The 142,194-nt window shown below is 46.2% G+C and overlaps 4 protein-coding genes across 4 annotated transcripts in view; 2 read left to right on the top strand and 2 right to left on the bottom strand.

The window, feature by feature from the left end:
- Positions 1–10,195: 10,195 nt before the first annotated feature.
- GUCY2D (guanylate cyclase 2D, retinal) lies at positions 10,196–52,281 on the top strand. The gene is made up of 19 exons (XM_070954312.1): positions 10,196–11,007; positions 15,123–15,424; positions 20,692–21,046; positions 22,152–22,236; positions 22,371–22,467; positions 23,660–23,734; positions 25,743–25,823; positions 27,371–27,547; positions 28,592–28,748; positions 32,818–32,967; positions 34,686–34,834; positions 37,408–37,571; positions 39,143–39,335; positions 40,970–41,144; positions 41,289–41,387; positions 43,748–43,842; positions 48,288–48,373; positions 49,466–49,595; positions 51,911–52,281. Exons 1-18 carry the CDS (start codon positions 10,299–10,301, stop codon positions 49,551–49,553), a joined length of 3,237 nt encoding a protein of 1,078 aa, XP_070810413.1. The 5' UTR covers positions 10,196–10,298; the 3' UTR covers positions 49,554–49,595; positions 51,911–52,281.
- A 7,938-nt stretch (positions 52,282–60,219) lies between these two features.
- Positions 60,220–79,159, top strand: LOC139324256 (polyunsaturated fatty acid lipoxygenase ALOX15B-like). The gene is made up of 14 exons (XM_070953974.1): positions 60,220–60,366; positions 63,923–64,127; positions 64,688–64,769; positions 69,485–69,607; positions 70,776–70,879; positions 71,310–71,482; positions 71,635–71,778; positions 72,133–72,330; positions 72,503–72,589; positions 72,869–73,038; positions 74,877–74,998; positions 75,511–75,611; positions 77,104–77,274; positions 78,941–79,159. The coding sequence occupies exons 1-14, from the start codon at positions 60,220–60,222 to the stop codon at positions 79,157–79,159; spliced, it is 2,046 nt and encodes a 681-aa protein (XP_070810075.1).
- Positions 79,160–82,368: 3,209 nt separating this feature from the next.
- On the bottom strand, positions 82,369–111,084 carry LOC139324250 (hydroperoxide isomerase ALOXE3-like). The gene is made up of 14 exons (XM_070953969.1): positions 110,923–111,084; positions 107,397–107,601; positions 104,510–104,594; positions 99,979–100,101; positions 98,496–98,599; positions 97,072–97,244; positions 95,659–95,802; positions 92,455–92,658; positions 91,462–91,548; positions 90,068–90,237; positions 88,077–88,198; positions 87,310–87,410; positions 85,998–86,168; positions 82,369–82,548 (listed from the first exon to the last, which is right to left on the bottom strand). The coding sequence occupies exons 1-14, from the start codon at positions 111,082–111,084 to the stop codon at positions 82,369–82,371; spliced, it is 2,031 nt and encodes a 676-aa protein (XP_070810070.1).
- A 21,070-nt stretch (positions 111,085–132,154) lies between these two features.
- The window catches only part of LOC139324233 (hydroperoxide isomerase ALOXE3-like), a 30,828-nt gene continuing 20,788 nt past the window's right edge, over positions 132,155–142,194 (bottom strand). The window contains 4 exon segments of the mRNA XM_070953951.1: positions 132,155–132,334; positions 133,106–133,276; positions 134,189–134,289; positions 137,029–137,150. Of these exon segments, the coding sequence (XP_070810052.1) occupies positions 132,155–132,334; positions 133,106–133,276; positions 134,189–134,289; positions 137,029–137,150 (574 nt within the window).

The raw sequence follows: 142,194 nt of genomic DNA on the forward strand, positions 1-142,194 counted from the left end.
GGCGCTCGAAATAAAAACTTTGTTTCCCCCCCCACCCCCCCACCTCCTTTTGTCATCCGAACTCATCCGCATACGAAGCTCGGATTCGGACGATGAATTTCCCCGGCTGCAGATATTTTCAGTTGCAAACGTCCCTTACCTGTCATCTGCAACCTGCAAATTTTCTGTGTGTTTTTGTCGCAGTGGCACCTTTCCAACCATGTTCGGCCAAAGAAGCGGCTCTCAATCCCCCCCTCCCAATAATAGACAATAATAGACAAAGCTTGTTCAACCGAGTAGGTGTCGGCCAAAAATAGTCACCTGCCAGAAGTATTAAATCTTTTGCAAACGAAGCTGAGTTAGGTGCAAAAGAGAAACAGCCGGCTTGATTTTGAAATGGGCCACTCTAGATCTGACTCCTTTTGCTGGCTCAGTTCGGTCTACTTTTCACATTGTCTTCTGATTATCTAGCAATCCTGCAAAAAGAAAAAGAACGGAAAAAAAACAAGGAAGAAAAAAGGAAGGAAGAGAGAAAAGGAAGGAAAAAGAAGAAAGAAATGTAGGAGGAAAGGAAGGAAGGAAAGAAAAGAAAGGAAGCTGAAGAAAAGAAAGGAAAAGAAAAAAGGTGGAAAGAAGGAAAAGGATGGAAGGACTGAAGAAAGGAAAGAAATGGAAAGGAAAACAATGGAAGGAAGGAAGAGGAAGGGAAAAAAAGGAAGGAAGAGGAAGGAAGGAATGAAAGGAAAAAAGGAAGGGAAAGGATGGAAGGAAGGAAAAAGGAAGAAAAGGAAAAGAAAGAAATAGAAAAAAACATTTTGGATTCACAGCGGGCGACTTCCATCCTTTCCAAGACATTTTGCAAACCACCTATTTATGGTCTCCTGATTTGCCCAACATCTAACCAGCATTTTCTCAAATGGGTTGTCTTTCGAATTTCCGGCCAATGAGTTGCCTCTTAGCTCATGGCTCCATTTTTTCCCCCCCCAGTTGCCTTGTAGAAATTTCTCTTCCCTCTACTGGATCTCTTCAACTTCTTCATCCTTTCCTTTCTCCCCCGTACTTCGTTTTGCACGCTCTCCGTCCCTTTCTCTGCAAACCCAGTCGCCTTGCAAGGTTCGACCACTTCCAGCCGCACCGACCTCTGCTCTTTTGTCTCCCTGCTTCATCTAGACTGGTCCCTAGCTCCCTCACCCTGGCCGTGAGGTTACGGCATCTCTCCTGCCCCCCCTCCCACCCTTGCCAGTCCGGCCTCCCTTCCCCCTCCCCGAGGACCTAATCTGATTAGCTATTAAGAGACCGTTGAACGTGGATTATGGGTTTAAAAAAAAACTCGCTCCCCTCCTCCATAAACAACCGGGAAGCTTGTAAGCCCTCAAGTCTCCTGCTCCACTTTCTCTCCTTGGATCCAAGGAAGACCAGCTCCTATGGGCCACCACTGGGCCCATTCCCTGGACTCCCCCCCACCAAGGAGGGAGGACGAAGCCCAGAAAATGCTTGGCAAACCCCATTTTCTCCAAGCCCATCATCCCCTAACGGGGGATGAAAGCCAGGATTGATTTTTCGTTCTTTTTCCTCGGCGTTGCTTCCTTTTTTTCCTTACCATTATCCTAACTTGGTTTCCCTAAGGATCCTTTTGGATTTTAGCAAGTGGATCGATTATATATATATATATATTTATATTTATATTTTGGGGGCTTGGAGTTTCTTTGGGAATCGTTCAGCTTTGGTAAGAGAATTTGTGATGTGTATGTAGCATAACAAAGGTGATACGTTTGGCTCTGGATTAGCATCAGGATGGATCTGGGAACTAGGAATGGTGGTTTATGCCAGCAAAAAAAAGAAAAAAAAGGGGAGGGGGAAACAGATCGTTTCTTGCATAGCGTGGAAAAACAGAATGGTCTTTATTATATATTCTCCAAGGTTTGGTCCATGTTTGGTCCATTTTCTTATAAATTCAGGCATCTGGGTTAAGTTTGTCGTTGCGAACAGTTAAATCGCTCTGTGTCTGTTGGAAAATGAGTTTGGGTGGATGGGATGATGGAACCAGAAAGGGGAAAGAGATTGAGAAATATGTTTTGTTTTTTTTTAAAAAAGGGAGAATATTGGTGGATTTGAGGGCCTATTTGCCGTAGCAAACCAGGAATGTTGGCCATAACAGAATGAAAAAGGACGCTGTGCAGGACACTGGTGATGCTAGGAGGAGGAGAATATGGTGATGGTGAAGATAAGTTTTCTCTCCAAAAGTTGCGGATATTTTGATGTTCTTCAAAGCCCAGAGACAAAATAATGAGGTTATTCAGTGTATCATCCCTTTTTCTGCTTTTGGGATTAAAAACGGTTACCTTTCAAACTAGAGATAGCAAAGTTCTCTTAACAATTGAGGGAGAAAATTTGTAGCGCAGGATTGAACTGGTGTGTGTGTGTGTCTTTGGCGCACTCTGAGCTTGGCGGTTTTCTTGCGGACGTTTCATGACCCAACTAGGTAACCTCATCAGCGCTCTTATCAATCACGCGGATGATGTCACCTGCTTTGGGGATGAAAGAAACCAACTGGGCACCCATAGTTATGGGAGGCGACCCCCCCCCCCAAACATCTAGAATGAGGCATTCGGTTGGGGGAAAACAAAATAACTAATCCAACTTACGTTGACTTAACAGGAGCTAGCAAATTGTTCCTTTTCAAGTAGGGCCCAAGATGGTACTTTGTGAAGTTTCTGTTTTTATATACGTATATTTGTTGGTCTGCAAATACCTGTTTTTATTTTTGCAACTCTTAAAAATCGACCAAACCTTCCTCCTCCAGGTTTTTTCTCCCTCTTTTTCCATGCTTCTAACTCCTGAGAGATCTCTTCAGCCTTGTTCCCACCTGATTTAGGGGGTGTGAGTAGAGGTGTTGGTACTGAAATGTGACCTTCACCGCGGAGACCCCCCAGAACTTCAGGTCTTGTGTTAGTCTCTGCTGCTTTACAAATCTACTTTTTTTCCTTCTTCCGTAGAGGTTAATCTTACCCCTTTGACCTGTTCACACATTATGTTACATCATCCTTTTTAATCTTAGCTGGTTGATTAACCCGTGGCTTCTCGCTACGCCCGAGCAAACCGCCTTACGCCTTAGCAAACGGTGGGAACCAAAAAAAAACCCTTTCTATTTTACTTCTTTTTATTCGTCTCCGAGAACAACTGGCATCTTCTCAGGTGTCCCGTTGGGTGAAATGATATCTAGAAGACCCCAGAGAGAAGAATGCTTCCAGGCAAAATATCTCGGAGGCCTGCACTTAGTCATGGTTTTATTAAATGTGACATGTGCCAGAATTGTTACAAAAATCCGAGAAACTGGGATGGCTGTTTTATTTCCTGTGGTTTGTGAGGTTGCCAAAGAATAGGTCTGTGGAAAGCAGCTGATTTATCAAGAAACAATGATCTTAGCAGTTGATTTATTAAACAATGATCTTGGCAGCTGATTTATCAAGAAACTGATTTTAGCAGCTGATTTATCAGGAGACGATCTTAGCAGCTAATTTATCAAGAAATGATGATTTTAGCAGCTGATTTATCAAGAGACGATGATCTTAGTAGCTGATTTCTCAGGAAAGAATGATCGTAGCTGATTTATCAAGAAACAATGAGCAGCTGATTTATGAAGAAATGATCTTAGCTGATTTATCAAGGAACAATGATCTTAGCTGATTTATCAAGAAATGATGATTTTAGCAGCTGATTTATCAAGAAAATGATCTTAGCTGACTTATTAAGCAATGATCTTAGCAGCTGATTTATCAAGAAACTATTTTAGCAGCTGATTTATCAAGAAACAATGACCTTGGCATCTGATTTATCAAGAAACAATGACCTTAGCAGCTGATTTATCAGGAAAGAATGATCTTAGCTGATTTATCAAGAAACGGTCTTAGCTGATTTATCAAGAGACGATGATCGTATCTGATTTATCAGGAGACAATGATCTTAGCAGCTGATTTATCAAGAAACGATGCTCTTATGATGCACTCCGTATCGTCCTAATTCCTATTACATTGAGAGCGTCCCTGTAGTTTTTGTGTCAAAACTCTAGAAATTATTTGCCAGGATGTCCTGTTTTCTTCGACTGTCCAAATTACATCTCTGTGATTCTCTGGTGGGCTTTCAAGCCCATCGGTACGTTCACCAGGATCTTATCTTGCAACTATGATACGGTCCACCTGACTCTTTCACCTGTCTTCCGTCTCTGGCATAAAGAAGCCGGCTGGAGAAGCATCGAGACAGCTTACGCAACTGCCCGCAGTTACACAACAAGCAATTGGCACAGTTTACAGGTTGTTTGGATCCAATTTGTGTACTCTACGGCAGTGTTTTTCAACCTTGGGACCATGAAGATGGGCGGACTTCAACTCCCAGAATCCCCCAGTCAGCTTCCCACCAATACCCATCGCTAATCAACCTTGGGAACATGAAGATGGGCGGACTTCAACTCCCAGAATCCTCCAGCCGGCTTTCCACCAATACCCAGTGCTAGTCCTGTAGATCAGTATTTTTCAACCTTGGGACCATGAAGATGGGCGGACTTCAACTCCCAGAATCCCCCAGTCAGCTTCCCACCAATACCCATCGCTAATCAACCTTGGGAACATGAAGATGGGCGGACTTCAACTCCCAGAATCCTCCAGCCGGCTTTCCACCAATACCCAGTGCTAGTCCTGTAGATCAGTATTTTTCAACCTTGGGACCATGAAGATGGGTGGACTTCAACTCCCAGAATCCTCCAGCCGGCTTCCCACCGATGCCCATTGCCAGTCCTGTAGAGCAGCGTTTCTCAAGCTGGCTGGGGGATTCTGGGAGTTGAAGTCCACCCACCCATCTTCCGAGACCCCAAGATTGAGAAACGCTTCTACTTTACCGGATTGGCAATGGGTATCGGTGGGAAGTTCAACAGCTATTGGGACTCGGCCAACCCAACTTGGACTCGGGGCGTCAAATCAAGCCCAAGACTGAGATCTTGGAAAAACAAAACGCTGAAAAATAAATAATGATGAATCACTTTCCAGGGGTGGCCAAGAAGCGGTGTGACTGCGTCTCGGAGGTCAAAAGGAGTTGAGGTTGAAAGTTATAGCAGATGGACTCAAATGACTTTGGCTGATCCGAGCGAGCTAAGTAGGGTCAGAAGATTGCCTGGCTAGAGTGCCTGGCTTATTTATTTTATTTTATTTTTTTAAAAAGACACAAGCATGGGAGAAGGGAGCATGGTTGCCAAGAAGGCAGCCTGATCGCAGCTCGCTCTGCAGGAACTGGAGTTTTGTCCTCTTGTGAGTTTGCGCTTGATAATTGTTGAATACTCAAGATGGTGTCTTCTCCTCTTCTTTCCCCTCACCAAAATGTTGGAATGGCTCTGGAGTCAGAGTAGAGCAAAGTAGAGTAGAGAAAATGATAGCATAGCATAGCATAGCATAGCATAGCATAGCATAGCATAGCATAGCATAGCATAGCATAGCATAGAATAAAGAAAATATGGAATGGAATAGAAAAGAATAGAATAAAAAGTAGAATATAGAATGAAAGGGAAGGGAAGAGAAGAGAAGAGAATAGAAAATATGGAATAGAATAGAATAGAAAATATGGAATGGAATGGAAGAATAGAATAGAATAGAATAGAATTAGAATAGAATAGAATAGAATAGAATAAAGAAAATATGGAATGGAATAGAATGGAATAGAAAAGAATAGAATAAAAAGTAGAATATAGAAGGGAAGGAAGAGAAGAGAAGAGAAAATATGGAATAGAATAGAATAGAAAATATGGAATAGAATAGAATAGAATGAAGAAAATGTGGAATGGAATGGAAAAGAATAGAATAAAAAGTAGAATATAGAAGGGAAGGAAGAGAAGAGAAGAGAAAATATGGAATAGAATAGAATAGAAAATATGGAATGGAATGGAATAGAATAGAATGAAGAAAATATGGAATGGAATGGAAAAGAATAGAATAAAAAGAATATAGAAGGGAAGGAAGAGAAGAGAATAGAAAATATGGAATAGAATAGAAAATATGGAATGGAATAGAATAAAATAGAATAGAAAATATGGAATGGAATAGAATAAAATAGAATAGAAAATATGGAATGGAATAGAATAGAAAATATGGAATAGAATAGAATAGAATAGAATGAAGAAAATATGGAATGGAATGGAAAAGAATAGAATAAAAAGTAGAATATAGAAGGGAAGGAAGAGAATAGAATAGAAAATATGGAATAGAATAGAATAGAAAATATGGAATGGAATAGAATAGAATAGAATAGAATAGAATAGAATAGAATAGAATAGAATGAAGAAAATATGGAATGGAAAAGAATAGAATAAAAAGTAGAATATAGAAGGGAAGGAAGAGAAGAGAATAGAAAATATGGAATAGAATAGAATAGAAAATATGGAATGGAATAGAATGGAATAGAATAGAAAATATGGAATAGAATAGAATAGAATAGAATAGAATGAAGAAAATATGGAATGGAATGGAAAAGAATAGAATAAAAAGTAGAATATAGAAGGGAAGGAAGAGAAGAGAATAGAAAATATGGAATAGAATAGAATAGAAAATATGGAATAGAATAGAATAGAATAGAATAGAATAGAATAGAATAGAATAGAATAGAATGAAGAAAATATGGAATGGAAAAGAATAGAATAAAAAGTAGAATATAGAAGGGAAGGAAGAGAAGAGAATAGAAAATATGGAATAGAATAGAAAATAGAATAGAAAATATGGAATAGAATAGAATAGAATGAAGAAAATATGGAATGGAATGGAAAAGAATAGAATAAAAAGTAGAATATAGAAGGGAAGGGAAGAGGAGAGGAGAGAAAATATGGAATAGAATAGAATAGAATAGAATAGAATAGAATAAAGAAAATACGGAATGGAATATTTTTTATTGGCCAAGTGTGATTGGATACATCAGGAATTTGTATTCTTGAACCTTTATGCAAAGTTCCTAACTCTGTGGTGATGTCACCCTCTTGAGGGGGGGGTGTTTCAAGGGGGATTAGAGACATATTTGGAGGATCCGTCTAATCAAAGGCTGGAACTCTTGAAGAAGACTCCATGTTACCTCTGGGATAGGCAGCAGATGCCACCAAATGCTACTTGCAAGGGGACATCAGTAGGACAGGAGAGCATTTCTATATCTCCTACCAGTGAAGCCCCTGGGAGGATCTGGTGGGTTGCTATGAGAAATCAATCCTGAATTAGGATAGTCCTTGGTGTGATCGAGCAGGGCTCCCTTCTGGAGATGGGAACTATGGTTTAGGGTAGTTGAAAAGACACTGTAGGTATCTCTCCATCTTCTCTGAACTGATAATGTTTCCTAGTTGGGTCATGAAACATCCGTGAGAAAACTGCTGAGCTCAGAGAGCACCAAGGATCCCATAGTCATAGTCGTCCTCCTCCTCCTCCTCCTCCTCCTCCTCCTCCTCCTCCTCCTCCTCCTCCTCCTCCTCCTCCTCCTCCTCCTCCTCCTCCTCCTCCTCCTCCTCCTCCTCCTCTCCACAAACCCCACTCCCTTTCATCTATGGTTTAGGGTAGTTTAAAAGACACTGTAGGTATCTCTCCATCTTCTCTGAACCAATGATGTTTCCTAGTTTATTTTTATTTTATTTATTTTATTTGATTTCTATACCGCCCTATTCCCGAAGGACTCAGGGTGGTGCACAGCCAAACAATAAAACACATACATACAAAATTTAAAAGTAGAATAAAATCAAATTAAATAATTTTGGCCCAGTTGGGTCATGAAATGCCTGTAAGAAAACTGCTGAGTTCAGAGAGCACCAAGGACCCCACATTCTTCCTCCTCCTCCTCCTCCTCCTCCTCCTCCTCCTCCTCCTCCTCCTCCTCCTCCTCCTCCTCCTCCTCCTCCTCCTCCTCCTCCTCCTCCTCCTCCTCCTTCCTTTCTAGAACTGATGTTACCTAGTTGGGTCGTGAAATGTCTGCAAGAAAGCCCCCCAAGCTCAGAGAGCACCAAGAACCCCACCGTCCTCTTCCTCCTCCTCCTCCTCCTCCTCCTCCTCCTCCTCCTCCTCCTCCTCCTCCTCCTCCTCCTCCCCTTCTTCTCTTCCACTCCACAAGCCCCACTCCCTCCCAGCACTGATGACGTTCCCTAGTTGGGTCCCGAAATGTCTGTAAGAAAACCCCCCAACCTCAGAGTGCTCCAAGGACCCCACATTTCCACCTTGAGCTACACCTCTTCTCTTCCCTTGACTCCACAAGCCAGGGTTAGGGAAGAAGGAGCCTTTTTACCGCGCGCGAGAGTTATTTTAATCTCGTCGGTTATCAAGGCTTGATGTAAAATAAGACCCGAAGGGACAGATTAACTCCTTAAATCTCCCTGGATGGATTCTTATGTCTCCAAGCTCATTTAGAAGATGGGTCAGGCTCTATTTAAAAGCGAAATAGGCTTTACTAAGAAGCAGGGACCAGAAGATTCTGAAATGTTATCGAACCGGAATGGGCGTGAGCTGGAAATCTTTACGGATTCCTGTTTTGTGATATTTTTCGGGGTGCCCGTGTGTCTTGGCGGCTACCAAATTTTCCTGAAGGCTGTTAGATCGAAAAGAGTTCGCTTTAGCATACTGTGTTTCCCCGAAAATAAGACCCTGTCTTAATATTTTTTTGAACCCTGAAATAAGCGCTTGGCCTCATTTTCGGGGGGGTCTTATTATTTTGGGGCGCGTGGAGCAAGACGGGGCTCCTCTTGCCGTCTTTTCTGATTTCCAGCTGTTTCTCCCTAACCCTAACCAGAGGAAATGGCGGGGACCGATTGGGCTTATTATCAGGGGATGTCTTACTTTCCGGGAAACAGGGTAGTTAGAAGCCTGTTTGGTGGTCTCGGAATTGAAGCCGTCTTCACCCACCCTGGAATTGGCATACACTTCTCCACGGAGAAGCCAGATTCACTTAACAACCATGTGACTCACTTAATAACCGCAGTGACTGGACAGCCACTTGTCTGAAATGGTATACGGTTTCCTGACTGAGCAGTATCCTTTCCCCTGGAGTGGGGTGGGAATGGAGATTTTACAGTATCCTTTCCCCTGGAGTGGGGTGGGAATGGAGATTTTACAGTATCCTTCCCCTGCCATGCCCACCAAGCCACGCCCGCCAAAGCCATGCGATGCCCACCAAGCCACACTCGCAGAACCGGTAGTAAAAAAATTTGAAACTCACCACTGGAACATTCGAAGCAGGAGTGGAAACCTGGAGTGGACGAGAGTCAATCTTTGGAGGTCCAAGATTTTTGGGGGTTATGCCTATTATGGAGCTAATGCTACAGATTCGATATCTTCTTGTCCACCAATAATCTAAATACCGTGTCATCGTTGAGATGGTGGGTCTCAATGCAATTTTATAGGCATATTTGACATATTTTCACTCTATCCATCTTCCCGTGAGTAAAACCCTCTTTTCCAATATAGTTGTGGCCCGTCAGCGGCCTGTGCAGCTAGTAGCTGATTCCGACAGCGAGGAGGCTGGTGTGGGGCTGCGCCAGCAGCCTGTGCAGCTGGCACTCAAGTCGGACAGTGAGGAGGCTGGAGAAGATGTGGTGCCAGAGGCGGGGATTCAGCCAGGGCCTTCAGAACCTCCAGAAGCTCCCATAAGTGAAGAGGACGAAGAGGAGGAGTCTCTTCTCGATGCACGGGCGCGTAGAGCTGTTAAAAGGCAGGAGTGGCTCCTCGAGAGTAAGGCTTGGGGCTAATTGGCCACTCCCTTAGCTTATTTAAGGAAGGATGACGACTGAGGCAATTTGCAGGGAACAACTTCATTCACTCTCCTTCGTGTCGTCTGGATCTTAATTCTCTGCAAATTGCTTCTGGGCTTTCTGCCAACCATAGTAAGATTACGATTATTTATTCTTTGGATTCTTGTAGGCTGTTAAGAAAGTTAATTAACAGCCTTTGTTTGAAAAAGACTGATTTAATTTAGTAAACTAAGGTTTGTACAGACTTTGTGTGTGCTGTGTTCTTTGAGGTCCGTAGCTGGGGCAGAACAAATATCATCAAATTAGTTGCAAGTGTAGGAAAAGCCAGGAGGAATTCTGAATTCTTCTCCAGCCTGCTCTCATGCTCCTCTTTCTTTTTCTCCTTCCTTCTTCCCTTCCCTTCCTCTCTCCCTCGTTTGACGGTGAAGAGCCACCCTTGATCAAGTTGATGGCAGGAGATGGGCCCAAAGATTTCTGGACTTGGTCCCTGAGGAACTGAAGTTTGGTGCCTTCTCCAATTTCCCTTCCTTGCCACTCCGCCAGATCGCTTGCTAAATCCACGACGACTAACATGACCCGAATTTGGATGGGTTTCCTGCTTTGGCTCTCCAACCATCCGAGGTGGACCTACTATAGAGGGCCTCCTTGGTGGCACCTTCTCTTCTGGCCTCTGGTTCTTCGCCTTCCTCTCACCATCCACGCAACTACCTTCAAAGTTGGGGTGATAGGTCCCTGGAAGTGTGACTCCATCTACGCCCAAGCCTACCCCGACGCAGCGGCCAAGTTGGCTGTTAGTCGGATCAACAAGGACCCAACCTTAAACAAGGGATACTGGTTTGATTACGTCCTCGTCAACGAAGACTGCCAGACTTCCAAGGCCCTCGTGGCCTTAGTCAACGCGGAATATTACGCCTCTGGTTTCGTAGGCCCGGTTAACCCGACGGCCTGTCAGGCAGCTGGGATGCTGGGTAAAACTTGGAACAAGCCCATCGTCTCCTGGGCTTGCTTGACGGATGACGCTGAGGTTGGCCGTTTTGGGACTTTCGTGCGGCCGTTACCTCAGGCCTCCGTTGTGCTCTACACTGTCCTTAAGCACTTCCAGTGGGCTCACCTGGCTGTGATCGCCTCTAAAGAAGACCTCTGGGTCCAAGTGGGGCAAGGCCTAGCCGACTCGTTGAGGAACTTCGGCCTGCCCGTTACCGTAATGGCCACCATGGATGATGACCCGAGTGAGGTGGAGGAAGCCCTTCAAAAGATCAAGAAGGCCAACAATATACGAGGTATGGTTGCAATGGGCAGATGTTCCCCATGCGAGATCTAACATAAGGGGGTTAAACCCTAGGTTTGAAAGATATGGAGTCTGTCTTAGGAGAAAGGGCTGCAGGTCACCTTATGGTTCCTTCTGAGATGTAGACGCCCACCATGGTAGTGTCTTCACTTCTTGGATGGTTCAAGCTTCTCATTTACTCAAAAAAAGACCAGAGAAAGAAGATTGAAACCTACCTTTCATTCTTCCTTCTGAGGTGAAGAAGTCCACCATTGATTTAGATGATTCAAGTTCCTCACGTACTCCAAAAATGATCACAGAAAGAAGATTGAAATGTACCTTGCATTCTTTCTTCTGAGGTGAAGAAGTCAACCATGGTGATTTCTTCGCTTCTGGCTTGGCTTGGACAGTTCAAGCTTCTCCATTTGCTCCAAAAACTACCACAGGAAGAAGATTGAAACCTACCTTTCATTCTTCTTTCTGAGGTGAAGAAGTCCACCATGATGGCTTCTTCACTTCCAGCTTGGCTTGGACGGTTCAAGCTTCTCATTTTCTCCAAAAATTATCACCAAAAAAAGAGATATTGAAAGCCTCTTTTCCTAGATCCAAAGCTGATTCTAGGAGACCATGAGAGGAAAGCACCTTCTTCGTAATAGGAGAAGTTGGACAATGGAGCCACTGACCCAGGAAGTGATCACTTCCCCTGGGTTTGAAGCCTTCAAAGCAGGGGTGTGATTCAGCCAGTTCGGACCGCTTCGGGCCAACCGGATGCTTAATTTTACATCTGGTTTGCCGCACCGGTAGTTGCAAGGACTGGTTGGCCCCGCCCACTCCTCCCCACCCCTCCCAGGAGTCCCCACATGGCCCGTTTTGGATGCCAGATAAGTGCAGTGCCTGCGCAGAGGCTCGGGGAGGGCTAAAAACAAGCCTCCAGAAAGTTCCGGAAGTTTGGAAACAAGCCTGTTTCTTGCCTCCGGAGGGCCTCCAGAGCCCAGGAGAGGCCGTTTTCACCCTCCCGGAGGCTCAAAGGAAACTTCCTGTCAGGTTTTCAGTCGGTCTTCAAATAAATTGCGTCTCAAACAAAGTCCTTTTTGAAACAAACTTTCATTTTATTTAGCACGGCAACTTTTACACTGACTCCATGCAGCCAGCACTGATGTGCTGGCCCAAAATCCCTCCTCTTCCTTCCCCCACTCCTCTGCATTCATTGGCCATCTTCCCAATCATTCACCCCTAATCTACTGCTCCAATTCAAAGAATTTCCCCTCTCCCATCCATCTCCTAGGGGACATTATCTCCAGCTAAAATAAGTAGGTGAAAGGCAACCGTCCCGTTGCAGACACTTGCATTCTCCTTCTCATGTCAGCACTAGGATAAATGCATCTTGACGTGCTGACACCTCCGGAGCGTGGGGAGGGTGAAAACGCCCCCCCTCCCGCTGTGGTGCAGGAGGCCGAGAAGGCCACACCAGTGGTGGGTTGCCCCCGGTTCGGATCGGTTCACAAGAACGGGTAGAAAAACCGGCGGGAAACCCCGCCCCCCGCCCCGGATGTCGTCATCGGCGATCTGAACTGGTAGTAAACGTAAGTAGAACCCACCCCTGGGCTATGCCCACCATGGCCACGCCTACCCAGCAGCTGGGCAGAGAACCGATTGCTAAAATTTTTGAATCCCGCCCCTGCTTCAAAGATAAAACGAACATGTGATTTGAATTTCAGGATTGATGGGATTGAACGTGGTGGCTGCAGAGATCCTGTCTGACTCTGGGACTCTATAAATGTTGGTTTATATGACAAGGATCATGCCATGTGACTCAGCCACATGTTCATGCAGCTTCTTTCTTGGTCAGGAGAACTTCTCTCCAAGACATGGTTGAACAGCCCAATATTTAACTCCACCAGCAAAGAATAGAATAGAATAGAATTTTTTATTGGCCAAGTGTGATTGGACACACAAGGAATTTGTCTTGGTGCATAGGCTCTCAGTGTACATAAAAGAAAAGATATGTTCGTCAAGAATCATAAGGTACAACACTTAATGATAGTCGTAGGGTACAAATAAGCAATCAGGAAATAATATCAATATAAATCGTAAGGATACAAGCAACAAAATTACAGTCATGCAGTCATTAGTGGAAGGAGATAGGTGGTGGGAACGATGAGAAGATTAATAGTAGTGCAGACTTAGTAAATAGTTTTAAAGTGTTGAGGGAATTATTTGTTTAGCAGAGTGATGGCGTTGGGGTAAAAACTGTCCTTGTGTCTAGCTAGTTGTTCTGGTGTGCAGTGCTCTATAGCGTCGTTTTGAGGGTAGGGGTTGAAATAGTTTATGTCCAGGATGCGAGGAGTCGGTAGATATTTTCACAGCCCTCTTTTTGACTCGTGCAGTATATAGGTCCTCAATGGAAGGCAGGTTAGTAGCAATATTTTTTTTTATCTCTATGTTCTTTTGTACTAAGTAGAGTTTCCTGTTTCCTGTTACACTTGAGCAGTTAAGCAGTAAAGCACATGGTGACTGTACCCTTTATTGTGGTGCTATATAGCTTTATTTGTGGTGCAGTATATAGGTCCTCAATGGAAGGCAGGTGGGTAGCCATTTTTTTTTTTTGCAGTTCTAATGATCCTCTGAAGTCTGTGTCTGCGGGTCCTTAGTGCTCTCTGAGCTGGGTGGTTTTCTTGCAGACGTTTCATGACCCATCCAGCTAACACCATCAGTGCTAGAAGGGAGTGGGGTTTGTGGAGAGGAAGAGGAGGCGGTCCAATTATTTGGGGAGGGTTTCTCTGGAGGGCTTTGAGGAGCCAGGAGTGGGAAAGTGTTGCCTGGGGGCAATCGCATGTGTGTCAAGCACATCTTGGGACTTTCTGGAGCTCCTGATCAAAGGTCTGGTGGCATCTCAGAAGTTGAAAGGGACCTGGTGGGGCTTCGGAACTTGGGTTGGCATGGATGGGCTCCCTCAGCTGGACATGGTGGGCTCTTTTCTTTATCATTGCCAACAATTCAGGGTCGACTTTGATAAACTCTCAATTCTCTTCACCTTCTTCCCCTTTTTTTGGTCTATTCCTTCTCTTTGTCCTTTTCCTTCATTCCGCCTTCATTCCTCCTCCTCCTCCTCCATGTCTTCTCCTCCTTATCCTCCTCCTCCTTCATTCCTCCTCCTCCTCCTCCTCCTCCATGTCTTCTCCTCCTCCTCCTCCTCCATTCCTCCTCCTCTTTCATGCCTTCTCCTCCCCCTTCATCCTCCCCCTTTCTTCTTCCTTCTTCAACTTCTTCCTTCTTCCTCCTTCTCTTTCATTCCTCTCTTTCCTTATCCATTCTTCTTACTCCTCCTCCTTCATTCCTCCTCCTTGTTCATGTCTTCTCCTCCTCCACCTTCATTCCTCTTCATTCCTCCTCCTTCTCCTTCATTCCTCCTCCTCCTCCTCCATGTCTTCTCTTCCTCCTCCTTCATTCCTCCTCTTCCTCCTCCTCCTTCATTCTCCCTCCTGTCTCCTCCTCCTCTCCTCCTTCATTCCTTCTCCTCCTCCTCCTTCATTCTCCTCTTCCTCCTCCTTCCTGCCTCCTCCTCCTCTCCTCCTCCATCCTCCTCCTCCTTTCCTCTTCAACTTCTTCCTCCTTCTCTTTCATTCCTCTCCTTCCTTATCCATTCTTCTTTCTCCTCCTCCTCCTCCTTCTTCTCCATTCCTCCATTCCTTCTCCTTCATTCCTCCTCTTCCTCCTCCTCCTTCTCCCTCCTCCATGTCGCCTCCTCCTCTCCTCCTCTCCTCCTTCATTCCTTCTCCTCCTCCTTCATTCTCCTCTTCCTCCTCCTTCCTGCCTCCTCCTCCTCTCCTCCTCCATCCTCCTCCTCCTTTCCTCTTCAACTTCTTCCTCCTTCTCTTTCATTCCTCTCCTTCCTTATCCATTCTTCTTTGTCCTCCTCCTCCTCCTTCTCTTTCATCCCTCCTCCTTTCCTCTTCCTTCTTCAACTTCTTCCTTCTTCCTCCTTCTCTTTCATTCCTCTCTTTCCTTATCCATTCTTCTTTCTCCTCCTCCTCCTCCACCTTCATTCCCTCTTCATTCCTCCTCCTCCGCCTTGTTCATGTCTCCTCCTCCTCCCTCCTTCCCTCCCTCCCTCCCTTCCCTCTGCAGCGGTCATCATGTGCATGCACTCCGTCCTTCTGGGCGGAGAGGAGCAGCGCCTCCTCCTGGAGAAGGCCGAAGAGATGGCCATGACTCAAGGGAGCTACATTTTCATCCCCTACGATGCCCTGACCTACAGCCTGCCCTACCAGAAGGAGGCCTACACAGTGCTAGAGGACAACCTCAAGTTACGCCGGGCGTACGATGCCGTGCTCACCGTCACCATCGACTCTCCGGAATATTCTTTCCGGCAGGTCTTTGAAGAGGCTCAGAAGACGAAAGAGATTCCCGGACAACTCAGCGCGGAGAAGGTGCCCAACTGAAAGGGGGGAAGAAACGGGGTTGAGGGTTGGTGGGAATCCGGATCATACACATAGACCTCGATTTACGACCACAATTCAACCCAATATTTCCATTGCTGAAGTTATTGAGCTGGTAACAGAGTCATTAAGTGAATCTGGCATTGTCAGAAGGTCGCAAAAGAGGTACGTCAGGTGGAAAAGATCAGCTCCCCACCTGAAGGGCCATTTAAATTTAATTTATTGCTCCTCACGCCGATGGACAGGAATCTTCTCAACTAATGGCGGGCACTTATCCGGAATTACAGCTGTGGCCAAAATTGTGGAAACCTTTTTGGGGGAAAAGTGTATTTTCTTAAAACTAGCTAATAACACCCCTTTGTTTTGGGAGTCCCACCATAAAATTATATATCAACGGAAAGATAATTTAATCGAGAATGTAGTGCAATCACTTTTAGGAAGGATTTGCTATTTAGAATAGCAGTTACGGTATAAAGAAGAAAAGGGAAACACGTAGGAAAAAAGGAGATCTACAAAAACGATCCCCATAGAAAAAAAAAGAGATCTACAAAAACGATCCCCATAGAAAAAAAAGAGATCTACAAAAACGATCCCCATAGAAAAAAAGGAGATCTACAAAAATGATCCCCATGTCAGTTAATACTTGGTTGGGTAATCTTTAACATGAATTACAGCCTTACAACGTCTTCCCATGGAGGGAACCCAGTCTTTGAGTCCTGCAGCTGTTATCATGTGAAACCAAGATTGAATGATGGCTTCTATGAACTGGGTTTGATTGCTGGGTTGCTTCTGGCTAACCAGTTTCTTGAGTCGGCTCCCTAGATTTTCAATTGGGTGAAGGTCTGGGCTATTCCCAGGCCATTCCAGCAGCGAAATAGGATTATCTTGAACCCCCACCCCCCAAAAAAAAGTGGTGTTTTTAAGCCATCAAACCTCAAAAATACACTTTCCCCAAAGGGGTTTCCACAATTTTGGCCACGACTGTAGAAAAAGGTCAGTGAAAATCTGCTCGGTGAATGCCCCAACACTGGAAATTTTTAAGAAGAGGTTGGATAACCATTTGTCTGAAGTGGTGGAGGGTTTCCTGCCTGGGCAGGGGGTTGGACTAGAAGACCTCCAAGGTCCCTTCCAACTTTGTTATTCTATTCTATTCTATTCTATTCTATTCTATTCTATTCTATTCTATTCTATTCTATTCTATTCTATTCTATTCTATTCTATTCTTGCTGGTGGCGACATAGAGAGTTCTAGGTTGATGCCTCTTTTGACTCCGCCTCCATCTTCTGCCACTCCTCCTCCTACGGTATGCATGGATTTTGCTCCGCGATGGGTCTCTGATGGAGAAGCCAGATTTTCTACAATGGAGTTTCTAGGGCCTATTATTTTTTTTTAATTTGATTTATATGCCGGCCTTCTCCGGAGACTCAGGGCGGCTTACAATGCGTTAAGCAATAGCCTTCATTCTTTTGTATATTTCTACAAAGTCAGCTTATTGCCCCCACAAACTGGGTCCTCATTTCACCTACCTTTGAAAGGATGGAAGGCTGAGTCAACCTTGAGCCTTGGCGAGATTCGAACCTGCAGTTGGTGACTTACCTGTTTACAGTGGAGTTCTTGGTGCTGTCTGAAGTTGGTGATTTTCTTGTAGACGTTTCATAACCCATCAGTGCTGGAAGGGAGTGGAGTTTGTGGAGAGGAGGAGGAGGAGGAGGAGGAGGAGGAGGAGGAGGAGGACGACGACGATACAACTGTAGGATCCTTGGTCCTCTTTGAGCTTGGTTATTTTATCCAGGCGTTTCCTAACCCAACTAGGGAACATCATCAGTGCTGGAAGGAAAGGGAGTTTAGGAGGAGGAGGAGCAGGAGCAGGAGCAGGAGGAAGAAAAGAGTCCATGGCGGTCTCTGAGCTGGGTAGGTTTTCTTACAGACGTTTCATGACCCAGCGAGGTAACATCATCAGTGCTGGAAGGGAGTGAGGTTTGCGGGGAGGAGGAGGAGGAAGGAGAGGAAGAAGAGGAGGAGGAGGTGGAGGAGGAAGAGGACGGTGGGGTCCGCGGTGGTCTCCGAGCTTGCTTATTTTCTTGCAGACGTTACATGACCCAGCTAGGGAACTGTTCTGTCCCCAACTACACGCACACACACCAACAGACGTTCAGGAGTTAAAGACCAAACCAGCCGGCAAAATCCTTTTCCTTATGATAACGGAACTTGTCAACAACCTAGTGGCTGCCTGCCAAGAGTTTATTATTTACAAAGAGGAGAGATAACTTCTCCCCGCTTCTGGTACATCAAAAGAAACAGCTCAATAATTACGGAGTTAATCAAGTCCAGAGATACTCCAGCAAAGTCTATAGCAAAAAGTCCGGCAATGCAGAATGGCGTGGAAGCTTTCAGCTTTGTTCGTCACAAGGTTTGACTGGCCACCACGCTCCCTTTTATATCCTGTGGGGTGTGGTCCAGTGACTCAGCCTAATCTCGGGCACGCCTTTTCTTCTGTTGCACGTGCTTATCTCTGCGACACTGGCGTGGATCCAGCCAAGACTCATTACCCTCATCACTGTCCATCTGTGGCTGCGTGGACGTGCTTGGCCCCGGCCCTATCTCTTGCCCTTCGGCGGACACCGAAGGCATTGCCAGAGAGGAGGGTCCTGGAGAGGGAGGCCTTGCCAACTCCTCCCCTTCACTCTCGGAGTTCTCTCCTGCCGATGACACAGGCTCCAGTAATGGAGCCACAACAGGTAACATCATCAGTACTGGAAGGGAGTGGAGTTTGTGGAGAGGAGGAGGAGGAGGAGGAAGGAGAGGAAGAAGGGGAGGAGGAGGTCTGTGGGGTCCTTGGTGCTTTCTGAGCTTGGTTGTTTTCTTGCCGACGTTTCATGACCCAACTAGGTAATGTTATCACTGCTAGAAGGGAGTAGGGTCTGTGGAGTGCAGGGAGAAGGAGGAGGAGAAGGAAAAAGAGGAGGAGGAGGAAGAGGATTATGGGGTCCTTGATGCTCCCTGAGGTTGGTTGTTTTCTTCCGTGGTGTTATTCAGCTGGTTTGGACCGGTTCGTGGCAACCTGCGGGGCCCGCCCTCCTCGCCCCGGCACTACGCTGTTCTATTTAGCCACATTTTCTAAGCCGCGCGCATGCGTGAAAGCCGCGTCCGTGAGCAAAACGCACGCGTGGAAGGCCGGGCGTCTGTGCGAAAGGCGGACGTGCTCATTTTCGGTACACGGCAAACACCGGTGGTAAAATGATGTGATGCCCACCTCTGGTTTTTTCGCAGACGTTTCATGACCCAACTAGGTAAGATCATCAGTGCTAGAAGAGAGCGGGGTTTGCTCCCCATTTCTATTCAAGCGGTTTGCCCTGTCCGTGTGGGTGGGAGTGGTTTCGATCGTTCCTTGATTAGGCTGTTTACACCAAGATTAATACATGATGTAAACCACACCCCAATAAAGGGGTGTCATTCTAACAAAATGTTAGTTCCATCTTTTTATTATTTATTATTTATTTTATTTTATTCAATTTGCATCCCGCCCTTCTCCTAGTGGACTCAGGGCAGTGCACAGCCAAAACTAAAACACATACCCATACAAAATTTAAAATTTTTAAAAGAATTACATGATTTTGGCCCAAAATTTAAAACATTCAAACTAAAACCCATTGACAATTTAAAAAGCTTAAAAAAAAAAGGGGGGGTTCACGCCAGCCCTGCTTGATGGAAAAGAAAAGTTTTTAGGGCACGGCGAAAGACCCAGAGATCTGATATCCTTCGTACTTCCGGGGGCAAATCGTTTCAGAGGGCAGGAGCTGCCACAGAGAAGGCCCTCCCTCTGGGGGTCGCCAGCCGACATTGCCTGGCTGACGGCACCCTGAGGAGTCCCTCTCTGTGGGAGCGTACTGGTCGGTGGGAGGCTATCGGCGGCAGAAGGCGGTCTGCAATCTTTTAAGAGGTTGCAGAAAAAAAAAATGCTTTTAAAAGCCTCTGACGATCCAGCAACTCAGCTGGGATCGTCAGAGGCTTTTAAAGGCATTTTTTTTTTTTTTTTGGCTGAAGAGGTTGTAGAAAAAATGCTTTTAAAAGTTAAAAAAAAAACACAAAGCCTCTGATGAGGTGGACGGGGTAAGCGAGCGGCGGCCGGGCTGGGGACCGGTTCGGGGCGTGGCCAGCCAATGTTATTACCGGTTCTCCGAACTACTACAAATTTTTACTACCGGTTCTTACGAACCGGTGCGAACCAGGAGCAACCCACAACTGCTGTGGAACCTTCAGACACAAGGTTCCTGCCTCCCCAAATGGCACCTCTACGTTTGCAAGAGTGTAGGAAACAAAGCAAATAACAATAGACTTAGCTATCGCTTTACAGCGCTTTCCATCCCTCTCTAAGCGGTTTACAGAGTCAGCCTCTTGCCTGTTGTGGCTCCGTTACCGGAGCCTGTGTCATCGGCAGGAGAGAGTTCCGAGAGTGAAGGAGAGGAGTTGGCAAGGCCTCCCTCTCCAGGACCCTCCTCTCTGGCAATGCCTTTGATGTCCGCCGAAGGGCAAGAGATAGGGCCGGGGCCAAGCACGTCCACGCAGCCACAGATGGACAGTGATGAGGGTAATGAGTCTTGGCTGGATCCACGCCAGCGTCGCAGAGATAAGCGCGCGCAACAGAAGAAAGGGCGTGCCCGAGATTAGGCTGAGTCACTGGACCCCACCCCACAGGATATAAAAGGGAGCGTGATGGCCAGTCAAACCTTGTGACGAACAAAGCTGAAAGCTTCCACACCATTCTGCATTGCCGGACTTTTGCTTTAAGACTTTATTGGAGTATCTCTGGACTTGATTTAATTCCGTAATTATTGAGCTGCTTTCCTTTGATGTATCAGAAGTGGGGAGAAGTTAACTCTCCTCTTTGTAAATAATAAACTCTTGGCAGGCAGCCACTAGGTTGTTGCCAAGTTCCGTTATCATAAGGAAAAGGATTTTGCCGGCTGGTTTGGTCTTTAACTCCTAAACGTCTGTTGGTGTGTGTGCGTGGGGTTGGGGACAGAACATTGCCCTCAACAATCTGGGTCCTCATTTTACCCACCTTGGAAAGACGGAAGGCTGAGTCAACCTTGAGCCTGGTGAGATTCGAACTGCCAAATTGCAGGCAGCCGGCAGTCAGCAGAAGTAGCCTGCAAGTACTGCGCTTTAACCACTGCGCCACCGTGCTTCTTTGGTGTAAATGTACACAAAAGTACAATGTGCAATCTTGGCTTAGTTCTTTTTCCTTCTCCTTTCAGGCCCATCCTTTGTTCGGCACCATTTTCAACTCCATCTACTTCCTAGCCAAGGCTGTGGAGAACGCTCGTCTGTCCGGCAAGAGGGTGGTAGGAACGACCATTGCTGAGCACGCCAGGGACTTTGAGCTGGAAGGCTTTAGCCAACCGGTGTCAGCGGATGAAAAGGGAGGCGCCGAGGTCCCGTACATCGTCTTGGACACGGATGGAAGAGGCAGCCGTCTTCACCCGGCTTACGTAGTAGACCTGGATTCTGGGATCTTGCGTTTCATAGGGCAGGCTGTCCATTGGCCTTACAATACCAAGGCGCCTTCGAACCCCGGTTGTTGGTTCAACCGTGGCACCCTTTGTACCGGGGGTAAGTGTGGAAGCCAAGCGAGACGGGGTAGAGCAGGGGTGTCAAACTGGATTTCTTCGAGGGCCGGATCAGCATTGTAGTTCTCCTCCGTGGGCTGGTGGGGGAGAGGGGCAGGGAGCGGTGGGGTGGGGTGGGTGGGTAGAGACAGGACGGATGCCTCCTGCAGCACTCTACCAGCTAAAAGCAGGCTGTACAGAGGCCCGTTTTTGGCCTCCATGGCCTCCAGCAGCACTCTGCCAACCAAAAACAGGCAGCATGGAGGCCTCACGAGGCCCCACACAGCCTGTTTTAGGCCTCCCTAGGCTCCAGCAGCACTCTGCCAGCCAAAAACAGGCCATACAGAGGCCTCACGAGGATCCCGCGCAGCCCGTTTTTGGCCTCCACCGCCTCCTGCAGCACTCTGCTGGCCAAAAACGGGACATGCGGAGACCCCATAAGCCCCCCGGACAGCCCGTTTTAGGCCTCCCCAGCCTCCGGCAGCACTCTGCTGACCAAAAGCAGGCCGTATCGAGGCCCCTTGAGGCCCCGCACAGCCCGTTTTTGGCCTCCACGGCCTCCAGCAGCACTCTGCCAATCAAAAACAGGCTGCATGGAGGCCTCGCGAGGCCCCGCACAGCCTGTTTTAGGCCTCCCCAGCCTCCAGCAGCACTCTGCCGGCCAAAAACCGTTTGTCCAGAAGAGTATTATGGGGTCCCTTGCTTGAGTAGGGGGTTGGACTAGAAGACCTCCAAGGTCCCCTCCAACTCTTACTCTATGTAAATTCTCGGTGAGTAAGTTCCCCCCTTCCCCACAAATGTCTTTAGCCCTATCTAGGCTTTTACAAGTAAAATCTGCCAGTTTGGGGAAGATTCCCGTAAAATACGCTTAGAGCAATAAAGTCGTTCGAACTCAAGGAGAGACGCAACCTGGAATTAAAGAGAAACTTCCTAACAGTGAGGACAATTAAGCAGGGGAACAGAAGTTGTGGGTGCGTCAACACTGGAGAAGAGCGTAATTTTAAAGAAGAAACTGGACAGCCACTTGGCTTAATCCTGGTGGCCAGAGCAAAAGTGGGACTCAGTCCAAAGAAAACGAGTTTCTTTTTCCTTCTTCTTCCTCCTCTTAGGTGTGGGTGGTGGCTTCATTTTCTTCCTCTTCCTCCTTGTTATTTTCTTGTTCCTGGGTGGATCTCTCCTGGCTTACTATCTTCGGTGAGTTTGACATGGTCCCTCTTACGATTCTCCCCTCCAGAATGGTGTTTGGGAGTCCTGCGGGACGGTGCTTTAATTATGGGTGAGCGTGTTTCATGTCTGATATTTTTAATGGCTCACCTCGCTTCTCACAGATGCCAGTTTCTGCATGCTCAGCTATTTATAGGACCCAACAAGATTGTCCTGACCGGGAGCGACCTGACTTTCATCGACCTCCCGAGCAGCAGAAAGGTAAGCCGGGTTTTACGCGATAACCTCGAGGAGGACGCAACCCCGTGGCGGTAGGAAGTGTAACCGTTGAGTAAAGCGTTTCAAAATCAGAGGTGGGCTGACTGAATAGTGACCGTCTCAGATCGATGCAAGAAAAGAGGTTGGGTCAAAAGATCACTATCACTGGCCTTGCAACGCTGGGAGAGATGGCCAACTTTGGGATCATCAAGATGTAGAGGTATCTACCCAAGGTTAGGTCCATCTTTCTTGTTCTTCGGGACCATCAAGATGTAGATGCATCTACCCAAGGTTAGGTCCACCTGGCTTGTTCTTTGGGAACATGAAGATGTAGATGTATCTACCCAAGGTTAGGTCCACTTTTTTTGTTCATTGGGGCCATCAAGATGTAGAGGTGTCTACCCAAGGTTAGGTCCACCTCTCTTGTTCTTTGATACCATCAAGATGTAGATGTATCTACCCAAGGTTAGGTCCATCTTTCTTGTTCTTCGGGAACATGAAGATGTAGAGGTATCTACCCAAGGTTAGATCCACCTCTCTTGTTCATTGGGGCCATCAAGATGTAGAGGTATCTACCCAAGGTTAGGTCCACCTCTCTTGTTCTTTGGTACCATCAAGATGTAGATGTATTTACCCAAGTTTAGGTCCACCTGTCTTGTTCTTCAGGAACATGAAGATATAGATGTATCTACCCAAGGTTAGGTCCATCTTTCTTGTTCTTTGGGAACATGAAGATGTAGATGTATCTACCCAAGGTTAGGTCCATCTTTCTTGTTCTTTGGGAACATGAAAATGTAGATGTATCTACCCAAGGTTAGGTCCACCTCTCTTGTTCTTTGGTACCATCAAGATGTAGAGGTATCTACCCAAGGTTAGGTCCATCTTTCTTGTTCTTTGGGAACATGAAGATGTAGATATATCTACCCAAGGTTAGGTCCATCTTTCTTGTTCTTTGGGAACATGAAAATGTAGATGTATCTACCCAAGGTTAGGTTCACCTCTCTTGTTCTTTGGTACCATCAAGATGTAGATGTAGCTACCCAGGTTAGGTCCATCTTTCTTGTTCTTTGGTACCATCAAGATGTAGATGTATCTACCCAAGGTTAGGTCCACCATTCTTGTTCTTAAAGGTTGCTCAATAACATTATTTCAGAATGTTCTTTAGTTTACACTGACCTGTCTTCTTCCTCCCTAGAAGTCGGATGACAGCTCTGAGAAGAAAAGCTTGAAAAATGAGGCGGAGGTGGAACAGAATGTAGCCGTGGTTGAGGTGAAGTCATATTCTTTCCTGCGTTGCGTCTGGTCCCAAATTCTTTCAGTATTAGGAGGAGGTGGTGGAGTTGGAGGGCTTAAAGGAAGGACCTCAGATGTAAAGCCATATCCTGCAAAGATTGGACTTCTGTGTCCATCAGAATATGGTGGGGTAGGGTCGACCTGAACATCAACTGTGGAATACCAAGAAGAAGGCTCAACTCTGGAGCTCATCATCTTTCATGGGAAAGTCATGAAGGTTTGGGGTTTGAGACCTTGGTTGGTCCAGTGTGGGTTGTCCAAGGATTTGGTCCTCTCCTCTTTGTTATCTATCTATCTATCTGTCTATCTGTCTATCTATCTATCTGTCTATCTATCATCTATCTATCTTTATCATATATTATCTATCTATCTTTATCATCTATCTTATCTAGCTTTATCGTCTATCTTATCTATATCATCTCTTATGTATGTATCTATCTAACATCTATCTTTATCATCTACCTTATCTATATTTATCTATCACCTATCTATCTATCTATCTATCTATCTATCTATCTATCTATCTGTCTATCTTTATCATCTATCATCTATCTATCTTTATCATCTATTATCTATCTATTTATCTTTATCATCTATCTTATCTGTATCATCTATTTTATCTATCTATCATCTATCTATCTATCTATCTATCTAGCTATCTATCTATCTATCATCTCTTTCGCTCTTATTTGCTCTCTCTATCATCTCTCTCTATCATCTCTCTCTCTCTCTCTCTCTCTCTCTCTCTCTCTTTCTCTCTCTCTCATCTCTCTCTCTCTCTCATCTCTCATCTATCTCATCTATCTATCTATCTATCTATCTATCTATCTATCATCTATCTATCTATCATCTATCTATCTTTATCATCTATTATCTATCTTTATCATCTATTATCTATCTATCTTTATCATCTATCTTATTTATATCATCTATTTTATCTATCTATCATCTATCTATCTATCTATCTATCTATCTATCTATCTATCTATCATCTCTTTCGTTCTTACTTGCTCTCTCTGTCATCTCTCTCTATCATATCTCTCTCTCTCTCTCTCTAATCTCTCTCTCATCTATCTATCATCTATCTCATCTTCTATCTATCTATCTATCTTTATCATCTATCATCTATCTATCTTTATCATCTATTATCTATCTATTTATCTTTATCATCTATCTTATCTATTTCATCTATTTTATCTATCTATCATCTATCTATCTATCTATCTATCTATCTATCTATCTATCTATCATCTCTTTCGCTCGTACTTGCTCTCTCTATCATCTCTCTCTCTCATCTCTCTATCTATCTATCTATCTATCATCTATCTATCTATCTATCATCTATTTATCTCATCTATCTATCTATCTATCTATCTATCTATCTATCTATCTATCATCTATCTATCATCTATCTATCTCATCTATCTCATCTATCTATATCTATCTATCTATCTATCTATCTATCTATCTATCTATCTATCTATCATCTATCTATATTTCATCTATCTCATCTATTTATCTATCTCATCTATCTATCTATCTATCTATCTATCTATCTATCTATCTATCTCTCTCTCTCTCTCTCTCATCTCTCTCTCATCTATCTATCTATCATCTATCTATCTATCTATCATCTATTTATCTCATCTATCTATCTATCTATCTATCTATCTATCTATATCTATCTATCAATCATCTATCTATCTATCTATCTATCTATCTATCTATCTATCTATCTATCATCATCATCATCTATCTATCTATCTATCTATCTATCTATCTATCTATCTATCTATCTATCTATCTATCTATCTATCTTTTAATGTATGTTTCTAATGTCTCTATGAAACTGCTTGGTTAGGCTACCCATCAGCTAGCACTGACGTGGGGCGGGTGTCTCCTTCCTTCCGGCTTCTTTTGAGCGTTCGAGATGGTTGAAGGTCACCAGGTCTGTCCTTCTTTGTCTTCCCCTCCCCCACCTTTAGGGTGACTGGGTGTGGCTGAAAAGATTCCCCGGAGCAAAGAACATTGAGGTCAAATCAGACACCGAAAAGATTTTTTGCCAGGTGAGTTCTGAAGAGCTTTCCTTCAAAAATGGGTAGAACCACAACTGAGTATAAGAGTTGGAAGGGACCTCGGAGGTCTTCTAGTCTCTGCCATTAGAGGGTCAGGGTTAGGGGGGCAGTGATGGGGAAGGATGCGAGAGACGATCATTCCTGGTTGATGTGTCAAAGTGGCTTCTTGAGCCAATTCCCCTACAGGTAATCCTCGATTTATGATGCTTCATTTAGTGACCGTTCGAAGTTGCAAAAGTGACTTTTTATGACCATTTTTCACACTTACGACCATGGCAGCATCCCTGTAATCCCATGATGAAAATTCAGACGCTTGGCAACGGACTCGTATTTACGACGGTTTGCCATGTCCCTTTTTTTTTGGCGACCTAACGAGCAAAATCAACGGGGAAGCCAGATTCACTGAACAACCACTTTAACGCACTTAACAACGGCCGTGATTCACTTAACAACGGCGGCAAGAAAAGTTCGTGAGATGGGGCAAAATTCACTGAACGGCGGTCTCGCTTAGCAGCGGGAAGGTTGGGCTTCCTCTTACGAGAGAAGCGCTGATAAGGCCACTGAGATTTTGTCTGTCTTAAGGCTGGTCCTGGACTGCGGTGGAATGCAGTCTGGATTCCTGAGAGGGAGGGGCTGCATTCTAGAGGACCAAGAGCCAGCAAAGTTTAGATACTTGGTAGGTGGAGTCTTAGTAGACAACCGATTAAATATGATTAAATATCAGCTGTGTGCGGCGGCAGCAAAAAAAAGCCAACGCTGTTCTGTCCCCGTCTCACACACGCACACAAACAGACAGCCGGGGGTTAAATAAACTGGCAGACAACCAATTCTTCCGATAAGACGCTTGGCAGCAACCCAGTAGCTGCTTGCCAAGAACTTTTACTCAATAAACAAAATACCCACAGTCAAGAATTGTGCAGTTCGTAAAATAAATCCAAGGCCGATAATGTTGTTTCCAAAGATGCAATGTGACTCGATAGTAGTTAGTTTTGTCCGTCACAGAGTCTGAATGGCCACCTCACCCCCTTTTATACCCTGTGGGGTGTGGTCCAGTGACAGCTTAATCTCGGGCACGCCTTTTGTTCTGTTGTGCGCACTTATCTCTGTGACGCTGCCAAGGATCCAGCCAAGACTCATTGCCCTCATCACTGTCCACCTGTGGCTGTGTGGACGTGCTGGGCCCCGGCCCTATCTCTTGCCCTTCGGCGGACACCGAAGGCATTGCCAGAGAGGAGGGTCCTGGAGAGGGAGGCCTTGCCAACTCCTCTCCTTCACTCTTGGAGTCCTCTCCTGCCGATGACACAGGCTCCGGTAACGGAGCCACAACAAACGCCATCCTAAATTGTATTAACAGAGGGATACAATCAAGATCAAGGGAGGTACTAATACTATAAAGCTTTAGTACAGAGGTCTGCAACCTTAAACGAGCCATTTGAACTAGTTTCCCACAGAAAAGAAAACACCGGGAGCCATTCCCACCATGCCGATTGAGAAAGGACTCTCACTTCTCATTCCCTTTTGTTCTTCCCCACATTCAGCTGCGGGACCTGAGACATGAAAACGTCAACCCTTTCGTAGGCTTCTTCCATGACAGCGGGGTCCTGGCTATTGTCTCCGAGCACTGCACGCGAGGGAGTCTCGAGGACCTTCTCCGTAACGAGGACATGAAGCTGGACTGGATGTTCAAGTCGTCCTTGCTGCTGGATCTTATCAAGGTGCCCGGGAAAGAGCTCTCGCTATTTGTTCTGACTCGGCTCCCCAAACACGACGAACCCTCTGAAGTGAACTCAAAATGTTCCTTTATTAGGAGCGCCAGCAGCCCCAACAAAAGGTTTCTCTCTCACCGCAGGCTAACATATCCATCCGTCTGGGAGATGATATAGTTGTGTGCCACATTTATTCATCTCTGCCCCCTGCCTTTTATCCCCAGAGTGAGGGTGTGGCCTCGCTAGCAGCAATGGTTCTTCTGTCCCGAGGACCGGCCCGTAGATTTCCACTGTTCTCCTCTCCTCTGCCTTCTGTGCATCCACGCGTCAGGCACAGGACCCAGCTGTTACTCCTCCTCCTCATCAGCCACCTCCAGACTTGGGAGCTTTTGACTCTCCATCTGAGGGCTGACGGACGGCCCAGGCCCCACCTCTGTCTCTCTGTCCCGAGGACCGGCCCATAGATTTCCACTGTTCTCCTCTCCTCTGCCTTTTGTGCATCCACGCATCAGGCACTGGACCCATTGTTGAAAGTTACGATGGCACTGATAAAAAGGATTTATGACCATGTTTCACACTTATAACAACTGCAGCCTCCTTGTGGCCACGTGATCAAAGTTGAGACGCTCAGCAACTGACTCACATTTATGATGGTCACAGTGTCCCGGGGTCACATCATCCCCTTTTGCGACCTTCTGACAACGGGGAAGCCAGATTCACTTAACAGCCGTGTTACTCACTTTAACATTGGCAGCGATTCATTTAACAACCCTGGCGAGAAAGGTCGTAAAATGGGGCAAAACTCGCTTAGCAGATGTTTCCCTTAGCGACATAAATTTGGGGCTTCCTTGTGGCCGTACGTCGAGGACTAGCTGTAGTGACGACCTTCAGGGCTGTGAAATGCAAAAGGAAAGCTAAAAGATCATAAGCGAAATCGTGCTTTCGCTTCGCTTCGGGACTCCAATGGCCGGCGCTGATTGTGGTCGCTGAACGAGGACTCCCTGCATTGCGATGAGCCCAAGACCCACTCAACCTCTTCTTTTTCTCCCCCAGGGAATGAAGTATCTGCACCATCAGAAATTCCCGCACGGTCGGCTGAAGTCTCGGAATTGCGTGGTGGACGGCCGTTTCGTCCTGAAAGTCACGGATCACGGATACAACGAATTGTTGGAAGCTCAGGAGGTGGACCGAGAACCGATGAAGCCTGAGGGTCAGTAGAGGAAAAAATGGGGATGAGAAGGGAATTACACGGGCCGATCAAATGTCTCCAGCCGCTGGGTGAGATCATCCGTGGTTTTGGGGTGGAGTTCCATCAGTACGCTGATGATACTCAACTGTACATCTCCACCCCAGACCATCCCAACGATGCCTTGGAAGTGATGTCCCAGTGCCTGGAGGCCGTGCGGGTCTGGATGGGGAGAAACAGGCTTCGACTCAACCCTTCCAAGACCGAGTGGCTGTGGCTGCCGGCGTCCCGGTATAGCCAGCTGGCGCCATCGCTGGTTATTGGGGGCGAATCATTGGCCCCCACGGAAAGGGCTCGCAACTTGGGCGTCCTCCTGGACGCACGGCTGTCTTTAGAAGATCATATGACGGCCGTGGCCAGGGGGGCTTTCTATCAGGTTCACCTGATACGCCAGTTGCGCCCTTTTCTGGATCGGGACTACCTACGCACAGTCACTCAAGCACTCGTCACTTCTCATCTGGACTATTGTAACCCTCTCTACATGGGGCTCCCCTTGGGGTGCACCCGGAGGCTCCAACTGGTGCAGAATGCAGCCGCGCGGGGGATTATGGGAGCGACGGGGCGCTCCCACGTGACTCCTCTCCTGCGCGAGCTGCATTGGCTTCCGGTGGACTTCCGGGTGCGCTTCAAGGTGTTGGTGATCACCTTTAAAGCGCTCCATGGCTTAGGGCTGGGGTATTTATGGGACCGCCTTCTGCCACCAATTGCCTCCCACCGGCCGGTTTGCTCCCACAGAGAGGGCCTCCTCAGGGTGCCGTCGGCCGGACAATGTCGGCTGGCGACCCCCAGGGGGAGAGCCTTCTCTGTTGTGGCACCTACCCTCTGGAACGATCTACCCCCAGAGATACGAGTGATCTCCGACCTCCGGACTTTTCGTCGGGCCCTTGAAACCTATTTTTTTCAGTTAGCCAGGCTGTTCTGATTTTATGATGGGTTTTTAAAATTTGAATTTGGTTTTAAATTGAAATGTTTTAAATTATGGGCCAAATTATTTAATTATTTTAAATCGATTTTAACTTTTGTGTATAAAGTGTTTGACTTTGGCTGTTCACCGCCCTGAGTCCGAAAGGAGAAGGGTGGTATAGAAATCTGAAAAATAAATAAATAAATAAATAAATAAATAAATAAATAAATATATCGACTTACGACAGCTCATTGAGTGAGTGTTCAAAGTTGCAAAAAAAGACCGTTTTTTCAAACCTGCAATGCCCCCCCACCCCACACATTAGTCTGTGTGCAGCCCGACATGCAGCTAAACCCACCTATCTTCCAATAAAACAAACCGTGTGAGTAGATCTGGATCAGTGGTGGGTTGCTCCTGGTTCGCACCGGTTCGCAAGAACCGGTAGTAAAAATTTGTAGTAGTTCCGAGAACCGGTAATAACATTGGCTGGCCACGCCCCCAAACTGGTCCCCGGCCTGGTCGCTGCTCGCTTACCCTGCCCAACTCATCAGCTTTTTTTTTTTTAAACTCTTAAAAGCATTTTTTCTACAACCTCTTGGGCTGAAAAAATGCTTTTAAAAGTAAAAAAAAAAAAAAAAAGCCTCTGACGATCCTGCGGCTCAGCTGGGAACGTCAGAGGCTTTTCAAAGCATTTTTTCTACAACCTCTTCAGCCGAAGAGTTGGTAAAAAAAAATGCTTTGAAAAGCCTCTGACGATCCCAGCTGAGTTGCCTGATCGGCAGAGGCTTTTCAAAGCATTGTTTTCTGCAACCTCTTCAGCTGAGGGGGCCGAAGAGCCTTGGTGGCGCAGCGGACTAAAGTGCTGTTAAAGTAGCACTTAGCTGCCAGCTGCCTGCAATTACTGCGAGTTCAAATCTCACCAGGCTCAAGGTTGACTCAGCCTTCCATCCTTCCGAGGTAGGTAAAACGAGGACCCAGATTGTGGGGGCAATAAGATGACTTTGTATAAAAAAGAACACCGCTTGGGGGGGGGGCAAAAAGCCCTACTAAGCAGGTATATACAAAAGGATGAAGGCTGTTGCTTAACGCATTTTTTTTTTTTTTTTGTTAATTTGATTTATATGCCGCCCTTCTCCGAAGACTCAGGGCGGCTTACAATGTGCTAAGCAATAGCCTTCATCCTTTTGTATATTTATACAAAGTCAGCTTATTGCCCCCACAACTGGGTCCTCAATTTACCTACCTTAGAAAGGATGGAAGGCTGAGTCAACCTTGAGCCTTGGCGAGATTCGAACCCTGCAGTAATTGCAGGCAGCTGGTCTTAATAACCAGCTTAATAACAGGGTGCCTTAAACCCCTGTACTACCAAGGCATTGTAAGCCGCCCTGAGTCTCCGGAGAAGGGCGGCATATAAATCGAACCAATAAACAATAAATAAATAAATTTTCTGCAATCTCTTCAGCTGAAGAGGTGGTTTAAAAAAAATGCTTGGAAAAGCCTCTGACACTCCCAGCTGAGTTGCCTGATCGGCAGAGGTTTTTCAAAGCATTTTTTTCTGCAACCTCTTAATGTTGTAGAAAAAATGCTTTTAAAAGTAAAAAAAAAAAAAAAAAAGTTGGCCACGCCCACCCAATCACATTAACCCCCACCAAGCCACGCCCACAAAATAAGCCACACCCACAGAACCGGTAGTAAAAAAATTTTAGAACCCACCCCTGATCTGGATACTTTATTCAAAGAACAGGATATGGTGAAACGGGGGAAAACAGGGATACATACAACGAGAACCAAACACCAGATAGATAGTATTGAGTTCTTGCTAAACACCACAATTTAAATCTCACCAGCGATGCTCGGTGTATGGGATGTGGGTTTGTCCTTGGATGACCATGTGCCACAGATTAAGATGGATGCTTCCTTGTGCTCCTGCCTTCTCGAGCGTTGCCTTAAGTCAGCTCCGCCAGCTGATTATCGGGCTTTCCGCGCCCACCGGAAATCAGGAAACGGGCTGCTTTCGGCCTCCGAGTGGAGTGGGGAAGGCCGTTTTTGCCCTCCGCAGATTCCTAGAAAGCCTCTGGAGCCTGGGGAGGGCGAAAAACTGGTCTTCCAGTCCCACCGGAAGTTGGGGAAACAGGCCATTTCCGGTCTCCGGAGGGCCTTGGGGGAGGGGGGAGGCCATTTTCACCCTCCGCAGGCTCCTAAAAAGCCTCTGGAGCCTGGGGAGGGCGAAAAAACGGGCCTACCAGCCCCACTGTGCCATCACATGCCAAAAGTAGGGGGGGGGGCCCACATGCGCATGCGTGGGGGGGTATTTCAGAATGCATTGAATTATGGGTGTGCGCACATGCGACCTCCCCCCGATGGTCCCCTCACTTTTGAGTTTGAGTTTGAGTTTATTTAGATTTATATCCCGCCCTACTCCCGAAGGACTCAGGGCGGTGAACAGCCATAGATAAAACAGATACGATATAAAATTTAAAAAAAAAAACAATTTAAAAAACATATTAAATAAATTTGGCCCATACGAATTAAAAACACCCCTATTTTTAAAAACAAATTCGAATTCAAATTCAACAATTGAAAAGAGTTAGGTCGGCCCCGCTTGTTGGAATAAAAAAGTCTTGAGGGCGCGACAGAAGGTGCGCAGATCCGGAATCCTCCGTATCTCCGGGGGGAGCTCGTTCCAGATAGTAGGTGCCCCCACAGAGAAGGCTCTCCCCCTGGGGCCCGCCAGTCGACATTGTTTGGCCGACGGCACCCGGAGGAGCCCCTCTCTATGAGAGCGTACCAGCCGGTGGGAGGCTATTGGTGGTAGCAGGCGGTCCCGTAGATAACCAGATCCTGAGCCATGGAGCGCTCTAAAGGTGATAACCAAAACCTTGAAGTGCACTCAGAAGACCACCGGGAGCCAGTGCAGCTCGCGCAGGAGAGGTGTTACGTGGGAACGCCATGTTGCTCCCATAACCACCCGCGCGGCCGCATTCTGGACCAGCTGGAGCCTCCGGGTGCTCCTCAAGGGGAGCCCCATGTAGAGAGCATTGCAGTAGTCCAGGCGGATGACTTTGGCACGCAACCGCAAAAAGGTTAGCCATCCCTGATCTAGTCCAACCCCCCAATTTATTCCACCAGACCGTTTCTGGACCGCCCCAGAAATGTTGAGGAATCCGGCGCTGGAACGGAAAGGCAGCCTCTGGGGCGACATTTACAGTCTTTCCATCGTCATTCAAGAAGTCATCTGCCGCGATGCGCCTTATTGTATGCTGGATATGAGCGCCGAAGGTACCTAAGGGGGGGGGGGAGCGATGAAGAGAAGGGCGGGGGTGGATTGTCCTCTCCTTGCCAGGGTTCAGGGGCTGGAAGTCAGAAGACCTTGAGCCAGTGGTGAAATCTAAAATTTGTTACTACCGGTTCTGTGGGCGTGGCTTGGTGGTGGTGGGGGTAATGGGACTGGGTGGGCGTGGCCAATTTTTTTTTTTTTACTTTTAAAACCATTTTTTCTACAACCTCTTCGGCGAAGAGAATCAGCTGGGTGACTGTCAACCAATCAGCAGGAGGTTGTGGGTACTAGTCCCGTCTTAGGCATGAGAGTCAGCTGGGTGACTGGGATAATCACCAGGAGACGGGGAGTTGTAGTCCTGCCTTAGGCATGAGAATCAGCTGGGTGACTGTCAACCAATCAGCAGGAGGTTGTGGGTACTAGTCCCGTCTTAGGCATGAGAGTCAGCTGGGTGACTGGGATAATCACCAGGAGACGGGGAGTTGTAGTCCTGCCTTAGGCATGAGAATCAGCTGGGTGACTGTCAACCAATCAGCAGGAGGTTGTGGGTACTAGTCCCGTCTTAGGCATGAGAGTCAGCTGGGTGACTGGGATAATCACCAGGAGACGGGGAGTTGTAGTCCTGCCTTAGGCATGAGAGTCAGCTGGGTGAGTGTCCACCAATCAGCAGGAGGTTGTGGGTACTAGTCCCGTCTTAGGCATGAGAGTCAGCTGGGTGACTGGGATAATCACCAGGAGACGGGGAGTTGTAGTCCTGCCTTAGGCATGAGAATCAGCTGGGTGACTGTCAACCAATCAGCAGGAGGTTGTGGGTACTAGTCCCGTCTTAGGCATGAGAGTCAGCTGGGTGACTTTGGGCTAATCACCAGGAGACGGGGAGTTGTAGTCCTGCCTTAGGCATGAGAGTCAGCTGGGTGACTTTCAACCAATCAGCAAGAGGTTGCGGGCACTAGTCCCGTCTTAGGCATGAGAGTCAGCTGGGTGACTAATCACCAGGAGACTGGGAGTTGTAGTCCTGCCTTAGGCGCAAAAGCTGGCTGGGTAACTTTGGGCCAATCACCCGGACCTGTGGGACTTATAACCATCACAGCACCCCGACAGTCACACAATTTGTGTGCGCGGCAACCATTGTGTTGTATTTATGACGGTTGCAGTGTCCTGGGGTCATGTGATCACCCTTGGTTCACTTCCCAGCCAGCTTCCGACAAGCCAAATTAACGGGAGAAGCTGGACTCACTTAACAACTGTGTACTTCACTTAACAACCCTGGCCCAAAAGGGTAGTAAAATCTGGCATCCCGTCCCCATGATAGTCATAATTCAGGAGTGGTGCAGTGGCCTAGTGGTGGAGCTCTGGCCTCACAATCAGGAGGCCGTGAGTTCGATCCTAAGTAGAGGCAGATATTTCTCTCTCTGGGCACAATGAGAATATATCTACTGAACAAAACTCCGCCTTGGCGACAGGAAAGGCATCCGGCCAGTAAAACACACTCTGCTAGCTCCATTCAGTTGCCCAGACTCCACCCCGCAAGGGATTATGAGTGTCATTAAATGATGATAGTCATAATTCAAGGACTAACTTGATAGCGATATTATATTTCTTCACAATTCCTAGTGCGAGTCGGGATATTTCTTGGGTGGGGTCTCCAGATGGCGATGGGATTTCTTCTGAGTACGCCTGGACGGGAGCCAACGTGAACATTTTGTCTTTGTCCAAGCAGAGATCATCAAGAAGGTGGAGAAACCCCCTCCTCTTTGCCGCCCGTCTGTCTCCATAGACCAAGCGCCGATAGAGTGCATCCAGCTAATGAAGGAATGCTGGAGCGAACAACCGGACAGGAGACCCAATATCAATCAAGTCTTTGATCAGGTGACGTGAAACCAGGAATGGTGGCTAGAAGGGGAAGGAGTCAGAATACAGACTAACAAGAGTTGGAAGGGACCTCAGAGGTCTTCTAGTCGGACCTCCCGAGCTCAGGGAGGAGACCCTATAACAGTGATGGCTAACCTATTTTGCCATTGCGTGCCAGGAAGGGGTGGGGCAGGGGAGGTTTGCGCACGTGCGTGCCCACACCCATAATTCTATGCGCCCCACCCTGCGCATGTGCACCAACCCCCCCCCTTGCTCCTGGCCTGTTTTTCTTTGTCACCTGGCTCCAGATCCTCTCTATGCATCTGGGGAGGGCGAAAACAGCCTTCCCCACCTACCCCCAGGCCCTCCGGAGGCAGAAAACAGCCTGTTTCTCTACTTCTGGTGGGCCCAAAAGGCCTGAAAATCAGGTGGCCGGCACGCACATGCGCGCCAGAGCTGAGCTGGCGTGCCCACTGATATGGCTACGCGTGCCACCTGTGGCACACGTGCCACAGGTTCGCCATCATGGTCCTATAACATTCCAGACAAATGATTATCCAATCTCTTCTTTAAAAACGCCAGTGATGGAGCACCCACAATTTCTGGTGGCAAGTTGTTCCACTGGTTAATTGTTCTCACTGTTAGGAAATGTGTCCTTAGTTCTAGGTTGAATGTCTCCTTGATTACCGCATTTTTCGGAGTATAAAACGCTCCGGATTATAAAACGCACCTACCTTTTTTGGGGAGGAAAACAAGAAAAAAAAAAATCTGCCTCTGGCTCTGCCTCCCAGCAATTTTCCTCCTTGCAGCAAACAGCCTGCTTTAGTTTCATTTTCATTTTCAGCACAGCCTGATTAGCACAAGAAAAAAAAAATCGGCCTCCCAGAAATTTGCCTCCTTGCAGCAAACAGCGGAGGCCCGCGTGGCAGTAAGCAATGGCAATCCCTGCAGCCTGAAACAGCTGACGGTCGGGAGGCCGATCCAACCGACAATCAGCTGCTTGTGCTAATCAGGCTGTGCCGAAGTTGAAATGGGCTGTTTGCTGTTTGCTGCAAGGAGGTAAATTGCTGGGAGGCAGAGGCGAAAGGGTGGGGGCCAGTGGGTGGGCGGAGCTATATTTGGTGTATAAGACGCACCCAAATTTTCACCCTCTTTTAGGGGAGGGGAAGTGCATCTTATATTCTGAAAAATACGGTAATTTCCATCTGTTGCTTCTTGTCCTGCCTTCAGGTGCTTTGGAGAATAGCTTGACTCCCTCTTCTCTGAGACCATCCCTCCAATATTAAATATCTAATATACAGTACATTTATTTAATTTCTAAATATCTCTATATCATCTATTTATCATCTATCTATCATCTATCTATCTATCTATCTATCTATCTATCTATCTATCTATCTATCTATCTATCTATCTATCATCTCTCTCTCTCTATCCATAATCTCTCTCCCTCCCTCTCTCTCTCTATCATCTATGTATCTATCATCTATCTATCTATCTATCTATCTATCTATCTATCTATCTATCTATCTATCTATCTATCTATCCATCCATAATCTCTCTCCCTCCCTCTCTCTCTCTATCATCTATGTATCTATCATCTATGTATCTATCTATCTATCTATCTATCTATCTATCTATCTATCTATCTATCTATCATCTCTCTCTCTATCCAAAATCTCTCTCCCTCCCTCTCTCTCTCTATCATCTATGTATCTATCATCTATCTATCTATCTATCTATCTATCTTTATCTATCTATCTATCTATCTATCTATCTATCTATCTATCTATCTATCATCTCTCTCTCTATCCATAATCTCTCTCTCTCTCTCTCTCTCTCTCTCTCTCTCTATCTATCTATCTATCTATCTATCATCTATCTATATCATCTATCTATCATCTATCTATCTATCTATATCATCTATCTATCATCTATCTATCTATATCATCTATCTATCTATCTATCTATCTATCTATCATCTATCTATCATCTCTCTCTCTCTCTCTCTTATCTCTCTCTCTCTCATCTATCTATCTATCTATCTATCTATCTATCTATCTATCTATCTATCTATATCATCTCTCTCTCTCTCTCTTTCTTCTACACTATCATCTACTTGTCTAATTTAATGAAAAGGAGGACTAGGGGTGACATGACAGCAGTCTTCCAATATTTGAGGGGCTGTTACCGAGAAGAGGGGGGTCCACTATTCTCCAAAGCACCAGACGGCAGGACAAGAAGCAACGGATACAAACTCATCAAGGAGGGAACCAATTTAGAACTGAGGAGAAATTTCCTGACAGTGACGACAATTAACCAGTGGAACCGCTTGCCACCAGAAGTTATGGGTACTCCAACACTGGAGGTTTTCAAGAAGAGACTAGACAGCCATTTGTCTGAAATGGTCTAGATCCTCCTGCTTGAGCTGGGGGTTGGACTAGAAGACCTCCAAGGTCCCTTCCGTCTCTGTTATTCTGTTGCTATCTAATCTGCCTTTAATCTATTCAAAATTTCGTACGTGCATAATTGAATATCGAGATATAAAAGCAGGGTTGGCTTCTAGACCTCTTTCTGTTCTTCTCCCACAGTTTAAAAGCATCAACAAAGGAAGGAAAACCAACATCATCGACTCCATGTTACGTATGTTGGAACAATATTCCAGCAATTTGGAAGACCTGATCCGGGAAAGGACCGAAGAGCTGGAAGTCGAGAAGCAGAAGACCGACAGATTGTTAACGCAGATGCTGCCCCCGTGAGTCTCTCTCGAAACCCAAAAGACCTTCAGCCGGGAGGGTGGAGACCAAATGCGGATCGCAGGATTTTCATAATTCCACGCACCCAGAATTGCCCAGGTTCCGTTGAAGTCGTTCAGCCAAACTCTTTGCTCAGAGTAGGAATCCGAACTAAACTAGATGTCAACACTTCAACCTGCATTTACTCTAGTGCTGACATAAGAAGGGAAGCGGAGGCGGCTGGAAAGGGACGTTTGACTTTTCACCTACTTATTTTCCCTGGAGATAATATCCCCTAGGAGATGAGATGGGAGGGGGGAAATTCCTTTGAGCTGGAGCGGTAGATTAGGGGTAGAATGCCTTGGAAGATGGCCAATGAATGCAGGGGAGTGGGGAACGGAAAGGGAGGGTTTTGGGGCTGGAAGTCAGTGTTGGCTTCGTTTGGAGTCAGGTTAGAATGTCGTGCTTAATAAATAGGAGTTTTTCTTCAAAGACTTTGTTTGAAATGCAATTTATTTGAGACGACCTCGAAACCTGACACTAGAAAGGGGTCGATGCTCTATGGCAGGAGTGTCAAACTAGATTGCTTCGAGTGCCGGATCAGCATTGTAGTTCTCCTCTGCGGGTTGGTGGGTCGGGGGGGCAGGGGGGAGGGAGGGATGCCTCCCGTAGCACCTTGCTGGCCAAAATGGGGCACAGGGAGTCCGCATGCTGCCCCCTGTGCGTTGTTTTCACCCTCCATGGTCTCCTGCAGCACTCTGCTGGCCATTTTTGGGCCTGTTTTCAGCACATTTTTCGGGCCCGTTTTTGGCTCATTTTTCAGTTCGTTTTCGACCCATTTTTCGGCTCGTTTTCAGCCGGCCGAGTGCTGCAGGGGGCATTCCCTGTCCACACCGGCCTGTGCCCCCTTTCTTCACCGACCCTACAGGTCAGCTATGGTCCCCTAAGGACCCCCAAAACAGCTGAGATATCGGCACTCACTCCGGAGCCCCGAAGTTTGTGTTGTTCCACCGAGTTGCAGGCCACGCCCCCCTCCATGGAGGGTGAAAATGAGGCGCAGGGGGCCACACGTAGCCCATTTTAGCCTCCAGAGACCCCGCAGGCTGGTCCTTTGATATTTCCAGGCCAGCTCTACGGGCCGGATTTAAACACCCCGCAGGCCGGATCTTTTAACTGAACTTTTAACTGAACTTTTAACATCTTTTAACTTATTTTTTAACTTAACTCGTTAAATTCAACTTAATTTAACAACTTTTAACTTAACTTTTAACTTAACTTTTAACTGAACTGAACTGAACTGAACTGAACTGAACTGAACTGAACTGAACTGAACTGAACTGAACTTAACTTAACTTAACTTAACTTAACTTAACTTAACTTAACTTAACTTAACTTAACTTAACTTAACTTAACTTAACGTTAATCTATTGGAAGATGCAATCAATTAAGAATTCCTCTAATCAAGCAATTTTGGAAGCTGCTAGGTTGCCAGCGTGCAATATTTTTTTGCAAAATTGCCTAACGTTTATTTGGCGTTTTTCAAGGCTGATCCGCGGCCTCAAACTGACCTCTCGGCTTGCAATCTCTACAGTTCTGTGGCCGAGGCCCTGAAGACGGGGGCGCCAGTGGAACCCGAATATTTCGAAGAGGTGACCTTATATTTCAGCGACATCGTGGGCTTCACCACCATCTCAGCCATGAGCGACCCCATTGAGGTGGTTGACCTGCTCAACGATCTGTACACCCTCTTCGACGCCATCATCGGCTCCCATGACGTGTATAAGGTGAAGGCAGATCAGCCATCTTTGTTATGGGTTACAAATGAAGGCGGAGCTAATGTTGCAGGATCCAATCTGGGTCGGTTGCCGGGACCGGAGGTTTTGTCTTTTGAGCTTTCTGACTCGTGCTGGAGCCCATCTTCAGGGAACTTCTCTCTGACGAATTGTGTGCTCGGGGGTATTCTGTGTGTGGTATTTATATGGGGTCGGGTTGGCTCCTTAGCAGCGGTGGGTTTCACATTTTGCTGTTACCAGTTGTGCCCGGCCTCAGAACTATTCCTAAATAGGACAGTATAGAGCTGGGGTGGGGGGCAGGTGGACGGGCCTACCCACGATATCTGCTATTGGTTCACCCAAACCAGTACGAACCGGCTGAATACCACCTCTGCTCTTAAGTTGTCGATTGGTTTGCTGATGGCTGGCTATTAAGTCGTTGGCTATTGTTTCCTTGTGCGGCCAATCCCTCACCTCCTAAGTTCTTGATAGGCTGGTGGTAAATCAACACGTACGTTGACCGACGAGGGGCCCATTTCTCAGGTTTCAATCACGTCCCTGGCTGTTTTTGTCCCTGGTCATCCAACAATCTTAGTAGCTGGAAAATGTATGAATGTATCGCCTTGCTCGTTGCAATGTGATAGCTTGGTGGAGGCAGGGATGGGCAGGGAACAGAATACCAGAGTACCAGATGGCCTTGATGCTTGATGTCATCAAACAAGGATCATATTCTCTGGCTGTTGGCTTTTCAGCGAGTTGACGAATCTTGGAAGCAAAGATGTAGGCTTGGGGAGCTAGATTTCTACAAAATAGGAGGACCTTAGGGGGGGAAAATGGTCTGGGGTGCATACCACCTTGATCATTTCTGTTTGAGCACCTCTCTTCTTTTAGATTCGAACTCTGCCAGGGTGAGAGATTAGCAGAGGTTGATCGAGAACTGGGAGGAATATTCGATTTAAAGAACCAATGGGGAAAAGTGGAGAGAAGAGCAACCAAGATGATGAGGGGGCTGGAGGCCGAAACATATGACGAACGATTGCAGGAACTGGGTCTGTCCAGTTTAATGAAAAGAAGGACTAGGGGAGACACGATAGCGGTGTTCCAGTATTTGAGGGGCCTCCACAAAGAAGAGGGGGTCCACCTATTCTCCAAAGCACCTTAAGGCAGGACAAGTAATGGATGGAAACTCATCAAGGAGAGAAGCAATCTAGAACTAAGGAGGAATTTCCTGACAATGAGAACAATTAACCAGTGGAACGACTTGCCACCAGAAGTTGTGGGTACTCCATCACTGGAGGTTTTTAAGAAGAGATTAGAAAGCCAATTGTCCAGAATGGTATAGGGTCTCTTTGGGTCGGGGTTGGACTAGAAAACCTCCGAGGTCCCTTTCCTCTTATTCTGTTAAGAGGAGAATTTATTTGGAGATTAGGTCATAAAGAGTAGCTCTGTTCTGGCTACAACAAACTCAGGAAGAAATGATTCAATGTTCAAAGAGACTCCGCTTTGAACTCATGGATAAATGACTTACTGATGCATTTTCCCTAAAGTCACTACTTCACTCTTCCCACCTCACTTCTGGAGCTAAGCCAAGTCCCCCTTTCCTGAGACCTTTCGGCTGTTTTCACCGCTCCTTTTCCGATTGACAGGTGGAGACCATTGGCGACGCCTACATGGTAGCTTCTGGGCTGCCGAAACGGAACGGGAAACGACACGCGGGTGAGATCGCCAACATGTCCCTCGATATCCTCAGTGCGGTTGGCTCTTTTAAGATGCGTCATATGCCAGAAGTACCCGTCCGGATACGCATCGGCCTGCACTCCGGTAGGTCATCAGCGACAAGGTGAAGGGCGTCCTTTTTCGGTGCCTCTCGGCCTTTCCCTTCCTTAAAAATAAGACGTGTGCCGAAAAGCGGTTGAAACCTGCTCCTGACGTTTAAGAACTGAATTTGTCTGATGTCGTTGACAGGGCCCTGCGTGGCTGGCGTGGTGGGACTAACGATGCCACGCTACTGTCTCTTCGGGGACACGGTCAACACTGCCTCGCGGATGGAGTCCACTGGCCTTCGTGAGTAATGCATCCTTGTGTTGTGGCTTGTCAGCCATCAGCCCCTCCAGCAGCCAAATTAGAGGAGGAGAAGGAGTCAGGGCCAGCATCAAGGCAACCTTATAGCTCCAAGGGGGAAGAGGGACTGGAGTTGGCAGAGAGAGAGAGATGCGGAGCCTGGGCCATCCATCAGCCCTCAGATGGAAAGTCAACAGCCCAAGGTCTGGAGGTGGCTGATGAGGAAGAGGAGGAACAGCTGGGTCCTGTGCCTGATGCGCGTATGCACAGAAGGCAGAGGAGAGGAGAGCAGTGGAAATGTATGGGCCGGTCCTCGGGACGGAAGAGCCACCACTGCTAGCGAAGCCCCACCCTAGCTCTGGGGATAAAAGACAGGCGGCGGAGATGAATAGATGTGGCAGACAACTATTTGTCTCCCGGCCAGACAGACTTGTTAGCCTGCGCTGAAAGAGAAACTGGCACTCCTAATAACGGAATCTTTGAGTTAAACTTCAGAGGTTTTGTCGTGTTTGGGGAGCTGGGTCAGAACTCCTTGGGTTGGAAGGAGCTCCAGTGGCCAAGTGTCAAGTGGGAAAACCCACCTTAGGGAACATGAGTGAGTGAATTTTGCAAATCCAGATACAATCTTCTGCCTTGGACAACACAGTTTCTTTGTCTGCAGAGAGAGAGAGAGTTGTAGATTGTCGTCTTCTTTGCTTCTCAACCAGGGAATGTGCCCTCTTGTGTTTACTTAATGAGTCCAGACTAATTCCCTGCTTGATCTCTCCTCCTGACTGGCTCGCCAACACTCCTGGAGGAGAAGCAAAGAATACGACGATCTACAACTTTCTCTCTCTGCGGACAAACAAACTGTGTTGTCCAAAGCAGGGAATTAGCCCTCTTGTGTTTATATTCTGACCTGCCTCCCAAACACAACAAAATTAGTTAAATTAATGATTCTTTTATTAAAAAGTCTCTCTCTCTCATACAGCAGGTTAACAAATCTGTCCAGCAGGGAGACAAATAGTTGTCTGCCACACATATTCATCTCCGCCCTCTACCTCTTATCCCCAGAGCTAGAGTGGGGTTTCGCTAGCAGCGGTGGCTCTTCTGTCCCGAGGACCGGCCCATAGATTTCCACTGCTCTCCTCTCTTCTGTCTTCTGTGCACCAGTGCATCAGGCACAGGACCCAGCTGTTCCTCCTCTTCTTCATCAGCCACCTCCAGACTTGGGGGCTGTTGACTCTCCATCTGTGGGCTGACGGACGGCCCAGGCTCTGTCTCTCTCTCTCTCTCCCTCCATCTCTCTCTCTCTCTCTCTCTCTCTCTCTCCCTCCCTCCCCTCTCTCTCTGCAAGCCCCATTCCCTCTTCCCCCTCGGAGCTCTCAGGTTGCCTTGAGGCTGACACTGACCCCCATGCCTCCTCGTCCTCCTCTGATTTGGCTGCTGGAGGGGCCGGCGGCCGACAGTTTACTTAATGAATCCAGACTAATTCCCTGCTTGATCTCTCCTCCTGAACCCCTTCCGAATGCCTTTGAGTCTTATTATAGGAAGCTCGCTTCCTGTTGTTATTTAGGAGACTGCTAATAAGCGCTATGTGCTTAGAGCTCAAAGCATCGTTAGAGACCCCACGCACCCCTTTATGGTCTGTTTCTGTTGTTCCCCCTTGGAGGGGTTTTCGAAGTATTTCTAGCAGGACTATCAGATTCTGTAACATCTGGGTAACCCGCAAGATTCGTTTTTCTCACCCTGGACACGGATCAGTAGTGGGTTGCTACCCGGCTCACCCCGGTTCAGGAGAACCGGTAGCAGCGGAGGCGGGAAGCTCTGCCCACCCACCCGGATGTCATCAAATATGCTCTGCGTTTGCGCAGATGTGGCGCACGCATGAGCGAAACAGTAGCAAAGATAAGTGAAACCCACCACTGACATGAATACATCCGAATTAGACTGTGTTGTTTCTCTGGGCCATACAATATATGTGGGTATATGCATAGTTTTGTATTTATTTATTTATTTGTTTGTTTATTTATTTATTTATTTATTTGTTTGTGTTTATTTAGCATATATCGGAGGCAACGCCCGATCTTCGGAATTTGTTTTTTTTTACTTTTTAAGCATTTTTAACTACTGGTTCTGGAGAACCGGTAGTAAAAAAAAATGCTAAAAAAGTTTTTTAAAAAGTTCCATCGCGCGTCACTCAGCTGATCGTCGGAACTTTTTTTTTTGTACATTTTTTTTTACTACCGGTTCGGCGAACCAGTAGCCTTTTCTATTACCAGTTCTGACGAATCGGACCGAACCGGGAGCATTTCGCCCCTGGTTATGATGTGCTTCACTCTGTGTGTTTCCAAGGATGCGTTGGTGTTGTGTCGTTTTTGCAGCTTATCGCATCCACGTCAACCTGCGGACCGTGGAGATCCTGCACGCCCTCAAAGAAGGTTACAAGCTCGACTTACGAGGGAAAACCGAGCTGAAGGTATCGCAAAATTGTATTCGAAAGGGAGTGCGGTTTGCACTGTTTATATGCTAGTGCATTGCCCTATCAGTGTTGGTGGAAATGGTCTTGGAGATTCCTAGATTAGGCTGTCAAACACCCAAGTTTAACTCTAGGCCAAGCCATAAACAACACCCCAGTTAAGGAACCACCACCTCAGACAATCAATGAAACAATAAACGACGACCTATTCAGGGGACCGTCAAGAACGCTCCCTAAATAGAGAGTAAACCCTACTCCTTTCTAGCTCTGATGAAGTTCTCTAGTTGGGTCATGAAATGTCTGCAAGACAAAGATCAATTTCAAAGTCCACCAAGCACTCCACAGTCGTCGTCCTCCTCGTCCTCGTCCTCCTCCTCCTCTCTGCAAACTCCACTCTCTCCTAGTATTGATAGTGTTACCTAGATGGGTCACGAAACGTCAGCAAGGAAACCGCCAAACTCAGAGAGCACCAAGGACCCCACAGTCGTCGTCGTCCTCCTCCTCCTCCTCCTCCTCCTTTTCCTCCTCCTCCTCCTCTTCACAAGCCCCACTCCCTTCTAGCACTGATGATGTTACCTAATTGGGTCATGAAATGTCTGCAAGAAAATAAGCAAGCTCAGAGACCACCAAGGACCCCACGGTCTTGTTCCTCCTCCTCCTCCTCCTCCTCCTCCTCCTCCTCCTCCTCCTCCTCCTCCTCCTCCTCCTCCTCCTCCTCCTCCTCCTCCCTACAAACCTCCCTCTTTTCTAGCACTGATGATGTTATCTAGCTGGGTCAGGAAACGCCTGCATAAAATAACCAAGCTCAAAGAGGACCAAGGATCCTACAGTCCTCCTCCTCCTCCTCCTCCTCCTCCTCCTCCTCCTCCTCCTCCTCCTCCTCCTCCTCCTCCTCCTCCTCCTCCTCCTCCTCCTCCTCCTCTCCACAACCCACATTCCCTTCTAGCACTGATGATGTTACCTAGTTGGGTCATGAAACGTCTGCAAGAAAATAAGCAAGCTCTGAGATCGCCAAGGACCCCACAGTCCTCCTCCCCCCCTCCTCCTCTTCTTCCTCTCCTTCCTCCTCCTCCTCCTCCTCCTGCAAACCGCACTCCCTTCCAGCACTGATGATGTTATCTAGCTGGGTCATGAAACGTCTGTAAGAACCGCCCCCCCCCCCCAGCTCAGAGAGCGTTAAAGACCCCACAGTTCAACCCTTTGCTGCAAATATCTTCTTCTACTGGTAGTAAGGAACAAAAAATTTAAGGAAAGGGCCTGCAAACCTGTAGGCGAACTTTTGAGAAACGACTCAAAGTGAAATTACAAGACGTTGCTGAAACAGGGGGAAACCAATGAAATTAGGGGGGAAAAAAATCAGCCATGTTTCATTTTACCTTACTCTTTAATATATCTTCATAAACGACTTAGATGAGGGAGTAGAAGGGGAACTCACCAAATTTGCAGATGGTGCTAAGGTGGCAGGAATAGCCAACATCCTAGAACCGTGATGGCGAACCTATGGCACGCGTGCCACCTGTGACACGCAGAGCCATATCAGTGGGCACGTGAGGATTACCCTAGCTGAGCTCCAGTGCTGGCCAGCTGGTTTTTGGGCCTTCTGGGCCCACCGGAAGTTAGGAAACAAGCCATTTCCGGCCTCCGGGGTGGATTGGGGAAGGCTGTTTTTGCCCTCCCCAGGCTCCTAGAAAGACTCTGGAGCCTGGGGAGGGTGAGAAACGGGCCCACTGTGCCATCACGTGCCAAAAGTAGGGGGAGCGCAGAGGGGGGCTGTTGCATGTGCGGGGGACAGGGCGTGTTGAAGTTCAGGTGTGGGAATGCAAGCGTGTGACCCTCCCCCGTGCGACCCCCGCTTTTGGCACGCGATGGCAAAAAGGTTAGCCATCACTGTCCTAGAAGATAGGCTCAAGATCCAGATGGATTTTGACAGATTTGAACCCTGGGCCTTTTCTAACAAAATGAAATTCAATGTAGAGAAAAGTAAAGTCTTACATTTAGGTAAGAAAAACCAAAAGCACACATATAAACTGGGGGAAACCAGGCTTAATAGCGGTCACTGTTTGTTTGTTTTATTGTTTTGTTTTATTAGATTTATATACCGCCCTACTCCCGAAGGACTCAGGGCGGTGAACGGGCACAAAATAAAATACATAGATACAAAAGTTAAAAAACATAATTAAAACCAAATTAAATAATTTAGCCCGAGACAATTAAAAATCCCAATAATTTAAAACAGATTAAAATTTCAATTTAAAAGAATTTGAAAACAGGGGAGAAAATTAGGCCAGGCCGGCTTGCTGGAATAGGAGAGTCTTAAGAGCACGGCGGAAAGTGCGCAGATCCGGGATCCTCCGTATCTCCGGGGGGAGCTCGTTCCAGATAGTAGGTGCCCCCACAGAGAAGGCCCTCCCCCTGGGGGCCGCCAGTCGACATTGTTTAGCTGACGGCACCCGGAGGAGCCCCTCTCTATGAGAGCGTACCGGCCGGTGGGAGGCTGCTTGTGGTAGTAGGCGGTCCCGTAAATAACCAGGTCCTAAGCCATGGAGCGCTCTAAAGGTGGTGACCAAAACCTTGAAGCGCACCCGGAACACCACCGGGAGCCAGTGCAGCTCACGCAGGAGAAGTGTCACACGGGAGCGCCATGTTGCTCCCATAACCACCCGCGCGGCCGCACTCTGCGCCAATTGGAGCGTCCGGGTGCTCCTCAAGGGGAGCCCCATGTAGAGAGCATTACAGTAGTGAGAGGGATCTTGGAGTTTTAGTGGACAACCAGCTAAATATGAGTCAGCCGTGTGCGACAGCAGCCAAAAAAGCCAATGTAATCCTAAATTGCATTAACAGAGGGATATAATCAAGATCAAGGGAGGTACTAATACCACTCTCTAAAGCCTTAGTAAGATCACACCTAGAGTCCTGCATCCAGTTTTGGTCACCACACTATACAGAAGATGTGGAGACTCTAGAAAAAGTGCAGAGAAGAGCAACCAGGATAATGAGAGGACCGGAGACTAAAACATACGATGAACGGTTGCAGGAACTGGGCATGGCTAGTCTAGTGAAGAGAAGGACCGGGGGAGACAGGATATCCAACTTCCAATATTTGGGGGGGCTGCCCCAGAGAGGAGGAAGGAGGTCAAGCTATTTTCCAAGCCACCTGAAGGCCAGACAAGGAATAACGGATGGAAACTGACCAAGGAGAGATTCAACCTAGAAATGAGGAGGAACTTTCTGACAGTGAAAACAACAATCGAGCAATGGAACAGAAGTTGCCTTCAGAAGTTATGGGAAGCTTCATCCCTGGTGGCTTTCAAGAAGAGACCGGACTGCTATTTGTCAGAAATGGTGTAGGGTCTCCTGCTTGAGTGGGGGGTTGGACTAGATGACCCACAAGGTCCCTTCCAACTCTCTTAATCTGTTACAACCTCAGGATGGGGAGAAACAGGCTCAGGCTCAACCCATCCAAGACCGAGTGGCTGTGGTTTCCGACGTCCCGATATAGTCAGTTGGCGCCATTGCTGACTATTGGGGGCGAATCATTGGCCCCCACGGAAAGTGCTCGCAATTTGGGCATCCTCCTGGATTCACGGCTGTCTTTAGAAGAGCACTTGACAGCCGTGACCGGGAGGTTTTTTCATCAGGTTCGCCTGATCCGCCAATTGCGTCCCTTTCTAGATCGGGACTCTCTACACACAGTCACTCATGCCCTTGTCACCTCTCGTCTGGACTATTGTAACGCTCTCTACATGGGGCTCCCTTTGAGGTGCACTCAGAGGCTCCAACTGGCACAGAGTACGGCCGCGTGGGTGGTTATGGGAGCGACATGGAGTTCCCATGTAACACCTCTCCTGCGCGAGCTGCACTGGCTCCCGGTGGTCTTCCGGGTGCTCTTCAAGGTTCTGGTTATCACCTTTAGAGCGCTCCATGGCTTAGGATCTGGTTATCTACGGGACTGCCTACTACCACCAATAGCCTCCCACCGGCCAGTATGCTCCCATAGAGAGGGGCTCCTCTGGGTGCCGTCGGCCAAACAATGTCGACTGGCGGCCCCTAGGGGGAGAGCCTTCTCTGTGGAGGCACCTACGATCTGGAACGAGCTCCCCCCGGAGATACGGAGGATCCCGGATCTGCGCACCTTCCGTCGCGCGCTTAATATTTTTTTATTTCATCAAGCTGGCCAGGCCTAAATCATCTCCCCTTTTTAAATGCAAATTTTAATTTGTTTTTAAATTATGGGGTATTTTAAATTTGTTCAGCCAAATTATTTAATTCGTTTTTATTCTATTTTAAATTTTTGTATTTATGTGTTTTATCCTCTGGCTGTTCACCGCCCTGAGTCCTTCGGGAGTAGGGCGGTATAGAAATTTAAATAAATAAATAAATAAATAAATAAATAAATAAATAAATAATAAATAACCTTGATCTGATGCCTCTCGCTTCCTCTTTAGGGAAAAGGCACGGAAGACACTTACTGGCTCACCGGTCGCGACGGCTTTACCAAACCTATTCCGACTCCCCCAGACCTGAAGCCAGGGTAAGAGGGCTGCTCCTTTGGCGAAGGATGTTGTTTCACCAAGACTAAACTCACTTGATTTCTTGAAATGTTCTCTAGAACAGGGGTCTCCAACCTTGGCAACTTTAAGCCTGGCGGACTTCAACTCCCAGAATTCCCCAGCCAGCTCTTTTGTTTCCTTCACTTTGCTGAAGCCAAGATATATGACGCTTACTGCATACCCACCATCTGTGAAGAAAGTTACCCTTCCGTGGCTGGCTGGGGAATTCTGGGAGTTGAAGTCCACAGGTCTTAAAAGTGACGTAGGAAGAAATATCCTTCTGGGTTCAGCTCCAAGTGGGGGAAAAGACACTGGAAACATGGAGACTGCTTGGAAAGATGGTTTAATGGTGGACAGGATCACATGGTTTGAGTTCCTGAACAGAAAAGGGGGTGAGACACAGTGAGTCCCCGGGTTTTATGCCCTCTCTGGCTTTGAACTTCTTGGGCCCCCAAAAGAGTATCCTGATTGGTTGTCAGACTCCCAAGGGATGGGGGTCTTAGCTAGCCTTGCTGGCTGATGTAATCTTCCCAGGTGCCATGGGGTGAGTTTCTGTTGCTAGATGGGTCCTATTGTGTTGTAGATGATGGTCCTTTGACAAAGGATTGGGTTTCTGCCTCTGGCCCATTGACAAAAGGGTGGGGGCAGGATTATGGGAGCTGCTTCGTCTTTAGAACATGCTTCTCCATTTCTCATCCAGGGAAACATAATATTCTACCTTTTTAATATTTCCTAAAATATTTCATTCTTCTAGGAAAGGGGTGGGTGCTAACTTCCTACGGTGACCAAGGTTGGAGACTCCTGATTTAAGACTTGTGGACTTCAACTCCCAGAATTCCCCAGCCAGCTCTTTCCCCCCCCCCCCCACTTTGCTGAAGTCAAGATATATTATGCTTACTGCATACCCACCATCTATTAAGAAAGTTATCTTACATGTCTGGCTGGGGAATTCTGGGAGTTGAAGTCTGCAAGGTATTAAAAGTTGCCAAGGTTGGAGACCCTTGTTCTAGAAGGTTTCAACCTCCAAGCCTTTCCCCATCCAGGCCTTCCTGAGTTTGCTCTCTTTCCTTCAGGGCGAGCAGCCACGGGATCAGCATGGATGAAATTCCTGCCGATCGGAAGGAGAAGTTACAGAAAGCTCGTCAGGGACAGAAAATATAACCCTGGGAAGGAGACTGTTGCATGAAGGCGGTTGGGATGGAGGTGAGATCATGATGGGATCAAAGGTGAACCGTGACTGCATTCGTTAGTCCTTGCTTCGAAAGGAAGTGAAGTGCCATGAAGTGAAATCTCTATATTGTTCTGTTCTGTTCTGTTCTGTTCTGTTCTGTTCTGTTCTGTTCTGTTCTCTTCACTTCTCTTCTCTTCTCTTCTCTTCTCTTCTCTTCTCTTCTCTTCTCTTCTCTTCTGTTGTTCTGTTGTTCTGTTGTTCTGTTGTTCTGTTGTTCTGTTATACTATACTATACTATACTATACTATACTATAATATACTATACTACTGTTTGTTTGTTTTTATTAAATTTATATACCGCCCTACTCCCGAAGGACTCAGGGCGGTGAACAGGCACAGAATAAAATACATAGATACAAAAGTTAGAAACATAATTAAAACCAGATTAAATAATTTAGCCCGAGACAATTAAAATCCCAATAAATTTAAAACAAATTAAAATTTCGATTTAAAATTTAAAAGAAAGGGGAGAAAAATTAGGCCAGGCCGGCTTGCTGGAATAAGAGGGTCTTAAGAGCACGGCGGAAAGTGTGCAGATCCGGGATCCTCCGTATCTCCGGGGGGAGCTCGTTCCAGATAGTAGGTGCCCCCACAGAGAAGGCCCTCCCCCTGGGGGCCGCCAGTCGACATTGTTTGGCTGACGGCACCCGGAGGAGCCCCTCACTATGAGAGCGTACCGGCCGGTGGGAGGCTGCTTGTGGTAGTAGGCGGTCCCGTAAATAACCAGGTCCTAAGCCATGGAGCGCTCTAAAGGTGGTGACCAAAACTTTGAAGCGCACCCGGAAGACCACCAGGAGCCAGTGCAGCTCGCGCAGGAGAGGTGTCACACGGGAGCGCCATGTTGCTCCCATAACCACCCGCGCGGCCACACTCTGCGCCAGTTGGAGCCTCCGGGTGCTCCTCAAGGGGAGCCCCATGTAGAGAGCGTTACAGTAGTACTGTGATGGTGAACCTATGGCATGCGTTCCACAGGTGACACGTGGAGCCCTCTCTGCTGGCATGCGAGCCATCGTCCAGCTCAGTTCCACCGTGCATGTGTGCACACCTCCCGCTGGCCAGCTGATTTTTGGGTCTCTGGTGTGAGGGCGTGACGCATCTGTGGGGGGGGCACATGTGTACGAGCAGGGGGTGGGGAAAGCACCGTGGGAAGCAGAGCACCCCGCCCCCCGGCCTGGTTTTGGTCTCAGGAGGCTTCAGAGAGGCCTGCCAGGCCCAAAACGGGCCGGGGGGGTTGCACGGAAGGGTATCGTGTGCACATGCATGGGAGGTGGGGGAGCATGGGGGGGTCACGCATGCATGCGCAAGGGAGGGGAAGTGTGGGAGTGATGCGCACATGCGTGGGGGGCAGGGCACGTGGGGGGCATTGCATTATGAGTGTGGGCACATGTGTGCACGGCCCCCACATGCTCCCCCCAATTTTGGCACACGATAGCAAAAAGGTTAGCCATCACTGCTATATTCTATACTATAACATACTATACCCATGGTGGCGAACCATCAGATCGTTAATATTTCATATACAGTATTATATTCACACGCTCTGATGCTAAGGAGTTAGACGTTCTACTCCCCCTCCCCGCCTGAAAGGAACTCTGTCCCAACTGGCAGTTGCCTTATATTAACACATTCTGATGCTACCCCTTTGCTAAATCGGGCATGGGCATGGCCAGCGCATGACTCATCAGGCCTGTGGGCTGGGACATTTTACTCCCCCTCCCCTTCTGTTCCAACTGCCAGTTGCCGTATATTAACATGCCCTGATGCTACGGAGTTACGCATTTGACATTAAGTTTCAGGCTTTAAGTGTCAATGTATCACATAGTTTCGTAGTGAAGCACGGGCGTTCCAGCTAGTATTATAATATTATCATTACTATATTGTGCTATATTACATTATATATTGCATTTATTATACATTACAATATACATTGCAATATGGGCTGTCAGTCTGAGCTCCGAGCGTGGCCATTTGTTTCGTCACCATTCGAGGAGACATCGTCCGTCTGCTTTGAATTGTGCTCATCCGTCCGAACACCGGCCTTTAAATACCTTTTTATGTGATGCAAATTAGTGTGAGTCTTGTTTGTTCAGCTACTTCCAAGTCATGATGTGGTTTCGGACTGTTTGACTGGCCAGTTGTTGTTAATGAGTCATGGTCCGATTTCCTGTGAGCTGATGGGTTGTGATTTTTGTTGTTGAGTACGCTACGAAGATCGGTATGAAACATTGGGACACTGAACATCAGAAATATACATTTTTTAATAACTTCATTACTCTTCTTTAACCAGGTCAACCAACTCCCAGGAGTTTTCTGCTGAAAGCCTTTGGGCAAATCTACCAGAAGAGGACGAATCCACACCTGGGCAGGGAGCCATCCCATAATAATCCAAAGGGATGCATCCCTTCCCATCCGTATCTTCTGCTACTTTCAAACTTCTAGTGCGTGACGGGACTTCAGCTGGTCTCGGATTTCTTACTTACCACGGTGACGAACGGTGAGATGCGTGCTAGGATTTTCGGCCAACTTGATCCTCCTCATCTGAACTCTTGAGATCAGAGCCGAGGAGATGGTGGGATTTTGGCCAAGCCAGGAACGGCGGTTCTTCTTGACTTCCCATTGGAGACTTTGTCTGGCTTTTGATAAAGATGGACATCTGGATTCCATAATATCGTTAATTATTTCTTTAGCAAAGAGACCAAGCGGAGCGAAAGGCCTAAAAAAAGAAAAAGGAAGACAATGATTTCAGAGAAATCGCGGAGAGATAATCCAGCTGGAACTGGTCTCGGAGGGCTTTGTGGACACAACACAACAAAGGAGAGTTTGTTGATAGTCTTCTGATTTTCTAGAAGAAACCGAATCCGTGGAGAAGGGAAGCTGGGATGGAGCTTGGAGACTGTACAGCGTGAATGAGACAATATTCCTGGACACCAGTGAAGGATGGACTTCAGCTCCGAAGGCCAACCGTTAGATATCGGCGTTGCCTCGAAGGAATATTTGTGACAATTTATATATATAAATTGTCTTTCTTCTTAAAGAATTCATGTCCTTTTCCGAGCCAGGAGTCTGAATTTAATTTCATTACTTTATCTCCACCTCAAAGGTAGAGAGGACAATTTAAAGTAGAGAAGTAGGTAGGAGGCACGATCAACTGTTCTATGATCAAAGAATGTTGATTTTAGTTATTTCTGAGGAGAAATTGTGTTAAATCTTGCGTATTTTTTAAAACCTACTTGAGGACGAGAGGCAAGGATGGATTTGGGGATCCGAATTTGGGAAATTTGGGGAAACGAGTTGCCTCAAAAGTTTCTTCAGGAAAATAATTAATGTTTAAATATAGCATCTTGAGGTAACTGGTCATTATTAGCAGCGTTTCTTAATTTTGCTCACTTTAAGCTGTGTGGACTTCAACTCAACTCCCCCAACCAGGGAGGATTCTGGGAGTTGAAGTCCACAAAGTTTAAAGTGATCAAAATTGAGAAATGATGTTGTATACCAACCAACTTTACAAATGCATTGAGCCTTTTCCAACATTTCTGCACGACTTCGAATTTTTCAAGACTGCAATGCAGTTCTCGCAGTGATTTTCGAACTCGGCACCTTTACGATGTCTGGATTTCAAACTCCCAGAATTCCCCCACTGGCTGTGAGAGTTTAGGGAAGACCACTCCATAACCACAGCGGAGTCAAAACAAAATTTTATCTTTAGCTACGCCGCTACAAAACTACCTGAAATTGAATGATTCGGAGTCTCCAGATTGGGTCCATCGTTTCAAAGTTAACGGCTAAAATAATTCCACGTCCGAATTTTAAAAGTTTGCTCTGTTGTAATGGGTTTCCTATAGGGCCATCTAAATATAAGATACAGATACTGTTGTGGTCCGTACGCAGCCTGTGCAGCTAGTAGCTGATTCCGACAGCGAGGAGGCTGGTGTGGTGCTGTGCCAGCAGCCTGTGCAGCTGGCACTCGAGTCGGACAGTGAGGAGGCTGGAGAAGATGTGGTGCCAGAGGTGGGGATTCAGCCAGGGCCTTCAGAACCTCCAGAAGCTTCCATAAGTGAAGAGGACAAAGAGGAGGAGCCTCTTCTCGATGCACGGGCGTGCAGAGCTGCCAAAAAGGCAGGAGTGGCTCCTGAGGAGGAGGTCTCCTTGAGAGTAAGGCTTGGGGCTAATTGGCCACTCCCTTAGCCTATTTAAGGAGGAACGTCGACTGAAGCAATTTGCAGGGAACAACTTCATTCACATACCTTCGTGTCTTGTCTTGCTTATCTTAATCAGCTTCCTGCAAATTGCTTCTGGGCATTCTGCCAACCACAGTAAGCTTTCAGTATTATTCTTTGAATTCTTGGCAGCTGTTAATGCAGTTAATTAACAGCCATTGTTGAAAAAAAACTGGTTTATTTAGTAAACTTAAGATTTGAACGGACTTTGTGTGTGCTGCGTTCTTTGGGGTCCGTAGCTGGGGCAGAACAGATATATAAGATTATATTTTTCTGGATGGGGAAAAAGGACCTTAGCAAATATTTTGCTAACGGAAACCCCTATTTTTTTTTATTGTCCCCCCCCCAAAAAAATCCAGCTTCAGGATCTCGAATATCGTCCCCCAGATCCTGCGTGCAACAAATGTTCATTTTCATAAACGTCGTTTGGACTGTTTGATGGATTTAAAATATATATTTTGCAAAACTGCTGGGCTGCCATTGTGATTGCTTTTCTCTTGGAGGAGATAAAATGGATGACGAGAGGATTCAGGGATGAGGCGGAAGGGTTTTACAGTCACAGAGTTGGAAGGGACCTTTGGAGGTCATCTAGTCCAACCCCCTGCTCTCGCCGGTGACCTGTACTAGGGATTTGAACCGCCGAACTTTGAACCACCTTTCTGATCGACAAGCTCAGTGTCTTAGCCACTGAGCCACCTAGTCAGGGGGAGGAGAGGTAAGTGTGTGAAGTTGTGCATGAGAAGTCATAGGGATTGTGCGGAGTCGACACGTGCCGACTGGTAACGCCAAAACGTGGACCTACCACGTTTTATCTTCCACACTTTTGAAGCCCGACCATTCAGAATTCTGACAATAGACACAAAATCTACATAGTGCGTAAATGAGACAACCAACAAGCCAAAAAGGGAACAAAAAGACTAAAACATCTTCCCTACCAGCAATCAACACCCAGATGAGCCTAGATTAATTCCCCGATTAATATCAGATCAACCATCAAGAAGTAAATAATGCCACAATCGAGGGATTGCCAAAGAAGCCAACAGAAAACGGCTCAACCGAAGAACCTCTTAAGATCACTCCTCGCCAACACCAGCAGGGCAAGCCACTGGGAGCAAGCCTCACTCCTTACTTGCACTGATGGTGTTACTTAGTTGGGTCATGAAATGTTTGCAAGAAAACAAACAAGCTCAGAGAGCACCAAGGATCCTACAGTCCTCCTCCTCCTCCTCCTCCTCCTCCTCCTCCTCCTCCTCCTCCTCCTCCTCCTCCTCCTCCCCCTGCAACCCCCTTCTAGCACTGATGACGTTACCTGTTTGGTAATGAAATATCTGCAAAACCGACACCAAATTTAGACAGCACCAAGGACCCCTTATTTCAACCCTGAGCTACAAACATTCTCCTTTATTGGAAGGCATCTTTGTTTTAAAGCAGCACCAGAGCCTTGGAGAAGGACAATAAATCAATAAACCTGATCTTTAGAACATCCACTTAATGGATATTAGAGATCTTCAAAACAGCCAGCTTAATTTAACGTCTGGTGAGTCTTACCTTCTTCGGAATGAAGAAAGTTTTAGAGTCTCCAAAATTTGAAATAACAAACAATCGGGGGGGGGGGGGGGGAACAGCAGGGGAAAAAGGGATTTTGATTTAAGAAAGTTTTAAACGATTGGGAGACCAGGGAGATTTGGAATATGGGTTATTAATTAATTAATTTATTTATTTTATTAAATTTGTATACCGCTCTTCTCCTACTGGACTCAGGGCGGTGCACAGCCAAAATAAAAACATCCCAATACAAAATTTAAAATTTGTTAAAAGAATTACACAACTTTGGCCTAAATTTAAAATCCCGACTAAAACCCATAGACAATTAAAAATCTAACATCTCAAAAAAAAAAAAAAAGGGGGGGGGGTGTTATGCCAGCCCTGCTTGGTGAAAAAGAAAGGTTTTTAGGGCATAAGATGTGAAAATCAAGTATATAATTGAATAATTATAATAACTGATCATTGATTAATTGATAATATTACTGATTGATATTAATATCAATAATATTATTGATAATTGATTAAATTATAAGTAATAATATTACGATATTATGATAATACTGTGTTTCCCCGAAAATAAGACCCTGCTTATATTTTTTTGAACCCTGAAATAATGGCTTGGTCTTATTTTTGGGGAGGACTTATTATTTTGGGGTGCGTGGAGCGAGACGGGGTTCCTCTTGCCGTCTTACCTGATTTCCAGCTTTGTCTCCCTAACCCTAACCAGAGGAAATGGTGGGGACCGGCTGCACAGGCGGTTAAATATTTTCAGGGAGGGCTTATTTTCTGGGGGAGGGGCTTATTTTAGCACATGCGCTCAAAAGCCCGATTGGGCTTATTATCAGGGGATGTCTTACTTTCGGGGAAACAGGGTATTATTTAACAATCGAATAATATTCTTGTGGGAAATGATTTAAATCAGGGGTCCACAAACTCCGGTCCGTGGCAAGTCAGAAACCAGTTCACGCAAACAAGTGAAGTTTCACCCACGGAACACAAAACCACGCCCCCTCAGATCCGCAGAATAATTCTTTTTCTAAGGAACCCCAAAAGTTGGGGGCCTCCGACTTAAATAGAACTAAGCCTTCTAAGGAACGGAGGATTGATGAAAATTGCAAATGGACATTAGTGTCAGCGTTCCAGAAAACCCCAACTCTGAGTAAAGACGCAGAAGCAAACATTTTCCAAAGTTCTCTTTACTAGAATAGGTAAACTGGCACATCTGGGAAAACCTTCAATACATCAAAAACCCCCAAACCATCCCCTCACTGCTCAGTCGATCACATGCTCCAATTAACGTCCGTCCCATCTCGACTCAGCACTCCGACCACTCTTTCTCCAGATGCCGGATCGCTCTGACCTTGACCGACAGGACGAATGCTATTATGTCTACAAACAACCCTTCTACTAAATCTCCCCTCCTACTTTCCCACACAGGAGAAGGTGGCAGCATGGAAGCCTCCGGCCTAATACGGCTTCCAAAGCTGACAATAGAGGGAACCAAAGGACCAAGAGTTAAAATGACTAAGCCAGCTCAGAATGGAACAACTCACTGCAGGCAACGCACCGTGGACAACTCCTCGTGAGACAATTTGACACGGGAAAATTTAACAATTCACTTTAATTATTTAAGATCATTGAAAACTGTTTTCATTTTTGTCATTCGCATTTCATTTTGTTCCTCTTTTGCCATCCTTTCTTTAATGATCCTATTCTACCGTTTCTTCAATGTTAGTGAAACTCTTGCAACGAGTTGGCCACAGCGAGTTGTTCCAGACCCAAGCCAGCGATCACTTTTTTTTCTTACATTAAAGTGTTGTTTACGTGGACTGAAACATTAAAGCTAAACATCTCTTTCTTGTAGATGTTTCATGACCCAGGTAGGTAACATTATCAGTGCTAGAAGGGAGTGGAGTTTGGAAGGAGGAGGAGAGGAAGGGGAAGTGGAAGTGGAAGGAAGAAGAAGAGGAGGAGGAGGAGGAGGAGGAGGAGAAGGAAGAAGAAGAAGAAGAAGAAGAAGAAGAAGAAGAAGAAGAAGAAGAAGAAGAAGAAGAAGAAGAAGAAGAAGAAGAAGAAGAAGTAGTCAAATTTTCAGGAGGCAACTGGACTTCCTTTTCTTTGAAGACGTTTCGCTTCCATTCCTACTCCCACTATACAATTTGGGATGAAGACCCTTGGAAATGGTGTGGGAGTAGGAATGGATTTCCAGAGGAAAAAATTGCAGACCTCAGGAACCATTTGCACCACTCAGGTGACCCTGAGGACACAGATAAACGTCCCGGTGGCCTCAACGACCCTCTAAAAGGATGCAAAGGACCCGCTGTCTGCAAGGAGTATCAATCCTTCCATTCCCCCACTCTCCTGTCAGAGCTGAAGAAGCTTCTTGGATGAGAAGCGAAACGTCTTCAAAAGAAAAAGTAAAATAAGAAAATCCACTTGCGTCCTGAAAAAGCACCTTGGGGACAGTCGTGACCTGGATGGCTGAGAATCTCTACGAACTTTCTTGCAGATGTTTCACGACTCAATTAGGTGACATCATGAATGCTAAAAAAAAGGGGAGTTTACAGAGAGGAGGAAGACGAGGGGGAGACTTAGTGCTTTCAAAGCTCGGTTATTTTCTTGCAGGCATTTCACGACCCAACTAGGCAACATCATCAGTGCTAGCAGGGAGTGGGGCTTGCTCTCTGTTTATATACTAATGCCTTCAGGGGTGGGCTCTAAATTTTTTTACTACCGGTTCTGTGGGCGTGGCTTATTTTGTGGGCGTGGTTTGATGGTCATGTGACAATTCTATTGGATTTAGCAGAGGTACTGGTCTACCAGGCTTTTAACTGCTTGCAGAGCTGTACTGGTCTACCCATTTGTTCTTGGAGCATTCCGGTCTACCCATTTGTTTTTGGAGGCACCGGTCTACCCATTTGTTTTTCGAGCGGACTGGTCTACCACCACACTGGCTTTTAACACTGATCAGCTGTAGGGCGGCCCTTTGAAGCCCCACGGCAAGAGTTTAAACAGTTGTTTTTGCTTCTAGCCGGTCAGCTGGGACTTGGGAGGCAGCGAATAGATTGGGTGCGGGGCCAAATAAAAGGTAAGAATAACATGGGGGTGGGCGGGGTGGTGGGGTGGGCGGGGGGGATGGGTGGGAGGGCCCAGCTCCCAAACAAAGAGAACCGGTTCGGTGACGTCATATCGTCACCGCTACTGGCTCGGCCAAACCGGGCTGAACCGGGAGGAACCCACCACTGAATGTCTTGTCCTGTCAATGTTGATGGAAGCGTTCTTGGTGGATCCTTGATTAGGCTGTCTAATGATGGCTATATAAGAATGGCTTACAGTCTAATCCAGTGGTGGGTTTCACATTTTGTTACTACCGGTTCAGTCCGGTTCTATAGAACCGGTAATAAAACCGGCGGGAGCCTCCGCCAACCCGCCAGGACGTCATCATGGGTAATCAGAAGCTTCTGCGCACGAGCAAAGCGAGCCAGTGAGCCCACTCCCGTTGTGAACCGGTAGTAAAGGTAAGTAAAACCCACCCCTGGTCGTCGGTTGATGGGAGACCTGCGGAGGGAAAAAGATTCATTTCGTTGGGACACTAACACCATTATTTGTCAATGGGTCGAACACAAATATTTGACCTATTTCCATTCTACCCAGCTTCGTGTAGGTGAGAACCTGTTTTCCAGTATAATAAAATCAGCTAAGTGCGTAGGGAAAAAAACTGAAGAAGAAGAACAGGAAGTCTTCTCCATATAACATCAAAATGGGAACCTACCATGCCCATTATCTTCCAGACTTTTAAATAGTTCAAATCCCTGCAATATCTCCAAATTACCTTTGTTGTGACTCCGGCTCCCGAGCCTGTCCTCACGGAGGAAGATGACTCTGAAAGTGATGGGGAGGAACTGACAAGGCCTTCCTCTCCAGGACCCTCCTTTCTGGCAACGCCTCAGGTTCCAGCTGAAGGCCAGGAGGAAAGCATGTCGGGGCCCCCACTAATAGGGAGTGATGAAGATCAATCTTGGATTGATCCCAGGCAGCGTCGGAGGGAGAGGCGTGCGCAGCAAAGGAAGAGGTGGGGAAGGGCCAGAGATTTCTGAGTCACTGAGTCACACCCCACAGGGGATAAAAGTGGGTGGGTTTGCTTTGCAGGCTCTGTGACGGACAAAAACTGCATATCGTGAGCTTCGGATGGGATATTTTTCGGAATTAAGGCTTGGACTTTGTGAATGACTTCTGACTACTCTTGGTTTGGTTGCCCCAGCAACGGACTACAGATACGCTGACTCCTGTTTCTAGAGGTGATAAGAAACTTGGCAGGCATTCGGAAAGTAGCTGCCAGAATTTTCATCTGCCAAAGGGATTCAGGTCGGCTTGTAAAAATAAATTACTGTAGACGTCTTTTGCTCGTGTGTTTGCCTATGTGAGGTGGGGGGACAGAACAACTTTTTTTGGTTGTTCGAACATCTAGAGATGGGGCGTTCAGCTGGATTTTTGTGGTTCGGATATGCCAACCCTTCCTTTAAGTGGGTGCCATATTGGGCACGGGGGGGGGGAGGATTTTGAAGAGCCGTCCTCCCTTCACCCCTAACCAGCTGTCATTGTCACCGATGCAAATGAAGTTCCTCTTTCTTCAGAATTTGTGTTCCTGTTCCTGTCATTCCAAGAAACGTTGATCTGACAGTTGTCATCTCCAGGATGGGTGGGGAGGAGATTGGGCCATGGGGTGGGGCTGGCCTGGGAGAACGATGGTCTTATAAGCAGGGAAAGTCTGACACGTATTATAGTCTCCATTCTTGAGGACCGAAGCGCATCCTGCAGAAGGTTGATTGCCATCATGGCTGCATACAAGGTGCGGGTGGCGACGGGCAACGATTGTGATTCGGGTACCTTGGATTTAATTTCCCTCACCTTGGTGGGCACTGAAGGCGAGAGTCCGAAAACCAATCTGGACGCCCGGAGTCATCGTCTCTGCCGAGGCATGGTGAGTTGATGGATCCTACCCTAGATGCCTTCAAAAGTTAGACCTTCTCCCTTTGTACCTCGGAGGGCTGCAGGGAGGGAAGGAGGGAGGGAGAGAGGGGGAGTGGGAGAAGGAGAGAGAGAGAGGGATCCTGTCAATGCTATGGACAGAAAATGGGCTTCAGCAATTAAAAACAATGAACAAGTAATCAGGGAAACTTCTTGCCTCCAGAAGTCGTGAATGCTCCAACATTGGAAGTTTTTAAGAAGAGGTTGCACAACTATTTGTCGGAAATGATACAGGGTTTCCTGCCTGAGTAGGGGGTTGGACTAGAAGACCTCCAAGGTCCCTGTTATTCTATTCTATTCTATTCTATTCTATTCTATTCTATTCTATTCTATTCTATTCTATTCTATTCTATTCTATTCTATTCTATTCTATTCCATTCCATTCCATCTATCCTATCCTATCCTATCCTATCCTATCCTATCCTATCCTATCCTATCCTATCCTATCCTATCCTATCCTATCCTATCCCATTCCATATTTTCTATTCTATTCTATTCTATTCTATTCTATTCTATTCTATTCTATTCTATTCTATTCTATTCTATTCTATTCTATTCTATTCTATTCTATTCTATTCTATTCTATTCCATTCCATTCCATTCCATTCCATTCCATATTTTCTATTCTATTCTATTCTATTCTATTCTATTCTATTCTATTCTATTCTATTCTATTCTATTCTATTCCATTCCATTCCATTCCATTCCATTCCATATTTTCTATTCTATTCTATTCTATTCTATTCTATTCTATTCTATTCTATTCTATTCTATTCTATTCTATTCTATTCTATTCCATTCCATTCCATTCCATTCCATTCCATTCCATATTTTCTATTCTATTCTATTCTATTCTATTCTATTCTATTCTATTCTATTCTATTCTATTCTATTCTATTCTATTCTATTCTATTCCATTCCATTCCATTCCATTCCATTCCATTCCACTCCGTATTTTCTATTCTGTTCTGTTCTGTTCTGTTCTGTTCTGTTCTGTTCTGTTCTATTCCATTCCATTCCATTCCATTCCATTCCATTCCATTCCATTCCATTCCATTCCATATTTTCTATTCTATTCTATTCTATTCTATTCTATTCTATTCTATTCTATTCTATTCTACTCTACTCTATTCTATTCTATTCTATTCTATTCCATTCCATTCCATTCCATTCCATTCCATTCCATTCCATTCCATTCCATTCCATTCCATTCCATATTTTCTATTCTATTCTATTCTATTCCATTCCATTCCATTCCATTCCATTCCATTCCACTCCACTCCACTCCACTCCACTCCACTCCGTATTTTCTATTCTATTCTGTTCTGTTCTGTTCTGTTCTGTTCTGTTCTGTTCCGTTCCGTTCCGTTCCGTTCTGTTCCGTTCCATTCCATTCCATTCCATTCCATATTTTCTATTCTATTCTATTCTATTCTATTCTATTCTATTCTATTCTATTCTATTCTATTCTATTCTATTCTATTCTATTCTATTCTATTCCATTCCATTCCACTCCACTCCACTCCACTGGCCTTGGCCTATTCCTTGCAACAGCACGCTTAATTGAAGAATTCCAACAGATTCCTCCCACGTTAATCTCGCAAGCCTGTGCATGCCTGCTCAGCAGTAAATTAAACTCCGTGGAACTCCCTGATCGATTGCAAAAGTTGGCTCTGCTTTTTCCATTCTGCGTCTGGGTACATCTGGTGGTGGGTCCTCTCCTGCAGAAGAAATCAAGATGGCTTCAGAGATCCTTGCCAGCCACCGGTGGGGAGGGATCTGCCAGGGATCCAGTTTGTGACTTCACCATTGCTGGCATCCTTGTTTGCGCAGGCCGAAAGCTGGATTTGTAACCCGGCTAAAATCGAACGTAGGTAGACTTGGAAATGAGTCAGTGGGGACATGATGTGGACAGGTCCTTTAACCGTGGTTGGGGAGCATATTTTGGTGGCCAAGTTAACAAGACGTGGTCTTTCTTTCTTTCTTTCTTTCTTTCTTTCTTTCTTTCTTTCTTTCTTTCTTTCTTTCTTTCTTTCTTTCTTTCTTTCTTTCTTTCTTTCTTTCTTTCTTCACTTCGGCTGAATTATGACCAAAAGTCGGTTTCTGCCGATCATTTCCACGTTGCGAAATTTGGCTCTTCTCGCCTTGGAGGAGGCGGACTTGCAAACGGTGTTTGCTTTCCCTCGTTGGAAGAAACAGTCTTTTGAATGTTTCTGTTTGTTCCTGATTGCACAACACTGTGGGGTTCCAACACAAAGGTTGTATGTGTTTCCAGACTGGAGGTTTTTAAGAAGAGACCGAACAAGCATTTATCTGAAATGATATAATGTCTTCTCTTTGAACAGGGGGTCGGACTACAAGACCTCCAAGGCAGAGGTGCTATTCAGCAGGTTCTAACAGGTTCGGGAGAACCTGTAGCGGAAATTTTGAGTAGTTCGGAGAACTGGCAAATACTACCTCTGGCTGGCCCCGGAGTGGGGTGGATATGGGGATTTTGCGATATCCTTCCCCCAGGAGACGAGAGGGAATGGGGATTTTGCGGTATCCTTCCCCTGGAGTCGGGAGGGAATGGGGATTTTGCAGTATCCTTCCCCTGGAGTGGGGAGAGAATGGGGATTTTGCAGTATCCTATCCCTGGAGTGGGGAGGGAATGGGGATTTTTGCAGTATCTTTCCCCTGGAGTGGGGAGGGAATGGGGATTTTTGCAGTATCCTTCCCCCAGGAGACGAGAGGGAATGGGGATTTTGCAGTATCCTACTCCTGGAGTGGGGAGGGAATGGGGATTTTGCAGTATCTTTCCCCTGGAGTGGGGAGGGAATGGGGATTTTTGCACTATCCTTCCCCTGGAGTGGGGAGGGAATGGGGATTTTGCAGTATCCTTCCCCTGGAGTGGGGGAGGGAATGGGGATTTTGCAGTATCTTTCCTCTGGAGTCGGGAGGGAATGGGGATTTTGCAATATCCTACCCCTGGAGTGGGGAGGGAATGGGGATTTTGCACTATCCTTCCCCTGGAGTGGGGAGGGAATAGGGATTTTTGCAGTATCCTACCCCTGGAATGGGGTGGGAATGGGGATTTTGCAGTATCCTTTCCGTGCCATGCCCACCAAGCCACGCCCACCAAGGCACACCACGCCCACCAAGGCACGCCCACAGAACTGGTAGTAAATAAAAATTGAATTCCACCACTGCTCCAAGGTCCATTCCAACTCTGTTATTCTAAAAGCGTGAGAAATCTGGGAGTTGAAGTCCACTCTTCTTAAAGTTTCCAGAGTTGGAAAACACTTCCAAAATAATTGAAGGATACATCACCTGCCCCTTAATTTCTCCTCACCACAGCCAAAATTAGTGGTTCCCCCTCCCACATCCAAATATTCCAGGCTTAGCAGAGAATGGAAGGGTGAGTAGAACCGGCAAGAAAGTCCTCTACAGAACCTGTTGAGGTTCTTCAAACTTATGAAGCTCTCTTTTATTTTCCACGGTGCCTCTCTGGATGTTTCCATCAATGGCAGGAGACCGAATACAAAATCACTTGTGAACACCACCTAGGAGAGATCATTCTCCTCCGTCTCCAAAAAGAGGCTTTGAGCAAAGATAAATCAGACAGCTGGTATTGTAATTTTGTTGTGGTGACGTCGGCCGAGGAGGTGTCCTACAACTTCCCTTGCTACCAGTGGATAGAGGACTCCGGGCCACTAGAGCTCAGAGAAGGAACTGGTAAGTAGGTCTACTCAAGGGGAAGAGGGGAAGTTGCTGCCTTCAGGTTCCCATCTACGCTCAGCAAAGGTAATCCTTGCCACCATTGAGCCCAACATTTCTGTGGCTAAACAAGACATTTGTTCAGTGAGGTCGGCTCCATTTTACGACCTCTCTTGCCTGGATTCTCTAAGCGAATCTGTCAGGGTAATGATTTCAGCTCCATCGAGCTTCACGAAAACCTAGGCAGACAAACCGCTGTTGAGAAGGTCTTTAGACCGGAACCATCTTGCATGGACGGGGGAGAGAGAGAGGTGCCTCAGAAGACTAAAGAGGAACAGGCAAGTTCCTCGAACAGTCGGAGGCAGCTCTTTGACCCAGTGGTGGGGGAGGTGGCCATTATGTCCGCTACAAGCTGGGGCAATCAGACTAAGAGATGTGCAGGAGCAGAGACTTGAACAGAGTATTGTTACCGGGTGAGTAATTGGCCAACTCACAGGTCCAGGATCTACTCTGAGAGATCTCTTTAGGAGGCAGCTGGTTCCTCTGGCTAACCTCCGACTTGGTTGATCTCCCCGCAGCGAAGACACCAGCCATGGATCACCTGCCGAGGTTACAACAACATCGGAAGGAAGAGCTTCAGCAAAAACAGGGTATCTACAGGTGGGTGCAATTTAGGGGCTGCCCTGAGGTATCCATGGGAAAGGGGACTGGTCCCCCCAAAAATCAAGATTGAAACTCTCAACACTGTAAGAAAGAGTTGGCATTCTTGGCCATGGTCGCCATATTGACTTTTTTGATCAACAAGGGGCTCTCTGATACTGCTAGTTTGAATCACGGATCTCAGAAAAGCAAGGAAGACTTCCTTTTGTGTATGCGTGGTGTATCTAATGTCCGATGACACATTCTGATTTAGAATTAGATTTATAATTCTTTTTGGCCAAGTGTGTTTGGACACACAAGAAATTTGTCTTCGGTGCATAAGCTCTCAGTGTACATAAAAGCTACAAGTGATCAATCACGATCATAGTCCTCATAAATACTGTGTTTTCCCAAAATAGGATCTACCCCGAAAATAAGCCCTAGCCCAATTTACACACATGCACCTAATATAAGCCCTACCCCAAAATGAGCCCTAGTGAAGGGGGGGTGAGCGTGGCCAGCATAGGAGGCAACAAGCATGCATGGGCTGATGGTGTCTGGCAACAGCCCGCACAGCACAGGTGAGTTGAGTATCTGTGCAAGCAGCAGGAGGAAGCAGAGACACGGGAGGAGGGGTGGAGCCAGGCGATCAGGACATGCTGTGTGGGCCACGGGAAAACTGAGTGGTGGTGGACCGAAGCGGCAGGCAGCTGTGGGTAGCTCATCTTCGCGCAGCGACATTGGCAGCAGACATATTGTGTCCTGTTGGCCGCTGGCCCCTCCAGCAGCTGGATCAGATGAGGAGGTGGTGTGGGAGTCAGGGTCAGCATCAAGGCAACCTGAGAGCTCCGAGGGGGAAGAGGGAATGGAGCTGTCAGAGAGAGAGAGACAGAGGTGGGGGCTGGGCCGCCCGTCAGCCCTCAGATGGAGAGTCAACAGCCCCCAGGTCTGGAGGTGGCTGATGAGGAAGAGGAGGAACAGCTGGGCCCAGTGTCTAATGCGCAGATGCTCAGAAAGCAGAGGAGAGGAGAGCAGCAGAAATCTATGGGCCGGTCCTCTGGACGGAAGAGCCACTGCTGCTAGGGAAGCCCCACCCTAGCTCTGGGGATAAAAGGCAGGGGGCGGAGATGAATAGATGTGGCAGACAACTATTCATCTCCCTGTCAGACAGTCTTCTTAACCTGCGGTAAGAGAGAAACTTTTTACCGGGGCTGCTGGCGCTCCTAATAAAGGAATAATTGCTTCAGCTGTAGAGGGTTTGTCGTGTTTGGAGAGCTGGGTCAGAACAAGACAGAAGCAGAGGCGTGGGAGAGGTAGGCAAACTGGACGTGCCATGTGGGCCATGGGAAAGCTGAGCGACAGTGAGCCAGAGTAGCGGCCGGCCGCAGGAGGGTCATCTTCGAGTCTCTTGGCTTGCCTGCAGCGCACGCGGTGTGTCAGAATTGCCTGCCTTTTGCTCCACGTGACAGGATTGCCTGCCTTCCCCTCCATGCCTTCTGCTCTGCGCCGACAAAGGGATCGGCAGGCTGCAGCTGCTGTCAAATTCCGTCGGTCCTTGCACGCTTGCTGACTCTTGTGTGCACGCCTGGAGGTGGGGTGCCCAGCCGGGCCGATCATTTTGAAATTGTGTTTCTCCAAAAATAAGACCTAGTGCCATGATGGTGAACCTATGGCACGCGTACCACAGGTGACACATGTAGCCATATCGGTGGGCACGCGAGCTCAGCTCCGGTGCACATGTGCGTGCTGGCCAGCTGATTTTCAGGCCTTCTGGGCCCACTGGAAGTAGGGAAACAGACTGTTTCCTACCTCCGGAGGACCTGGGGTGGTGGTGGTGGGGGAAGTCCCGTTTTTCACTTTCCCCAGGTTCCAGAGCCTTTCTAGGAGCCCGGGAGGGCAAAAACAGCTTTCCCCACCACCCCCTGGAGGCTCTCCGGAGGACGGAAATGGCCCGTTTGCCAACTTCCGGTGGGACCTTTTGGCACGCGATGGCAAAAAGGTTAGCTATCACTGACCTAGTGTGTTGTGGCTCCATTACCTGAGCCTGTGTCATCGGCAGGAGAGGACTCCGAGAGTGAAGGAGAGGAGTTGGCAAGGCCTCCCTCTCCAGGACCCTCCTGTCTGGCAATGCCTTCAGTGTCCGCCGAAGGGCAAGAGATAGGGCCGGGGCCAAGCACATCCATGCAGCCACAGATGGACAGTGATGAGGGTAATGAGTCTTGGCTGGATCCACGCCAGCGTCACAGAGATAAGCGCGCGCAACAGAAGAAAAGGCGTGCCCAAGATTAGGTTGAGTCACTGGACCACATCCCACAGGGTATAAAAGGGAGCGTGGTGGCCAGTCAAACCTTGTGACGAACAAAGCTGAAAGCTTCCACGCCATTCTGCATTGCCGGACTTTTGCTATAGACTTTGCTGGATTATCTCTGGACTTGATTGACTCTGTAATTATTGAGCTGTTTCTTTTGATGTACCAGACGCAGGGAGAAGTTATCTCTCCTCTTCGTAAGTAATAAACTCTTTGGTAGGCAGCCATTAGGTTGTTGCCAAGTTCCGTTATCTTAAGGAAAAGGATTTTGCCGGCTGGTTTGGTCTTTAACGCTTGAACGTCTGTTGGTGTGTGTGCATGTGGGGCAGGGACAGAACATAGTGCTTATTTTGGGACCCAAAAGGAAATAAGACCAGGTCTTATTTTCAGGGAAACACCGATACATTCAACATGAATCTTAAGATACAACACTCAGTGATCGTCGGAGGATACTAAATAAGCAATCAGCAAAAATCATATACCGTGTTTCCCCGAAAATAAGACCCTGTCTTATATATTTTTTTTTGGAACCCTGAAATAAGCGCTTGGCCTTATTGCCATGCGCTCAAAAGCCCGATTGGGCTTATTATCAGGGGACGTCTTATTTTGGGGGAAACAGGATACTAGGGAACTAAATAAAACAATATAAATCGTAAAGATATAAGCAACAAAGCTATAGTCGTAAGTCGAAAAGGAGATAGGTAATAGGAAGGATGAAAAGAATAATAGTAATACAGTCTTAGGAAATAGTTTGACAATTAGTATGACAATTAGTTGTTTAGCAGAGCGATGGCATTCGGGAAAAAAATCTGTCCTTGTGTTCTGTTGTGTTCTGTTGTTGTGCTAGTTGTTCTGGTGTGCCCTGCTCTATAGCATCGTTTTAAGGGTAGAAGTTGAAACAATTTTATGTCCAGGATGTGAGAGGTCTGTAGATATTTTCACAGCCTACTTTATCCTACTTGTAAGCAGGGATTTATAAATCTTATGCATTTGGGATTGGTTAAGATTTATCAGATTTATCCTGCTTGTAAGCAGCAAAATCGGAGGTGCCATTTTCCGAAATATTTTTCAGGCGGAAAAAAAATATTCTTCCTTTGGGTGATTGTGTTTGCCCAGAATCCCCCCCCCTTTCTTATTGCGGTATAGTTGGGTTTTTTTTCATGTCGCAGCTCCAAGATACTCTAAAAGAAAAAAACCTTAACAGTTGACACAAGAGGAAAAATGTTCCGAAAAAGAACTTTTTAAGGAAAGAAATGGGAGAATAATCTGTTGTGACCTAAGCTTCCTCATTACAATACACAATTAGTTCCCCAAAAAAACCTATTGTCAGGTTTTCAGGCTGTCTTCAAAGAAATTGCATCGCAAGCAAAGTCTTTTATAAAACAAATTTCCATTTTATTAAGCACAGTACTTTTTACACCGACTCGTTGCAGCCGGCACTGACGTGCTGCCCCAAAACCCCTCCTCTTCCTTCCCCCACTCCTCTGCATTCATTGGCCATCTTCCCAATCATTCACCCCTAATCTACTGTTCCAATTCAAAGAATTTCCCCCCTCCCATCCATCTCCTAGGGGACATTATCTCCAGGGGAAATAAGTAGGTGAAAGGCAACTGTCCCGTTGCAGACGCCTGCATTCTCCTTCTTATGTCAGCACTAGGATAAATGCATCTTGATGTGCTGACACCTATTTTATTGTAACAGCTGAGAATTACTTTCATTCCCAGCTGAGTCCCAATTAGTTGCCAAAGAAGTCCTTCGGGATAATCACCAACCTTCATCTTCTTTGACACCCTGCCAAAGGCCTTATTTGGCAAAGCCCCACGAAGTTCAGAAACAAACAAGAGATGCCGACTGGAAACAGAGTTAGCAACATTGCTTTCCTGCAAAAAGGCCCAAGGGCCTTTGTTTCTCTTTTAAGCCTTATGGGAGGGGCCAATCATCACCTGGTTTTACTCCTGAGTCGTCCCTTTTGCTTTAGCTGCTCTTCCCTTCTGGCAGTTCTGCTCATGCATGCACTAGGAACAAGCTCCTCCTGTTCCTCTACCTCTCTGCTGTCCGACTCTGGGGGCTCCGGAGTCTGTGCATCACTCCCAGATGGCCCTGGCCCCATCTTTGCCTCCGAGGCAGAGCCCTCGTCTGGGCCTTCCCCAGATTCCAGGACTGGCCCATGTTCCTCCCCAGCCTCCTCACTGTGTGACTCCGCTGCCAGCTCCGCAGGCTGCACAACATAATCTCAGAAAAATCTCTTGTGAAATGTTAGTTCTACAGAGAGGCGTCCAAATAACACCGCTCAAAACACCTTAATTGTGCCATCAAAGGTTGTATGTTAAAACGGGGCAGGGCAAGATGGCCACCATCTTGATTTTTTTTTGCCCTACTCCTTGGAATCCTCTGGTTCTCCATAACAACTAACGTTGGCTGCTTTAGGTGGAAGGAGTTTGCTCCGGAAGTGCCATACTGCCTGGACGTCAAGTCGATGGAGGAGCTGGAGACCAACGTCAAATTTTCCTGCATCAAAGCGGCCATCTTCCAGGAAAACGCAAAACGCAAGTAGGTTTCGTGAAGGATTCAAAAGAACCTCTCTCGTTTTCGATGTCTAACGAACTTTATTTTGAAATGAAGGTATTTTAAACTGATTGTCTTGTCTGGTTGGGCATGGCTTATTTTGTGGGCATAGCTTGATGGTCATGTGACAATTCTTTAGGATTTAGCAGAGGTACTGGTCTACCAGGCTTTTAACTGCTTGCAGAGCTGTACTGGTCTACTCATTTGTTTTTGGAGGCACTGGTCTACTCATTTGTTTTTGGAGGCACCAGTCTACTCATTTGTTTTTGGAGGCACCGGTCTACTCATTTGTTTTTGGAGGCACCGGTCTATTCATTCGTTTTTGGAGGCATCGGTCTACTCATTCGTTTTTGGAGGCACCGGTCTACTCATTCGTTTTTGGAGGCACCGGTCTACTCATTCGTTTTTGGAGGCACCGGTCTACTCATTCGTTTTTGGAGGCACCGGTCTACCACCACACTGGCTTTTAACACTGATCAGCTGTAGGGCGGCCCTTTGAAGCCCCGCGGCAAGAGTTTAAACAGTTGTTTTCCTTCTAGCCAATCAGCTGGGACTCAGGAGGCAGCAATAGATTGGGGGTGGGGCCGAATAAAAGGTAAGAATAATGCGGGGGGGGGCGGCGGGCCCAGCTCCCGAACAAAGAGACTGGTTCGGTGACGTCATATCGTCACCGCTACCGGCTCGGCCGAACCGGGCCGAACCGGGAGGAACCCACCATTGGTTCAGGGGCACCGAAAAACCTTGGTCTGTCTAAGCAAGGACGGTCTTTAGGGGTATCAATAGAAGAGAATATTTGTAGCTCAGGGTTGAGCTGTGGTGGTACTTGGTGGTCTCTGAACTTGGGACATTCCCTGCAGATGCTTCTTGACCCAACTAGGGAATGTCATCAGTGCTAGAAGGGAGTGGGGTTTGCAAGGAGGAGGAAGGGGGGAGGAGGAGGACTCCAGGGGCCTTGGTGGTCTTTGAACGTAGTGGTTTCCCTGTAGACGTTTCAGGACCCAATTAGGAAACATCACCAGTAGTAGAGCGAGGGGGGTTTGCAAGGAGGAGGAAGAGGAAGGGGAAGAGGAGGAGGAGGAGGAGTAGGTAACCTCATCAGGTACCGTAGGAGGCATGTCTGACCTACCCAATCCTGCTTTTCTATTTGTCTCAGAGCGGTGGAACTCAAGCTGAAGGGCTATTCGGATCGCCAAGAATCCTGGGAGAACCTGGAGGACATCAAGAAGGTTTTCTGGTTTAACAAGACCGAGATGTCAGGTAATGACAACGGGATGCTCATTAGAAGTGGCACCTGACAGATCCTCCTTCTGCTAATTTCTAATGAAGAGAAGGACTAGGGGGGACATGACGGCGGCCTTCCAATATTTGAGGGTCTGTCACAGAGCAGAAGGGGTCAACCTTTTCTCCAAAGCACCTGAAGGTAGGAGAAGAAGCAACAGATGGAAACAAATCAAGGAGAGAAGCAACCTGGAATTAAGGAGAAACTTCCTGACAGTGAGGGCAATTAATCAGTGGAAGAAGCTTGCCACCAGATGTTGTGGATCTGGTGGCATCACGGGAGGTTATCAAAAAAAAAATTGGACAACCATTTGTCTGAATTGCAAAAGGGTTTCCTGCATGAGCTGAAGGTTGGATGAAGTCCTCTGAGGTCCCTCCCAACTCTGTTACTCTGTATTCCTTGTTCCAGAACATGTCACGGAATATTGGAAGAGGGACGAATTCTTCGCCTATCAATTCTTAAATGGGCTGAACCCAACCGTCATCCGGTTATGTACCAAGATCCCGTCTAATTTTCCTGTGACCCAAGAGATGGTCGCCAGATCGCTGGGTGACTCCACCACCCTGCAGGAGGAGCTGAATGTAAGGACGGTGGTACTTCATGCTTTCAGGGGACCTTCTTGGGAGACACACATGCACACACACACACACAGTCTTCCTGGAAAGGAAGCCATTTGATCGCCCTACTTCTCCTCACTTCCATGTCTGAGTTTCTTCTTCTTGGTTCTCCCCAGAAGCAAAGGATCTTCCTGGTGGACTACCACATCTTGGAAGACCTTTCTCCAGGGTTGAATAATGGACGTCTTCAGCATATAGCAGCTCCATTGTGTTTGCTACACTGGTCCTCTGAAGGACATCTCATGCCTCTGGCCATCCAGGTAAGATGTCTCCCATCCATCCATCCATCCATCCATCCATCCATCCATCCATCATCCATCCATCCATCCATCCATCCATCCATCCATCCATCCATCCATCCGTCCAGTCATCCATCCAATCATCCATCCATCCATCCATCCATCCATCCATCCATCCATCCATCCGGTCATTCAAGCATCCATCTGTCCATCCATCCATCCATCCATCCATCCATCCATCCATCCATCCATCCATCCATCCATCCAGTCATCCATCCAGTCATTCAATCATCCATCCATCCATCCATCCATCCATCCATCCATCCATCCATCCATCCATCCACCCAATAGATTGACTTCTGTTCTTTTTCCCAGCTCAGCCAGTCTTCCTCATCTCCCATCTTCCTGCCCAACGATCCGGAATGGGACTGGATCCTGGCCAAGACCTGGGTGCGCAATTCGGACTTCCACATCCACCAGGTGCTCACCCACCTGCTCCGGACGCACCTGCTGGCAGAAGTGTTCACCATGGCGACTCTCCGCCAACTTCCGATGTGCCATCCTCTCTACAAGGTAGGCCTTCATTTTTCAACCCTGGTAGAAATCATGGGCTTTGGTCCAACTCTTGGTTCATTCGAGCCACCTTCCAGGCCATCCCATAATTTTCAGGGGTTGGTATGGCTTTGAGAAGATGAGAAGATATTAGTGAAGAAAATGCTTCTTCTCTTGATCTTTTCTTTGGTAGCTTCTGATCCCTCACACCCGCTTCACTCTTCACATCAACACCTTGGCAAGGACCCTCCTGGCTGCCAAAGGCGGAGTCTTCGATAGGGTAAGGTGGTCTTCAGTTCATCAGAGGAGATGGGTTTTCGGGGATGTCCATGGGATGTCCACCTGACAACTGGGGTTCCCTCTTCCTCTTCTCTTTCTCCTTCTAGGTAACTGGCATTGGGTTTGAGGTCTTCATGATGTCCATGGGATGTCCTTCTGACAACTGGGGTTCCCTCTTCCCCTTCTCCTTCTAGGCAACTGGAATTGGGTTTGATGTCTTCATGGTGTCCATAAGATGTCCATCTGACAACTGGGCTTCTTGTTCTTGTTCTCCTTCTAGGCAACTGGCACTGGGTTTGAGGGTTTGATCCAGCTGCTGCAGAAGGGGATGGCGTCCACCACATATTCCTCCCTTTGTCTCCCAGAAGACATCAAGGCTCGTGGAATGTCTTCCTTGCCCAACTATCACTACAGAGATGATGGCCTGAAGATCTGGGCAGCTGTAGAGAGGTCAGTCAAGGGGGATTCTGGTTGGGCACTTTCCCTGGTCTATCAGGTCTATCCTTCAGGAGCCTTGCAGCTCTGAGAACTGAAGCTTGTTGTCTGAAGGCTACTGTTGAGGTGCTTCACTTGGAGGTTTCTTTCACCCGTGTCTCTGATCTCCTCTGGGTTTGAATCCTGTCCTCCGCTCACCTACCCACATGGCTTTGTGGTGCTCTCTTAGTGTGGTTATTTCCTTGCAAATGTTTTATGACCCAACTAGGTAACGTCATCAATGTTAGAAGGGAATGGGGTTTGCAGAGTAGAGGAGAAAGAGAAGAGGAAGAGGAAAAGGAAGAAAAAGAGGAGGAGGAGGAGAAGGAAGAGGAGGAGGAGGAGAACAGCAGGAGGATTGTAGAGCCTTTGTGCTCTCTGAGCTTGGTTGTTTTCTTGCAGATGTTTCATGACCCAAGAAGGTAACGCCATTATTGGGGTATTGTCTACTGCTTGATCGTTGGCGTAGAATTAATCTTGGCATTAAACTCTGATTATCTGAATGTTGCTTGCTGGTGAGGAGGTGAAACTCCTCCTCCTCCTCCTCCTGCTCCTCCTCCTCTCCCTCCCCTTCTCATTACTCCTGTCCACAAGCCACACTTCCTTCTAGCACTGATGACGTTCCCTAGTTGCATCATAAAACATCTTCCAGAAAAGAACCAAGCTCAGAGAACACCAAGGACCCCACAGTCTACCTTCCCCTCCTTCTCCTTCTCCTTCTCCTTCTCCTTCTCCTTCTCCTTCTCCTTCTCCTTCTCTTTGTCCTGTCCTTGTCCTTGTCCTTGTCCTTGTCCTTGTCCTTGTCCTTGTCCTTGTCCTTGTCCTTGTCCTTGTCCTTGTCCTTGTCCTTGTCCTTCTCCTTCTCCTTCTCCTTCTCCTTCTCCTTCTCCTCCTTCTATTCTTCTTCTCCTTCTCCTTCTCCTTCTCTTTCTCCTTCTCCTTCTCCTTCTCTTTCTCCTTCTCCTTCTCCTTCTCCTTCTCCTTCTCCTTCTCCTTCTCCTTCTCCTTCTCCTTCTCCTTCTCCTTCTCCTTCTCCTTCTCCTTCTCCTCCTTCTCCTTCTCCTTCTCCTTCTCCTTCTCCTTCTCCTTCTCCTTCTCCTTCTCCTTCTCCTCCTTCTCCTCCTCTTCTCTACTGTGCAAATCCCACTCCCTTCTATCACTGATGATGTTATCTACTTGGGTCACGAAAACAACAACCAAGGTTCAGAGAGCACTAAGGACCTCCCCTATTGTTATTGGGTTGGATGTTGAAGGATTTTGGAATCCTTGATCTTCTGCAAGCCAGGTGTCAGAGTGTGTGACTGCTATTAGGAGACAACCAGGAGCAAAATACAGCACACAGAGACATAGACATTTAACAGTGGTTTTAACTCTACACGGAGGATTCTGCAAAATATACCGGACACAAGGAGAGAGAATACACCCTCTCCTGGCTGAAATTTATAAACACCTCTTAAAGGGGTAAAAGACTTGTGTGGACCCCATCAGAGTCTTAAAGAGACTCTGATTCATTCTCATTGCATCAGTCTTACCTGATTCATTCTCATTGCACCAATGCTGATTCATTCTCATTGCATCAGTCTTACCCGATTCATTCTCATTGCACCAATGCTGATTCATTCTCATTGCATCAGCCTCACATTCTCTTTAACTTCGGCTTCCTCCATTTATCTTGTTGTTCCTTAGGCAATGACCATGACCATATCTTTTGGTAATTACGGGGTTCATTCCCAACCCTAACCCTGACCCCGAGATTGGAGGATCTTAAATCATTCCTGCAGAATTCACGTTTCCTCTTTGGTTCTCCTTCTCAGCTTCGTCTCCAGCATGGTTGATTTATATTATAAGGCGGATTCTTCCATCCAGGAAGATCATGAGCTGCAGGGCTGGATCTACGAGATTTTTCAGAAAGGTTTCCTGGCTCGGAAAACTTCCGGTAAGGACCAGGCATTTCTCATTGAGCTTCTGGTACCACTATAAGTTCTGAGTAGTTGCAGCGTTTGTTTAACATTTCACCTGCTTTAGCTGTCCTTATTGTCAAGGTTCCAACAGATGTTCTAATTAACTCATGAGTCTCGAGCCAAGTTTCAAAACAAATCCAGTTATTTATTAGGAGCAACATGTCGGCATCTACTCCAATAAGTTCTACTCTGCCGCACGTAATTTACGGCTCAACTCTAACCCAGTTTCCCCCCTCCTCTCAGTCTGTGTCATCAATCACATTCTCCAACGAGGCACTCTCACGGGCTGTAGAAACACGCCTCACAAACCGGCTTTGGTAATCTGAGATCCAATGTGGGGAAGAAGGTATGCGTGGAATGTGCTCCCCGCTTGCTGCCCATGGCAACTTGAGAGCAGACTAGAAATGCTTTGTGAGTTGACACTTATATACCTTACTGGACGATTGTTATTGATAATTGATGCGTATTTCTCTTTTTCTTTTCCCAGGCATCCCTTCTTCATTCAGCACCGTGAAAGAAGTCAAAAAATTCCTGACCATGGTGATTTACACCTGCTCAGCACAGCATGCTGCTGTGAACAGTGGACAGGTAGTAAGAGGCCATGTCTTGGCGAGTTGCTAAACCCAATCAATCAGAACAGAGCTGGAAGGAGCCCTTGGAGGTCTTCTAATCTAGCCCCTTGCTTGAGTAGGAGAACTTATACCATTTTCGGACAGCTGGCTGTCCAGCCTCTTCTTAAAAACCTCCAATGAGGGAGCACCCACAACTTCTAGTGGCAAGCTGTTCCACCGGTGAATTGTTCTCACTGTCGGGAAATTTCTCCTGCTAGGTTGCTTCTCTCCGTGATTAGTTTCCGTCCATTGTCTCTTGTCCCGCCTTCCGATGCTTTCGAGTTCATTGAGTGTTTGACCTCGGGGGTTGGGGGGGGCGTGGCCAGCTTGACATCACTCGTGTTGGGGGCACCTGTGGTGGCCAAGTGCTAAGGCAGAACTTCCCTCAGACCGTCCCTCCCTCTCATTATAACCTTCCTTCCTTTGCAACCTTCCTTCCTTCCTTTGCATCCTTCCTTCCTTCGCATCCTTCGTTCCTTCCTTTGCATCCTTGCTTCCTTCTTTCCTTCCTTTGCATCCTTCCTTCCTTCCTTCGCATCCTTCCTTCCTTTGCATCCTTCCTTCCTTCCCATCCTTCCTTCTTTCCTTCCTTCCTTCCTTTGCATCCTTCCTTCCTTCTTTCCTTCCTTTGCATCCTTCCTTCCTTTGCATCCTTCCTTCCTTTCTTCGCATCCTTCCTTCTTTCCTTCCTTTGCATCCTTCCTTCCTTCTTTCCTTCCTTTGCATCCTTCCTTCCTTCCCATCCTTCCTTCTTTCCTTCCTTCCTTCCTTCCTTCCTTCCTTCCTTCCTTCCCATCCTTCCTTCTTTCCTTCCTTCCTTCCTTTGCATCCTTCCTTCCTTTGCATCCCTCCTTCCTTCCTTCCTTCCTTTGCATCCCTCCTTCCTTCCTTCCTTCCTTTGCATCCTTCCTTCCTTTGCATCCTTCCTTCCTTCCCTTCCTTCCTTCCTTCCTTCCTTCCTTCCTTCCTTCCTTCCTTCCTTCCTTTTCTTCTTTTTCCTTCCCTCTTCCTTCTCCTCTTTCCTTCTTTGCTCTCTTCCCATCTTCCCTTCTTTTTCTTTGCCTTTCCACTTCCCCTTTCTCCTTTCCTGCCCCTTCTTCCACGGTCCAATGCCAAAAGAGGAAACATTTTTCCTTTTGTTTCGCTTTTAGTTTGTTTCGCTAGCCCTCTGCCGGCAAAAATGGAGCCGGGGGCGGGGACGGGACGCTGGGATGCTGGGGCGCTGGGGTGCTAGCAGAGGACTTCAGGAGGCCGTTGCGGCCAAAAACGGAGCCTGGAAGGGCTACGCATGGTCCCCCTGAGCGCCGTTTTCGCTGGCAGAGGCCCCGCGGGTCAGTCCTTCATTGTTTCCAGGGTGGCCTAAGCATTCTAAGCATTCCGGATCTGGCCCATGGGCCTTGAGTTTGACGTCCCTGATTTAGCGAGTGAAGTTGCGACAGTGGGTTGATTGTTGGATTGTTGGATTGCAGTTTGAAGTCGGCGCCTGGATGCCGAACTTCCCTTCCTCCATGAGGGAGCCTCCCCCAAAAACCAAAGGCCAAGCGAGTCTGAAGAGCTACAAGGAAACCATTCCAGAGATCAACACGACGGCCACCATCCTCAGCACTCTGTGGCTTCTCAGTGCCCCGACAGGAGACATGGTGAGTGCATCTACCCTACTGATCTCAAGATGTCCAGAAGATCTCAAGTTGGTCTGAAAACGGTAAGGGCCACCTCCCTGGTGCTTCATGGACATGGGGTTGACGTCCAGAGTGGTGGAACACCTTGCTAAGGACCCTTAGGGAGATGCCTCCAGGTAGGCCATGCAATGGTCCTCTAAGAAGACTACTAAGAAGGTCTTCTAAGAAGATCTAGGGTCTCTACTTGAATGACAAATATGCTATCAACGGTGGGAAAAATGATACAGGCAAAGGAAAGGTAGTGGAGATCCTTCACAAGTAGATGACCCGGTGATAAGGCCCGTTAATATGTAACGTGGAGTTGGGTTAGGAAGACATGGGGGATGGGATGTTGGGAGGGGAAGTAGGATCGCCGTCTTGAAGGTTCATCCCAGAATATGGAATATATGGAATATCGAGGTTATAGGAAGGTCTGGGGGAAAAAATGACTGAATGGTAAGAGTAGATTGATCATGGGAGGTTGGGGAACCACCTGTCTGAGATACTTTAGTTTGGAGATGGTCTCCAAAGGTGGTCTCCATGGCCTGAATGGCATTTTTGATGGCTCAAGGAAAGAACTTCATTAGGTGAATAATTTCTCCTCCTCCTCCTCCTTGTCTGTCCCTTTTCCTTCCCTGGCTCTGTCTTCTCCATCCCTTCTTACCCTTCTCCTCCTCAACTATCTTCTCCTCCTTCCCTGTCTACTTTTCCACCTCCTTGTCTATCTTCTCCATTTCTTTTCCTCCTTCCCCTCCTCACCTGTCTTCTCCCTTCTCCTTTCTTCCTCCTCCTGCTTCCTTCCTCCATCCCATCTCCTTCTTCCCCTTCTTCTTTTTCTCCTCCTCCTCCACCCATCTCCTTTTCCTTCTCCTCCATCCCTTCTTCTTTTCTTTTTCTCTCCTCCTCCTTCTCCATTCCATCTCCATTTCCTTCTCAAACTACTTCTCCTTTTCCTTTTCCTCCATTCCTTCTTCCTTCTTTTCCTCCTTCTCCATCCCTTTTCTTTTTCTTTCTCCTCCTCCTTTTGCTCCTCCTCTTCCATCCCATCTCCTTTTCCTTCTCCATTTCCTCCCTCTGTCCCTTCTTTTCTTCTTCATCTTCCTTCTCCTCCCCATCCCTTCTTCTCCTTTTCCCTTCCCTTCCCCTTCTCCTCCTTCCTCCTCCTCCTTCTCCTCCTCCTCCCTCCTTCTTCTTTCTCCTCCTCCTCCATCCCATCTCCTTTTCCTTCTCCACCTCTTCTATCTCCATCCCTTCATCTTTTCTTTTTCGTCTTCCTTCTCCACCCCATCCCTTCTTCTCCTTTTCCCTTCCCTTCTCCTCCTTCCTCCTCCTCCTCTTCCTTTTTCTCCTCTTCCTCCATCCCATCTCCTTTTCCTTTTCCATCTCCTCCATCCCTTTCTTTTTCATCTTCCTTCTCCTCCCCATCCCTTCTTCTTCTCTTTTTCCCTTCCCTTCTACTACTTCTCCTTCCTCCTTCCTCCTCGTCTTCTCCTCCTTCCTCCCCCTCCATCCCATCTCCTTTTCCTTCTCCATCTCTTCACCCTCCGTTCCTTCTTTTCTTTTTCGTCTTCCTTCTCCGCCCCCATCCCTTCTTCTTCTCCTTTCCCCTCTCCTTCTCCTTCTTCTCCCTCCCTCCCTCCTCCTACAGATTCCCTTGGGTCAGTACCCCCACCATCATTTCACCGAGAGGGACCCCATCAACCTCATTACAGCCTTCCAAGCCCACCTGGGCAAGATTTCCAAGGAAATTAAGAAGAGGAATAAATCCCTCGCCAAGAAGGAGCGTCTCACCAAACAGGATGCGTCTCTTCTCGTTGCTTACAAATACCTCGATCCCGCTGAGATAGAGAACAGTGTCAGCATTTGAACGGAAGACTTAAATGGCTCCTTTCTCTGGAAGAATTTAAATCGCCAGAATATTAGCAAGCAGGGAGCTTAAAGTTTCTATATTGTGTTAATGGATACAAAAATGTGTTAGAAAAATATGAAGAAGTTTCGCTTCTCATCCGAGAAGCTTCTTCAGTTCTGAAGAACTGATCTCCTTTGCTCTGAAGAACTGAAGAAGCTTCTCAGATGAGAAGCGAAACCTCTTCAAAGAAAAAAGTCCAGTTGCCTCTTAAAAAAAAAAAAAAACACCTTTGGGTGTTTTTAGAAAAATGCAAGCAAAAGTTGATCAATTGTAAGGAAAATACAGGTAGTCCTCGACTTATGACGACAATCGAGAAGTCAGTCGCCAAGCGTTTAAATTTTGATCCTGCGATCATGGGAAGGCTGCCCCGGTCGTAAGTGTGAAAAACGATCACAATTCCCTTTTTTTTCCAGGCTTGTAACTGTTAAATGGTCACTAAATGAATGGTCGTAAGTCGAGAAGTACCTGTACGGCGGTGTGCATGATGCCAGGGCAGCTGACTTATTTTTGTCTTCGGGTTTCTCTGTAACCCATCCTGCTTTCATGCCTCTTTCTTTTTTTAATAGCTTGTGCATTTTCATTTAACATACATAAGTGCTTTGTGAAGTGTATTGTCTGGTTCAAATGCAGCCAGTTCGAGCGAACTGGTAGCGCCGACGAACAGCGCCCACCCACCCGCCCCCACTCTATCCTGTCCATTATTTCCTGCTTTGTAGCTCATCTCAATCGCGCGGCGCAGCTGATTCCCCCCGCATCGCTGTTCTACTTACCGTTGCTGACTTGGAAGGTAAACAGCTGAGCTTTTAAATGCTCCATTTTCGGCGCTGCGCGCAAGCGCCTTAGGTGCGCGCTCACCGAACTGGTTGCTAATCCAGCAGCATTCCACCACTGGTTGAATGCTTCCATAATAACATTTTCCCAGCTCCTCGTTTCTTCCTCTATTATCCAACCATGCATAAAACAAATCTCATGTTTGAAAATGCATCTTCCTTTTCTTTTATGCTTAATGTCAGTCTATCCATTTCTGCACAATCGAATATTTTTTTTTTTTAAATTACATCTCCTTCTCACGGTGTTTCCTCATTTTTTTCCAATACTGTGCAAATACAATCCTTGCTGCCGTCAAAACATGCCATATTAAATACAAATTCCTCTTATTTTATTTTTCTGGTATTATACCTAACAAATATCTTTCTGGTTTATAATCTGTGTGCAGCTTTAACGTTTTTTTTTTCTAACCATGTATTTTTATCCAATAATTCTTTGCTTTAAAACCTGAACTGTTCCTATTGGGTATCCTACCGGAGAAATTTAGTAAAGAAAATATATATCTGATTATTCATATAGTAACTGCAGCGAGGATAGTATTTGCACAAAAATGGAAAGCAGAGAAAAATCCTACAGAGGGTGAAGTAATTAAGAAAATACTGGATTGTGCAGAAATGAATAGATTGACTTTGACAATTAAAGAAAGAGAGGAATCTGAATATTATAAGATATATTATATTATATATTATATATTATAATATATATATATATATATATATATATATATATATATATATATATATATATATATATATAGACAATTTTACCATTGGTTAGGGAAGAAATATATATAGGGTAATGTTGTAATGAAACATGGAGAAAAGATAAATGTATTAATAGCAAAGTAAGAAAAGTGGGAGAAATATTGCAATAAATGAAATGACGATATTATGAAATGATTAACATTGGAGAACAAGAAGAAGACACGAAAGATGTACTCAGATGAAGCACTGAACGATTGATTATGTATTGTATGTTTGCTTGTTTATAAAATAAAATAAAAAATTCAGAAAAAAAATTCTTTGCTTTCACACACTTCCACCACATGTGATAGTATGTGCCCGGTGCCTGATTACATTTCCAGCATTTTCACACCTCTGAAGTTCCTTGTTGCTTAATTATAAATACAGGCTGTCCTTGACTACCTTAAGAAATTAAAGTCAATTATGCCTACACCTAATTAAACCAACACCTTTTGCCAATAAAATACCAATAGCTTCGTATCATTCAAGCTTTATCTAATTAACCTTATGGTTTGAGTTCCTGGCACGGGTTCAGAAGTAGATTTACCAATGAGAACAATTCCAGATAGGTGAGTTCAGGATTGCAGCCATTAAACAAGGCGTAGAAGTATGAAAATATGTGGACTGTTTGAGTTTTAATAGTGGTATCTCTCTTTGTTTTGAATGTGGTGCGGTGGCCTAGAGGCGGAGCTCTCGCCTCACAATCAGGAGGCTGTGAGTTCGATCCTAAGTAGAGGCAGATATTGTTCTCTCTGGGCACACTGAGATTGTATCTGCTGAACAAAACTCCTCATCAGCGACAGGAAAGGCATCCGGCCGGTAAAACATTCAGCTCCATTCAGTTGCCCAGACTCCGCCCCCCAAGGGATTATGGCGTCATTAAAAGGAGATGATGATCATCCCTCTTTGTTTTGAATAAAATAAGAAAATAAGATTGGGCTAATATTCCTTAACATGCTTGATCCCTTACAGATTAGATTAATATTATTTATTTTTCCTAAGATAGGAAAAAGATAAGATACAGCTGGTCCTCAACTTACAACCACAATTGCCTCCCCCCCACATTTCTGTTGCTAAGCGAGATAGTTGTTAATTGAGTTTTGCCCCGCTTTTATGACCTTTCTTGCCAGAGTTGTTAAGTGGATCTGACTTTCCGCATTGACTTTGTCAAACGGTCACAAAAGGGGATCACGGGACCCCTGGGACATTGTGACCGTCATAACTACGAGTCAGACAGACCCACTGTCAAGTCCTAAAATAAGGAGCAGTGGGGAAAAGTCGAGTCGAGCTTCTAGTGAGGACCCAGATGGTGGCAGAGTTAGGATTGAGTCTTTCTCTCTGAAGTGTCCACAAAGAGGAGGGTTAAAAATGTCCAGATGTGTTGGCATAACCACACAGTGAGAGCTCGCTCATTTTCACACCCTCAACACAGTTTTCTCTGTTCCACAACCAGAAGTTTCTGGATGTTGTTGGCTGAGGTCAGCTCAATCTATACGAAGTGTCCTAACTCTTGACCGGTGTCTTTCCATGGAAGGTTCCCTCATTACTCGGTGGGCTGAGGAACCTCATTGTACAACAGGATGAATGACCGAGTCCTTAGATGGAAATGCTATTCTCTACCTCAGGAGGGTTGAGATAATTGTACGGAAGCGGAAGGCGTCGGTTCCTCTCTTGAATTTCCTGGGAGATCTTGGCCAGATGTTTTTGGAAAGCGGCGATGACGTTCTTTGGGCCTTCCTCGGTGAAATGTTCCTCAGGGTAGTAACCCAGCGATCTCTGGAAGGAGATGAAAGAAAACCATAGTGAGATCCAGAGGTGGTATTCAGCCGGTTCGAGCGAATCGGTAGCAGAAATCACAGGTGGAGATGGAGGCGACATATAATATAAATATAATATGCATCTGATTTAGGCATGTTTTTGAAGTCGGGCGCATGTGCGGAAGGCAGGCATGTGGGTGAACTGGGCATGCGTGCGAACCGGTAGTAACAAAATGTGAAACCCACCGCGGGTGAGTTCCCACTTTAGGAGATCTGGAAAACCATCTTCTTCAGAGAAGACTGAGTCAGCAAACTGCGGCTCTGGAGCTGCATGTGGCTCTTTCACCCCTCTGCTGTGGCTCCCTGTCACTCAAAATATGTGTCACAACCGCCAATGTGCGACACCCGCCGGCACGCGATTTATTGAGTTTTTCAACCCCCGGTAGGGCAACCATGGATAAATCCAAGAAAAGAAAAGTTTCAGAAGAAAACAGAACGTTTAATTCAACAACATATGCTAGTTTTGTAGCCGTTCAAGAAATCGTCAGGCACGGGAAGGGTTTTGTGGCTCCCGGTGTTTTCTTTTCTGTGGGAAACGGGTCCAAATGGCTCTTTTGAGTGTTTAAGGTTGCAGACCCGTGGGGTAGGAGAACCATCAGCCCAAGGGAGATGTTTGGAGACCACGAGACGTGTCCCCCTTTGGAGGAGACGTTCTGGAGTTGGGGGCTCCATTCGCTCGAGGGAAGTGTTTTGGAATGATCGAGGAAATCCTCTCAGGATGGAGATCTCCTGGGATCTGAGGCAGGATCCCTTGAAGGAAATGTTGTGTACCTGGGAATCTAGGAACAAGGGTGGGCAGAGGTGCGTTTCATATAATTTTAACCATCGGTTCGCCGCGCACCAAAAATGTGAGCGCTCGAATGCAAGCGGCTTAAAAGACGTGGTTAAACAGGATGGCATAGCGCCGAGGCAGGTGGACAGGCCTGTTCGCCACTACCGGTTGAATCCCATCACTGATGGTGGCCCTCACAAAACTAGAACATAGATTTCCTCTCAGAAAATTGCAAATATTCTAATATGGGAGCTCTCCACCGCCAACCAATTTAAGGAAAAACAAAGCTATATATGGACTGCAGCCCTGATCCTCACATTATACGTTAAGTGATTCATAAGGGTAGTCCTCGACTTACAACGATTCATTTAGTGACCGTTTGAAGTTACGACGGCAGTGGAAAAAATGACTTAGGACCATTTTTCACACTAAGAGTCGAAATTCAGGCACTTGGCAGCTGACTCATACTTATGACGGTCGCAGTGGGGTCGCGTGATTCCCCTTTTGCGACCTTCTGAAGAGCAAAGTCAGTGTGGAAGCCGGATTCACTTAACAACCATCTGACTCATTTTATAACCGCGGCGATTCACTGAACAACCGTGGCAAGGAAGGTCGTAAAATGGGACGAAATTCACTTAGCTGTTTCACTTAGCAACGGAAACTTTGGGTCCTATGTTCTTCCTTCCTCTGAAGAATCTAAGGAGCAGCAAATTTCCCCTGTCTCCCTTTTACAGGTCGTCCTCAACTTACGTCCGTAATGAAACCGGCCTATTAGGTATGTTACGTTGTGACGGTCATAAAGTGAGTGTCACCACATGACCGATCTGATTTTACGACCTTTTTTTTGCAATGGTCATTAAGCGAATCACAAAGGTTGCTAAGTGAACCTGAGGTCGTTAAGCGAACCCATTGTTCGCTCTGGGGTGTTTTCGCCAAACATTGGAAGTAAATGCTGGGTTTTTTTGGCAAAAACATTATTAATTTTGATCATGTGATTAGTGCATTGGAAACAGCAATATGGGATTGTCGCTTAGCTCCAAAAATGCGATCATGTGACTTTGGGGAAACCGTCAGAACTTCAGAACCGGGTCGTAAGTCCTTTTTTGAGGGGGTGTTCTGTGGTAATTTCAAATGATCGTATAAGATCGTCGTAAATCCAGAACCTGGTTTATCTTCACAACAATCCACAAGGTAACTAAGACTGAGAAGCCAAGACCGAATTCAGATTTCACTCTTAAAACATGGTTTATTAACTAAACTAGGATTGTTTGGGCTTGCAAACCACGGTTTATAAACTACAGTGGCTGGACCGACATGTCCAGTGGTGGGTTGCTCTCGGTTCGCACCGGTTCGCAAGAACCGGTAGTAAAAATTTGTAGTAGTTCGGAGAACCGGTAATAACAGGTGCTGACCACGCCCCCGAACTGGTCCCCGGCCCGGTTGCCGCTTGCTTACCCCGCCCACCTCATCAGAGGCTTTTTTTTTTCCTTTGGCCGAAAAAATGCTTTTAAAAGTAAAAAAAAAAGCCTCTGATGATCCCGCAGCTCAGCTGGGATCGTCAGAGGCTTTTAAAAGAATTTTTTCAATTGAAGAGGTTGTAGGAAAAAAAATGCCTTTAAAAGCTTCTGGCGATCCCAGATGAGTTGCCTGATCGCCAGAGGCTTCTAAAAGCATTTTTTTTTCTGCAACCTCTTTAGGCTGTAGAAAAAATGCTTTTAAAAGTAAAAAAAAAAAAAGCCTCTGATGATCCCGCGGCTCGGCTGGGATCGTCAGAGGCTTTTAAAAGAATTTTTTCTGCAACCTCTTTAGGCTGCAGAAAAAATGCTTTTAAAAGTAAAAAAAAAAAAGCCTCTGACGATCTCGCGGCTCAGCTGGAATCGTCAGAGGCTTTTAAAAGATTTTTTTTTCTACAACCTCTTCAACCGAAGAGGTTGTAGGAAAAAAAAAAGCCTTTAAAAGCTTCTGGCGATCCCAGATGAGTTGCCTGATCGCCAGAGGCTTCTAAAAGCATTTTTTTTTCTGCAACCTCTTTAGGCTGTAGAAAAAATGCTTTTAAAAATAAAAATAAAAAAAAAAAGTTGGTCATGCCCACCCAGTCACATTACCCCCCCCCCCCCACCAAGCCACGGCCACGCCCACAGAACCGGTAGTAAAAATATTTAGAACTCACCCCTGGACATGTCGCTTTAAATCAAGCCAACCAGAACCACACAATCATTCTATAGCGCAACCTTGATTTGTCGATTCTCAGTGGTGGGGTTATTTAAAAACCGCGTGGCTAAATTACTGATTGGGATTAGAGATTAAAGATTCCTTAATCCTTCCTTCCTTCTCATCATCATCGTCGTCATCTTTTAATGGCTCCATAATCCCTTGTAGGTGGAGTCTGGGCAACTGAATGGAGCTAAATGCTTACTGGCCGGATGCCCTGCCTGTTGCCAATGAGGAGTTTTGTTCAGCAGATACATTTCTCATTGTGCCGAGAGAGAGAAATACCTGCCTCTACCTAGGATCGAACTCACAGCCTCCTGATTGTGAGGCGAGAGCTCTACCTCTAGGCCACCGCGCCACTCCTTAATCCTTCCCTCTCGTGGCCCACCCTAATTTGGCTTGTGATGCCGAAAATATCATCTTACCTTGTCTCCTCGCTCTCGGCTGAGAAGCCACAAGATGAGCAACGTCTGGCAGCTTGTGCTGACATCTGGCAAGGTCTCCAGGATGTTGGCAAAAGTCACGCCGCCCTTGGATTCCGGGGGAGGCCTTCTCATGGTGGAAGGGTAGTTGGGCATCCAGGCTCCAAAATCAAACTGGAGAAGAAGGAAAGTTGGAGGTTAGAGGATCTTCAGACCCAGGAGCCATTCCTTAGCTCCCACTTGGAAAGTTCTGGAATTTTTCTCTAGAGGAGGTCTAGAAAGGAGACCTCCATTGACTATCTGGGATGCTTTTTACAGGTGTAACTTGTAGCTCCATCTCTCAAGCATGGAGGCATCCAAAGAGTTCCATCTCCAAGCATGGGGTCATCTAAGGAGTGTCATTTCCAAATATGGAGGCATCTAAGGAGCTTTATCTCCAAGCATGGAGTCATCTAAGGAGCTTCATCTCTAAGCATGGAGACATCTAAGATGCTCCATCTCCAAGCATGGGGTCATCTAAGGAGTGTCATTTCCAAACATGGAGATATCTAAGTAGCTCTATCTCCAAGCATGGAGTCATATAAGGAGCATGTCCAAGCATGGAGACATCTAAGGAGCTTCATCTCCAAGCATGGAGACATCCAAGGAGTTCCATCTCCAAGCATGGAAACATGTAAGGAGCTTCATCTCCAAACATGGAATCATCCAAGGAGTTCCATCTCCAAGCATGGAGTCATCCAAGGAGCTTCATCTCCAAGCATGGAGACATTCAAGGAACTCCATATCCAAGCATCGAATTATCCAAGGAGCTTCATCTCCAAGCATGGAATCATCCAAGGAGCTCCATCTCCAAGCATGGAGACATTTAAGGAGCTTCACTTCCAAGCATGGAGTCATCTAAGGAGCTTCATCTCCAAGCATGGAATCATCCAAGGAGCTCCATCTCCAAGCATGGAAACTTCTAAATAGCTTTATCTCCAAGCATGGACTCATCCAAGGAGCTTCATCTCCAAGCCTGGAATCATCTAAGGAGCATTATCTCCAAGCATGGAGACATCTAAGGAGCTCCATCTCCAAGCATGGAGTCATCTAAGGAGCTCCATCTCCAAGATGGAGTCATGCTAATTAAGCCCCTTTTTCGTACATACGGTGAGATTTCCAGCAATCTGATATCATCCAGATATCTTGGTTTACCTTCCATCATACCTAGCCAGCATGGGGAGCATTGGGTTGGAGAAAAGGGGGGCAGATGGACGGTTCAACCTACCCTATCCTCCCATAGAGTTAAGAGAGAAGAAAAAAGGACCCTCCAAACCTGGCTATTGTTGACACTGGCATGACGGGCTGAACAGGTGAAGATCATCATGGTCAGATACTTGGTTAATTCGGCAATAGTTCCTAAGTGTGCAGGGAAACCTGGAAGAATTAAAAAGAAATATTGGTGAGATGCAGGGGTGTGCTTTTGGCACACGACGGCATAAAGGTTAGTCATCATTGGCCTAAGAGGTCTCCCTGCATTTACCTGGGAGCCAAAATGGGACGTGTGGGGACTCCTGGAAGGGGTGGGGCGGGAAGGAGCCGGGCCAGCCAGCAATTGAACTACCAGTTTACCCGAACCGGCTGAATCCCATCACTGACTATACAACTAATGGGTTTTGAACCAATTGAAATTTCCAGATAATTCTGAAAGACAGCACCATGTCGAGGCATGGCCTCAAACCGGGTTGTCCAACCTTACGACTGGTGGACTTCGACTCCCAGAATTTTCCCCAGCCAGCTCTTTTTTTTTTTTTCACTTCGCCGAAGTCAAGATATATTACGTCGACCGCATTCCCACTCTCTATTAAGAAAGCTATCCTATCAAAATGATATAGTCCAGACACATTCGTTCGTGTCCTATCGGTGCTGAAATCTGGTAAATCTTTGCGGGAATCGGGGGAATTCCGGGAGCCGAAGCCCTCAAGTCTTCAAGTGGACCAGGTCCGGACACCCGGTGGTTTAAATGGCACCTGGCCTTTCTCGATTTCACACCTCGATCGCAGAAAATCCGCGTCGCGGTTGGAGAGTAAAGGATTTTTATACCAGAGGATTGCCGCTGATGGAAACATTTCTCAAAGATTTCCGCCACCCAGGCCTGAAGCTCCATATCCTTCTCCACAGCTCCGTCGCTCGGGTAATAAAGGCCGATCATTCCCGACACAAAACTGTAAAGCACGGCGGGCAGGGGAAGAGAAGGGCCATCGTCAATCCCGGGATACGAGAGAGAGAAAAAACTCACATTTGCCTAAACAGCAGTACAGCAGCAGGAACGTCTGATAAACGAATGGACTGTAAGAAAGCTAACAAGCCATTACGGAAGGATTCTACCGACTGCTAAATATTAAACCCGAGCTCTATTTATGCCGATCGGTGTTTAAAATTCCTCGTGTTTTTTCTTGGGCTCGTTCAGAGGTGGGCTGCTGGGGGTGTCAGGTTACAATGTCGTCTCAAATAAATTGCATTTCCAAACAAATAGTCTTTGATGAAATCTTTCATTTATTGAGTACAACGATCTGTCCCCGACTCCATCGTAGCCGACACTGACCCTCTGACCCCAAACCCTTCCCTTTCCGTTCCCCAATTCTCAGCGTCTCATTGGCCATCTTCCAAGTCACTCTCCCCCCCATCTCTACTACTTCAGCTCACAGGAATGTCCCCCCTCCCATCCCATCTCCTAGGGGATATTATCTGCAGGGAAAATAAGTAGGTGAAAAGTCAAGCATCTTCTTCTTCTCCTTATGGGGTTCATAGGGATTCGGGAGAACCTTTAGCTAAGAATCTGTGTAGTTCGGAGAACCCTCAAATCCAACTCCTGGCTGGCCCCGCTTACCCTGTCCCTCCCTTCCCCACGCGGCCCATTTTAGATGCAGGTAAGTGCAGGGTGCGTGCGGAGGCTCGGGGAGGGTGAAAAACGGGCCCACTGAAAATTCGTGAAGGCGGGAAACTGGCTCGTTTCTGGCCTCCAGAGGGCCTCCGGAGCCTGGGGAGGCCGTTTTCGCCCTCTCGGAGGCTAGAGGAAAGCCTCCGGAGCCCGAGTAGGATAAAAATGGCCCCGCCCCACTGTGGTGCAGGAGGCCGAGTAGGCCACGCCCCCCATGGCCATGCCCACCCAGCAACTGGACAGAGAACCCCTTGCTAAAAGTTTCGAAGCCCACCCCCGGGCTCGTCGATATTATTGATTCATTTATTAAAAATTTTTAGAGCCGCCCATCTGGAAAGGGACCCTGTAGATCAGTGATGGCTAACCTCTTTGCCGTCGCGTGCCAAAAGTGGGGGGGGAGGGCGGGGAGGTTGCCCACGTATGTGCACACCCATAATTCAATGCGCCCCACCCCCACACATACATGCGCGACCCCCCCCGCCCCGCGTTCCCCCCGCTTTTGGCACGCGATGGCACAGTGGGGCTCAGTAGGCCCATTTTTCGCCTCCCCAGGCTCCAGAGTCTTTCTTGGAGCCTGGGGAGGGCTAAAACAGCCTTCCCCAGTTCCTCATCCCACCCGGAGGCCCTCCGGAGGCCGGAAATGGCCCATTTCCCGACTTCCAGTCGGCCCGGAAGTTCCGAAAATCAGCTGGCCGGTGCACGCATGCCCGCTGGAGCTGAGCTACGGCAATGCTCGCGTGCCCACTGATATGGCGCCGCGTGCCACCTGTGGCACCCGTGCCATAGGTTCGCCATCAAGGCTGTAGGTCATCTAGTCCAACCCCCACCCCCGGCCCAAGATAAGATCTCCAATCTAGAGATTATCTTGCAGGCAAGATGCTATGACCCGAATTCCCCCCTATAGCAGTGTTTTTTTTCCCCCAACTTGAGCAAGATTTAAGACGTGTGGACTTCAACTCCCAGGATTCCCATGCTGGTTGGGGAATTCTGGGAGTTGAAGTCCAGCCATTTTAAAACCGCTGAGGTTGAAAAATACCAGATACTGAATGAAAGGGGCTCCGTATCTGCCGTTCTGTAATTAGAGGAGGGGGTGCAGATAAGCCTTGCTTGCCGTATTGTCATCCTCTCCCATCACCTTCTACGGGGATCGCACCTCTCTATAGCGCTCCAGAGCTTCAATCCGTCCTCCTTGTAGTGGTAGTTGGGCAACGCATCTACGCCTCTGTCCCGAAGGTCATCAGGGAGGCAAAGCATAGAGTAGGTCAGCTTTGAAAGACCTCTGGCCACCAGCTGGGACAGACCCTGGAAACCTGTGCCTATCATCTAGAAAGAAAGAAAGAAAGAAAGAAAGAAAGAAAGAAAGAAAGAAAGAAAGAAAGAAAGAAAGAAAGAAAGAAAGAAAGAAAGAAGAGGGGGGGAGGAAGGGAGAGAAAGAAAGAAAAGAAAGAAGAGAAAAATAAAAAAGACAAAGAAAGAAAGAAGAAAGAGGGAGAGAGAAAGAGAAAAAGAGAGTGGGGAGGAGGGATGGAGAAAGAAAAAAAGAAGAGAAAAACAAAAAGAAAAATGACAAAGAAAGAAAGAAAGAAAGAAGGGAGGGAGGGAGGAAAGAAAGAGAAAGAAGGAAAAAAGAAAGAAAAAGTGAAAAACAAAGAAAAAAGAAAGGTAGAAAGAGAGAGGGAGGGAGGGAGGGAGGGAGGAAGGAAGGGAGGAAAGAAAGAGAAAGAAGGAAAAAAGAAAGAAAAAGTAAAAACAAAGAAAAAAGAAAGGTAGAAAGAGAAAGGGAGGGAGGAAGGAAGGAAGGGAGGAAAGAAAGAGAAAGAAGGAAAAAAGAAAGAAAAAGTGAAAAACAAAGAAAAAAGATAAAAAGAGAAAGGGAGGGAGGAAGGAAGGAAGGAGGAAGGGAGGAAAGAAAGAGAAAGAAGGAAAAAAGAAAGAAAAAGTGAAAAACAAAGAAAAAAGAAAGGTAGAAAGAGAAAGGGAGGGAGGGAGGGAGGAAGGAAGAAAGAAAGAAAGGGGGAGGGAGAAAAAAGAAATAACAAATAGAGAGAGAGAAAGAAAGAAAAAGGAAGAAGGAAGAGAAGGAAGGAAGGAAAGAAAGAAAGAAAAGCAGAGGAAAGAGGATAAGGGGAAGGGAATGGGGAAAGAAAGAAAAAACAAACAAACAAAAATAGATTAAAAAAGAAGAGGAAGGAAGGAAGGAAGAAAGAAAGAAAGAAAGAAAGAGAAAGAAAGAAAGAAAGAAAGAATCACATTTGTAGTACACCTTCATAAGAGGACACCTGACATGTGTAAAAAAGGAGAAGGGCTCTACTCATTCAGTAGCACCTTCTATCTTCCATTTTTGGACCTACACATACCCGCCAGACTCCCCCCCATCTTCTGATGCCTGGAACAGTCTAACCCACAAAAATGCTCTCCTCACCCCACATAACATTCCTGGAACCGCCTCCCTTCCCTTCCCTTCCCTTCCCAGGCCAGATGTAGGCCCATCGTGTGGACAATCCCCTCCAAGGCTGATCAAGAGTGAGAAGAAGCCATCCATATTACCTTGTCCAGCATCCCATCGGGAGCCAGGAGGTGCGTCCGGCCAAGGATGTTGATATGCAGTGTGTAGCGGAAGTGGGGGATTAAGAGCTGCGGACAAGGAGACAACGAGGCAGGTCACAGAAGACACGACGCAAATTATGGAGTCCCTGGGAGATGTTCTCCTTCTTCTCGCTCTCTACGACGTCTTGAGCAAGGGTGGGAGTCAGCCGGTTCGGACCATTTCTGGCGAACCGGATGTTTAATTTTAACCTGGTTCGTCGAAGTGGTAGATCCAAGGACTGGCTGACCCCGCCCATCCTGCCCCCTCCCCTCCTAGGAGTCTCCACACAGCCCATTTTGGATGCCAGGTAACTGCAGGGTTCGGGCGGGCGAAAAACAGGCCTACCGGAAGTTCCGGAAGTCCGGAAACAGGCCCGTTTCCGGCCTCTGGAGGGCCTCCAAAGCCCAGGGAAGGCTGTTTTTGCCCTCCTGGAGGCTCAAGAAAAGCCTCCAGAACCTGGGAAGGGTGAAAAAACGGGCCTACCAGAAGTAGCAGAAGTCCAAAAAATGGGCTTGTTTCCAGTCTCCAGAGGGCCTCCGGAGTCTGAGGGACTCTGTTTTCACCCTCCCGGAGGCTCGGGAAAAGCCTCTGGAGCCTGGGGAGGGTGAAAATGCAGGAGGCCACGTAGGCCACGCCAACTGGGCAGAGAACCGGTTGCTAAGATTTCTGAATCCCACCCCTGGTCTTGAGGGGAGAAGATCGGAGAGGAGGACCTCCCTCCTGGACCCCTCCTGGGAATTCCTCAACTTCTAGGGATTGGTGGCATCTCAACCCTCTTGAGATGTTTGGAGCAGGTGACAAGTCACACAACCGTGACTCGCAAAGTCCAGGGGACATCTGGGCCAAGATCTTTGTTTCATCTCGGAACATTCAATGGGGTTGAAACCCCCGCCCCCCGCCTCGTGGCCGGAGGTATCTCTGACCTCTAATTTCCCCTCCCCACACCGACACACCTTGTGGACCGGATGGCACTTGGGAAGCTGCCGGAGGGTGGCCAGGAGGTAGACCTCCACCAACAGGTGGGTATGAAGCAGGTGGGCCAGGATCTCGTGGAGGTATAACGTGCTGTTACGAACCCAAAACTTGGCCAGCGCCCAGTCCCACTCTGGATCCGTGGGGAGGAAAATGGGGCTCCTTGGTCCAGGCTGCTGAGTCAGCTGGAAGGAGAAGAAACTCATGAGATTCCTGTTTTTTCAACGGAGCTTCTGGAGAAGATAAAATCAATCGATCGATCGATCAATCAATCAATCAATCTCTCTCTCTCTCTTGCTCCCCCCTCCCTTCCCACTCTCTCTCCTCTGTCTGCCTGTCTGCCACTGTTGCTGTCCATCCATCCATCCATCCATCCATCCATCCATCCATCCATCTATCCATCCATCCATCCATTTATCCATCCATCCATCCATCCATCCATTTATCTATCCATCCATTTATCTATCCATCCATCCATCCATCCATCCATCCATCCATCCATTTATCTATCCATCCATCCATCCATCCATCCATCCATCCATCCATCCATCCATTTATCTATCCATCCATCCATCCATCCATCCATCCATCCATCCATCCATCCATCCATTTATCTATCCATCCATCCATCCATCCATCCATCCATCCATCCATCCATCCATTTATCGATCCGTCGATCTGTCTGTCTGTCATCTATCTATATAAATGGTCTTTCTGAGCAGTTTACAGAGTCAGCATTTTTGCCCCCAACAATCTGGGTCCTCGTTTTACCGACCTCAGAAGGAAGGACGGAAGGCTGAGTCAACCTTGAGCCGGTCAGGATCGAACTCCTGGCAGTGGGCAGAATTAGCCTGCCATACTGCCCTCTAACCACTGTGCTACTTACTGCGTTCTTTTTTTTTTTCCCCAAAAAAAGTTTTTATTTTTGTTTCTCATAAACATATTTACATGCACAGTCGTTTATCCACCACTTTTCATTCACCTTATCTTTTAACTTTCATTTTTTAATTTTTAATTGCTCGGGGCTGCTCTTTTACCATTTACCCTTCTTTATTTTTTGCCACAACTTTTCTTCTTCTCCTCCCCTTCTCTTCCTTCCTCTGTCTCTTCCTACTTCCTTCGTTCTTCCTCTCCTTCTCTTTCCTACTTCCCCTTCCTTTTCCCCACTCCTCTCTTCTTCCCCCTTCTATCCTTCTCTCCAACTCCTCTTTTCCCTCCCTTTTCTTCCTCTCCTTTCCCCTTTCTTCTCTCTCTCCCTCTCCTCTCCTCTCTTCTCTTCTTCCCCCTTCTAACTTTCTCTCCTATTCCTCTTTCCTCTCCCTTTTCTTCCTCTCCTTTCCCCTTTCTTCTCCCTCTCCTCTCCTCTCTTCTTCCCCCTTCTAACCTTCTCTCCCACTCCTCTTTCCTCTCCCTTTTCTTCCTCTCCTTTCCCCTTTCTTCTCTCTCTCTCTCTCCTCTCCTCTCTTCTCCCTTCCTCTCTCTCTGCTCCTTCCCCTCTCTCTTGTTTCCCTTTTCAGTTCAATCTAGAATGGTATTTAAGCAGCCCCGATTTTTTTTCTTTCTTTCTTTCTTTCTTTCTTTCTTTCTTTCTTTCTTTCTTTCTTTCTTTCTTTCTTTCTTTCTTTCTTTCTTTCTTTCTTTCTTTCTTTCTTTCTTTCTTTTTTTGCAAGGAAAGAAGGTTTATTTGGTTTCCAGAAACTTCAGTGACAACAGCAATGTTTCTGGGGTGGCTGACGCCTTGGCTTAGGAATGGATGGATTTTTATAGGGTCTGAGATGCTCCAGGGGGTTGTCCAATGTAGTGAGCCTTGTGCCTTTTGCTATTCTTTTTTTTTTTTAAATTAAAAACAAACTTTATTCAATATAAAAAGATAAAAATTGTACAAAATGTTCGTAACTCTAAAATAAAATACAATTCTAAATTACATACCTACTAAAACTAACAAACAGGATTATCTATCTATAATATTTAAACGTGTGAATATATATATACATTAACCTTAATTTCTTAATGACGGTGTATACTTGTTACCTTTAATTTCTTACTGTATTTGACTTTACTTTTTTTTCCATCGATTAATCCATTCATACCATCTGTCCCATGTTTTGAAATACTGTGAGTCTTCCTTATCGTTTAATTTTAATTTTCTATTTACCTCTATTCTCATTTCAATTTCTTATTTGATGAATAATTGTATCTATTTCATCATTTGTGTACTTTTTACAATAAAAGTACTTTTTCCTAACCCTAACTCATTTCAAATTAAGAAAGGTGTAAGACAAGGATGCCCGTTATCACCTCTGCTATTCCTCTTGACACTAGAAACACTATTAAATAGAATTAGGAAAAACAGCGAAATAAAAAGGATTGAAGATTAGGGGAGAGGAGTATAAAAAAAACCAGGCTTTTGCGGACGACATAGTATTCATCATAGAGAAACTGCTAGAAATGGGCCCGAGAATTTTGGAGGAAATAGGAAGGTATGGCGAAGTAGCCGGACTTAAATTAAATAAAGGGAAAACTAAATTGTTAGTCAAAAATTTAACAGAAATGCAAAAGAAAGAATTAGAAAAGGAATTAGACCTGCAAATAGTAAAATTTTTTAAATATTTAGGGATATGGATATCAGCTAGATGCTCAGTTCTGAAAGAAGATAACTACACACCTCTGGTTAAAAGAATAAAACAGGATTTGGAAAAATGGGAGAAAGTTGCAATTATCGTTCTTGGGCAGGATAGCATCAATAAAGATGAATATCCTGCCCAAGTTACTATACCTATTCCAAACGATACCCTGTCTATTTTATCTCCATACCCTTATTGATATTTCCTTTCTAACCAATCGTAAAATTTATCCCCTGTCCTGAAATACATCGACTCCTCTTTATCTTTTATCCTCAACATTAATCTATTCATTCCTGCACATTCTACAATTTTCTTTATAATTTCTCCTTCCAACGGGATTCTGTCTGCTTTCCAGTTTTGTGCACATACAATTCTTGCGACCACGTTTTTTGGGTGATGGTAAAGTGAATCTTAACGGTTGTTAAGTGAATCCAGCTCCCCCAAGGATGTTTTTTGTCAGAAAAAAAAAATGGCAACTATCAAAAAAAGGCCGACAATATGGAAGTTCTTCCCTGGAACTCAGGAGCTTGAGAGAAGGGGTGGAAAAGTGGAGAGCTTTACCTGAATTGCAACAGGCATCATCTCTCCCCAGGGGTTGAGGTGGAGGAGGCAGAGAGGGGCCGAGACGTATTGGGGGGACCCGTTGAGTGTGGTGGCTGGGATGCCCTCCAGGATCTGGCAGTCAAGGAGGAAGATCCGGCCTTCCTAGAAGCCATAAACAGAGTGCTGAGATGGAGGGGAAGGAAGGTAGGGACAGAAGGCGCCTGGAGAGACCACGCTACGTTTCTCAAATGGAAGATGTGGATTCCTCTCCAAGTGCTTTGTCCTTCTCCTTCTCATCTCTTCCTTCCTCCCATTTCCTCCCCACTCCCTTTTTCTCTGTCCCTCTTCCTCCTTCCATTGTCCTCCCTCCCTCCCTCCCTTCCTCCCACTTCCTCCTCCCTCCCACTTCCATCTTCCTCCCTCCATTCTACTTCTTTCCTCCCTACCCCATCCTTCCTCCCCTCCTCCCACTTTCTTTCCCCTCCCTCTTCCTCTCTCCATTGTCCATTCCTTCCTTCCTTCTTCCCCTCCTCCTCCCTTTCTCCCTCCCTCCCTCCGACTTCCTCCCCTTCCCTCCTGCTTCCTTCCCTCCCTTTCCTTCCTCCCTTTCTCCCTCCCTTCCTTCCTCCATTTCCTCCTTATTCTCTCTTCCTCTGTCCCTCTTCCTCCTTCCATTGTCCTTCCTTCCTTCCTCCCTCCCCCTCCCTCCCTCATCCTCCCTTCCTCCCTCCCTCCCATTTCCTCCTTCTTCCCACTTCCCTCTTCCTTCTTCCCTCCATTCTTTCCTCCCTCCCACCCACTTTCTCCCACCTCCCTCTTCCTCCCTCCATTGTCCTTCCTTCCTCCCTCCCTCTCCTTTCCCACTTCAAATGTAATTATTAGGACTATTTACAATGGATCCAATCTACCATCTTTGTGGAGAACAAATTAAATTCAGACTTGGGGACTATCGAAGATTCATCCACTGGTTGCTACAGAGAGAAAGAGCTCAGTTTGAGCTGGGTCTACCGAAATCAGTCTGTCACCAACTCTGGATGATACCTTGTCCCCATAGAAAAGGGACCTCCAATGGGTCACCTAAAGACTCCATTTTGGATTTCCTATCTCAGGAACTCCAAAACATCTTGGTTTTCTCACTGGGCAGTGACATGAAGGTCAAGGCGTTGGATTGGTTTAGGAAGGTCCTCCTCAACCATGAAAGGTCCCTGGAGGACTTTTAGGTGGGACTTCTCTTTCAGCCCACCCTACCTCACAGGGTTTTATGGGGAAAAGGGGTGGAGAGAACATCAGGTGGACTATCTATGAAGCCTCCAGAAGCTGAGGGAGATGTTGGCTTCCCATCAGCTGTTGACCACCAAAGCTTCTTCAGTTAGTCGTACTTTGTAGAGCCAGTCTTGCCTTATGGGTGTTTTACTGTGTTCCACATCTTACCTTCACTTCTTTCTCCAGGGTGGTCTCCAGTCCCAACGATTCGACCACCATCTCTTGTGTCACCGGGAATTTCGCTGGGATCTCTGAGCATCGCTGAATGATCCCGGGGCTCGCCCCATTGAGATATTGGTAGCCAAAGAATGCATCTTCAGCCCAATGCTTGCTGACATATTCTGGGGACACAGAAATGTCCTTGAAAAGTCAGAGGCAGGGCCGGTTTTCTGGGACAAGAAAGATATGGAGGACTGTCCTCCAGAAAAATATTTCTCATTTTCTGTCCCTTCTGTTTAAAAACTAAATTTCAGGTTAAGTCTGTATTGTGGCCTATCGGCCACCAGCTCCTCCGGCAGCTGAATCAGAGGAGGAGGAGGAGATGTAGGAGTCAGGACCAGCATCAAGGTAACCTGGGAGCTCTGAGGGGGAAGAGGGAATGGAGCTGGCACAGATAGAGACGGAGGCAGAGCCTGGGCCATCCGTCAGCCCTCATATGGAGAGTCAAAAGCCCCCAGGTCTGGAGGTGGCTGATGAGGAAGAGGAGGAACAGCTGGGTCCAGTGCCTGATGCTTGGATGCGCAAAAGGCAGAGGAGAGGAGAGAAGTGGAAATCTATGGGCTGATCCTCTGGACGGAAAAGCCATTGCTGCTGGCACAGCCCCACCCTAGTTCTGGGGATAAAAGGCAGGGGGCAGGGGCAAATAGGTGTGACAGACAACTATTCATCTCCCTGCTGGTCCGCCACTGATAGCCTGCACTTCTGAATCCTGTCTGGAAATTATCAGAATTCTTCTTGGAATCTGCAGCGCCTTCTGAGTGTGTGTGTGTATGTTTGTGTGTGTGTAAAGAAAAGAAGACAATTAATTTTGTTTCTACTTGGAAATCACTTCTGGACTTTGTGCTTGAGGTGGGGGAAACTTTGATTTTCATTGCTTTGAGTAAAGAAAAGAAGACAATTCATTTTCTTTCTACTTGGAAACCACTTCTGGACTTTGTGCTCGAGGTGAGGGAAACCCAACTCAAATCCTGTCTGGAAATTATCAGAATTCTTCTTGGAATCTGCAGTACTTTCTAAACATGTGTGTGTGTGTGTGTGTGTGTGTGTGTGTGTGTGTGTGTGTGTGTGCTGCTGGAAGAAAGTGAGCACACCTTTTCCTTTGCCAGAGTGGGAAGAGAGAGAGAGAGAAAGAGAGAGAGAGAGAGAGAGAGAGGGAGAGAGAGAGAGAGAATCCTGGGAGTTGAAGTCCACCCATTTTAAAGGAGTCAAGGTGGAGGAACCTTGTTCTACAGATAGTCCTCAACTTACGACCACAATGGAGCCCAAAATTTATGTTGTTAAGTGAATCGTTTGCTAAGTGACTTTTGTCCCTTTCTTTTATAACTTTTCTTGCCACACTTATTAAGCGAATCACAGCAGTTGTTAAGACTGACCTGAGGTTGGGGTCCGATAAAACCAAAAAGCCCTTCGGATGTCAGCCAGTTTTTTCCAGGAGCCCTTGAGGTTCAGCAACCCTTTCAGCTTCAACTCGATTTCCCTGGCGTTGAGAAAGGGAAGATAAATTTAAGAGAAGCCGATGAGAACATAGATGTCAGCACTTCAAGCTGCCTTTATTCTAGTGCTGACATAAGAAGGAGGAGCGGAGGTGTCTGGAAAGGGACGTTTGACTTTTCACCTACTTATTTTCCCTGGAGATAATATCCCCTAGGAGATGGGATGGGAGGGTGGAAATTCCTTTGAGCTGGAGCAGTAGATAGGGGTAGAGTACAGGGGAGTGGGGAACGGAAAGGGAGGGTTTTGGGTCTGGAAGTCAGTGTTGGCTACAATGAGTCGGACTTTGAATGTCGTGCTGAATAAATGGGAGTTTTCTTCAAAGACTTTGTTTGAAATGCAATTTATTTGAGACGACCTCGAAATCTGACAATAGAATAATAGGGTCTAATAATGAATAAAGGACTTGGGGGTGGGGAAATGGAATTTTGAACGTTATATATGTTGATGGCAGCAAGATTGTGCACAAAAAAATGGAAGGACACTGTGATTCCCACAATGGACAAAAGGCTGGAAAAGTTGATGGAGCTAAATTGAGTGCTTTGAGTAAAGAAAAGAAGACCATTAATTTTGCTTCTACTTGGAAACCACTTCTGGACTTTGTGCTCGAGGTGGGGGAAACTTTGATTTTCATTGCTTTGAGTAAAGAAAAGAAGACCATTAATTTTGTTTCTACTTGGAAACCACTTCTGGACTTTGTGCTTGTGGTAGGGGAAACTTTGATTTTCATTGCTTTGTTTAAAGAAAAGAAGACCATTCATTTTGTTTCTACTTGGAAACCACTTCTGGACTTTGTGCTTGTGGTAGGGGAAACTTTGATTTTCATTGCTTTGTTTAAAGAAAAGAAGACCATTCATTTTGTTTCTACTTGGAAACCACTTCTGGACTTTGTGCTCGAGGTGGAAAAAAAATTGAAACTTTGATTTTGGGTTTTGCTGATTGGACAGGTTGTTGTTCTAGAAATGACTAGTATATATTATTATATAAAATTGAAAAGTTGAGGTTTCATTTTACTGCACCAAAGGAGTCAGGAGTCAAATGCTTTTTTTTTTTTAAAAAAATCCCCTTCTACCCTACATCTTTCCCTCTTCCCCTTTTCCTCCCCTCTATTTTCATTTTTTTTTCTTTACATTTTTGTATTTTATGTTTTGATCAACTAATAAAAATTTCGAACCGAATAACAGAACATAGAATGACAGGGTCGGAAGGGACCTCGGGGGGGTCATCTAGTCCAGCCCTCTCTGTAGCGATTTTACGGCAACTTGTGAAAAAAAACGATTAAACGGCGAATAGAACGAGATTATTTTTCCAACAATAATGAAGAAATTCTTGGATTCTCCACCGGATCTTTCCAATTTTACGTACGCGGTTTTCAGGAGGACTCGGAAGGAGCAGGATTTGATGCTGGAATATTGATCGCTCAGGTGCAATTGGTCCACCGAATCGGCGTCTAAACATTTGGGCCACCCGGGTTGATAATCTTTATATCTGTAGCATAAATAAATAAATAAATAAATAAAGACACCGGAAAGGATTGCGGGGTTAATAAAGAAGCAGATTTCTCCCCTTTTGAGATGCTTTCAATTCAGATATTCTAAGGCAGGGGTCTGCAACCTTAAACACTCAAAAGAGCCATTTGGACCTGTTTCCCACAGAAAAGAAAACACCGGGAGCCACAAAACCCTTCTCGTGCCTGACGATTTCTCGAGCGGCCCCAAAATAAGCATATGTAGTTGAATTAAATGTTCTGTTTTCTTCTGAAACTTTCCTTTTCTTGGATTTATCCATGGTTGGCCTACCGGGGGTTGAGAAGCTCAATAAATCGTGTGCCAGCGGGGTGTCGCACATTGGCGGTTGTGACGCATATTTTGAGTGACAGGGAGCCGCAGCAGAGGGGGGGAAAGAGCCATATGCGGCTCCAGAGCCGCAGGTTGCTGACCCCTGTTTGAGGGGCCAGCTTCAAACATTTTAGCAAGGGCAGTGGTGGGTTGCCCGGTTCGCACCGGTTCGCAAGAACCGGTAGTAAAATTTTTTAGTAGTTCGGAGAACCGGTAATAACATTGGCTGGCCATGCCCCCGGCCCGGTCGCCGCTCACTTACCCTGTTTTTTTCTTTTTCTTTTTTTACTTTTAAAAGCATTTTTTTCTAAAACCTCTTCGGCCGAAAAAATGCTTTTAAAAGTAAAAAAAAAAAAAGAAAAAAGCCTCTGATGATCGCGCGGCTCAGCCGGGATCATCAGAGGTTTCTAAAGCATTTTTTTCTGCAACTTCTTCAAGACTCCCGGAGGGCGAAAATGGCCTCCCGAGGCTCTGGAGGCCCTCTTCCTGAACTTCTGGTAGGCCCGTTTCTTGCCCTCCCCGAGCCTCCACGTGTGTTCTACATTTACCTGCATTACTACTGCAAAGCTCTCTACATGGGGCTCCCCTTGGGGTGCACCCGGAGGCTCCAGTTGGTCCAGAATGCGGCCGCGCGGGGGATTATGGGAGCGACGGGGCGCTCCCATGTGACACCTCTCCTGCGCGAGCTGCACTGGCTTCCTGTGATCTTCCGGGTGCGCTTCAAGGTGTTGGTGACCACCTTTAAAGCGCTCCATGGCTTAGGGCCGGGGTATTTGCGAGACCGCTTTCTGTCGCCAATAGCCTCCCACCGGCCAGTACGCTCCCACAGAGATGGACTCCTCAGGGTGCCGTCGGCCAGACAATGTCGGCCGGTGACCCCCAGGGGGAGAGCCTTCTCTGTGGCGGCACCTGCCCTCTGGAACGACCTACCCCCAGAGATACACACGATACCAGACCTCCGGACTTTTCGTCGGGCCCTGAAAACACATCTTTTTCACCTAGCCGGGCTGGCTTGATCCCATCCCTTCGGTTTTAATTTGTAATTGTAAAGAGCCTTGATAGTACAGTGGTCTACGCACCCTGTTATTAACACAGCTGCCTGCAATTTCTGCTGGTTCGAATCTCTCCAAGGCTCAAGGTTGACTCAGCCTTCCATCCTTTCTACGGTAGGTGAAATGAGGACCCAGTTTGTGGGGGCAATAAGCTGACTTTGTATAAAATATACAAAAGTATGAAGGCTATTGCTTAACGCATTGTAAGCCGCCCTGAGTCTCCGGAGAAGGGCGGCATATAAATCAAATTAAAATAAAATAAAATTGGTTTTAATCCGGGTTGTTTTAAATGGATAGCCAAAATGATTTAATGTTTTTTAAATTGCTTTTAAATTTTATATGTTATGTTTTACCATGGCTGTTCCCCACCCTGAGTCCTGTTGGAGAAGGGCGGTATACAAATAAAATAAAATAAATAAATAAATTCAAAACGGGCCGCGTGGAGACTCCTGGGAGGGGTCGGGTGGGGTGGCCGTCCAGGAGTGGGATTTGGGGGTTCTCTGAACTGCACAGAATCTTAGCTAGAGGTTCTCCCGAACCCTTTCGAACCCCCTGAGCAGCCCACCCCTGGATATTCGGGGCAAGGCATGGAGGCAACACAGTCAGCTGATAGTCCAAACTCTCCTTTATTGGTCCAACTTTCCCCCAGCGCTCCCACGTTTTTGGCAAGTCCTTCCACGCGCACGCTTTCAGCAGCCTCTCTGGCTGTGAGTAGTCCAACAAAATGTTGTTAGCACAACGGCGTCAAGGCAAGAAATCCAGTGGGCAATGAGTCCACGAACAAGCAATGAGTCCACGAAGCAGAGGAACAAGGCAATGAGTCCACGAAGCAAAGGAACAAGCAATGAGTCCACGAAGCAGAGGAACGAGCAATGAGTCCACGAAGCAAAGGAAAAAGACAATGAGTCCACGAAGCAAAGGAACAAGGCAATGAGTCCATGAAATGAAGGAACAAGGCAATGAGTCCACGAAACGAAGGAACAAGCAATGAGTCCACGAAGCAAAGGAACAAGGCAATGAGTCCACGAAACGAAGGAACAAGCAATGAGTCCACAAAGCAAAGGAACAAGGCAATGAGTCCACGAAACGAAGGAACAAGCAATGAGTCCACGAAGCAAAGGAACAAGGCAACGAGTTCAACGAAAAAAAGGAACAAGGCAATGAGTTCACGAAAAAAAGGAACAAAGTAATGAATCCACGAAAAAAAGGAACAAGGCAATGAGTCCAGCAAACTCCAGACGTCGGCAGGAGCACACAAAACTCCACGAATTCAGTGACAAGCGTCCCTTCTCACAGTGTCTCCTTAAGTCTCAGTCCGCAGGTGTGCCTTGTGAAGGGGAGCGGGGCACTCTCTTTCCAAGTTGTCGGGTTGGCCTGCATTGCTCTCACCTCCTCTCCACTCTCCATGCTCGGGGATCAGGAGGGGGAGGTCCTTGCTCATTGCCTGAGCTCCGCCGCTCCTCATCTCCACTGCCTGCCCTCCCTTCCCCTCTCTCTCGGTCGTCCTGTCCATGTTCTTCCCTGCTGGCAAGCTGTCCCAAGCCCGAGGGACCCGGGGCTGCCTCGTCCTGCTCCTCCCCACATTCCTCCGAAGCCAACAAGGCCGCCCCCTCGACCTCTGTAGGCCCCAGCTCTGGCTCGTCCTCCTCCGCGGACTCAGGCTCCGACGGAGCCATGACATATTCTGATTTTTTTCCCAGCATGGACAGAATGCAGGGAGTCCTGGATTTACAACTGTTCATTTAGTGACCGAAATTATGGTGGCATGGAAAAAAGGGGATTAATGACTGCTTTTCACAAGTCCGCAGGTCTTCAAGTCGCTGAGATTGAGAAAAACAGCCTGAATTTATTAAATTACGCCTTCGTGTTTATTTATAAGGCAGGTAGCCATTTTCCCCCCTGGGGAAACACACCTCATTTTCATTTTCATTTTTCAATTTATTTGATTTATATACCGCCCTACTCCCGAAGGATTCAGGGCGGTGAACAGGCACAAGATAAAACACATAGAATACAAAAATTTAAGAGCAGAAGTAAAATCGAAATAAATCAATTTAGCCCAAGACAAATTTAAAACCCCAGGTTAAGAACAAATTAAAATTTACATTAAAATTTACATTAAAAAGAGAATGGGAGAAAGTTAGGCCAGACCAGCCTGGTGAAATAAAAAGGTCTTGAGAGCGCGGCGGAAGGTGCGTAGATCCGGGATCCTCCGTATCTCCGGGGGGAGCTCGTTCCAGATAGTAGGTGCCACCACAGAGAAGGCTCTCCCCCTGGGGGCCGCCGGCCGACATTGTTTGGCCGACGGCACCCAGAGGAGTCCCTCTCTGTGAGAGCGTACCGGCTGGTGGGAGGCCGTTTGCGGCAGCAGGCGGTCCCGTAAATAACCAGGTCCTAAGCCATGGAGCGCTCTAAAGGTGGTAACCAAAACCTTGAAGCGCACCCGGAAGACCACCGGGAGCCAGTGCAGCTCGCGCAGGAGAGGTGTTACATGGGAGCGCCACGTCGCTCCCATAACCACCCGCGCGGGCCGCACTCTGCGCCAGTTGGAGCCTCCAGGTGCTCCTCAAGGGGAGCCCCATGTAGAGAGCGTTACAGTAGTCCAGGCAGGAAGCGACGAGGGCATGAGTGACCGTGTTTAAGGAGTCCCGATCACCTGATGGTCTTCAGGCTTGGACTCCAATCCCCATCATTCTTAGCCAGAAAAACCACTTTAGGGGATGTTGGAACAGACAGAAGGAACAAATGGGGGAGTTATGGAAATCAGGTCTGGAGCAAATTTGTAGCTGTGTTTGAGACTCTGCTGCAAAAATTGAATTTCTCGGATCATTTTCACGGAGGGGAAAAAAACAACAACAACAACAGGATTTTAAAATATTCCCGGGAGTGCCTGCAATTGTTTGCGTCTGAATGCAGGGAGGAATCCTTCACATTTATTTGTGAAGATTCACATCCTAGTTATACATATTTACACCTGGCCTTAGCATGTCAAATTGGCTGACTCACCTGTAGGTTTCCTGTTTTGCTAGCAGTTCGTACCGGCGATGTTCTGAGAGCAATCGGCTGTTTGCGTCCACTTGAGCGAGTGTAGCTGCGAAAAGAGGGGGGGGGGAAGAGAAAAATTAGAGTTATTTGTAATTTGTCTGCTTCCTTCTGCCCTACCGAAAGGAAGAGAAGATCAGAACCACATCAGAATCACATTAAAGCAGGGGTGAAATGCTACCGGTTCAGCCCGGTTCGGCCGGTGTGAACTGGGACGAACCGGTTCGGCCGGTACGAATCGGAGAACCGGTAGTGGTGGCAGCACGAGGCTCCGCCCCCCCTGCCCAGACGTCATTACTTCCTGGTTTTAACCAGGAAGTAACCTGTTTTTGACCCTCTGAGCATGCGCAGAAGGCTTTGCGCGTGCGCGGAGGGTCCAAGCGTGCAGATGATGCGCGCAGAGCACGCACTTCCGAACCGGTAGGGAAGGTAAATAGATTTCACCCCTGCATTAAAGGAATAATTTTGGACTATGAAATATAGGCCGTGCTTCACTTAGTGACGGCTTGAAGTTACAACGGCCCTGAAAAAGTGACTTACGGCCGTTTTTCACACTTATGACCGTTGCAGCATCCCTGGCCGGGGGGGAGGGGTATGTCACGTGATCAAATGCTTGGCAACTGACCCGTGTTTATGACGGTTGCAGTCCCCCAGGGTCATCGGATCCCCTTTTGCGGCCTTCTTGCAAGCAAAGTCAATGGGGGAAGGCAGATTCACTTTGCGACCTTGTTACTCACTTAACAACCGCAGTGATTCGCCTCACAACGGTGCAAGAAAGGTCATAAAATGGCGCGAAAGCTCACTTAGCAACGGCCTCGCTTAGCAACAGAAGTTTTGGGGCTCAATTGTGGTCGTAAGTCGAGGACTACCTGTAACTGGAACCCAGATTTGGGGCAGCTGCGTACCTCTTAAAACCTCCGCCATTGTTTCACGCTTTTGAAGAGCTGTCACCATCATCTTCTTTTAACGAATTTGCAGAGTGAACTGAATGGAGCTAGCAGAGTGTTTTAATGGCCGGATGCCTTTCCTGTCACCAATGAGGAGTTTTGTTCGGCAGATATATATATTCTCATTGTGCCCAGAGAGAGAAATATCTGCCTCTACCTAGGATCGAACTCACGGCCTCCTGATTGTGAGGCGAGAGCTCCAACTCTAGGCCACCGCACCACTCCTTTTGAAATACTAGCTGTCACCGAAGGCAGAAATTCCACCGGGAAAGCTTTCCGGCTTTCTCAGAAAAGCCTTTTGAGTTATCGTCAACGGGCCGTCCTCATCATATTTCTTAGGCTAAATTCATTTTATTTGAAAATTGGGTTGGGATCTGACAGCTGTCGAGAGTCCCAGTGGCTGGATAAATTTAATAAATCAAATAATAAATTTCTCCATCAGAGAGACAAAATTATATCTGTGGATTCTTGCCTGCCTTGTTGCCGGAGCTGGAGGCAATGCAAGGATACTTAACCAACCTTAAATTTTTCTAGGACACAACACAAACTCCAAAAGTTCCAGTTTTTCATTTCCTAATAAATCATCCCTGGGTTTCGTAACTTATTTTTACCTACTAGGAAAGTGTCAAACTGGATGTGACAATGTTGTAAAATGGTCGAACTATTGCTGGACTTTTCATTGTAAAGCACTGTTTCTTTAAACTTGGCAACTTGAAGTTGTGTGGACTTCAACTCCCAGAATTCTCCAGCCAGCAAGCTGAATTCTGGGAGTTGAAGTCCACCTTAGAGGTGCCAAGATTGAAAAAAAAAAAAACTGAATTAGATTCAGTTCCTCATTGAATATTGACTGAAGGTTCTGGATCTCACTCTACTTTCTCAAGCTTGGAAGTCTTCAAGATGAACTTCTTCTGAACTTCCATCTTCCGTGCTGGGAATTGAAGTTTAGTCCACCCATCTTCAGTTCTGGGAACTGAAGTCCACCAATCTTCAAGATAGAGTCCATTCATTCAGTTCTGGGAGTTGAAGTCCATTCATCTTCAGTTCTAGGAGCTGAAGACCATCCATCTTCAAGGTGAAGTCCTCTCCTCTTCAATTGTGGGAACCGAAACCCACCATCTTCAAGATGAAGTCCACCGATCTTCAGTTTTGGGAATTAAAGTCCACCCATCTCCAAGGTGAAATCCATCCATCTTCAATTCTGGGTGTTGAAGTCCACCATCTTATAGTAACAGTAACAGAGTTGGAAGGGATCTCGGAGGTCATCCAGGCCCACCCCCTGCTCACACAGGGATTCAAACTGCCGACCTTTCTGATTGACAAGCTTCAAGGTGAAGTCCATCTATCTTCAATTCTGAGAATTGAAGTCCACCATCTTCAAGGTGAAATCCACTCATCTTCAATTCTGGGACCTGAAGTCCATCAATCTTCAACCTAAAGTCCATTCATCCATTTCTGGGAATTGAAGTCCGTCAATCTTCAACCTAAAGTCCATTCATCCATTTCTGAGAATTGAAGTCAGTCAATCTTCAACCTAAAGTCCATTCATCCATTTCTGGGAATTGAAGTCCATCAATCTTCAACCTAAAGTCCATTCATCCATTTCTGAGAATTGAAGTCCATCAATCTTCAACCTAAAGTCCATTCATCCATTTCTGAGAATTGAAGTCCGTCAATCTTCAACCTAAAGTCCATTCATCCATTTCTGAGAATTGAAGTCCACCATCTTCAACCTGAAGTCCACCCATCTTCAGTTCTGGGAATTGACGTTCACTCACGATCAAGCTGAAGTCCATCCATCTTCAATTCTGGGAATTGAAGTCCACCCATCTCTAACCTGCCAAGCTCGAGAAACAATGCTCGAGGGCTTCCTTCCAGAAGCTTCCTAGAAGGTGGGAAGATCTCACCTGTTCCTTCTCGGAGCTCAAAGGTGGGGTACCCCGGGATCCATTGGTAGCAAGGGAAATGGTGGGTCTGCCCCTCGGGGGTCTCCACTTCGATGAAGCTGCAGTTCCAGTTGGTGGGAGGGAAGAACCCGTAGGGCTCCTTATGGAGACGGACCAACAGGAGGTCCCCCAACTCCACCTGGGTTTCCACCACGAATTCCTCCACCTGCGAAGCCAAAGAAGAAAGTTTAAGCGCGGCTGGACTACAACTCCCATCCGTTCTCATCGATCATTGGAGTGGGGATGGAGAGAATTGGAGAAGGCAAGGCAGAAAGAAACTGTGAGAAAAGTGCAGAAAAGAGCAAGAAAGACGATTAAAGGCCCGGAGATGAAAACATACAAAGAACGGTTGCCGGAATTGGGTATGGTTAAGTAAATCTGTCCGGTTGTTAAGCGGCTCATGGGGTCGTTAAACAGATACAATTTTCCCCGTCGACTTCGCTCGTCGGACTTCGACGTCTTCGACGGACTTCGCTCGTCGACTTCGCTCGTCGGAAGCGGGCGAGGAAGGTCTCAAACGGTGACCCCCGAGATGCTCAAATAAATACAGGTAGTCCAGGGTTGGGTTCTACTTACCTTTTACTACCGGTTTGCAACGGGGCCGCGCGCTCGTGCTCGATTTGCTCGTCCGCGCATGAGCAGAAGCATTTTGATGACGTCGAGGTCAGGGGGCGGAGCCTCCCGTCGGTTTTACTACCGGTTCTGTAGAACCGGTACGAACCGGGGGCAACCCACCACCGAGGTAGTCCCCGACTTACGACAGTTCGCTTAGTGACCGGTCAAAGTTAGAACGGCGCTGAAAAAAAGTGCGTTGGGACCGTTTTTTCATGCTTACGACCATTATGACCTCCCCCGCGTCATGGGATCAAAATTCTTGGTGTTTGGTTTACATTTACGACGGTTCGCACTGTTCCGGGGTCCTGCGACCTGACCCCTTTTGCGACCTGACCAGCAAAGTGAAGGGGGGGGGGAAGTCAGATTTGCTTAACAACCGTGTGACTCCCTTAACAACGGTGGCAAGGAAGGTCGTAAAACGGGGCGGGGAGGGGCAAAGCTCCCTTAACCAAGGCCTCACTTAAGCCAGAGACATTTTTATGCCGCCCTGAGTCTTCGGAGAGGGGCGGCATATAAATTGAATTAATTAAATTAAATTTAAATTTAATTAAATTTAAAATCTGGCCTGAATAGGTTTGATGGGTTAGTTTTTAATTGTATTGCTAGGGGTTTTAAATTGGGGCGGCCGTTTAATTTAATTTATTTTTAATTATTTTAACTTTTATATTGTATGTTATTTTAATTCTCGGCTGTTCACCGCCCTGTGTCCCTTCGGGGAGAAGGGCGGGATATAAATTTAATAATAAATAAATAAATAAAATAAATAAATTAAATTTTTGAGTGCCATTGGATGATATATTTCTTGGGAAAGGCAAGAACGGGCACGAATCAACGCCGGGATTGCGTCCAGCTTCCCGCTTCCAGTTCCCTCCCCGAATTTTTTTAAAAAAACCAACACATTGCAGATCGAACGGGTGGAACCAGATTAAATTTCGGTTCAGATCTGCGCTAAAACAAAAGAGAAAAAATGCACCATTCTCATGCTAAGGAGATTAAAAGGGGGAAAAAAAACATTCACTTTAGAGATTGTGATTAGGTTAGCAAGAAGGCAAAAGGGCTGAATTAGAGACCCCTCTTTGCAGGTGGCAGACTGGGGGTCCTGGGGGAAGGTGGATTATTTTCAGCCCCTCGGAAGGAGGGGAGATCAAATTAAGAAAGAAAAAAAAATAAGGATGTAATGTATTGAACCTTTGGGATGGTGCCATGGGATGCTTCCTACTTCTGATAAAAGAGAATATTTGCAGTTCAGAGTTGGTGCTTTCTCTGAGTTTGGTGGTTTCCTTCCATGCCGACGTTTTACAACCCAACTAGAGAACAGCATCAGTGCTACACAGGTGGGGGAGTTTCTGGAGTGGAGGAAAGAGAAGGGAGGAGGAGGAGGAATGTGGGACCCCTGGTGCAATCTCATGACCCAACTAGGGAACGTCATCAGTTCTGGAAGGGAGTGGGGTTTGTGGAGTGGAGGGAAGAAAGAGGAGGAGGAGGAGGAGGAGGAGGAGGAGGAGGAGGAGGAGGAGGAGGAGGAGGAGGAGGAGGAGAAGAAGAAGAAGAAGAAGAAGAAGAAGAAGAAGAAGAAGAAGAAGAAGAAGAAGAAGAAGAAGAAGAAGAAGAAGAAGAAGAACCAGTAGCGGAAATTTTGAACAATTCGGAGAACCGGCAAATACCACCTCTGACTGGCCCCAGAGTGGGGAGGGAATGGGGATTTTGCAATATCCTTCCCCCAGGAGTAGGGTGGGAATGGGGATTTTGCAGTATCCTTCCCCCAGGAGTAGGGTGGGAATGGGGATTTTGCAGTATCCTTCCCCTGGAGTGGGGAGGGAATGGGGATTTTGCAGTATCCTTCCCCTGGAGTGGAGAGGGAGTGGAGATTTTGCAGTATCTTTCCCTTGGAGTGGGGAGGGAATGGGGATTTTGCAGTATTGTTCCCCTGGAGTGGGGAGGGAATGGGGATTTTGCAGTATCTTTCCCCTGGAGTGGAGAGGGAGTAGAGATTTTGCAGTATCTTTCCCCTGGAGTGGGGAGGGAATGGGGATTTTGCAGTATCTTTCCCCGGGAGTGGAGAGGGAATGGGGATTTTGCAGTATCCTTCCCCCGAAGTGGGTAGAGGGAATAGAGATTTTGCAGTATCCTTCCCCTGGAGTGGGGAGGGAATGGGGATTTTGCAGTATCCTTCCCCTGGAGTGGAGAGGGAATGGGGATTTTGCAGTATCTTTCCCCAGGAGTGGGGCGGGAATGGGGATTTTGCAATATCCTTCCCCCAGGAGTGGTGAGGGAATGGGGATTTTGCAATATCCTTCCCCCAGGAGTGGGGAGGGAATGGGGATTTTGCAGTATCCTTCCCCTGCCACGCCCACTAAGCCACGCCCACCGAACCGGTAGTAAAAAAAAAGTTGGATTTCACCCCTGCACAAGTTGTCAGTAAAATAATAAAAATAAATTAAATTAAATTAAATTAAATTAAATTAAATTAAATTAAAGTAAAGTAAAGTAAAGTAAAGTAAAGTAAAGTAAAGTAAAGTAAAGTAAAGTAAAGTAAAGTAAAGTAAAGTAAAGTAAATAAAGGACTGTTTTTCAGCCTTGGCCCTTGGAATATGTGTGGACTTCAACTCCCACAATCCCACAGCACAGCCTAGGTATGCTGGCTAGGGAATTCTGGGAGTTGAAGTCCACACATCTTCAAAGGCTGAGAAACACTGAAATACAGCATTTTTCCCCCCCCTGTTGCCATCCAGGGTGGCAAAAGGACAATCTTAATCTCTTCCTCCGGAGGATTTTCCTGCCAGTCTCCCAGAAGGGGGCAGTGGATGATGGGAGCTGTACTGGGGCCCCCAGGCGGTCCCTCACATTTGTCAACACCCCACCCCCCACTTACTTCTCCTGGAGAGAAATCTTTGCCAAATTTATCCAGGCGAAACTTGGGGGTCTCCCCGTGAGCGCCCACCAAGGAGATGGAGATGGTGTCCATGGTCCCACCGAAGAGGTAGTTGCCCGTGGCCACTCGGATTTTGTAGGTGGCGGAGGGGACGGTTGCCATGCTGGCCGGTGACCCTGGTGGAGAAAGGAAGGAAGGAAGGAAGGAAGGAAGGAAGGAAGGAAGGAAGGAAGGAAGGAAGGAAGGAAGGAAGGAAGGAGAGAGAGAGGGAGGGGAGGAGGAGGGGGAGGAAGGGAGGGAGGGAGGGAGAGAGAGAAAAGAGAGGAGGAGGAGGAGAAGAAGGCAGGAAGGAAGGAAGGAAAGGAGGGGAAAAAGAAAAACAGAAAGAAAGAAAGAAAGAAAGAAACAAAAAAGAAAGAAAGAAAGAAAGAAAGAAAGAGAGGGAGGGAGGGAGAGAGGAAGGAAGAAGAGAGAGGGAGGGGGAGAAGGAGGAGGAGGAAGGAAGGAGAGAGAGAGGGAGGGGAGGAGGAGGAAGGGAGGGAGGGAGGGAGACAAAAGAGAGAAGAAGGAGGAGGAGAAGGCAGGAAGGAAGGAAAGGAGGGGAAAAGAAAAACAGAGAAAGAAAGAAAGAAAGAGAGAGAGAAAGGAAGGAAGGAAGAAAGGAAGGAAGAAAGGAAGAAAGAAAGAGAAAGAAGCAAGCGAGGGAGGGAGCGGAAAGAATGAATGAATGAATGAATGAATAAATAAATAAATAAATAAATAAATAAATAAATAAATAAAGGAGGGAGGATGGATGGAGGAAGGAAGGAAGGAAGAAGGGAGGGAGGGAGGAAGGAAAGAAGGAAGAAGGAGAAAGGAAGGAAGGAAAGAAGGAAGGAGGGAGGGAGGAGAAATAAGGAAAGAAAGAAAGAAAGAAAGGAGGGAGGGAGGCAAAGGGAAGGGAAGGAGGAAAGAAGGAAGGAAAGAAGGAAGAAGGAGAAAGAATGAAAGAGAGAGAGAGAGAGAGAAAGAAAGAAAGAAAAGAGGGAGAGAGGCAAAGGGAAGGGAAGGAGGAAAGAAGGAAGGGAAGGAGAAAGAAAGAAAGAAAGAAAGAAAGAAAGAAAGAAAGAAAGAAAGAAAGAAAGAGAAAAAAGAAAAAAGAAAAATCAGCACCAGAGTTTAGCTCCCTTTCAGCTCCTGGAATTTATCCCTCCGAGCCAGAGAACCGGTCCGTCCACCTGTCGCTCGGCCTCAGGTGGGGGCGACGAAGCCGGGCGAGACCAGCGGGTGGGGGGCCGGCCGGAGGCCCCCCCTCCCTTCACCCCACCTCTGACCCTCCCGTGGCTGCTGCCCGGCACCCAGCCGAAGCCAACCGACCGAATGCGGGAAAGAGCCCAGGTGCCAACCTTGCGAAGCACTTCCTACAATGTGCAATCATCCAGGCGGGGAGGGAACCCCGGAGGTCATTTAGTCCAACCCTCCGCTCGGTGCCTGATTTGCAGTTGCCGGTGACTCACCTGCCTCCCGAGATCTCCAAGTGTCATTTTGGGATGCTTGCTGCGCATCATCGAATGGCGCTAATTCTTGACAACGGATGGAGCTGGTCGAGCTGGAGCCAAACCACGATTTGTGGAAACTTTGATTCGTGGTTAAGAGGGCCGCAGACACACACGGCCCCCCCCCTCTGTCCGTTGCATCAGATGAGTGTTTTGCAACCCTTTTAAGATGGGTTCTTAAACCCATCCCCGAATTCCCTATCCGGCAGCGAGCAGAGGGTAGGACTAAATGACCTCCAGGGTACCCTCCCGCCGGAATGATGGCTTATTGTAGGAAGCGCTTAGCAGACTTCTAGCATCACGGCTCCGGTTCTCACATGCCTTTTAGGGACCGGCTAAAATCCTGCTACTCTAGCTCTCTTCGGAGACGTATTTTAAAAAACCCACATGCCGTCTTGTGTAATAATTACCATCAAACTGACTTTCGTGGTTTAAATCTCAGCTGGAAAATCTGGTTTTATCCTCTCGGGCGTAATTGGGCCTCTCCTAGTTTTGCATCATTGCAAAAATCTGATAAACAGGGCCTGATTTTATTTTATTTTTTTATCCTCTGTTATGCGGCTCGGATTTTTGAGCACGGGGTGCGAATTTCTCCAGGCCAAACTGACTTTCATAGTTTAAATCTCAGCCGGAAAACCTGGTTTTATCCTCTCGGCCATAACTGGGCCTCTTCTAGTTTTGCCTCATAGCAAAATCTGATAAACAGGGCCTGATTTTATTTTATTTTTTATCCTCTGTTATGCGGCTCGGATTTTTGAGCACAGGGTGCGAATTTCTCCAGTTTTCAGAAAATATGACCCAATGCTGGGGAAAGCTATTAAATTGGTTACTGATTTTTATCTGCTAACTTATTGCAGGTAGTCCTCAACTTACGACCACGGTGGAGCCCAAAATTTATGTGGCTAAATGAGAAATTTGTTAACGGAGTTTTGTCTCATTTTACGACTTCTCTTCCCGCATTCGTGAAGCGAATCACTTAACAGTTGTTAAATGAGTCACACGGTTGTTAAGTGAATCCGGCTTCCCCATGGAGTTTTCGCTGGTCAGGAGGTCGCAAAAAGGGGAATCACGTGACCCCGTCGTAAATGTGAGTCGGTTGCCTAGCATCCGAATGCGACGGTCGTAAGTGTGAACAACGGTCGTAAGTCATCAATCCCTTTTTTTTCAGGGCCGTTGTAACTTGGAACGGTCACTAAATGAGCTGTGGTAAGTCGAGGACTTACAATCTGTATTACGGCAGGACCCTGGAGATTTTGCAGGCAGTCCTCGACTTACGACCGCTCGTTTAGTAACCGTTACAATGGCCTTGAAAAAAAAGGGACCGATGCCCGTTTTTCACACTTAACGACCGTCCCTAGGGTCTCGTGATCAAAAATTCAGACATTTGGCCGCCGACTCGTATTTATGACGGTCTTGGCATCCCGAGGGTCACGCGATCCCCTTTTGCGACGGCTTGGGCCGGGGGCTGGACTAGATGACCTCCAAGATCCCTTCCAACTCTGTTCATCTGTCGATTGTTGTCTGTTCATTGTTGACCAGCAAAGTCAATTGAGGGGATTCGCTTAACAACCGTGTTACCAACTTAACGACGGTGGGGGGATTCATTTAACGACGGTGGCAAGTACCTCTACAACTCAAAACAACGTGTGCCGGCAATTTTATTTTTGCTTTCCGGAGAGATCCACTTGGGTCCTGGGTTCAAAAAATGCAGCTCTGACCAATGTTGGGCTCTCGGTTTTGCCAGCTGTGAAATGGGAATAAATAGCATTGCAAATAATGATTAAAAAGCCAAGTCAAGGAAGCCAGCAGGGCGGGCCCCGAAGAATTAATCAAGGCTCGGCTGGCCATACCTTTGATTTTACGTTTCTCTTTTCTTCTTCCGCCTCCGGAAGATAATTTTAACAACATTAAACCAGGTTTAATTGAAGGCTTCTGGCTTGAAGATGGCCAAGAGGCTGTCTTGTCTCTCTTCACCTGTTGGGTTTTAAAGAGCAAGCCTTCAATCCCAGCCAGCTGGCTGGGTGAATCAACCAAGGTTTTATTTTCCAAATTCTATAAACGGATGTGGAAGGGACCTTGGAGGTCATTTAGTCCAGCCCCTCCATCTGCCCAAGCGGGAGATCCTACCTACCTACCTTCTCAGCAGAGTGACACATCTGGTTGGTGTGCGTCCCGAGAAGACCAAAAAAAAAAAAAGAAAAAAGAAAACAACTGGAGGAAGATTCAGGGTAGTCCTCGATTTACGACAATTTGTTTAGTGACCGTTTAGGGATCGATGACCGTTTTTCACACTTACGACTGTTGCAGCATCCCTGCGGTGACGGGATCAAAATTCCGACTGACTCGGATTTATGACGGCTTCAGGGTCCTGGGTGGGGAGGGGTCATGTGATCCCCCCTTTTGCGACCTTCTGACGAGGGAGGGGGGGGAAAAGCCAGATTCACTTAACGACCCGGCGACTCGCTGAACGAGGGCAGTGATTCGCTTAACAACAATACGAAGGAAGATCGTTACGCCCTGGTGAAACTCTCTGAAGGAATGGGCCGCTTAGCCACATAACTTGAGTTGTGGCCATAAGTTGAGGACGGTACGGAAAGTTATTGAACTCTAATAACTGGGGGGAAAAAAAACTCATTATAATATAGGAAAAACGCCCCCTGAAAATTCAATTATTCATTAACAAGGATATAATAGATATAACAGATTAACAGAGTTGGAAAGGACATTATAGGTCAGTGATGACTAATCTCTTTGCCGTCGCGTGCCAAAAGCGGGGGGGGGGGCGGGTGTGTGCCCACACCCATAATTCAATGCGCCCCGCCCCCCCACATACATACGCGACCCCCCCGCCCCGCATTCCCCCCTCTTTTGGCACGTGATGGCACAGTGGGCCCATTTTTCGCCTCCACAGCCTCCAGAGTCTTTCTTGGAGCCTGGGGAGGGCTAAAACAGCCTTCCCCAGTTCACCATCCCACCCGGAGGCCCTCCATTTCCCGACTTCCAGTCAGGCCGGAAGTCCCGAAAATCAGCTGGCTGGTGCACGCATGCCCGCTGGAGCTGAGCTACGGCAATGCTCGCGTGCCCACTGATATGGCGCCGTGTGCCACCTGTGGCACCCGTGCCATAAGTTCGCCACCACGGTTATAGGTCATCTAGTCCAACCCCCCACTGGAATATTAGGAGATGCTATGAATCTTTACACAGGATTATATATAGTTACTGAGGCTACTCACCAGATACTCAGTGAGAAGTGGAGAAGAAGAGGTGGGGGGGAGGGAATAGAGAGGGGACAGGAGAAGGAGAGAAGGAGAGAGGGAAGGAGAGGAGAAGGAAAGAGGGAAGGAGAGAGAAGGAGAGGGGAGGAGAGAAGAGAGGGAGGAGAAAGAAGAGGAAAGGAGAGGGGTGTTGTAAAAAATGGGTGAAATATGGTGTACAGGAGAAAAGAAAACGGACGGACAATTTCTTCTTTCTTTTTTGAGGGTTATAATATTGAAACTATAACGGAAGATAATTGGACTAGGAGACTTCCAAGGTCCTTCCAACTCTGTTATTCTATTCTATTCTATTCTATTCTATTCTATTCTATTCTATTCTATTCTATTCTATTCTATTCTATTCTATTCCATTCCATTCCATTCCATTCCATATTTTCTATTCTATTCTATTCTATTCTATTCTATTCTATTCTATTCTATTCTATTCTATTCTATTCTATTCTATTCCATTCCATTCCATTCCATTCCATTCCATTCCATTCCATTCCATCTATCCTATCCTATCCTATCCTATCCTATCCTATCCTATCCTATCCTATCCTATCCTATCCTATCCTATCCTATCCTATCCCATTCCATATTTTCTATTCTATTCTATTCTATTCTATTCTATTCTATTCTATTCCATTCCATTCCATATTTTCTATTCTATTCTATTCTATTCTATTCTATTCTATTCTATTCTATTCTATTCTATTCTATTCTATTCTATTCTATTCTATTCCGTATTTTCTGTTCTATTCTATTCTATTCTATTCTATTCTATTCTATTCTATTCTATTCCATTCCATTCCATTCCATTCCATATTTTCTATTCTATTCTATTCTATTCTATTCCATTCCATTCCATTCCATCTATCCTATCCTATCCTATCCTATCCTATCCTATCCTATCCTATCCTATCCTATCCTATCCTATCCTATCCCATTCCATATTTTCTATTCTATTCTATTCTATTCTATTCTATTCTATTCTATTCTATTCTATTCTATTCTATTCTATTCTATTCTATTCTTCTATTCTATTCTATTCTATTCTGAATTCTGAATTCTGAATTCTGTTCTAATTCCGAATTCTATTCTACTCTATTCCAATTCTGAATTCTAATTCTGAATTCTATTCTATTCTATTCTATTCTAATTCCGAGTGCTATTCTACTCTATTCTAATTCTGAATTCTATTCTGAATTCTGATTTTTTAAAAAAATATATATTTATTAATTTTTTCCAACATTTAAAACACAAAACACCAATTTACACTCATTACAGCATTTCCATACCAGTATCCCTATCATCCATAACATTCATGTTTACATAAATTCTATTTCGATGGTTCGCTATCCTATATTATACCATCGTTTAATTTGTAATCATTTATAATCGTTTGAATTATAATATCTACAATCATATTATCATCAATATTATACAGTTATAATATATATTATACTATCCTATTCTGAATTCTGAATTCTACTCTGTTCTAATTCTGAATTCTATTCTGAATTCTGATTTTTGTTCTATTCTGAATTCTGAATTCTATTCTATTCTCAGTTCTGAATTCTATTCTCTATTCTCAATTCTGAATTCTACTCTACTCTACTCTACTCTACTCTACTCTGAGTTCTGTTCTGTTCTGTTCTGTTCTGTTCTGTTCACCTTACGATTCTTGATGAACGCATCTTTTCTTTTATGTACACTGAGAGCATATGCACCAAGACAAATTCCTTGTGTGTCCAATCACACTTGGCCAATAAAAAATTCTATTCTGTTCTGTTCTGTTCTGTTCTGTTCTGTTCTGTTCTGTTCACCTTATGATTCTTGATGAATGCATCTTTTCTTTTATGTACACTGAGAGCGTATGCACCAAGACAAATTCCTTGTGTGTCCAATCACACTTGGCCAATAAAAAATTCTGTTCTGTTCTGTTCTGTTCCATTCTGTTCTGTTCTGTTCTGTTCACCTTATGATTCTTGATGAATGCATCTTTTCTTTTATGTACACTGAGAGCGTATGCACCAAGACAAATTCCTTGTGTGTCCAATCACACTTGGCCAATAAAAAATTCTGTTCTGTTCTGTTCTGTTCTGTTCTGTTCTGTTCTGTTCTGTTCTGTTCTGTTCTTGCTTGATTCCTTGCAACAAGCACACTGGGTTAAAGAAACTTGTCTTAAATTACACCTTACAAGACCAGATTTATAACCAGCTAAGGTTTGTGTGTATTTCCTGCAGGCAGCTGCTGAGTCGTGGAGTTGGCATTTTAAAAAACTCGTTTGCATCACCTGCTGGTATAAAATTGCCATTTAGGCAACCTGTCTAATTTGCCTCTTTGTCATTACCTGGTCCTGCTCAACTGGCTGGCTGCAAAGGACGTCCCCAGCTGACACCTGCTGGGTTTTAAATGCAGGTCGGTAGGGGAGGATGGGCGTTGTTATCCATCACAGCCCGAGGTCACCAGACAGGGAAAGGCTCTTAAATATCTAGGTAGATCTGAGATGTTTCGGTGTGAAAAACATCTGGAGAGATCCTGTTGCAATTTCCAGAATGGAAATGTGCTTGTTTAGAGATTACACTAAGTCAGCTAAAATTCCATTCTTGGTGATATATCTTCTGAGGGGCCTAGCTGTCAAGGATGCAAAGACATCCATCTGAAACAAAAAGTTACTTATTATCCAAAGCAGCCATGAATCTACGCATCAGCAATTACAGAACTGAGGAAGGTTGTTTAGCTAAGATAATCTTATGAACTAGAAAATAATGAAAGAATTTAGTAATTAGAAAGTGTCAATTATCATGTAACAAATGTATGTTAACCATATATGGAAAACTGCTGTGCTCGCAAAATCCTTTGTCTTGGAGATGTATAAAAGCAGTTGTATCAGAACTCTTCCTTTGTTCAGAATTGCAGATACAATTCTGGTTCTGAAACTGCGCAATAAAACTGTCTCTGGCTGACCCAGGAATGTTGTTTGGTCCCATCATTCCATAACAAGCTCAGCCTACCTCACAGGGCTGTGGTGCTCAGAGGGAGCAGAAGTAACAGAATAACGGAGTCAGAAGGGACCTTGGAGATCGTCTAATCTGCTCCGGAAGGAAACCCTGTTCCATTCCAAGACAAGTGACTGTCCAATCTCTCCTTCAGTGATGGAGAACCCACAAGTTCTAGTGGCAAGTCGTTCCACTGGTGAACTGTCCTCGTCGTCGAGAAATTTAGGTTGGTTCTTCTCTCCTTGATTAGTTTCCATTTGTTGCTTCAATGGAATAGCTTGCCTTCAGAAGTTGTGGCAGCTTCATCACTGGAGGCTTTCAAGACGGCCATTTCTGTCAGAAATGGTGTAGGATCTCCTGCTTGGGTGTAATGTGAATAAAATAGGAATCATACAGAGTCAGATACATGAACTCTAAGAGACCCTCTCTATTCACATTATTATAAGAGAGAAAAGTGCTTGCTTGGAGATTATATTAAAGTCAGCTAAACCCCATTAAGTGGTAATATATCTTCTGATGAGACCTAGATGTCGCGGAAGGACAGCCATATGAAAAACATTTGAGGGGCCTCAACTGTCAAAGACAAGGACATATATGTTACAAAGAGTTACTTAATCCAATAAATTTACCCAAGGACAGCAGTAAATTTCCCATTAGCAACTACAAGCACTTAAGGAAGGTTGTCTAAGCTAAAATAATCTTATAAACTAATAATAATAGTTTACTGATGGTTTAGTAATTAGGAAGTGTGTCAATTATCATATAACAAGTGTATGTTAACCATATATGGAAAATGTATGATCTCATGTTAACCATATATGGAAAACTGTATGAGTTGTATCAGAGCTCTTTCCTTGTTCAAAGTTTCAGGTACAAATCTGGCTCTGAACCTTGCGCAATAAAAACTGTCTCTGGCTGACCCAGGAATGTTGTTTGGTCCCTTCATTCCATAACAGGTGGGAGGAGGTGGGGTTGGACTAGATGACCTACAAAGGTCCCTTCCAACTCTTTTAATCTGTATCCCTCTCACAGTTACTTCTACTGTATTGAGCAATAACTATTTTATTATTTAAAAAAAATTTTTTTTTTAAATTTTTTTTAAACAAAACATAAAACAACCATCATCCATTACAATTACAGAAAGTGTATCGATCGGTTACAAATCTTTTGTGCTGAATCCCATATCCAAAATTCTCTTATTTGACAATTTATTATATCCCTTTGTATTATTATTCTCATTTACCGATTATTTAACAGTGGTTTATCTCCTGTAAAAAAAACCCGCTTCATATATTTTGTTATTACATTTATTTCATGTTTCATATTTCATTTCCATGCTTTGTTATCTATAAATTGATTATAGATAATATATTGATTATCTATAATCAATATATTGATTATAGACAACATTGATAAAATAAATCCCATATCAAGTAATCTTGTTTGTCTTCCTGTTCTCTAATTTCAATTTGCTCATTTCAGCACATTCCAACATTTTCTTAATAATTTCATCATCAGTAGGGATCTTCTCTTCTTTCCAATTTTTAGCAAATACAATTCGAGCCGCTGTTAAAACATTCACAGTTAAGCACCTCAGTTCTCTATTATATGTTTCTGGTAAAATCCCTAATTAAAAATATCTCTGGTTTAAAATCAACGTGTTTTCTTTGTCATTTTTTTCCAACCATGTGTGGATTTTAGGCCAATATCTTTTAGCTTCTACACAGGTCCACCACATATGGAAATATGAAACCCGGAGACTGATGACACTTCCAAGCAATAGCTATTTTATTCTGTTCCTTTGCGGTTCGAAGTAATTTGAACCCGCAAATCAAAATGGCAGTTCAAGATGGCGTTAGGTGCTAAGATACAGATTTACACCAAGAATCCAGCACTGAGGACTGTGATAGAATTTGCAGAGGGAAGTTCCCCCCGAATGTATGTTTGTTTATTTATTTATTTATTTATTTATTTATTTATTTATTTGTTTATTTGTTTATTTGTTTATTTGTTTATTTGTTTATTTGTTTGTTTGTTTATTTATTTATTTATTTATTTATTTATTTATTTATTTATTTATTTAGACTTATATGCCGCCCTTTCTCCGAGAGGACTCAGGGCGGCTCACAACAATAAAACAGAAAAAGAAAACTAAAACTCCGGGTTAAAAGTTACACATAAAATCCCTAAAATCAATTAAAATCCATTTTAAAAAACCCCATCAGTCCAGGCCGGCAAAGCGAAATAGCCACATTTTAAGTTCGCGACGGAAAGAGCGAAGGTCGGGGGCCATCCGGAGCTCCAGGGGGAGCTGATTCCAGAGGGTAGGTGCGCCCACAGAGAAGGCCCGCTCCCTAGGGGTCGCCAGCCGACACTGTCTGGCCGACGGCACCCAGAGTAGGCCTTCTCTGTGGGAACGCACCGCCAAATACCCCGGTCCTAAGCCATGTAGGGCTTTATAGGTAATCACCAGCACCTTGAATCTCACACTCAGCTGATGACACCCAGCTGTACATCTCCACCCCGGACCACCCCAACGATGCCCTTGAAGTGATGTCCCAATGTCTGGAAGCCATGCGGATCTGGATGGGGAGGAACAGGCTCAGGCTCAACCCATCCAAGACCGAGTGGCTGTGGTTTCCGACGTCCCGATATAGTCAGTTGACGCCATCGCTGACTATTGGGGGCGAATCGCTGGCCCCCATGGAGAGGGCGCGCAACTTGGGCGTCCTCCTGGATTCATGGCTGTCTTTAGAAGAGCACTTGACGGCCGTGACCGGGAGGATTTTTCATCAGGTTCGCCTGATTCGCCAGTTGCATCCCTTTCTGGATCGGGACTCTTTACGCACGGTCACTCATGCCCTCATCACCTCCCGCCTGGACTATTGTAACACTCTCTACATGGGGCTCCCCTTGAGGAGCACCCGGAGGCTCCAACTGGGGCAGAGTGCGGCCGCGTGGGTGGTTATGGGAGCGACATGGCGCTCCTGTGTGACACCTCTCCTGCGCGAGCTACACTGGCTCCCGGTGGTCTTCCGGGTGCGCTTCAAGGTTTTGGTTACCACCTTTAGAGTGCTCCATGGCTGCGCACTTTCCGCCGTGCTCTTAAGACCTTCCTATTCCAGCAAGCCGGTCTGGCCTAATTTTCTCCCCTTTCTTTTAAATTTTTCAATTGAAATTTTAATCGGTTTTAAATTATTGGGATTTTTAATTGTCTTGGGCTAAATTGTTTCATTTGGTTTTAATTATGTTTCTAACTTTTGTATCTATGGATTTTATCCTGTGCCTGTTCACCGCCCTGAGTCCTTCGGGAGTAGGGCGGTATATAAATCTAATAAAACAAAACAAACAAAGAAACAAATACATGGAGAGCAACCGGTAACCAATGCAGGTCACGCCAGAGGGGTGTAACATGAGAGCGTCGGGACACGTCCATCACTACCCACGCGGCCGCATCCTGCACCAGCTGAAGCCTCCGAGTGGTCTTCAGGGGCAGCCCCATGTAGAGAGCGTTGCAGTAGTCAATCCGGGAGGTGACTGGCGCATGAGTGACCGTGTGTAGGGCATCTCGGTCCAGGTTAGGGGCGCAACTGGCGCACCAGACGAATCTGGGCAAATGCCCCGCTCGTCACGGTCGTAACATGATCTTCCAGAGGACAACATGATCCAGAGACAACATGAACGGTAACATGATCTCTCAGAGAATGTGATTTGTGGGATTGTGTCTCTCACCCAAGACAATAGAACAGAGCTGAAAGAGGACCTTGGAGGTCTTCTAGATGGTAGACCCTATATCATTTCCGACCAGTGGATGTCGGGTCGCTTCTTAAAAACCTCCAGTGACGAAGCGTCTTCAACTTCTGGTGGCAAGCTGTTCCACTGGTTAATTGTTCTCATCTGCCGGAGTTGGCAGATCCACAACAAAGCAAGGTTGGAAGGAATGGCTGGAAGTGATAACCCGCGGAGATCGGTTCATCATATCTCAGGTCTTCTGAAGGCCACCTGGAAGGAGATAGCGGAAGCTATCGTTTCCACTTCTCCAGCGTCCTGTCTCCAGCCTGCCAAGCAGGACTGGATTCGAACTCTCCTCATTTCAGGATCCAGTCTGAGTCAGTCACCGGGACGAAAGATTTATTCTTCCAAGTTTTTGGACTCGGGCTGGAGCCCATCCTCAGGGAAACTTGTCTCTGTCTCTCTCTGTCTCTCTCTGTGTCTCTGTCTGTCTTTCTCTCTCTCTCTCTTTCTGTCTCTTTGTCTCTGTCTCTGTCTCTCTCTGCCTCTCTGCCTCTCTTTCTGTCTCTGTCTCTGTCTCTGTCTCTGTCTCTGTCTCTGTCTCTGTCTCTGTCTCTGTCTCTGTCTCTGTCTCTGTCTCTCTCCCGCTCCCCCTTGTCTCTCTGTCTCTGTCTGTCTGTCTGTCTGTCTGTCTCTCTCTCTCTCTCTGTTTCTCTCTCTCTTTGTCTATCTCTCTCTATCTGTCTCTGTCTCTGTCTCTCTTTCTCTCTCTGTCTCTGTGTCTCTATCGCTCTCTGTTTCTCTGTCTCTGTCTATCTGTCTGTCTGTCTGTCTGTCTCTGTCTCTCTCTGTCTCTGTCTCTCTCCCTGTCTCTCTGTCTCTCTGTCTCTCTCTCTCTCTGTCTGTCTCTGTCTGTCTGTCTCTCTCTGTTTCTCTCTCTCTCTCTGTTTCTCTCTCTCTTTGTCTATCTCTCTCTATCTGTCTCTGTCCCTGTCTCTCTTTCTCTCTTTGTCTCTGTGTCTCTATCGCTCTCTGTTTCTCTGTCTGTCTGTCTGTCTGTCTGTCTGTCTGTCTGTCTGTCTCTGTCTCTCTCTGTCTCTATCGCTCTCTGTTTCTCTGTCTCTGTCTGTCTGTCTGTCTGTCTGTCTCTGTCTCTCTCTGTCTCTGTCTCTCTCCCTGTCTCTCTGTCTCTGTCTGTCTGTCTGTCTGTCTGTCTGTCTGTCTGTCTGTCTGTCTGTCTGTCTCTGTCTCTCTGTCTCTCTCTGTTTCTCTCTCTGTGTGTGTGTGTGTGTCTCTCTCTCTCTCTGTCTCTCTCTGTCTGTCTCTCTCTCTCTCTGTCTCTCTGTTTCTCTGTCTCTCCCTCTCCCTCCCTCCCTCCCAAATATTGCTTATTCTATCTTTGTATTAATACTTCCTGGTTGTGTGTAGCTTTCAGCTGTTAATTAGGGTGTTGGTGGTTGGCCATTAAGTCGTTAGTTGTTGCTTCCTTATGCCACCCACCTAAGTACCGAGTACCTTGGGGGTTGATTTACTACCAGCCTGTACTTAGGAGCCAAGGGCATAAGGAAACAACAATTAACGACTTAATGGACTAATTAACAACTCAAAGCTACACACAACCAGGAACCACATACATACATACATACATACATACATACATACATACATACATACATACGTATATTAATAAAATATAAATATAAATATTGGAGACTAAAACAATGAATGGAAACATATCAAGGAGAGAAGCAACCAAGAACTCAGGAGGAATTTCCTGACAGTGAGAACAGTTAACCAGTGGAACAGCTTGCCACCAGAAGTTGTGGATTTTAAGAAGAGACTGGACAACCGTTTGTCTAAAATGGCATATTCTGTAAAGGTCTCCTGCTTGAGAAGGGGGCTGGACTAGATGACCTCCAAGGTCCCTTCCAGCTCCTATTCTGATTGATTGATTGATTGATTGATTGATGATTGAGTGAGTGAGTGAGTGATTAGAATACACTGCGTAAAACAGCTCAGTTTGTACATATTCTAGCGAGAAAGGAGAAGCTCCCTGCGGATGGGCTCCGGCACGAAAGCTTCGAAGAATAAACCTTGGTTCCGGCGACTGACTCCGATTGGATCCTGCAACATTATCCTGGGACACGTATCATGATCTCTTCCTTTTAAACCCCTCCCCCCACGGGTGCTATTCAGCAGGTTCTGACAGGTTCTGGAGAACCGGTAGCGGAAATTTTGAGTAGTTCGGAGAACCGGCAAATATCACCTCTGGCTGGTCCCGGAGTGGGCAGGGAATGGGGATTTTGCAGTATCCTTCCCCTGCCACGCCCACCAAGTGTTGTGGTCCGCCAGCAGCTTGCGGAGCTGGCAGCGGAGTCGGACAGTGAGGAGGCTGGGGAGGAACCTGGGCCAGTCCTGGAGTCTGGGGAAGGCTCGGACGAGGGCTCTGCGTCGGAGGCAGAGATGGGGCCAGGGCCATCGGGGAGTGATGCGCGGACTCCGGAGCCTCCAGAGTCAGACAGCAGAGAGGCAGAGGAACAGAAGGAGCTATCTATCTATCTATCATCTATCTATCATCTCTTTCACTCTAATCTCTCTCTATCATCTATCTATCTATCTATCATCTCTTTCACTCTAATCTCTCTCTATCATCTATCTATCTATCTATCTATCTATCTATCTATCTATCATCTCTTTCACTCTAATCTCTCTCTATCATCTATCTATCTGTCTGTCTGTCTGTCTGTCTATTATCTATCTATCTATCTATCTAATCTATCTATCTATCATCTCTCTCTAATCTCTCTCTATCTATCATCTATCTATCATCTCTTTCACTCTAATCTCTCTCTATCATCTATCTATCTATCTATCATCTCTTTCACTCTAATCTCTCTCTATCATCTATCTATCTATCTATCTATCTATCTATCTATCTATCTATCATCTCTTTCACTCTAATCTCTCTCTATCATCTATCTATCTGTCTGTCTGTCTGTCTGTCTATTATCTATCTATCTATCTATCTAATCTATCTATCTATCATCTCTCTCTAATCTCTCTCTATCTCTCATTTATCTATCGAACATCTATCAACTCTTTCTCTCTCTCTCTCATCTCTCTCTCTCTATCATCTATCTATCATCTATCTATCATCTATCTATCTATCTATCTATCTATCTATCTATCTATCTATCTATCTATAATCCATCCATCCATCCCTATCTATAATCTATCTATCTATCAATCTATCTCTAATCTATCTATCTATCTATCTATCTATCTATCTATCTATCTATCATCTCTTTCACTCTAATCTCTCTCTATCATCTATCTATCTGTCTGTCTGTCTGTCTGTCTATTATCTATCTATCTATCTATCTAATCTATCTATCTATCATCTCTCTCTAATCTCTCTCTATCTCTCATTTATCTATCGAACATCTATCAACTCTTTCTCTCTCTCTCTCATCTCTCTCTCTCTATCATCTATCTATCTGTCCGTCTGTCTGTCTGTCTATCATCTATCTATCTATCTATCTATCTATCTATCTATCTATCTATCTATCATCATCATCATCTCTCTCTAATCTCTCTCTCATTTATCTAACACCAATCATCTCTTTCTCTCTCTCTATCATCTCTCTCTATCATCTCTCTCTCTCTCTCTATCTGTCTGTCTATCATCTATCTATCATCTCTCTCTAATCTCTACTCTCTCATTTATCTATCTATCTATCATCTCTTTCACTCTATCATCTCTCTCATCTATCTATTTATCATCTATCATCTATCTATCATCTCTTTTGCTCTTTCTCTCATCTCTCTCTCTCTCTCTCATCTCTCATCTATCTATCTATCTATCTATCTATCTATCTATCTATCTATCTATCTATCTATCTATCATCTCTCTCATTTATCTATCTATCTATCTATCATCTATCTATCTATCTATCTATCTATCTATCTATCTATCTATCTATCTATCTATCTATCTATATCTATCATCTCTTTCGCTCTCTCTCTCTATCATATCTCTCTCTATCATCTATCATCTATCTATCTATCATCTATCTATCATCTTTCGCACTCTCTTTCTATAATCTCTCTTTCTATCATCTATCTATCTATCATCTATCATCTCTTTCGCTCGCTATCATCTCTCTCTCTTTCTTATCTATCTATCTATCTATCTATCTATCTATCTATCTATCATCTATCTATCATCTTTCGCGCTCTCTCTCTATAATCTCTCTCTCTATCATCTATCTATCTATCTATCATCTATCATCTCTCTCTCTTTCTTATCTATCTATCTATCTATCTATCTATCTATCTATCTATCTATCATCTATCTATCATCTATCTATCATCTTTCGCGCTCTCTCTCTATAATCTCTCTCTCTATCATCTATCTATCTATCTATCATCTATCATCTCTCTCTCTTTCTTATCTATCTATCTATCTATCTATCTATCTATCTATCTATCTATCATCTATCTATCATCTTTCGCGCTCTCTCTCTATAATCTCTCTCTCTATCATCTATCTATCTATCTATCATCTATCATCTCTTTCGCTCGCTATCATCTCTCTCTCTCTCTCTCTTTCTCTCCTATCTATCTATCTATCTATCTATCTATCTATCTATCTATCTATCTATCATCTATCTATCTATCCATCCCGTCATGGTTATGTAGTGTCTATTGGAAGGGGTGACCCTTTGGAGAGCTGCGTGCAATGAAATTTCATTTTGACGTATGCCGGTTAGCGGACCTTCAAAGCGACAATAAAGTTGGTCTAAGTTTAAGTCTAGTCTCCTGACCCTCGGGTGGGTATCAAGTGTCCACATGTCTTCCTTTGCCCCATAGGAAAGCCAACCTTAGATATGATGGACCTTTGGATTCAGAATAACAAAGAGTTGGAAGCAGGAACTCTTCATCTTCAAGCAGGAAAGCCTATAATATTTCAGACAAATGACTCTCCGGTCTCTTCTTGAAAACCTCCAGTGCTGGAGAACCCACAACTTCTGGTGGCAAGCTGTTCCACCGGTTAATTGTCCTCACTGTTAGGAAGTTTCTCCTCAGTTCCAGGTTGCTTCTACTCCTTGATGAGTTTCCATCCGTTGCTTCTTCTCCTGCCTTCAGGTGCTTTGGAGAATAGGGGGACCCCCCCTCCTCTTCTTTGTCGCAGCCCCTCAAATATTGGAAGACTGCTATCCTGTCTCCCCTAGTCCTTCTTTTCATTAAACTAGATATACCCAATTCCTGTTCTTTATATGTTTTATCCTCCAGTCCCCTAAATCCTCTTTTTTGTTCTTCTCTGCACTCTTTCTAGAGTCTCCACATCTTTTTTTTTTTTTTTTAATATTGTGGCAACCAAAACTGGATGCATTCTTAACCAGGGAGCTGATTTATCTGGATAGGACATCCCTGGAACTCATGGTCTTCATAATACTGATTAACAGAGTGGGAAGGGACCTTGGAGGTCATCTAGTCCAACCCCGTCCCACCCAAGCAGGAGACTCTACACCATTTCTGACAGATGGCAGTCCAGTCCAACTTCCGAAGGCAACTTCTGTTCCATGGGTGGATGGCTCTCGCTGTCAGAAAATTCCTCTGTCAGCGTCCCAGCACTGACATATAATAAAAAGGAGGAGAAGCCTGAACTTTTGCCTACTAAATCCCTTTGAAGATTCTGTCTCCTCGGAGATGGGAGAGGGGGGGGAGACATTCCTGTGATCTGACGAAGAAGGGATCAGGAAAGTGACTTGGAAGATAGCCAATGAGAAGCAGAGAATTGGGGATCGGAAAGGGAGGGATTGGGGGGGCAAAGGTCAGTACTAACCGCGAGAGAGCCAGGATCAGATCGCTGTGCTCGAATAAAGAGGAAATTTCCTTAAAGATCGGCAGTTTGGCAATTCATTTATTTTGAGATAGCATCGAAACCTGACATCCTCCTTATTTCCAGGTTTAATTCTGGAATCCCTAAGAAAATTCAGAGATATTTTTGCAGAGTGGGCAGAGCGGAAACCCTCACCCCCATCTCTCCTGGCACAGATAGACTGCTTCGGTATGTGGAGGATCCATAGCTGTGATAACTTTTGCAACCAATGGCACACATGTCCCGCCCTCTGAATGTTTACCCAATCACCCTTGGAAAGCATCTAAGATGGACAGCTACTTTGCCGAGCTGCCTACGGTTCACGCCTTCCAGCCATCCGAGCGACTGGGGAGAGAGATGGTGAGGAAGGGATGGGAATTGTAGTCCAAAACTTCCTGAGGGTTTGCAGTTTAGGAGAGGAGAATCCAAGTTATTGTTGATTTGGGAAGGTTTTCAATCCATTCGTTAGGAATTGCGTACAGCTAGCCCTCAATTTACGACAGGTTTTTAGCGACCGTTTGAAGTAAGGACAGCGCTGAAAAAAAAGTGACTTATGGCCGTTTTTCACACTTAACGACCATTGCAGCATTCCCGTTATCACATATTTAGGATGGTCAAATTGTCCCTGGGTCACACGATCCCCCCCCTTTACGAACTTCTGACAGGCAAAGTCCAGGGGGGGAAGCCAGATTCACTTAACAACTTAACCACTGCAGTTAACAACTATGGTAAGGAAGGTCGTAAAATGGGGCGAAAAACCCCACTTGGCAGCTGTCTCGCTTAGCCACGGGAATTTTGGGCTCAATTGTCATACATTTCTTGTTTCTGATCACCTGCCTATCTGCTTTATAGGATGGTTCCAGTTTTTGTCATTATAAGAGAGGGAGGAAGTGTCTTCTTCAGAGTTGGGATTCAGCCGGTTCGGAGCAATTCTGGCGAACTGGTAGTGGCGACCTGCAGGTGCTGCTTACCTACCCCGGCGCTATGCCGTCCTATTTCGCCACATTTTCTAAGCCGCATGCATGCGTGCAAGCTGTGTGTGAGAGAAAAGGTGCGCACTCACATTTTTGGTGCGTGGTGAACCGGTTGTAAAATTATGCGAAACCCACCTCCGGTCTCCCTTGCTCAAATCTATAAACTGCAGAGTCAGAATTTCCCCTTCTTGGGTTGTTGGGCCAGTTGAAAACCTGCTGGATGCAACAGCTCGATCCGAATCCGAATCGAGCTGCATGGGACCTTGGAGGTCTTCTAGTCCAGCCCCCCCTGGTCAAAGCAGGAGATCTTAGACCATTTCAGACAAATGATTTTAGTTTTCAGATTATTATTTTTTTTGGTATGTAGGAAGGGCCTTGAGAGCCGGATGAAAAGATGCTGTAAAGGAACATCTTTTAGATCGGAATGGGACTATTCGTCTCTGACTCTTCATTCTCATCGGGCGTTTCTCCTTGGGCGATTCTCCCCCGACTTATCTCCTCAGCTGGCCTGCCTCCACTCATTCGCCCTGGGGAATGGGCCACCGTCCACTGGGACAAATTCCCAGGTTGAATGGCTGGAGGTGTGCCAGCTGAGGAGATAAGTCGGGGGAGAATCGTCCGAGGAGAAACGCCCGACGAGAATGAAGAGTCAGAGACGGAAAGTCCTCGACCCCTTTTAGATAAGAGGCAGCGTAGCCCAAAGCCGTATAATGGGATGGAGAAAGAAAAGAGACTGTCCCTAGTTACTCGGGCTGTAAAAGAGACAGGGGAAGAATTATCCTTCCAGATTTTCAAGACTCTGTCAATGTCGTTTTACAATCAAGGAGAATTATCTTATCTGGTTATGTTTTCCATCTGGTCTACCTTGTTTCCACCTAAAAGAGAAACGAGTTTGGTTTTTTTCACCTTGATAATCTGGCATATATCTTTGTCGTTCCTCCTTCTCTTTCAGCCCTGCCTAAAACTGGAGCCAATTTCACACCTTCGTCTGAATAATCCAATTTTAATAAGATCCCACAAGGCATTTTCCCCCCCATATTTCACAGCGCCGGGATTGCCCTGGGAAACCTTGAGTCATTACAGGACTAAAAACAGATGACAGGGTTTTGTTATCTCCATCTCCCCCCCTATTTCTGAAGGAGGATGCAAAAAAGTAAAAAGAACACAGCTCACCATTTTTTTTCTCCCAGTCGGATCTTTTTATATGTTACTTTTTCCAGTCGTAGCTTAGGCCAATGTTTCTCCGCATTGGCCCCTTTAAGATGGGCGGACTTCAACTCCCAGAATCCCCCAGCCAGCAAAGGCTTACTAAAAAAATTCAGCATGGCTCGGACAAGAACAAATGATGGGGTAACTTTCTTAATAGATGGTGGGGATGCAGTAGACGTAATATATCTTTGACTTCAGCAAAGTGGAAAAAAAACGAGCTGGCTGGGGAATTCTGGGAGTTGAAGTCCACACGTCTTAAATCAGGGGTCTCCAACCTTGGTCACTTTAAGGCCCGTGGACGTCAACTCCCAGAATTCCCCAGTGAGCCACGTAAGATAACTTTCTTAATAGATGGTGGGTATGCAGTAAGCATAATATATCTTGACTTCAGCAAAGTGAAACAAAGAGCTGGCTGGGGAATGCTGGGAATTGAAGTCCACAAGTCTTAAATCAGGGGTCTCCCACCATGGCCACTTTAAGACATGTGGACTTCAACTCCCAGAATTCCCCAGTCAGTCACGTAAGGTAACTTTCTTAATAGATGGTGGGTGTGCAGAAGACATAATATATCTTGACTTCAGCAAAGTGGGGGGGGGGAAATAATCCATGACAAGCTACATTGATAAATGGGTTAAAGGGATAGATGACATGACAATTAAATGGGAAACTGACATAAATCAGGCTAGATGGCATGACAATTAATTGGGGAATGGATATGCTGGCTGGGGAATTCTGGGAGTTGAAGTCCACCCATCTTAAAGGTTGAGAAACACTTAGATGAATATAAATATCCAGACATCAAGGCAATGTGGAATATAATTTACTGTGGATAATGACGCTTCTTGTTATCTAGGATTACTAAACTCGTGTTTCTAGTCCTCATGATTTAAATTTTGCAACTACCGGGCAATCATGACACTTCTTTTTATCTAGGATTACTAAACTCGTGTTTCTAGTCCTCATGATTTAAAGTTTGCAACTACCGGGCGACCATGACGCTTCTGGTTATTTATGATTGCTAAACTCGTATTTCTAGTCCTCATGTGTTAAACTTTGCAACTACTGGGCGATCATGATGCTTCTTGTTATTTATGATGACTGAACTAGTTTAAACTAGCGTTTCTAGTTTAGTCCTCATGACCTAAAAACTTTGCAATTACTGGGCGTTCATGACATTATTTATGATTATTAAACGAGCGTTTCTAGTCCTCATGTTTTAAACTTTGCAACTACCAGGCGATCATTAAACATGGAAAAAAGAAAAGAAAAGAAAAGAGAAGCAATCCGATTGAGTTTCCAGAAGTCAAAGAGCATTCGTTTCTTCAATGGATACAATCCGTTTCCCTCCCTTATTCAGCAGAAAAATTTGGGGATTTCTTGCAATCTCTTCTGGTTCACCCACCAACCCATCCATCCCCCCTTGCAGGTCCCACCTAAAAATAGCTGAATTTCCCTCACCCTCTAGTCTTCCTCCCCCAATTATTATTATTATTATTATTATTATTATTATTATTATTATTATTATTATTATTATTATTATTATTGGCAGAAAAGCAGATTTTCCCCGATGGTCAAAACGTTATCAAATTCAAGGTAACGAATCATCATCTGCCTTCGGCGTCGTTGTATGGCTTGGCCATTAAATGGAGACGCTGTTCTGGACCAGCGAAGGGTTGAGATAGTGGTAGCCGATGGGTAAACCTTGGTTCCTTTCTTCAATTTCGTTGGATATGGTCGCCAGGCGTCTCTGGAAATCGGAAATGAGGTTTTTGGGCATCTCCTCGGTGAAATGTTCTTCGGGGTAGTGGCCCAGAGGTCTCTGGAAGGAGAAAATGATGGAGACCGTCACTTACGGAAGTGCAACCCAACAAATCTTCAAAGCCACAGACTGAGCTTGTAAAAAAAAAATACGCAGGATGTAAAATATGGCTAACGTCTTATTATTATTTTTTTTCCTGCTAATCTGCAAATTTTTCCGATGGATTGCCCTAATTAAATCATGAGTCTCAAGCCAAGCTTCAAAAGAAATCCAGTTACTTATTAGGAGCTTCATGTCGGCAATTCCCAAGTGACCCTACGTAATTTACGCTCCAATTATGACCCTGTTTCCCCCCTCCCCCCCACAGGGTGTGTCATCAATCACATTCGACAACGGAGCAGTTTCGCGGGTTGTAGAGGTCACTCCCCTCCAGCTGCTGTAGGTAACCCTGGGAGACAGCCTTGAGAGAGATAAGCCTGGAATGTGCATCTGTCTTTGGTTACTGTGCAGTTTCGCTGAGGGACTTTCAAGAAAAGATTGGACTGCCATTTGTCAGAAATGGTATAGGGTCTCCTGCTTGAGTGGGGACCTTATAGATGACCTATAAGGTCCCTTCCAACTCTGTTAATCTGTTAATGACAACTCGAGAGCAGGCCAGGGATGCTTTGCGAGTTGACACTATCATTGCAGAAACAACTGAATCCGGAAAGGTCAAAGGTCAGAATGTTACCGGTTGCTAAAATTTTTGAATCCCACCCCTGGACATAAGGCCATCGTTCTATTGACTTTCTCTGTCTTTGTTATCATCTTCTGACTCTTAGGTCCACTTACCAGGTCTCCTGGCTCATAGCTGACGATGGACAGCAGAGACAATAAGGCACAGGTGGAGTTGACTTCAGGAAAGGTCTCTAAGATGCTTTTCAAGGAGGCCGTGCCTTTGACTGTTGGTGGAGGCTGTCTCAAAGTGGCCGGCGTGTTGGGCATCCAGGCAGCAAAGTCAAACTGTCGCAACACACAAGGAACACAAAATTAGAAGGTCTACAGAAGGTAGGGTGGCATCTCAGAGAGAAGAGAAGGTAGAAAAGCAACCCCAAATGTGATTAAAATATCTTATTTTTATGCTTTCGTTAGAAAAAAATATGTAGATATACATATATGATCAATTATGGATAATTAGATAAATAATTATCCTTCAGAGGATCATTAGAACTGCAGAAAAAACAATGGTTACCAACCTGCCTTCCATGGAGGACCGATATACCGCACGAGTCAAAAAGAGGGCTGTGAAAATGTCTACAGACCCCTCGCATCCTGGACATAAACTGTTTCAACTCCTACCCTCAAAATGAGGCTATAAGGCGCTGTACATCAGAACAACTAGCTAGACACAAGGACAGTTTTTTCCCCCAAACGCCACACTCTGCTAAACAAATAATTCCCTCAACACTCTCAAACTATTCACTAAGTCTGCACTACTATTAATCTTCTCCTCCTTCCCACCACCCATCTCCTCCCACTTATGACTGCATGACTGTAATTTTGTTGCTTGTATCCTTACGCTTTATATTGATATTGTTTCCCGGTTGCTTATTTCTACCCTACGACTATCATTAAGTGTTGTACTTTACGATTCTTGAGGAACGTATCTTTTCTTTTTATGTACACTGAGAGCTTAGGCACCAAAGACAAATTCCTTGTGTGTCCAATCAAAAAAAAAGAAATCTATAAGAGAATGTACATTTACAATATGTGTATAAAAATAAAAATAAAAAACTTTTTTTTTTAAAAAAAAGGAAAGTTCCCAACGTTGGGGAAACACCGCTCAACAGCAAATTTTGCAAATCTTAATCCCAGGGACGAAGGAGGAACATTAGAAGAAGTAAAACCCACCCACCCGCCGAAGGAATTGCCTACCTGCCCGCTGTTGACTGCCGAATGCCGTGCAGAGCAGTTGAAGATAACCATGGTAAGAAACTTGATCAACTCAGCTCTGCTGTCGAAAACGGATGGAACACCTGTTGGGGGATGGACAGGACGTCGGATATTGTCCAGCGGTGAGTTTCACATTTTGTTACTACCTTCTCCACATGCTCCCGGCCTTCTGTGCGTGCACTTTGCTCACGCGCGTGCCTTCCATGCATGCACCCGACCTCAAAACATGCCTAAATAGGATGGCATAGAGCCAGGGCAGATGGGCAGGCCCATCCACGATTTCTGTTACCGGTTCGCAATACCACCTCTGGTATTGTCCAATGAAGTTGTATTGATCAGGAAGACACATGACCTGTTGTAGTCCGCCAGCAGCCTGCAAAACTGGTAACAGAGTCGGACAGTGAGGAGGCTGGGAAGGAACATGGGCCAATCCTGGAGTCTGGGGAAGGCCTGGATGAGGGCTCTGTGTGTCGGAGGCAGAGATGGGGCCAGGGCCATCTGGGAGCGATGCGCAGACTCCGGAGCCCACCGAGTCGGACAGCAAAGAGGCAGAGGAACAGGAGGAGCCTGTTCCTAGTGCATGCATGCGCAGAGCTGCCAGAAGGCAAGAGTAGCTAAAGCAAAAGGGACGACTCGGGAGTAAGGCCAGGAGATGATTGGCCCCTCCCAGAAGGCTTAAAAGAGAAACAAAGGCCTTTTGCAGAGAGCAACGTTGCTAACTCTGTTTCCAGTCGGCATCTCTTGTTTGTTTCTGAACTCCGTGGGGCTTTGCCAAGTAAGGCCTTTGGCAGGGTGTCAAAGAAGATAAAGGTTGGTGATTATCCCAAAGGACTTCTTTTGCAACTAATTGGCACTCAACTGGGAATGAACGTAATTCTCAGCTGTTACAATAAAATCGGGGTTTTTTTGGGACTAATTGTGTCTTGTAATGACTCAGTAAGCCTAGGTCACAACAGGACCCTCGTCATACAATTGTCACAAAACCAGTATCTGACAGTGTTCTAAACAAGAGGAGACCTCTTGTTTAGAGGTCCAGAGGAAGGGGAGGTCCACGAGACCCAAGAATCCTGAAGGAGGCATCTGGCAGAGCTTTCCCAAAATGAGAATTCGTCGAGAAATTATCAGTCTAAAATGTCTACGGAGATTCTCAAATCATCCAGGTCACGGTTGCCCCAAAGGTGCTTTTTTTCAAGAGGCCACTGGACTTGCTTTGTTTTTCCTTGAAGAGGTTTCGCTTCTCATCTGAGAAGCTTCTTCAGTTCTGAAGAAGTGATCTCTTTTGCTCTGAAGAACTGAAGACGCTTCTTGGAGGAGAAGCGAAACCTCTTCAAGGAAAAAATAAAGTAAGGCCTCTTGAAAAAGCACCTTTGGGACTTTTGACCTCACAAACACACTCACACACACAAAACCAGTATCTGAAAGTCTTCTAAAGAAGAGGAGAAGGGGAAGGAGAGACTACCACGAGGCCAAGAATTCTGAAGGAGGCATCTAAGACACCTTCCCAGGAAGTGACAGTTTGCCAAGAAACCTTCTAACACTTCACAAAAACCAGTATTTGAAAGTCTTCTAAACCGGTTTATCTGTTTGGGATTATTATAATTTTTTTTTTTAGCTTGCCAGCTGTTCTCTTAATCATCAGTTTTGCTAATTAAAGAGTAGGAATGAAGTTGGGACTCATCAAACGTATACAACGAGGTGGTACTCTATGGAAGTATTCTTCAACCTCAGCAAATGGAAGCAGTGTGGACTTCAACTCCCAGAATTCCCCAGCCGGATGGGGGAATTCTGGGAGTTGAAGCCCCCATCTCTTAAAAGTTACTTAGGTTGAGAGGATCATGGCTCCGTGGGGTTCAAGTAACATCTGGATGCCTACATCTGCTGAGCCTCAACCATGCAGTGACCAGTTCCTGAGGATCAAGGTAGTTGAAAACACAACACAAGAACCACACCGCACAGTGTAAAAAAAAAGATAATTCCCCTCACTCTGAGGTGAGAGCGTGGAAATCTTATAAAATGTTGCACATGGGCAGAGGGGGGTTTCATATAATTTTACCACTGATTCGCTGTGGGTCACCGGAACTGGTCCAAACCGGCTGAATACCACATAGGGACATAATCAGGGGTGAAAATCGACCGGATCAGACCGGTTCGGGCGAACCGGTAGAGATGATTTGAATCAGTTCGCCGAACCGGTAAAAATCACCCCTGGTTAGCCCCTCCCACCCCCGTGACTTGGTGGTGGTGGAGGTCATGTGACTGAGTGGGTGTGGCCATGAATGAGATCGATTTGGCCATGCCCACTCAGTCACAGGACACCCCCCCCCACCCCCCCAAGCCACGGCCACAGAACCGATAGGGAAAAATTTTAACGTCACATAATATCATGTAACGTCAGCATCACTGAGAACGTCAGGCATGGTGGCCCATATATCTTCTTCTGACACATGTCCAACTAAGGGATGTATTATTCAGTTTGGTTTGTCCGTGTAATTTCCACTTCTCTAGAAACCCAGGAATCTGGATAGAGGAAGGAAGAAGGGAAGTACCGATCTCTGGTGGATCTACCACCAAGGTAGCCAAGCCGAGGTCTTCTTCCTTTTAGCAGAAAGCATTAGGAGCATCAACGTGGATGGTGCACCTTCTTCCAGACAGTTATTTTGTACATTCAACACAGAGAACCGTTCTGGAACCCATCTCCAAGTAGAGATGGTATGGAGGAAACCAACTTTGTTCCCTCTATGTGGATTCGATCTTCTAGCTGAGGAATCCAGAGAGGTCCTCAAGAGAGACCGGGATGGGTGACGGCTGGTGGCAAACCTTACCTGAAGATTCTCTACTCAAGAAAGCTTCTGTGAAGATCTCATTTATCCAGGCTTGTAGTTCAGAGTCCTCCTTTACGGCGTCATCGGATTTGTAGTAGAATTCAACAATGCCGGAGACGAATCTGAAAATCACCGAAGCAAAATGGAGTTTTATTTGTGATCCTAAATCCCAGAAAGTCCTTGGAGTTCTGACCGCAGCCCGAAGAACAGAAAATTGACAAATATATCCATCCCATTTTGCATTTTGGAGAAGCTCCGTTTACTGTCCTCTGAGAACGTTGCAAAGTGAGGGGAGAACTTCCAGAGGAAGGGGAGGTCCATGAGACCCAAGAATCTTGAAGGGGACATCTGGCAGAGCTTTCCCAAAAAATGAGAATTTGCGGAGAAACCTTCTGACCACACTAAATGTCTATGGAGATTCTCAGTCATCTAGGCAGAGGTGGGATTCAGCCGGTTCGGGAGAATCAGATGTTAATTTTAATCTGGTTTGTTGAACTGGTAGTTGCAAGGACTGGCTGACCCCTCCCTGCCCCTCCCAGAAGACTCCACGTGGCCCGATTTGGATGCCAGGTAAGTGCAGGGCCTGTGCAGAGGCTCTGGGACGGTGAAAATTGGGCCTACCGGAAGTACCGGAAGTCCGGAAATGTGTCTGTTTCCAGCCTCCGGAGGGCCTCGGGAGCCCGAGGGAGGCTGTTTTCGCTCTCCTGAAGGCTCGAGGAAAGCCTCCGAAGCCTGGGGAGGGCAAAAACGCCCCTCCCTGCCGTGGTGCAGGAGGCCAAGTAGGCCACGCCCACCCAGCAACCGGGGAGAGAACTGCTTGCTAAAATTTTTGAATCCCACCCCTGCATCCAGGTCAGGGTTGTCGCAAAGATGCTTTTTCAAGAGGCAACTGGGCTTTGTTTTTCCTTGAAGAGGTTTCGCCTCTCATCCGAGAAGCTTCTTCAGTTCTGAAGAATGATTTCCTTCGCTCTGAAGAACTGAAGAAGCTTCTCGGATGAGAAGCAAAGCGTCTTCAAGGAAAAAAACAAAAAAAGTCCAGTGGTCTCTTGGGAAAAAAAAGCACCTTTGGGACCTCACAAACACATACACACGCACACACAAAACCAGTATCTGGGGGAGGAGGAGCTTGACGTCGCGACGAAACGGATGGTGGATTCCTGGGCTCCAGGGTCGCCGCCGATACCCCCGCTGCCGGACAGTCCATTTTGGACCTCACAGTCTTGTTTTGAAATCTTCTAAAAATAGACTGTTTGGGATTATTATTATTATTATTATTTTTAGCTTGCCAGGTGTTTTCTTAATCATGAGCTTTGCTAATTAAAGAGGGGGAGCGAAGTTTTGGCTGAATTCATCAGGCTGGATTTGCAGGAAAACCCATCTGGAAAACGAAGACGTGACTTCCACAATGAATACCTTCCACCCCAAATCCTCAGGGAGGAATGTTTGATTCCCTTTAATCATCTTTGTTCGGCACGGCTTTCTTCCCGAGGAGGTGGACCAGCCTGCGAAACAGACGCCTCTTAGAGCTAGAACTACTTTGATGAAGATGGGGCTGCTATGCTGAATTACTGCAATTTAGATCAAAGTAGTTGTAGCCACACCTGGTGAGAGAGAGAGAAAGAGAGAAAGAAAGAAAGAAAGAAAGAAAGAAAGAAAGAAAGAAAGAAAGAAAGAGGAAGGAAGGAAGGAAGGAACAAAGGAAGAAGGAAGGAAAGAAAGAAAGAAGGAAGAGGAATGAAGGAAGAGGAAAAGAAAGAAAGAGGGAGGGAGGGAGGAAGGAAAAGAGAGAGAGAAAGAAAGAAGAAAGAAAGAAAGAAAGAAAGAAAGAAAGAAAGAAAGAAAGAAAGAAAGAAAGAAAGAAAGAAAGAAAGAAAGAAAGAAAGAAGAGAAGCAACCTGGAATTAAGGAGAAACTTCCTAACAGTGAGAAGAATTAACCAGTGGAACAGCTTGCCACCAGAAGTTGTGGGAGACTGGACAACCGTTTGTCTGAGATGCTATAGGATCTCCTGCTGGAGCAGGGGGTTGGACTAGAAAACCTCAGAGGTCCCTTCGAACTCTGTTATTCTGTTATCCTTTCCTTCTGAATTTTGACAGCTTGTGTGTCTATTTCAAAAGGGAATGTGGCGTGATTTAACAGGATGAAAGTGGCCAAGAATCCTACAGGCCTTTCTGGCAAGGGATGAGTGGGTAGACAGAGAAATTATCCTTTCTTTTTCTTTCCTTTTCTTCTTGGGTGCCATGGGGACCTTGGCCAATCGGATTTATTCTCGTGGGCAGAAATGCGCTTGGCAGCCTCCAAAAGTACATTACGCAATTGGATTGGGAAATTACGACCTTCCCACCCTCTGATTTAACTCACTGCTTCCCTTCCACCCCCGGAACTGTGGTTGGGAGGTGCACAACACCTGGTTGTAAAGGGGATGAGATGACAGTGCAGGATTTTGACAAGCTTCAGGGTGAGGGACTTGTTCAGGGGAATGAGGGCTTTGCAGCCAGGCAGCTTCCTGCGTATACAAATGTTCGGATTTTTCCACCCACAGCTAAACAATGCACAGAGGATAAACTAAAACTTTATCTATCTATCTATCTATCTATCTATCTATCTATCTATCTATCTATCTATCTGTCAGCAGTCGGTCTGTCTGTCTCTCTCTCTGTGTCTCTCTCTGTGTCTCTCTCCCTCTGTCTCTCTCAGTCTCTCTCTCTCTCTCTCTCTCTGTTTCCCTGTCTGTCTCTCTCTGTCTCTGTCTCTCCCTCTCCCTCTCCGTCTCTGTCTCTCTGTCTCTCTCCCTCTCCCTCTGTCTCTCTGTCTCTGTCTCTCCCTCTCTCTCTGTGTGTCTCTCTCCCTCTCCCTCTCCCTCTGTCTCTCCCTGTCTCTCTCTCCCTCTGTCTCTCCCTCTCTCTCTGTCTCTCTCCCTCTGTGTCTCTATCTCTGTCTTTCTCTCTCTCTCTGTTTGTCTCTGTCTCTCTTTCCCTCTCTCTCTGTCTCTCTCTCTCCCTCTCTCTCCATCTCTCTCCCTCTGTCTGTCCCCCTCTGTCTCTCTCTCTGTGTCTCTTGTCTCTCTTTCCCTCTCTCTCTGTCTCTCTCTCTTCCTCTCTCTCTGTCTCTCTCCCTCTGTCTGTCCCCCTCTGTCTCTCTCTGTGTGTCTCTTGTCTCTCTCTCCCTCTCCCTCTGTCTCTCTCCCTCTCTCTCTCTCCCTCTGTCTGTCTCTTCCTCTCTCTGGGTGTCTCTCTGTCTCTGTCTCTCTCTCCCTCTTTCTCTTGTCTCTCTCCCTCTCTCTCTCTCCCTCTTTCTCCCTCTTTCTCCCTCTCTCTCTCTCTCTCTCTCTCTCTCTCTCTCTCTCTCTCTCTAAGCAATGGGTGGAAACTAATCGAGGAGAGAAGCAACCTACAACTAAGAAGAAATTTCCGGACAGTTAGAGCAATTAACCAGTGGAACAACTTGCCACCAGAAGTTGTGAATTCTCCAACACCGGAGGTTTTTAAAGAAGAGATTGGACAACCATTTGTCTGAAATGGTATATAGGGTTTCCTGCCTGAGAAGGGGGTTGGACTAGAAGTCCTCCAAGATCCCTTCCCACTCTGTTATTATGTTTTTTTTTTTATCCCGTGTACTTGTTCATCAGGTTAGCTCCTTGCGTTTTCAGGGTTCCAAATTTGACCAGAGGGGAAGATTGTGGGTGACGATTGCATTCGTTTGGAGATAATATATATATTTTTGGGAGTGGAAATTGTCAGAGCAAAGTAAGGGAGACAGGTAATTATTGTTAGGAAAAGCTATAATCATGTCCCTTTGTACCAAGATATTTCAGAGCAGTGTTTTTTTTTTTTTTTCAAACTTGGACACTTTAAGAGGTGGGGACTTCAGTTCCCAGAATCCCCCAGCCAGCACGAGGGGCATTGAAGCCCACAGATCTTAAAGCGGCCAAGTTTGAAAACAAAATAAATAAAATAAATCTAGTCTTAAAAAATACTATTTTAGAATCTCTGGCTTTGGATTCGGAGAGTCGAAGATGGTTGAGTGGGTTTCGTCCGATCCCAGGGTATGTAGACGGTCCTCGACTTACGACCATCCATTTAGTGACCGTCCAAAGTTACACAGGGGTGACTCGTGACCGCTTTTCACACTTAACGACGGTTCCCCAGGGTCACGGGATCGAAATTCAGAGGCTTGGAAACTGGCATGTAGCTATGCCGGTTGAAGTGTCCCCGGGGTGGGGGTAGGGGTGCTTTGTCACGGGATCCCCGTTTTGCGACCTTCGGACGAGCAAAGTCAACGGGGAGAAAGCCGGATTCGCTGAACGACCGTCTCTCGCTAACTGAACCACGGCAGTGATTCGCTTAACACCTCTGGCCACAGACTGGCCCGTCAAATGAAGCCAAATGTACTTCACGTCCGTCTCGCTTAGCGACGGGAACTTTTGGACTCAACGGTGGTCCTAAATTGAGGACAATCTGTAGTTAGAGCAGGGGTGAAATGCTCCCGGTTCGGACCGGATCGCTCGATCCGGTAGCGATGGAGGCGGGTGGTTCGGAGAACTGGTAGCAAAAATCCATGGTCCCCACCCCCTATTGCCAGCTGAGCCGCGCAATCATCAGAGGCTTTTTTTAAATTATTTTTAGAAGCCTTTTTTCTACAACCTCTTTGGGCGAAAAAAATGCTTTTAAAAGTAAAAAAAAAAAAAAAAGCCTCTGATGATCGCGCGGCTCAGCTGAGGGAAGAGGGAAGGGAGGGGAGGAAGGAAGGAGGAAAAAGGAAGGAAGGAAGGAAGGACAGAGAGAAAGGAGTAAGGGAGGAAATTCAAAATAAGGAAGGAAGGAGATAGAAAAGAGGAAAGAAGGAAGGAAGGAAGGAAGGAAGGAAGGAAGGAAGGAAGGAAGGAAGGAAGGAAGGAAGGAAGGAAGGAAGGAAGGAAGAAAGAAAGAAGAGAGGGAGGAAAATAGAAAAGAAGGAAGAGAGGGGAGGGGAGGAAGGAAGGAAGGAAAAGAAAGAAAGAGAGAGAGAAGGAAGGAGGAAAATAGAAAAGAAGGAAGAGAAGGGAAGGAAGGAAGGAAGGAAGGAAGGAAGGAAAGGCAGAGAAAAAGGAGGAAGCGGCTCAGCTGGGATCGTCAGAGGCTTTTAAAAGCATTTTTTCTACAACCTCTTCAGAGGTTGTAGAAAAAA

This window comes from Pituophis catenifer, unplaced genomic scaffold (genome assembly GCF_029215685.1).
Source record: "Pituophis catenifer annectens isolate HBS135680 unplaced genomic scaffold, rPitCat1.0.hap2 SCAF_15, whole genome shotgun sequence".
In the NCBI taxonomy this organism is placed as follows: Eukaryota; Metazoa; Chordata; class Lepidosauria; order Squamata; family Colubridae; genus Pituophis; species Pituophis catenifer.

Coding starts and splice junctions, on each gene's coding strand:
- GUCY2D (XM_070954312.1), top strand. CDS start 10,299: ATGACCCGAATTTGGATGGGTTTCCTGCTTTGGCTCTCCAACCATCCG. Junction 43,843..48,287: donor GAGGGAAAACCGAGCTGAAG/GTATCGCAAAAT, acceptor CTTCCTCTTTAG/GGAAAAGGCACGGAAGACAC. Junction 48,374..49,465: donor CCCCCAGACCTGAAGCCAGG/GTAAGAGGGCTG, acceptor TCTTTCCTTCAG/GGCGAGCAGCCACGGGATCA.
- LOC139324256 (XM_070953974.1), top strand. CDS start 60,220: ATGGCTGCATACAAGGTGCGGGTGGCGACGGGCAACGATTGTGATTCG. Junction 72,331..72,502: donor TGTGCCATCCTCTCTACAAG/GTAGGCCTTCAT, acceptor TTTCTTTGGTAG/CTTCTGATCCCTCACACCCG. Junction 77,275..78,940: donor GTGCCCCGACAGGAGACATG/GTGAGTGCATCT, acceptor CTCCTCCTACAG/ATTCCCTTGGGTCAGTACCC.
- LOC139324250 (XM_070953969.1), bottom strand. CDS start 111,084: ATGGCAACCGTCCCCTCCGCCACCTACAAAATCCGAGTGGCCACGGGC. Junction 87,411..88,076: donor CCATCAGCGGCAATCCTCTG/GTATAAAAATCC, acceptor TAATTCTTCCAG/GTTTCCCTGCACACTTAGGA. Junction 86,169..87,309: donor CCAGTGTCAACAATAGCCAG/GTTTGGAGGGTC, acceptor CTTCTTCTCCAG/TTTGATTTTGGAGCCTGGAT.